Source organism: Nelumbo lutea, chromosome 2 (genome assembly GCF_056320005.1).
Source record: "Nelumbo lutea isolate HS-2025 chromosome 2, American lotus-T2T, whole genome shotgun sequence".
NCBI classification, from domain to species: Eukaryota; Viridiplantae; Streptophyta; class Magnoliopsida; order Proteales; family Nelumbonaceae; genus Nelumbo; species Nelumbo lutea.
The window spans coordinates 13,751,588-13,895,185 of NC_142685.1; the positions used below are offsets into that span (position 1 = coordinate 13,751,588).

General features: G+C 38.1%; 8 protein-coding genes and 3 non-coding genes across 21 annotated transcripts; 9 read left to right on the plus strand and 2 right to left on the minus strand.

The window, feature by feature from the left end:
- Nucleotides 1–14,942: 14,942 nt before the first annotated feature.
- LOC148868682 (elicitor-responsive protein 1-like) lies at nt 14,943–21,164 on the plus strand. The gene is made up of 5 exons (XM_088967387.1): nt 14,943–15,135; nt 15,369–15,434; nt 19,036–19,174; nt 19,547–19,682; nt 20,966–21,164. Exons 1-5 carry the CDS (start codon nt 15,063–15,065, stop codon nt 21,005–21,007), a joined length of 456 nt encoding a protein of 151 aa, XP_088823513.1. The 5' UTR covers nt 14,943–15,062; the 3' UTR covers nt 21,008–21,164.
- A 2,422-nt stretch (nt 21,165–23,586) lies between these two features.
- LOC148868683 (16 kDa phloem protein 1-like) lies at nt 23,587–29,250 on the plus strand. Of its 2 annotated transcripts, XM_088971998.1 has the most exons (5): nt 23,587–23,761; nt 23,862–23,927; nt 27,727–27,898; nt 28,172–28,307; nt 29,076–29,250. In XM_088971998.1, exons 1-4 carry the CDS (start codon nt 23,689–23,691, stop codon nt 28,266–28,268), a joined length of 408 nt encoding a protein of 135 aa, XP_088828124.1. In that variant the 5' UTR covers nt 23,587–23,688; the 3' UTR covers nt 28,269–28,307; nt 29,076–29,250. The 2 variants fall into 2 exon arrangements, with proteins under 2 accessions (XP_088828124.1, XP_088828125.1); XM_088971999.1 differs by lacking the exon at nt 28,172–28,307.
- A 3,791-nt stretch (nt 29,251–33,041) lies between these two features.
- Nucleotides 33,042–34,631, plus strand: LOC148868684 (elicitor-responsive protein 1-like). The gene is made up of 5 exons (XM_088971997.1): nt 33,042–33,339; nt 33,431–33,496; nt 33,589–33,730; nt 33,917–34,052; nt 34,244–34,631. Exons 1-5 carry the CDS (start codon nt 33,273–33,275, stop codon nt 34,295–34,297), a joined length of 465 nt encoding a protein of 154 aa, XP_088828123.1. The 5' UTR covers nt 33,042–33,272; the 3' UTR covers nt 34,298–34,631.
- Nucleotides 34,632–40,864: 6,233 nt separating this feature from the next.
- On the plus strand, nt 40,865–43,747 carry LOC148868685 (elicitor-responsive protein 1-like). The gene is made up of 5 exons (XM_088970545.1): nt 40,865–41,179; nt 41,342–41,407; nt 41,545–41,686; nt 43,304–43,439; nt 43,550–43,747. The coding sequence occupies exons 1-5, from the start codon at nt 41,113–41,115 to the stop codon at nt 43,595–43,597; spliced, it is 459 nt and encodes a 152-aa protein (XP_088826671.1). The 5' UTR covers nt 40,865–41,112; the 3' UTR covers nt 43,598–43,747.
- A 550-nt stretch (nt 43,748–44,297) lies between these two features.
- On the plus strand, nt 44,298–44,370 carry TRNAK-UUU (transfer RNA lysine (anticodon UUU)). The gene has a single exon. It is a non-coding gene; the product is annotated as a tRNA-Lys (tRNA).
- A 73-nt stretch (nt 44,371–44,443) lies between these two features.
- Nucleotides 44,444–44,516, minus strand: TRNAK-UUU (transfer RNA lysine (anticodon UUU)). Its single transcript has one exon. It is a non-coding gene; the product is annotated as a tRNA-Lys (tRNA).
- Nucleotides 44,517–44,687: 171 nt separating this feature from the next.
- Nucleotides 44,688–44,760, plus strand: TRNAK-UUU (transfer RNA lysine (anticodon UUU)). Its single transcript has one exon. It is a non-coding gene; the product is annotated as a tRNA-Lys (tRNA).
- Nucleotides 44,761–45,008: 248 nt separating this feature from the next.
- LOC148868689 (uncharacterized) lies at nt 45,009–49,875 on the plus strand. Of its 3 annotated transcripts, none has more exons than XM_088968253.1 (9): nt 45,009–45,323; nt 45,499–45,615; nt 45,729–46,053; nt 46,239–46,677; nt 46,819–46,918; nt 47,028–47,087; nt 49,019–49,102; nt 49,191–49,298; nt 49,429–49,823. In XM_088968253.1, the coding sequence occupies exons 1-9, from the start codon at nt 45,255–45,257 to the stop codon at nt 49,735–49,737; spliced, it is 1,611 nt and encodes a 536-aa protein (XP_088824379.1). In that variant the 5' UTR covers nt 45,009–45,254; the 3' UTR covers nt 49,738–49,823. The 3 variants fall into 3 exon arrangements, with proteins under 3 accessions (XP_088824379.1, XP_088824381.1, XP_088824380.1); XM_088968255.1 differs by having other exon boundaries at nt 45,020–45,323; nt 49,394–49,875; XM_088968254.1 differs by having other exon boundaries at nt 45,096–45,323; nt 45,694–46,053.
- Nucleotides 49,876–53,293: 3,418 nt separating this feature from the next.
- PAT2 (protein affected trafficking 2) lies at nt 53,294–72,088 on the minus strand. Its single transcript, XM_088973483.1, has 11 exons — nt 71,536–72,088; nt 71,130–71,206; nt 70,501–70,750; nt 69,404–70,048; nt 67,831–68,004; nt 65,211–65,337; nt 64,981–65,090; nt 60,561–60,761; nt 58,753–59,756; nt 57,607–57,873; nt 53,294–54,011 (listed from the first exon to the last, which is right to left on the minus strand). Exons 1-11 carry the CDS (start codon nt 71,749–71,751, stop codon nt 53,663–53,665), a joined length of 3,420 nt encoding a protein of 1,139 aa, XP_088829609.1. The 5' UTR covers nt 71,752–72,088; the 3' UTR covers nt 53,294–53,662.
- A 5,792-nt stretch (nt 72,089–77,880) lies between these two features.
- Nucleotides 77,881–96,856, plus strand: IDN2 (XH/XS domain-containing protein). Of its 7 annotated transcripts, none has more exons than XM_088970546.1 (9): nt 78,016–78,300; nt 78,516–78,567; nt 79,311–79,411; nt 80,022–80,945; nt 81,143–81,324; nt 83,356–83,445; nt 83,547–83,846; nt 84,203–84,430; nt 96,417–96,856. In XM_088970546.1, exons 4-9 carry the CDS (start codon nt 80,042–80,044, stop codon nt 96,642–96,644), a joined length of 1,932 nt encoding a protein of 643 aa, XP_088826672.1. In that variant the 5' UTR covers nt 78,016–78,300; nt 78,516–78,567; nt 79,311–79,411; nt 80,022–80,041; the 3' UTR covers nt 96,645–96,856. The 7 variants fall into 7 exon arrangements, with proteins under 7 accessions (XP_088826676.1, XP_088826672.1, XP_088826677.1 ...); XM_088970547.1 differs by having other exon boundaries at nt 78,175–78,320; XM_088970548.1 differs by having other exon boundaries at nt 78,295–78,418.
- Nucleotides 96,857–119,167: 22,311 nt separating this feature from the next.
- LOC148868692 (factor of DNA methylation 1-like) lies at nt 119,168–136,446 on the plus strand. 2 transcript variants are annotated; one of them, XM_088970554.1, is made up of 6 exons: nt 119,204–119,341; nt 130,298–130,597; nt 130,934–131,115; nt 134,753–134,974; nt 135,493–135,705; nt 135,860–136,446. In XM_088970554.1, the coding sequence occupies exons 2-6, from the start codon at nt 130,570–130,572 to the stop codon at nt 136,097–136,099; spliced, it is 885 nt and encodes a 294-aa protein (XP_088826680.1). In that variant the 5' UTR covers nt 119,204–119,341; nt 130,298–130,569; the 3' UTR covers nt 136,100–136,446. The 2 variants fall into 2 exon arrangements, with proteins under 2 accessions (XP_088826681.1, XP_088826680.1); XM_088970555.1 differs by lacking the exon at nt 130,298–130,597 and having other exon boundaries at nt 119,168–119,341.
- The last annotated feature ends 7,152 nt before the right edge of the window (nt 136,447–143,598 follow it).

A 143,598-nucleotide genomic window follows, 5' to 3' on the forward strand; every position in this document is an offset into this window, starting at 1 on the left:
GTGTCGAGCTAACGATCTTGACTCCAGGTGGGATTAACCTTACGTTGTTGTACGCCAAGGTGAATTAGACACCGTAGGGTTTGTACCCGAGCTGTCTATGCCTAAAAGGCGTCTAAGACTTGTCTGTCTTTGCCGAAGAGGCGATTAGGACTTATTTTCCTATGCCGGAGAGGCGACTAGGCCTTGTTTGCCAATGCCGGAGAGGCGACTAGGACTTGTCTGCCTATGCCGAAGAGGTGACTAGGACTTGTTTGTCTATGCCAGAGAGGCGACTAGGACTTATCGTAGTGCTGAGGTCTTCTGTCAGCTCGGTGCCATAGCCCTTAGGCTTCTGGGAATGACTCGTAGTTCTCTCTCCATTCAGTCATCTTTTTCGACTAGTTCGGTGGTCACATAGACTTGAAGAAATTTTGCCTTGGAGTTACGAGTTCGTAAGAAGTACCTTCTTAGGTTATCGATATTCCATGCTCGAGGTACCTGCTTCCCTTCCAAAGTCTCGAGCTCATATGTGCCTTCCCCAAGTGTCCATCGCATAAGCCTTCATGGGTGTGGGCTTGAATTGTGGATGATTGCAGGCTTGATTTCATAATTGTTGGCTTGAATTGTGGGCTTGCAAATACTGGAAGTTGACCCATCAAGGGTTGGACAGACATAGTCCAAAAGGGTGCGATTTGCTTCTACCATCTCTTCCTCAACTTCTATTGTTGTTTCGCCTCTTTCAACATCCTCTCTCGCTTTACCTTTGTTGGCTCTTTGCAATAAGCGAAGGGTTCTCTCAATTTCATGATCAAATCTTGCTAATTCTTCTCTTCTAGTGCGTATCATGCACTAGTAAATCTGAACACAGCAAGAGTTCGAACAAATAAAATAAAAAATAAAAATAGAAATGAAAATCCAAATTAACTAAGGCTAACAAGCTCTAATATTATTTTAGGATTAAATCCCCGATAACGTCACAAAAAGCTTGATATTTATGATTATAACCCTAGCAAGTGCACTAGTTATCAAGTAGTATAAAAATATCGTTTCCATGAGGATTTAACAAAATAAGTATTAGAACTACAGCCTTCCCTAATTATTTGGACAATCGAATTTCAGATTTAAGAGTAAAAACTACTGAAAAAAAAAAAAAGAAAACAAGAGCAAGAGTACCAAAACTGAAGTATGCAACGATTGACTGAATTTGCTAGGACCTTTGGTCTGCCTAACCATTCCAATGAATAGTAATAGATGGGATTATCCAAGATAATTTGTCATTCCCATAAGCTAAAGTTTTTCCAATTTTATTCAATATTCTTTCTCAAGATATATCAAAACTACTACTATCAGGTAACCCCTCGATCTCTCGACTAGAGTTCTCAAGATAAAAATGCATTAAGTTCAAGGAAAAACTATTACATTCAGATGAATACTGTATATATACCCCTATATTCCATTCAATTCACACCATGAATTATTTGGTTTGCTTTATGAATTCCTCTCTTGATTCATTCACATAAACCTAATCAATTAAGAGATGGTCACTCCTAATAGCATTCAATAACATAACTCATAGACTATATGGAAATCACGATCTTAGAAAAATCAGAATAAAAATATATTCATTGTTATGATTAGGCTTTCCATAGCACTAGCTACAATTAAATCAATTCATACTAGAGGAAATAAAGCAAACAAGAGGAAAGAAAGAACTCATGGTGTCGCCCTTGGAGCTAAGATTTCCTCTTCTCCTTGCTGCCCCTCCTTCTTGTAGTCTTCTTGCTTGATAGATTGGTTGCTCCTCAGCTTCTTGATGCTCTCTAATCCACCCCCATCCCTTTATATAGCTTAAATGGGAGGGGTGGTCTCCAACTCCTCCTTGGAGTTTATCTTTCAAAAATAGAAAGTCCTAATCTAATCCTACTCTTATCTCTTTATCTAGTGAACTCAATCTCTTTATCTTTCTAAGATTACATCACAAATTTAAATCTGGTAGGATTCTTCTCAGTTTCTTGTTCTTGCATTCGTATTAGGCTTCCTCTACGAATTGGGCTGCTGCAAGGCTTTTCTACAAGTTGGGCTTCAGCTGCGAATTGGGCCTTCCTACGAATTTTCCCCAACTTCGGGCCCAGATTTGACTTCGATGCAGGCAGAATCTTCAAAAGCCCAAAACATGAAAATTGTAGATTTCTCTCCTATCTTTCAGTGAGTCTTGAATCAACCCAATCGGATCTCGCATATGAGAGTTAAGCCTAGATTACTAAACAATGCCGAAATAGTGAAAAATCATCCGATTTGCTTTGCTTTTCTCCTGATGCCTTCTTTCATGCCCTGAACCGAAATACAAGAAATATGAGTCCAAATAAGTACTAATTCAGTATAAAATATTAAATATTTGGGGATAAAAATATGATAAATTTGATTCTCATCACGGCTCAAGGCGGCTATCCGGCCAGTCATGCTCTGAACCTCTTTTATTTTTCGGGGTAGTCTCATATCTATAATGACTTTTATTTTGTCTGGGTTGGCCTCGATGCCACATTGGTTGATTATATAGCCTACAAATTTACCCAAAGTGACTCCGAAGATGCATTTATTTGGATTTAACTTCATGTTATATCTTAGTAAAATTTGAAAAACATCTTTTAAATCATTCAACAGAAAAATTGAAAATTTGGTCTTTACGACCATGTCATAAATATAGCATTCTACTTTATTGCCGATTAATGAATAAAAAATCTTATTTACAAGGCACTGGAATGTTGCCCCAGCATTTTTCAATCTGAAGGGCATGGCATTGTAACAGTATAACCCGAGCTCAGTTATGAAAACTGTCTTCTCTTCGTCAGTAGGATCCATCCTAATCTGGTTGTAATCAAAATATGCGTCCAGGAAGCTTAGCAACTCATGCCCTGAGGTTGCGTCCACTAGGCGGTCGATCTTGGGTAGGGGGAAGCAATCTTTCGGGTTGGCTTTGTTCAAGTTGGTGTAGTTGACGCACATGCACCACTTGCCATTGGCTTTTTTCACCAGAACCGGGTTAGCCATCCAACTCGGGTAATGGACTTCTCTGGTGAAGTCTGCCGCGAGGAGCTTCCCAACCTCTTCATCGACTACCCTTCAATGTTTCAGGGCGAGGTTGCATTTCTTCTACCTTACTGCCCTGACTAAATGGTCGGTATTAAGCTTGTGAGTTATGACTTTTGGATCAATTCCAGGCATCTCTGTCGCAGACCAAGCAAAAACGTCTAAATTTTCAAGTAAGAAACTTACTAGCTGGGATCGAAGTGGTTCGTCGATCGAGGCACCGATCTGGAGAGTCTTGGCTGGTTTGGTGGTAGAGACTGGTATGTGGACCGTCATCTCTTTCGGGGCAGCTCGTTCGTCGATATACTCCACTGGTCGCTCGAGCTCGACATCCTCTACAAGCTTTGTTTTTCCTTTAGGGCAGCCACGTAACACTTGCATGATTCAAGCTGGTCACCTCGCACGACTCTCACTTCGTAATCAGTTGGGAACTTCATCGCTAAATAGTAAGTGGATACTGTTGCATGTAGAACATGCACGATGGGCCGACCAACTATGGCGTTGTAGGGGGAGGGAGACATTACTACTAGGAACGTGTGCTCAAATTGCACGATGTTTGGCCACGTGCCAGCTTCCACGGGTACTATGATTCGACCAAGAGGTCTAACCTTCTCGCCGCTGAACCCTACCAAAGGAGTATCTGCCAGTTTCAGGTCACTCTGCTGTAACTGTAGTTTGTCAAAGGTCTCTTTAAAGTGTATATCTACAGAGCTGCCTGAGTCTACAAAGATGTGTTGTACCTCGAAGTCATTGATCCTTAGCTTCACCACTAAGGCATCATTGTGAGGGTATTGGATCTTGCGCGCATCGTCATCGGTGATGTAGATTGGTTCTTCGAGCCGAGGTCGCTTTGGCAGGTTCTCCCCTTCATTCTCTAATTGCGAACATCCGACGATGATGGACCCGCCGATGATCATGTTAATTACCCCACGGATCGGTCTTTCCTCTAACAACTGTCGCAGTGGTTTCTCATTCTGCCTATTGACCTCGGGGCCATTTCTCCTCTGGTTCCCCTATCGATCTATCTGCCGGTCTGCTTGTCCTCTTTCTTCTTGCAATATGAAGTTCTTCAGGTACCCGCGACAGATAAGTTCCTCGATCTCATCGTGAATATTCCTGTAATTCTCTGTGTTGTGTTCATGATCTCAATGGAAATGGCAATAAACATTTGGATTTCTTGTTGCCAGGTCTCCCTTAGCCTGGGAGGCCATTTGAGGAAGGAGGAGTCCTTTATAGCCATTAAGATCTCTCCTCGCTTGGCATTCAAAGGCGTATAGCTCGTTCTCTCCATAGGTGGGGTCCTAGAGCACCAACCTGACTTGCAAGTGCGTGAGGGGGACCGACTTCTTGACTTGCTTCTTCCCCTACTCGGGGACTTGCTTTTCTTCCTTTTCTACCCACCATTGCTTGTTCCTTCATTCTCTCTCTTTCTCTTTTTTGGCGATGGATTGTTAATATTTTGGTTGATCTCTTCCTCGGTACCGATGAACTGATATGCTAACTTGAGAAATTCAGTGATATCTTTTGGTTTGTTAGCTACCACTTGCCACTTGAACTCTTTATGGGTAATTCATTTCTTTTCCGTGGTGAGTCGTACCGCTGGGTCAAGGTCTAGTATCCGCAAGCAAGTATCATTGAAGCGCTTTATATAGTTTCGAATTGATTCTCCCTCCCTTTGAACCACGTTCAGAAGGCTTTCTTGTGACTTCGGGCAGTTCTTACTGGTAATGAAGTGCGTAGTAAACAAGCCGACGAACGGGGACCAGCTTTTGATGTAGCAAGGCGCGAGGTTTCGATACCAAGTTCGGACTACCCTCCTAAACGTTGTGGAGAAGGCCACACACATTCAAGACTCATCAGCCCCAACTAGGTGCATCTGAGATTGGAAATAGTCCACATGATCGTTGGGGGCAAACGACCCGTCATACCTGTCTAACGAGGGCACCTTGAAGTCTTTTGGCATTGGAGTTGCCAAGAGCTCGAGAGACAGAGGGGATGATTGGCAAAGTAATGGAGGCGTAGTCTTCGTAGCCTTCGAGCACACTTCTTCCTTTCCTTTGGCTTGCTCTTCTTGCCGGCTTGGCTTCACCGATGGACTGTTCCTGGCCGAGGGGCGGCGTGTCTTGCGACGCTGCCACTGCTGCTTCTTCACTGGCTTAGTGTTGGTACTGCTGACTTCAGTCTGGTCTGGTATTTCGGCATTATTGCGAGGTAGATCCTGGTTCCTTCTTTTAGATTCTCTTGGTTGTGGGGCTCGCACTAGCTATCGCGAAGGACGGAGGGGTCTTGCCTCGAGTTCGCACCTCGAACTCTGAATTGGTTATTATCTCTTGGCGACCTTGAGTTCACACCTCGAACTCCGAACTGATTATTATCTACTAGCGAGCCATCGTTTTCTTGTTGGGAGTGCAGAGGCAGATTGGTCCTATTGGGATGACTATCGCCAGACCTGTTTCTGAGATTTCCTTGCGAGATTGGAGGAGTGTGCTAACCATCTCTCCTCCCACGGGGCAAAACCTGACCCTTGGGAGGAATCGATACTTGCGAGGTCTCTTCACCCCAATGGGGAGATCGGTTGATGTTCCGAGGTGGAATTTGTTGCTGGTTCAGCTGTAGTGGTGGGAACTGGTGCTAATACTGTTCATACAAATAGTATTGCTGAAACTGTTTGACCTGCTGCATCTGGATATGAATTGTCCGGACGCACTGAACGAGGTCATGGAGCTGGGAATGCCCAGTTCCAGGGGGAACCACAGATGGTTCAAAGAAAGTTGCGCCCACCACTGGGGGAAGTGGGACGCTCACTTGCATGCTGCTTTATGGTACGAACAGTGAGGGGATTCTGGACACTGTAAGCAGAATAGTAAACTAGTCGATGCATACCGTAGGACCTTAGGGGAAGGTTGATTGCTGAGCTTGCCCCCCGGTGACGTTCATCTCAATACTTTCTCCGATGTTGCTGGAAGAGTCCATCGACGTAAGTTGAAAGATAAGATTGCAAATAAAGTTGAGATGACCTTTTCGATCATTTCCCACAGACGACGCCAATTGATGGTGCGAGATCTGGCTACTCCTAGCTGGAAGGTGATCCGAATTCCAATTGGGCGGCGAGCTGGACCGATTTGCAAAATGGTGAATCAGATAACCCGGGATAGCTAACCCGGCAAGGTCGCTGCGATGCTTAAGTCGGTACTTATGCTATGAATGCGAGCTGATTGTTTGAGAACTTGAATGCTAGTGAGTAGAATAATCACGCGTACCTTTGCCTTGAGGTTCCATTTCTTTATATAGTGGAGTAGTCGTGGGCCTTAAGAAAGATCTCCGAGATCTTCGAGCTATGCAAATAAGGTTTGTTCTGTTTTTGAAAAAGAACCGTATGTTGATAAGGTTTATTGTTTTACCTCCGATTCAAGCAGAGATAGGACGAGTCTTATCATGATCCCGAAAAATTTTGAACTCGTTGGGGAGACCTTTGGAGTCGATCATGTGACATTTTGACTCTCTAGCCCCTTACTACCACTTCAATTCTTTAGTCCCAAACTGAATTGGATGTCGAGGTACCTCTGCACCGAAGTAATTTTTTGCGCCGAGATAACTAAATACCCAAGCTCCAAGCTGAATGTTACAAAATGGATTCGCTTGACTGAATTATCACCCCTTGATCAGATCACGCCTATCTATCCCTTATTGCTAAGTCGTGCCAATTCACCGTTCATCGTATACCAAATACGTCCCATGCGTGCACCGAGGAGTCAGAGATGGAATCTTTTGGCTGTGAGTACTCGGACTGCCGTGCCGGACACAACACGAGGTGAGACGCAGTCCCGAGCGAGCGATCGGGAGAGAGAGATTGAGAGCGTGGATGCTGAAGGTTGACCAGGTCTACATATGTTTGAAGTTACTGACATATGATGAGCCTGGCGATGCGTCTAATCAGTAGCCTATCCCTCTCAGATTCGTACCATGCAACTTACCATACTGCCCAAACTACCCTTCATCATCATCACTTATTACACAAGCATCCATCTCTATTGCCAATTAAATTACTATTTAGATTGATCCATCAACGTGGAAAGACGTTTGCAGTTTTAAAGAAATGATGCTGGTGATATCATATCGGTACACTTGAAAAAGTAAGCAAACTTTCCTTGGCTATGATCATCGCGTCCTCCCATCAGACGGCCAACACGGGAGATGGTAGTCTCACACTATGACACGAGGGCTACGAGATACACCCCACCGGAAACTAGCACAAGCTTTCAAAGAGAAGTTAAAGGTTTGAAGAAGAAGAAGATTCTGCACAAGAAATCAGCTTTTACGTTGTCATGCTGACAAACTCACATGATCATTTTCCACTGGGAGAAGATGTCTAAGCAATTGACTTGATTTTTTTCCTAAACATTTAGCTAATATGAAAATTAATCTATAAATTCGGTCATATAAAATATAAACCGTATATGTATAATCTTGCTGCATGGCCCTCTTAATCACACGGCTAATAACCCATGCATATTGATTCATCGAGACCGGAGAGGGTCGTTTAGTTTTTTCTCTGATTCTCTGAAATTTTGGTTGATCATTAGATTCATCACCTGCTTGTTCTGATTCTGATGAGCGTACAAGCATGCAGTATGAAATTATCAATCATGCATCAGATAAGATCACAAGTAGGGAAACAAACCAAAGCAGCAAAGATAGAAAAGAGACGAGAGTTGCAGAGAAAGTCAGTGGAACAATTAAGAAGCCCAAGAAAAAAAATAAAAAATCTACGTTCCGTCCAAGTAAAACACTAAGATCATCGTCGGTAGAAGTAGTATTATTACATCGAGTAACTAAAACCAAAACCCTGCTCATCAAGAGACAAACCTAAAAACCCAAAAAAAGGAAAGAGAGGTGGGATGACGAGAGGAAAGGCGATGGAGTTGAATTAAGGCCTGTAGTCTCGGACCTCAAAGTAAGAGCGATTCTTGACGACGATGTCGTACATGTGAGTGGACTTGAAGTTGGCGAAGTTTCTGGGGAGGGAAATGAGGTGGACCGAAGTCTCCGAGCGGTGATATTGTATGAGATCGGGGTTTTGGCCATTGTCGTAACGCTTCCAGCCAAGTTCTCGGAGGCTATGCTCCAGCTCAGCGTAGGATTTGATTACCTGGTTCGAAGGGATGTATACCAGGATTCGGCGACGGGCGCCTGGTGCCGTAGCGACTCCCCGAACAGTCGGCTCTTTGTGCTCGAAAGATTCTTTTGTGGGGTTGGAGATTAGACGGGCCACGCCCTTCTTGTTAAATATCCACACACCAGACATTGTTTACACAAACAAGATGAGAGCTTCAAAGATGTATTTATGTTCCTTAGTTGTAACTGGCCAGAGAGATTGAGACGAGAGAGAGAGAGAGAGAGAGAGAGAGAGAGAGAGAGAGAGAGAGTCATACAACATACAAGATTGCGAAGGAAAGAGCGATGGCGTGTTGGATTTATAGGATGAGGATTGAGTGAGGACAATGGAAGAATGAATGAGAGAGATGGCAGTTGTAAAATTACTACTATGCCCTTCAAGGGTATGGCGTGAACTATCGCAAAGTTGTACCCCCGCCCCCCCCCCCCCCCCCCAAACAGAGTTGGGGTTAAACTCTAAAATATTAAGAAAAACAGATATGTATATCATTCAAAAAATGATGGTTGAAAGCTTTGTATGTGTCTACAAACAAAAGTATTTTCATTTGAATCACAATCGATGTAAATCAAAAGTAAATGTAAAGGCAGTGAAACAAGAGAGAAATATGGCCCCATTATGCTAATATTGGTAATGAGGGCGTTTTAATAATTACATTCAATGGCTTTGGCTTCATTTGTTGCGAAACTGTGGTTTTAAATAGGAATGTCAGCGGAGCGGGGCCGGGACGGGGAGTCTCTCCCCATCTTCGTCCTCGTCCCCGTCAACGGAGATAAGGTTATCTTCATCCCCATCCCGTGGGGATCTTCATTCGCTGATGTTAATCATTTTGTTTTTTTATTTTTATTTTATTTAAAAAATAAATAAAATAATTAATATTTACAATCATATTAGAAAATATTCAAATGTATTCAACCATATTTTTAAAAATATTAATATATAGATGTATGTTTATATATTTATATATAACGTATGCATGCATATATACATATATGTTAATAGGGATCTCACGAAGCGGGGATTGGGGTTCCCGCAGGTCGGAGAATGCTCTCCCCATCCCCGCCCTATTCCTACTAACGGAAATGAAAATTTCCCCATTCCCATCCCTGTGAGAGGGGGGGGGGGAATCATCCCCATCCTTGCCCAATTCGGGATGTATCCCCATTGAGATCGAAGAAATAGAGAAAATTATCATCCCTAATTTTAAAGGAAATGATAGTCATAGAAATATCTTTAATGCCCGTTTGGATGGAATTTCATGTAGCAGCTTACTGCCTTCTGGCTTTGAAATGCAAGCTCAACACAGAACTCAATCAACACTGAATCCCACCTAGATAGGCCCTTAATGATATGAGTAGCTAGAAGTGGTGAAGCTATTATTCAACTAAATTATATAAAATCAAAATTTGAATCACATTTTTTACTTGAATCACGTACATATGTTTTGTTTACTACAATGATATGTTTTGTTGTCTGCAATATCAATCTAAATTTCTATTCAGTAAATAACATAAAGAAATTACTAAGTCATGGCTCTTTTTTATTCATTACAACATAAATAAATATTTATGACGATAAGGATATATAAGTTCAATACTAAAAATTGATCAATCCACTCAGGGGTATTTCAATAAATTGAATTCTTGTCGGTTCGTCTTTTAGTGGCTAAATTAAAGGGGTTTTTACTGTTAAGTCTATCCTATAAATCTTAGCTCGACTGTACAAGTGGGATGAATCCTCACTATGAATCAATATCAAATTCATGGATAGGATGTGGTTTATAGGGGACTACTAATAGACTAGGAGGAAATTGTAATTTCAAATTTCTGAGATGAAGTGCAATCTACTTGTAACTAGATTTAAAAATCATATAGCAAAAAACTTTGGCCTTTTGGGCTAAAGTAGTCACACCGCATATTATTCAGCAATTAAAGCCTCTATTTGTTTGTCTTGAAAATGGATGCAGAACTCTTGAAACTAGTTTAGTTTGTTTTGATCCACATGACAACAAAAACAACGCCTTCATCATAGAAGAGGTAAGACTACGCAACTCAAATACTGCAGCTTGAAAAAACTAAAGTTCGAAATAAATATATCTAAGGTCTTGTTATTTTTGGTTTGAATTAGATCTGTTCATGGCCAGGTTTGGATTTGCCTTTTGTCAAAATTCTATTGGGCCTGGCCTGAACCCTGAGCCTGAACCCGAGACAGTGTAAAATTGGGCCTAAAACCCGGCCTGTGAATAAGTGTAGTTCCCATTGATCAAGATATTTATATTCTTTTTAAGATTTATGTGAAATGCATAAAAAATTACTTTCTCTAGGTATTACTTTTCCAAGTATTCATGTAAACAATACCTATTTTCCATGTAGATAAATAACTTTTTCACTAGGAAAAAGAATTAACAACATTTTAATGAGACAAAATTGTCCTTTTAATAATAGTTTTTATGATTAAAATGGTCAATTTTTTTTCTTGGCCTAAATGACAAACTAATAAGCATTGGCTTAATTCAGGTTATACAACCATTAATCAATTTAGAATCACCAACTTTCCCTCTAAATGAACTTATTGAATTCATGGATCAAGTGATGCATAGTATATCTTCACTGGGGAACGTCCTTATGAAATTCACTTTCCTAGGATGAGAATAAGCTTAGGAATATTGGGTCACAGAGATCACACAAGGACACAGCTTTGGGCAAGTTGTGAATTTGTGATTGCCCAGCCCCAGGGCAGGGACAGGCTCTTTAGCGCTTTACAGACGTCCTCTTAGGGGCCTCTACATGGGCCATCCATGTTGCCTGGCAATTCCGCAGCGAGGGGGAGTGTTTGTTTGTCAGATGCATCCTCCCTAATTAGTGGGCCGTTGAGATAGGCCCCCACCAGTCCACCATTACAAAGGGCGAGGGAGATGTCAAGAGTCAGTGTCAGGCCTGCTCCAAGGTAACGTGACTTCCTCACTCTGACCCCACAACCAATGGACTCCTGTCGGTAATTAAGCTCTCTTTTACACATGGAGGATGCTATTCGGGTTAGCTACTTGACTGAAAAACCAAGGACGATACCATGCATCATTTGGCTCTGTCCATGCCCCAAAGGATACATTGAATTGCTTGCTTTCCCTTCTCATGTTCATGTTGTCTTTCGTCATCTAGCGCTGCATCTCTAGAGTGACATATTTCATGCATGGCTATAGAAAATTATGAAAAAAAAAAAGAACTACTTTTTCAACGAAATGCTAAATGCCAATTGGTTCGGTGAATTTCTATATGCCTTGGACTCGACCTTTTGTCATTTCCACTGAATTTGAACCTTAGTACTCTTTGTCCTTTTCCCCTAGAAATTAGAAATTAAAAATTAAAAATTAAAACACCCCAGTGCATATATATTCAAGTTTATAAATTCTATATCTGCATGCTTATTAAATCCTGCAAATTGCTCTATTCGGGTTCAGCTTCCAACTGGTCACTCGAAAATCCTTTCTCTTATCAGTTAGGCTCAAGCAGAAGGAAAAGAAATCTCAGGCTTCCACAGTGCTCACCACTTGCTCCATATGTGACAAAGAACATGGCCAAGCTTCATACGGTGGCAGCTTTATGGTCAATGGGCCGGTGTGCCCACATCTATCCACCCTTGCCCAAGAATCTCATTGGCTGTAGTTGGCGTGTTCCAAAACGCAAGCAGATATGGGTGGCGAGTAAAGTCTCAAGACTAGGATCATTTGGAACTAATCTATTCATCACCAGATTGGCCAAGCCCAGGCCCATCCAAATCCAACTCAACTGGCCAACAACGATTCTCGACATCCCAAAATCCAAATTCAGCCCAAACAAACACCAACAAACTAATATTGTATTTCATTTAAGATGCGACCGGCGCAGGTAAATCAACGTTTTAAGACACGGACTGGACTAAAAACCGGAATACTCTATGGGTCTCGGTTTTGCCGGTTAACCAGGCGGTTTCCCTGTTCAACCCACCAAAACTGTATTTAACCGGGGCCCGAAAAAGCCACCGGTTCCCGGTTCTCATGGTGATTAAATCTGATTCTGGAAGGGAAAGCCTTGATACCTGTTGGGCCAGCCCATTCCCATTTAGATGATACTTAAGTTAAACCAAAACAAAGAAATGATAATAGAGATCCAAATTCTAAATGATTGTCAATCTAAAAGCAATTATATAGTTTTGTCATTTGGCGCATGATGGTAGCGTACACTTGGATGTAGGACCTTCAAATTGGCAATAATCCACCAAGTTGCATTTCATGAAAGAGATTTGCAAATACTAGCCACTCTAGCTCGTTTCTTTTAAACAATTAATTGATTGATTACAATGAAATGGTCAAGTTGGAGCTCTACGTGTGTGTATGTTCATATGTATGTATGAACATCAAAGTGTTGGAGGCATGGCTAGGTGGACATCACTCTCATGGAGAGAGCCAGTAGACAGCAGAGGCTGTTGACCATGGACAGCCAAAGCTTTCTCCAAAGTATAAACTGGTCCTAGCTAACAGCTTGCTCACATAAAAAAGAATGAGATGAAGGTGTGTGTCACTGGTGTATATATAGAGAAAGAAGATAAAATGAGGAAGGAGGTAGGGGTGGCAATTGGATTGGTTTGGGTTAGTTGAATGTGGATAAGTGGGTTAAATAATGAAGATCGATCCATATTCTAATATTGATATCAATTTGTTTGACAACTGTTCTTCCAATCCATTTAAATATTGTGTTTTAATTTCCTCGGTATTGGTAGGTGGATGTACTACACAACGGGGCCTAGCCATTCCCCATTCCCCAGACGCTGGTGAAGGTGGGACTTCTGCTACAATCAGATAATAAAGAGTAGGTTAGCTGGATGAAGGTAAAATCAACAGAGGCTGTAACTATGCAGATTTGATCACGTGTCTCTATTTTTGGAGGAATGCCAAATGTTGAGTGATCATCTTAGGGCTTGGTGCATCTTTTTTTTCGGTTTTCGGCTGTTTATAAATCAGAAAGATTAATGTTCGGTTTATTCTCATTTGGTTCGCGAAAGATCTAATCGTCAAAAAACGGAATGCTGAAAAAATGCAAAAAATCTATTTTGGACTGATTTCGGAAAGCTTTAAATGAAGCTTTCCACATCTTTCGTGTTTTATTCTCACAGAAAGACATAAAAATACGTACAAAAAGACATGCATCTACCAAATATACTTCGAACTACTCAGATCTTCATGCAAAAGCTCAATGCGTCTTTTACATGTCAGAGCTACCAGAATATCTTTTCAGAAAGACATGCCAAATAGGCCCTTAGCTGTTGGATTTTGGCCCCATTGAACTTACAATAGAGGCTGCAATTATGCATATTTAATCCGATACCTCCATACTTAATTTATGGCGACAGGCCCTCCTTACTACATCAATCCTAACTCCTAAGCACGAGCAAGATAACCAACCAAACCCAGAATACCATTGTTTATTTCAATTCATCCAGGTTATAATCCTTCCCCTTCAGATCATTAATGTCATAAAACAATACCAAATTCTACAATCCTATCTTGGAAGGTAGTTAAGAGGAGATCAAATCAATTCCCCACAAGATTGCCCCCAATAACTTTAGTATATATTCGCCGTATATTGGGAACATCTTCCGATGATAATATTATCATTTATAGTATTATTATCAGAAAATATTTCTAATACATGACGGGGTGTGCTGTGGCCAGTGAGACGTTGTGGGGGGCTGATTTGAAGAGGGAACAATATAATTAATGTGTTTAAAACATTGGTCAATAGTTTCCTGTTTCCAGCAGCAAAACAGGAAATTTCATGAAAATATGGAGTCGAAAATGGTTCCATCCGGTTGTGATAATTGTGAAAAAACTGATTTTATAAACTAGGTTTGTACTTAGTAGGATTTTCAACTGATGAAAGCCCAAAAAAATGTTGTATATGGAAACTGGAAAGTGACTCTAGAGGCCTAGAGAATACAGTATTGAGATGATTAATTAATTGGATAGGCCAATGGAAGTGTATTTGATTTGGAAAATTATTTTGAAGCTGATAAAGAAAATATAATATGCCCCAAAACCGGATATTTACAAAAATATATTGATTTGGTCAGCAAATCGTTGACCCAGGTGGTTAAATCATTGAACGGTTTTGATCATTTTTTTTATTATTATTAATTTTTTATCAGAACTGACTGACCATTTGGTTCAAATGGTCAGACTATTCGACCCAGGAGCTGGATTTCTTATCGGTTTGTTCTCCGGGTCGGTTTTAAAAACCTTGGTTATAACATTGGTCCTCACCCTTAAGCTGTATTTGCTTTAATAGAAAATAAGAAAGAATTGGAAAGACTAACAAATTTCTCTCAACTTTATGTTTTTCTCTTATATGCATGGTTTTCAAAACTGGACCGGACCAGGCGGTCAGATTGGAAAAACTAGGAACCGGTCAGGTGATCAGTTCCGTTTTTCCAGAAAACTGGATTTTTTCTAAAAAACGTTGATTTTGATCAGAAACCGCTGACCTGGGCAGTTAACCGTATGAACCATTCGACCCAGGAACCGGACCCCTGACCGGTTCGTTCTCCATATTGGTTTTAAAAACCATGCTTATATGTTTTTCTCTTATTTTCCATCAAACCAAACATATCCAAATTAATTTTCACAAGAATCTACGTGCCTTATATGTCAAAGAAGGTATAATTCAAGGGTGACCGATCCATGCCCAAACAAAAGGAACTTATATATATATATATAACAATGCAAGACTAGACTGAAACACAAATACAGAGCAACTAAGAGGAGAGGAGGGAAGATCAGAGAGCAAGGGAGATGCCGATCGGTGGAATATTGGAACTGTTGCTCGTCGATGCAACAAACTTGGGAGGCGACAGAGACTTCGTGGGTAATTTCACTCTCTCTGTCTCCCTCGACCAAAGTATCGACGCTCGCTACTACCAACAATTTAAAAACCTTAATTTCTTAGCTTTCTATTTTATTATTATTATTATTATTATTTTTATTTTGTATTCATTTCTTAACTTTCTTTTCAATCAGAAAGGCGTTTTATATATGTTATCTTTTTATTTATTTTTACTTTCCTTCATAACCTTTCAAAAACTTTTAAAATATTTACAGGTGAGATGGATCCCTACGTTTATTTTGAATACAAAAACCAAAAGCTGAGGAGTAACGTCGCTCGAGGTAAGAGAAAACGGATGATTTTCTTAGGAAATGGTATTCAAATTAAGTTCTCTGATGTTTGTCTGTGACTTGCAAAGCATACCGGTTGACACCTGAAGCAAATATATGGCAACTTGAGATTTGAATCAAAAGGCCCGGCACTCTTTTCAGAAAATTGATTTGAATATATTAATTCCTTCAAGTAGTAGCTAGTTACTTGTTTTCTGAAAACCATTTGCTTTGAGAACCATCATATTCATAATATAGTGTTATTTTCACGGAAACTGTTGGTTAATTTCCTCCGTCTTTACATGTGCCCAAGTGAATCAATAAATAAAACCAATAGATCGAGGGTATATAGTATGCATCTTTTAGGCTACAAAATGATGTATAGTATACTTATATTTCATGTTCAAGGCAACCCACCACTGCTTTGCTAGCTAGATTGTGTGATTGGAGACATGTGGACGGTACTGTTAATGGTTTGGTTTGGTTTTTACTTGATGAATCCGATCCAAACCTTATTATAGATAAAGATAAATCTCTTAAACTATCCTTATTGTTTGTGAAATTGACTAACTATATTCTTATTGTTTATATATTATCTTAAAGTTCGATCAGTTTTGGGTCATAATGTTGGGTCTGGGTTAGGTATGATAGGGAGTTCTCTCTCTCTCTCTTTAGATATAGGGCTAAACAGCTAGCCCGGAGGGGGGATCACCATAACCCCCCAAAATGGTGTAGGCGAGATTTAATTACAAGTATGGGCGACAACAAATAGGAGACCTAACCAACCAGCTAATTTGCTCATTAATTCGCCTAACAACTGGTATGAATTACCGCATTTTATTGACAAAATCCTGTTCAAAACAATAAAATGATTTAAGCCTAATTAGGTACATATATACATAATATAAAAGAAGAAAAAAAGTTCAAAGTGTCCTACTCCATGGAGCGTCAGAACAATTATTGATTATAGAAGAGTGCCATGAAATTTGCAGTAAATTTTCTGGATGTAATTTATTTTCATGTTTTCAGCTAACTTAACTTTGCTGCAGATTGACGGGCCAAACTAGGTCATAGACATGGTAGTGGGATAAATAATTTAGGGTGGCAAGTGGCAAACTTTATCGTGTTTGTATATGTGATATTTCGGGCCGGGCAAACCGTGTTTGTATATGTGATATCGTGTTTGTATATGTGAGGGTAGAGAAAGTGAGTAAGAAAGGGCCACGTCCCTTCTTACTAATAAATTTTAAACAAAAAAGAGGAATTGATTGTCTTATAAGCAGTTTGCTGAAATATTGAAGGAATGTCTACAATAGAAAATAGGATCCGATTCCTAATGAGTCTCAAATCTTTGGATCGAATTGTGAATATGTGATTAGCATGGTTTTTAAAAATGATCTGGAGATCAAATTGGTCAGGGTCCGGTTATTAGGTCGAATGGTCCAATCGTTTAAATCGAATGGTCGAAAAAATAGTCAAAATTATTCAAACAATTAATCGTCCAAATTAGCGATTAATTGACCAAAATCAATGGTTTTTAGTAAATTTTCGATTTTGAAAAAACCGAAACTAATCACCTAACCATTCCCAATTTTTCTGATCTGACCGTCCGGTCCGATCCAGATTTGAAAACCACCGTGATTAGGTTCAAAGTTTGAACACCATGCCTTGAATCCGGGCAAATTAATGTGAAATGCCTTGCCACCTTATTCCACAGAGAGAGAACTTGAACTATTGCGTGAAAACCGAAAAAGAGGTAGAATCAATTCTTCCTTCATCGCCAAAGAAAGATAGAGACGGTAGAATCAAGAAAAGCTTAAAGACAAAGACAACATGGTATGGGATACCACTACGACCTCAGCAAGGGTTGTGGTTATAATCGATCCAGGTGTCCAGATGCTATCGAATATTTCGATGTTAGTGGGCTTTCAAGTTGATTACATGGGCCACAAACTAATGTCTCATAGCAGCATACTAGGGACCACAGAGTACTCCTCATATCTGGTCTACGGAATATTTATTATTGGCACATTATTATTATTCTGGATGATGATTAGCATCAATCTTGTCCGTCGTATTTTTGGGGTTCATTTGCTTCTTTTTGTAAACTTTAGGATGAAAAAGAAAAAAAAAAAAAAAGGAAATAAATTAAAGATACAAAGTTCATCGTACAACAGCCATGTGGCAGTGCCTTCAGACAATGCATGGGCTGAATTAATCCCCACCGGTAGGTCCTTCGGGCAACATTCTAGAAAGGGCGTACGAATTAATTAATTTGTTTTAAATAATTCCCTCCATTTTGTTTCTATTAGGTACATTACTCTTGAGCTTTGGTTTCCACGGAATTTTGGTCAAATAATAATTCTTTTATTCGACTTACCTAATATAACTTATTCAAGATAAGAGTAAAGTTTTTTACACTCAAAGCTGGTCAATAAATGAAAATTCTTTAAAACTTGTCATGAGTTCTTAACATTTCTTTTAAATTCACCATAACTTTTTAAAATATCTAAAACTTATTATGTTAATAAAATTTTATTTTTTAAAATTCACCCGTTCATTACTGTACTGTTAAGGCTTCTTAACAGAGGTATCCATGTCAGCGTAAATAACAATTTTTGTTTTTTTTCTATAATTTTTATTTTCTGATTTTTTTTTCAATTTCTATAGTTTCTATAATTTAAAAATAATTTTTTATTTTGTTTGCAATTTCTTTAATTTTTTATATTTTTTGTAATTTCTATGTTTTTATGTATTTTATATTTGATTTTTTTGAACCCTTTCCTTTTTTATGTCTAAATATTAAAATGGTAATATATTAACACTCACTAATTTATTTTGTATATATTTTACATTTTTATATGAAGGTAAATGGTAATACATTAACACCCGTTAGTCTCTTTAACGTCAAGTTAGTGACATGGTGAGTTTTAGACATTTTGAAAAGTTATGGTGAATTTAAGAGAAATGCATAAAACTCATGGTGAGCTTTAGACAATTTCCCTAATATAAATAAAATAAATTTTAATCTTGGGTTCATGTTTGTACTTATCACAAATAAAATTGATTTGGCCAGAGTAGGAAATTATAAAATGGAGCCTCAATTACACTTTTTAAAGAAATAAATTCTTTTTAATTGGTCATAACATCAAGATGGGAATAAAAAGTTGAAAACATGTTAAAAAAGTAAAAAAAAAAAAAAAAAAAGAAAACGTCAATTTCAAAATAATATGTAATTAGTGTTTTATATTATTAAGGTATTTTTATAAAACATCTATTTCTTCATTCTATCTCTTTCATGATCAACAAACATCCCTGAACAGAAGTTGGTAAGTAAACTCGAGCTAAATATTTGTGGAGAACACCCGAAGATTTGAGAATAATTTATCGTTGACTGTATCGCTTTTCCTTAATTAATAATTGCTCTAAGAAAACAGGATTGTAATTGTATGGAAAAAGCAAAGAATATAGAATATTCTAGATTGATGTATAACGTGAAATGGACTTAGAAGGGAAAAAAAAAAGATTCGATGGTTTTAATTGCATGGGATCAGAAACAAAACTTTGAATGGAATATAGAATAATTAAATTGTGGTTTGCATGGAATATGCAGGTCAAGGTGCCAATCCTGTATGGAACGAGAAATTCAGTCACTGGGTGCAGTACCCAGAGGAAGATGATCAATACATTCTCACCATTCGAGTCATGGACAAAGACAAATTCTCCCACGATGACTCTGTTGGACAAACCATGTAAGAATGAAACGATTTCCTTTTAATTAATTACGAATACAAAGTGATTATTATAGTTAGCTTTTGGATGAAATGTAGTTTTATATAAAAAAATCAATGTAAATTTGTCTTTTGGATGAAATGTAGTTTTATATATAACTTTTACTTAGGGTTGAATTTTACATTGATAATTGATGTAAATCTAGTATTGATTAAATCAATATAAATATTTGCACAGTTATAATGATTCACTCGTTTAAACTGATCGGTGTTGAATATACTTATACATCAATAAATATTTACACCGAAAGCAAAAACAACCATAATTGTCATTTGGTGAAAAAAAAAAATGGCTTCTTTTTGGTGCATTTACAACTTCAATTGTTGATGCAGGATTGATGTAAGAGACTTGGTGGCGTTAGGAGTGGAGAAGGGAATGGCCACCGTGGGACCTTGCAGGTACAGTGTCGTTGGAGCCAATGGGGCACGAAGTGGAGAGATTCAAGTGGGGTTTACTTTCAAACCAAAGGTATGAACGCTGAGTCCACAACTGCCACTACGTGTTCCGCAAAATGTTTTGTTTATAAAAACAAAAGCAATTTCCGTGTCAGCAGAAAAAATATAAAATATATAGGGGATATCAATGTATTATACACAACGTGGTTGGTTTTGTTTTTGAAAATAAAAACAACTATTACATAAAAAAATTATATTATTTTTGCTTTCGAAAACAAAACCAACCATGTGGTAGTTTTTGTTTTAAAAAATAAAACATGTCATCATATTGTAGAATGCCCTTTAAGGGTTCAAATAAATGCCAAAAATAAGAAAAAAAATAGTTAATAGGTTTCAAATGGATTGAATTGTTTTGGGTATAGGTAAATCCAAATTTGGTTCAATTATATCTTGGATGCAATAATTGAATAACAAAAGTAAAATTGAAATGATCAAAATATTATATACCAATAACACAATGAATTAAAAATGATTTTGATAATGTATACCATGAACAAACTGAAATGAAAATAACTTGTATGCAACTTTAACCTAAAGAGTTTTTTATAAAACTACAATAATCAAACCAGATTTACTAATATAAAACCGATAAGGGTGGGATTCCTATTTCATCCAATTAAAAATGAATTTAATTAATTCAAATTATCCTTAACTGGATGAAATTTGAACTCAGACAATCAAATATGATTTGAAGCCCTAGTATTTAGTTTGGTCATTCAAAGTAGGTGGTGAAGGAATTTTATTAATTGAAGAACTCCATTTAATTAGTTAGTTTGAATCCTCATATATGTATATATAGAAGATGGTAACTACGATAAAGGCAATACTGTTATGACCCCAAAACATGCCAGGTAAGAGCAGTGTTGTAATTGTAATCCATATTATCATTTATGAAGAAATGTTGCCAATGAACAACTATAGTGTCATGTAAAGTTCAAAGTATCGTTACGTATTGGTCTATATTGTTTCGAGATCTTTTCGATACGTCCTTACAGTGAATGTATCAAGGGTCTGATTGGTTCAGGGGATGGAAAGGTCCTAAACTGGTTCCCTGAACCAATTTAAAAAAGTAAAAAAAAAATAAAAGAACAAGTATCCAAATGTCTGATACGTCATTAATGACATCAATATTTTGAACCTTCGTGTCGTGTCGGTAGAATTCTTGAATTCATGTGAACAGGAGATCTGAATTGCTAACTTAATTGGTATTCCAAAAAGTATTGTAAGAAAAATGTATTAAGTACATTAAAATTACGATTTGATGATGTACTTGCTGTTGATGGTTGGAAATGACAGGTGCTGGAATGTGGACCGGGATCTAGAGCTTGGGGCGCATAACTATAACTATGTATATATATCGACTTATTGCCTTATTAAGCATAGTATATGAAAATATAAGTGAATAATGTTTTTGTTCAATAATAAAAGTGATTGATGTTATATGTCATAACACTTGTAAACTTATTAATAAAAATGTGGTGATCTTATAGCATAATATTCGCTATATGTCATACAGTGAATACAAATACGCCAAAACTTTAGCTTTTATACCCTATGCTCATTTCCCCCTTTATTATTTTTCTCTTCTTTGAGAAAATGTAGTAGACAATCAATTATTTTATTGCAACTCTCTCAAACTTCTCCCTAAAGATCGACATGGTGGAACCCTTGAAATGACACGATATAGGTAATTAAGATCAATATGACAGTACTGATGACAAGGTGGAACCCATGGGTCATCTTAGTGCAAAGAATTTTACTGCATGATCTCGGTTTTTGTTTTTTTTAATTTGTTTGGGTTTATCCAAATGATAATATTACTTATAGGTAATTAAGATCAATAACAGTACTGATGACAAGGTGGAACCCATGGATCATCTTAGTGCAAAGAATTTTACTGCATGATCTCGGTTTTTTTTGTGTTTGGGTCATCCAAATGATAATATTACTTATGGTCTTCAAGAATATAGAATCCTTAAAAATAAATTGAATCTTACAAATAACAGAGAACCACAATCACCTTTTTGTTTATAGTTTATTTTTGGACTCAATATATTTAGGGGTGTCAATTGGACTGGATTTGATCCAATTCGATCCAATCTAATGTGAGTCCATTATAAATGGATTAGGTCCAATCCAAATCAATGAATGTTTTGGATCAATTTGGATCGGTCCAATTCAATGGACTAGATATTGGCTTAATCCAATCCAATCCAATATAATTTTATTACAGATGCACCAAGTCCAATCCAATCTAATAAATATTTTGGACCAGATTAATCCAATCTAATATATAATGTTAGTCCGTCCAATCCATCCAAATTGATATTGAACTGAACGGGATTCAATCCAAAACCAGTCCATTAACACCCTTAAATATATTCATATGTAATGTATAGAAACAATTCATTAATTCTAACCAAGTGGAGGGGTGACCACCTTTATATATATTCGCAAAGAGCATATACCATTAACTAAGCACCTTATTATACGAAGTTCATTAGCAAAAAGACTGTTTTAATTAGTCAGCTTGACGTGTTGAGATAGGCATGTTGAATGTTAGAAATACTTTTGATTTTTGAACAGTCTTTGTGCTACTTGTAATTAACAAAATTTTGAGATAATTGAGTTATTTTTTACCCTTCTTTCCCGAATGAAATGACATATAAGAAAAAGGGTTTGTAGCATATAAGCGTAACTATTGGGGTTTAATTTCAATAAAAATAATATATTTAAAAAAATTTCAAAAAAATGCTAACTTTTTAAAAATAATATCAATAAAGGATAAAAATATTGTTCATCTTCTTCTTCCCATTTGTTCATCAGAGCCATCGTTCGCCACCACCCGCCACCGCTATCCACTATTGTTTGTTATCGCCCGCTGTCACTTCCGCCTCCGGCAATGTTGCTGGAGGTGGCCAGAGGCAGAGGTGGTGGTGGCGGCACTAGTGGTTTCTGCCTCCGCCTCTGGCAACGTTGTTGGAGATGGGTGGAGACAGAGGTGGTGGCAGTGGCAGGTAGAGGAATGACCACCAGTGCCGTCGTCGCTACCTCCGACAATGTTGCTGGAGGCGAAGGCAGAGGTGGGCAGAGACGATGGCGAACGGCAGCTCTAGTGAACAAATGACAAGAAGAAAAAGATAAATAGTATTTTTGCCCTTTATTAATATTATTTTAAAAAAATTAACCTAAAATTTTTTAAAAATATTACGTTTATTGATATTAAACCCCAAAAGTTACCTTATATGTTATTAACACTAAGAAAACGCTCATTTATGAAAAAAAAAAACAAAGAAATCATTATTCTAATTATTGAAGAAACGCCCATGATAGACAATCTAGGACTTGGACCGTTGTACGTCGATTGTGTGAACTGTGAAGAATAAATCTAGCATGAATCTCTACCTTTTTCTTTTTTTTTTTGCATTTTCTTGCTCTGTTTCTGTTTTAAACACTTTTGATTGCTGGTGAGGAGGGTTTCAAGTCAAGCATCTTCCTTTCCACAGTGTGATTCTCAATATGCCAAAATGCAAAATCTGGCCCTTCAAATTGGGTTTCATGCTTAATTTCAGCCCAACTCCCAAGGTAGACCTAACCTACAAAAGCCTTCAAATTTATTGAACAATCGAAGGAAAAATAATATGCATTAGATCGTCAGATGATAATTCAGAGCCTCAATAAAATGCGAATACGCCAATGTTTTCAAGGAAAATAAAAAAGTAAAAATAACATCAACTGCTGTTGGTTTAAAACACCGGCGTCGTGGCGTCTTATCGTTTCGTCGGGGTCGCCTGCGCCCATGAGTTTTATTAATTAGAAAAAGGACACGTGGCAATTTGATGGCACAAACCGGACATCGCGTGCTATTCACGCAGAACCAAGCATTTTATTCTGAATATTCGAAGTCGAATTTAATTGACATATATGCCCTCGACATAAAAACACAGGCCACGCGTTTACAGTGTACACTTTGAGGAAGCAGACATACACCGATAACACACGCAGAGAGAGAGAGAGAGATGCCGGCCGGTGGAATATTGGAACTGCTGCTCGTCGATGCAACAAACTTGGGAGATGACAAGGACTTACTGGGTATAATCTATATTTCCTCGCGTCAAGTTACGATCAGTTATTTTTTTATTTTCTTGTATAATAATTTTTTTCTTAAATTTGTAAAATTAAATATTTGCAGGCGACATGGATCCCTACGTTAATATTCAGTTCAAGAACCAGAAGCTGAAGAGCAGCGTCGGTCGAGGTTAGTGCAAAGTTAAATCCTTGTATGTCGTCATGCTACACGTAACGCCCCCTTTTTTAAAGTTAACACATCGTGGAATTGAACACTGAAAATAAGAAAAAGGAATTTTGCCTGGTTGCTTGACGATTCCTTTTCCGGCGACCGCCTCTACTCCGTGAGGTTCGAGAGAGAGTGAGAGAGAGAGAGGAGAGTAGATTGCGTGAATAACTGGGGGAAGAAAAAGATGCTGTGAGAGGAAAACACCAAGAATTGGACAAATTAGAAAAATACAAGAATAAAGAAGGAACTCTAGTTGTAGGACAAAATGGACAATTATCATGCTGTTGATAATGCCACGTTAACTTTGTTGTCATACCTAGACACGTTGGAAATCAACAAACTACCATCTGTGTTCATAATATAGGTGTATCGCAAGAAAATGCGGCATATATGAAATTAATCTCGAGGGTATAATTAAAATTTGGGGAATTATTTATAGCTCCCATGGGGTTTCGGTTAAACCTTACGATCTCCCCTTGTTTCTCCCTTTCACTATGAAATTAGGAAGGGTTTGTTAATGAAAGTGATTAAACCAATAAAGAGAAGAGATTATTTTACTAAAATGTCACTAATAATAGTATCTCAGTTTTGCCATGTTTATAAATATGGAATACCCTTTTATCAACTAAAAATTTTATTTTTATTTTATTAAATTTGCTTTTTAACTTTTCATTCCCCTCTTTTATTGTGGTAGGAAACATTATTGTTACCTATACTCGCCGTGAGAATCATATGTTATGAAAAAATTCAGCCTCCCATTTTCAATACTAGGGCTGTTCACGGGTCGGGTTGAGTCGGTTTACTGCAATTTTTTCAATCGACTCGACCTAGTCGGGTTATTTGACAAAGAAACCAAAATCAACCCAGTGTTAAGCAAAATCGACCTGGTCGGTTTGAGTCGGGTTGGGTCGGTTTCAGCCGGTTTCGGTTCCAAGTTCATCCCCGTGATAAAATTTTGCTAATTTTAAAAATAGTCATAAATTGAACATCATTTCAGTCATCTCTTATGATAAAATTTAAATAAAAAACTAATCACAAAAGTTGTTCATTAATCACTATTCACTAATCCAAAGATTTTTGCAACTATTCAAAAACTATGTGGCCTATTGGGCTTTGGAACTTCATGTTTGAACTAGGAACTAAGTTGGTTCAGTTCAGGTCGGTTTTGGTTTTTTTGTGTGAAAACTGAAATCGACCTGAATCATCGGTTTAGGAATTTGCACAACCCAAAACCGACCTGTGCTGATGAAAACCCGGCCGACTCGGGTTGGGTCGGTCTGGGTTGGTCGGATTGGACCTTTTTATGAACAGCCCTATCCAATACAAGGGAATTTGTGTGTGTGGTCAACTGGACTAGTTACAGGTTGGTATTGTGGGCATTTTTCTGAAAAACGGTGTCACGTCGGATTTATATTGGCGATTTCACTTTTTACTGTTTATATGATCGTTTGGTTCATACGATTTTTGAAAAAACGGTGAAAAATAGGTATGCATTGTAAATCGCATCTCTCCCGTTGCATGAAACGTCAAAATCGGCGAACTAATGGCTATATGATGTGGCATTTACATGTATTCATAATGGTGATAGAAATCACCTTACCAAACAGCATTAGTGTTATTTACTGTGTAGGTAACAAAAACACTACGAAAGGTGTTTATTTGTGAAAAACGGGTTTAATAAATGTGAACGTTTTCTTTTTTTTTGAAAATTGGTCCCAAAACGGGTTCCATGTAAACACTATCTATTGATGGCATTTTATTAGCAGATTTCAGGATTTGCTGATTATCGAGAAAAAATTAGCTGTTTATCTGTTTTAAAGTTTCATGTGCTTGACACGGTATCATGGTTGAGTAAAATAGTAATTTCAATCAATATTCTTTTAAATAAAAAGACAAACACGGGACTACTGAATGTGGCAATGTGTTATATGCATGAAGCCAGCGAACATAAGGTTTTCCAAGGAAATGCCCGGTACTAATGCATCTTTGAGCGTGTAAATCCTCAAACCATTTGTAATTTGTATTTATGGCAGTTTTTAGTTAACTTAAAAGGTATATTCTTATTGGGGATCGAAGGATTCATCAATGCTAACTAGATACCACCACTCATAGGGAACCAGCAAGCCCAGAGTGGGTGGAGCTGGGAACTCTTTTTTTTTTTTTTGTAAAAAGAAAATGGACATGTGTATGGGTTTTGGCCCTGTAATTTGCCACCAATTCCAGGTGTATATGGAGTATCAAGATCCACTATAGAAGGGAGAAAGGACCACCAAAAACATCTTATTCTTTTGTACTTTTTTGTCACTTTTCCATAGTGGAATTTAATGTTGATCAGTTTATTTGTTTTTGGTATTCTTATCTATTTTTATATTTTTGGTATTTAATTATTCACTTGTTTGACTTAAATGGTTGAGCTAGTTGCTGCCATCAAAAACAATTGGTTTTGTTTTACAAATATAGATTTTTATATTATTAAAATTATTATTCATATAATTGATTAGTAAAATTTAATGATGAGAAACAAAATGTCTTTAATATAAGATTCAATGAGATAGAATGGGGTTAATACCTTAAATATGAAACTTAATGATAGGAAATAAAATAAATTGAACATTAGTATTCAAATTACAACTTCTCTCACAATAGAGAGAAACCAAATTTAAAATGAGGGGTACTTTAATAAAAAAATAATAAAATCTAAAAGATTTGGGGAGTTATTCTCACCCAAATTGTTGAACTCTTTATCCACAACCTAAAAAGCTTGTTTCATTTCCAAATTGGTTTCTTAATCTATGTTTTGATTAATGGAATTTAATGTTTAGAAATAAGAATACCTTTATTATAGGATCCAAAAGTTCAATGAGAGAGAATGGGGCTAATACCTTAAATATGGGACTTAAAGGAATGGAATGAACTGACAAGTACTATAGAATTAGATGTAGATGTAAAATGTCATTGCTTTTTTTTCCAATTGTGAAGCTTTTCATCAGGTACACCTAGACCTGTTCATGGGTCGGGCTGGGTCGGGTTTTGACTCTTTATTAACAGAAAAAATGTTAGGCCCGAGCCCGAGCCCGGCCTGACCAATGGGCCTACAATTTGGGCCCGAGCCCAGCCCTGATAAAAAGCCCGAAGCCTGACCTAATAAAAGAAATTCAAAATTTTCCCTATTCAAATGGACATTTTCTATTTTAATTTAAATGTTTTTCCCCTATTTAAATGAACAATGGGCCTACAAGTGAATCAACAACATTCTCAAATCAAAAAATTTATTCAAATGGACATCACATAGGGTTTTTACTTAGGTTTAACTATAGGTCGGGCCGGGTTTACTTAGGTTTAGCTATAGGTCGGGCCGGGCCGGGCTATTTTGGCAAAGCCCAAGCCCGACTCGAATTTGATGCGGGTCGGGCTTTTTGGCCCGAGGTTAAGCCCGCAGGCCAAAAAGCCTGTTCAAGCCCTTCAGGGGGTCGGGTCGGCCCATCAGGCCACCCGGCCCATGAATAGGTTTAGGTAGACCTAGGGGTGGATTTTCGCCAAGCTGAGTCGAATAGTATGAGGCTCGAGTTCGATTTTGAGAAAAAATATTTTATAAAAATAAAAATTATATATAAAAATATTTTTATTTGATATTTAAAAATTTAAGAATTATAATATATATATATATATATATATATATTGCTGACTTGTGTAGATGTGGCAGTTGTACATATATGTGAGCACTTTAGTGTTAATGTGAATATTGGCTTATTGGGTGCAGTTGTACATAGATGTGGCAGTTGTACATATGCAGGTCAAGGCGCAAATCCTGTATGGAATGAAAAGTTTACTCTTTGGGTGCAGTATCCAGACATAGATGATGAATACAAGCTCACCCTTAAAATCCTGGACAAAGATAGGTTCTCCCGTGATGACTTTATTGGACAAGCCACGTAAGAAATAAATCCTTTCCTTTTACATTTTTATCTGCAGCGACAGTAAACATAACATTCTATAACATCAAGAAATTTGAATTGTTGATTAGCTTGTACAAAGATATTAATTGGCAAATGGTGGGGTTGGATTGGGCCTCCGTTACGTTGAATTTTGAATGGGCCCAAACCCTAGCTTGAGCCCAGTACAGTCCAAAAGTTGTTCAATTTGGGCAACTCGAGTTGCACGGCTAGGGTGCAGGGATCCTTGTGACAATTTTACTCTCCGTGCAGAATTGATGTGAAAGATGTGGTGGCATTAGGCATGGAAAAGGGAAAGACCTCCATGAAACCTTGCACGTTCAGTGTTGTTGGTGCTGATGGGACATGAAGTGGTGAGATCCAAGTAGGGTTCAATTTCACCCCAAAGGTGAGAGCTCTCAATCATCAATATTGTGCTTAAGGCTCAGTTTGGAAGGAGTATAAATATAAATATGTATTGTATAAATATATACAAAATAATATAAAATACAGGGTTTTACATTCTATAAATTTGTATTTTTACTTTTTTCAAAGGTTCAATTTGAAAGGAATGCAAATATAAATATAATATATATATATATAATATAAATACATACTAAATAATACAAATTAGAAAGTCTTGCACTCTACATAATACAAATTCAGTGTTCGGTTTGATAGAAAAAAAAAAGGGAGAAACAAAAAACTAATTAAGAATTTTCCCCCAACTTTTTATTTCTCTTCATAAGATTTTTACCTCAATTTTTTATTTCTCTATTATTTTTTATCAAATGAAGCATAGCCTTATTTAAAAAATAATAATAATACAAGAAAGTATTTTTGGTGGCATTTTTAAAATGAAAAAAAAAATGCCTTGACAATATCTTCCCATACTCGTAAACCTAAAGTGTACGTACAATTTTTAGGCGACAAGCTGAAGAGGGTTTATTTGCTTTACTATAGGCCATTGATATAAGCGACTAGGAAGTATAATCGTTATCAATTATTATTACAAATTGTGAACTTGTGATGCCTTTAATCGTAACTTCGTAATGGATATGATTGAAAATTTTTACAGTGGAGGTTACATAATAATATCCGTGTTTTTTTTTATAATTTTTTGAGGAAATTAGCTGATGTAGTGACGTTTCTTACGCTTCACTGGTGAAATTAACAGGTTCTGGAAGGAGATGGACCAGCGATCCAGTGCGAAGGTGGCACTTTTCCTATGGTGGTTTTATTATCCAAATCTGTATGATAATTGATAAACAAATGACTGGTGTAGTATATAGATGTAATTTCAAAAGAGTTAAAACCTCTAATATAAGAATATCTTAAGATATTCACCTCTCTCTCTCTCTCACACATCCAATTTGTTGTTTGGGTCCAATTGTGTATTTGAGTTGAACCAACCCGGTATTGACATATGGCACCATGAGAAACCCAAAAAATATTTTTCAAATATTTAAATTGAATATTTGCTTACATGACATTTTTTTTAGAAAATAAAAACATTCACATTGGCTAACAAACGTTGTAATTTGTTTATGGCATATACACAACAATATCAAAGGTTTTTTTAATTCATTTTATTAATGATAATGTTTGCTGAGTTGTGTTTTGTTCATTCCATCTCCATGACCCAACCCGCATTTGTGGAGAAAAATCTGAAAGAAAATTTTCATTGAGGCCTATGGTGGATATGGAGGGCTCGGGCCCAAGACCCATTTTCAGCTTATGGGTCCCCGAACATATGTTAAATAGTTGAGGTTCTCTTCTATGTATCTTTTGACTTGTGTAAAACTAGAACAAGTTTGAGAAATAGAACTTGGGTGTTTTTGGGGTCTAGAGTTTTTTTTTTTTTTTTGGAGTGCTCAACTTTGAAGATTTTATTGTCGTTTTTATAGTGGATTTCTACTCCTCCATCACGCTTGTAGGTTATAAGCTGAAGCACATAAATCTCTATGTGCCTTCTTGTGGTGCTATTTTTTTTTTCCTCAATTTTCTCTCTTTGCCAATCAATTTCAGGTCTTGGGTTGGTATTTTGCAACAATATTCTTAACATTTTTGTTTATTTTATTCAGTTGTGTTTGATTGTATTTCAATCTTGACCAAGTACATCCAGTTTTGCTTTTGTTTGTTGGTAATTTGGGGTGGCAACGAGCTGAGCTTTTTAGAGTTGTTTGAGTTCAGCTTGTAAGGATCGCGAGTCGGTTCGAATATATATATATATAATAAAAATGTTATAATTATTAATTTTTTAAATATCAAATAAAAAATATTTTTATAAAACATTTTTCGCAAAATCAAGCTCGACCTTATGAGTTTTTTACTCGAGCTGAGCTCAAGCTCAAGGTTCTAACTCAAACCGAGCTTGAGCCTTGTAGAACAGTCTTGAGCTGAGCCGAGCTTGAGCCTCGTACTATCCGGCTCGGCTTGAATCCACCCCTATTGGTAATTATGTTTTGTATTCCTACTTGATATAAAATTTGTATTTTTGTCTCTTTTGTACTCACTAACAATGCAAGTTTGCATCTTAAAAAACTGATGCAAAATTTGCACCACATTCCTCTTTAATTCGTTCTCATATAAAGTGAGAACCATATCATGTGGCATCTACCTCCATCCTCTTTCATTTAAAGTGAATGCCACCTCATTTTACTTCATATTTTAATTTTCACAAACAACAAAGTCAAATTTGAAGCAAAAGTAAATCAGAATTTACACTTAGACCTTTTGCATAGGGTGTTTGGTTCTTTGGGTGTTTATTGAAAAAACACCACCACATCAGTGCCACATAGGTATTGGCATTTATTGCATATGAAACCACTTTTGGTTTCACCCTTTATCAAATAAATGTTAAAAAATTGAAGGATTTTGATTTATGTGCATGGGCATTTGGGGAAATGTCAAATTCTCGCTTCCCTAATGTTCCACCATTTCTTGAAACGAAATGCTTATGTGGCACATTTTTATGGGGTGTTAATTTGAGGTAGAAAGTAAAACATGTTTAAAGCAATGCCCAACCAAACAACAAAGGAAGAAACATTTGAAGTAAAAAACATTTAAAATAAAATTGTACAAATAAACATGTAAAACAATAAATGGCCCATTTATGAACACCCACGAAACCAAACATATATGTACTCTCATAAAATTATACCATTGCAAATGAAATTTACCAAATGCTATGTTAATTGATGTTATTCAGTATCAAATTATAACGTGAGTTCAATTCAAACCCAATATAAATCTATCCAATAAGATAAGATTCAAATTCAAATAATATAAATGAATCAAATTTTTATTCAACCCCACTAGTAATGCTTCTTTGGGAAATGATGAGGGCGGATTTGGCCTCCAATGACATTATGACACCTGACACCACAGAACAATTAGGTGACACCCGGGACCACTTTGGCAACAACTTGCCTTTACTAAGTTGAGGGAATCCCACTAGGGATAGCCTAGCACAGGCGCGAGCTGGCAGCTTGGCCCTGGTGTGACTTGGCCCTGGCACGAGCTAGCAGCCTGGCCCTGGTGCGACCTGGCAGCCTGGCTCTGGCACGACCTGACCCTAGCACGAGCTGGCAGCTTGGTCCTGGCGCGACCTGGCCCTGGCACTAGTTGGCGACCTGGCCCTGGCACGAGCTGGCGGCCTAGCTCAAGTACCGACCTGGCGACCTGACACAGGCGCCAACCTGACAACCCTGAGGAGCTCACCACCGTACCCCGCATTTTACGAGATTGTGACTTGTAACGGCTATATTAGCTCACCCACTCCCCAAGTCAGGTGGAAATGGGCAACCTTACCAATTGGTGGCTTTATCCCCACCTAACACGAAAGTAGGTCCCATCATAGTGGGAATCCAGAAACTGCTCCACCTAACCCACGAGAACTCTAGTATATAAATACCTCACCCCCTAGGAGCAAAGGTATGCGAAAAAATGAGGGGTAACCTCTGCTCTCTAGCTCTCTCATTCTCTAATATCATTCTCAGCTCTCCGCTAAGTGGTAACTTAGGCAACGGAGTGACTTCGCTGGGTTAGCCACCCCAAGTCCTTTGACATTTGATTCCTTGTAGGCCTCTAAAAGAGCAACAAAGCTCATCAAGGTAGCTCACCACCAAGCAGGTCATCAAGGTAGCTCACCACCAAGCAGTTCATCAAGATAGTTCACCACCAGACAGCTCATCAAGATAGCTCACTTCCAAGTAGCTCATCAAGGTAGTTCACCACTAGCAGTTCACCACCAGGTAGCTTACCACCAGGCAATTTGCAACTAGGTAACTCGCCACCAGGGAACTCCACTTCAGCCTCTGAGTCACAGACCACTTGGGAACAAACGAGATGACGAAATGCTCAACCAAAAAGCTGATACATCACGAAAAAATGATACGTGACCGAAAACGTTACATAAGGAAAGATAATATATTTTTTATTTTTAATATATTTTTATTGTAAATCATTGGGTAGATCTGAGGACATCCATAACTTTAGTCCTTAGCAAAACAAAAGGAGAAGAGAGTAGAAGCAATACAAAAGACAAGAAACTCCATATTTTAATGATCACTACTGAGGCTCTGTGATAAGATATATTGGTGGGTGAGTGGGGGGGGCAATAAAGTGGTTACTTTCTTCTACCCAACCAACTGCCAAGCATATGTGATTTTTCTGGTCATAAAAAACAGATAAGAAAAGGTCAGATTGTGAAGATGGTCAAGACTGAACAATTTAGACTTTGAATATAATAGAGTGGTTGGATGGACGTTATTAACATAAGTTGTCTTATTGCATTAATTTTTCTCACTTGGACAGCGCATCCTCCTCGTGTTATTCACAATTTTGACTGGGCAAGATTTCTTAGACATCTTACGTGTCACTTGTCCTTTCTGCCAAACTCTGCATCGATTGCAATCCGAATTTAATACCTGATATTTGCTAGGTCTTTATAATAACGTCACCAAGATGTTCCCGATGTGCGGCTGTAGTGTGCTGTTGCAGATCCAGGTTCCTCTAATCCATTGAGCTTCCAGGTTGGGTCTTCCCTGATAGTTGGTGATTGTGTTGATCGATCCGAACCACACACGGCTCTTCGTTATTTGACTTGTAATAAATATACGTTATTTGACCATTATTAAATATTAATTAAGAGAGATCCAATCATCCAACTGAACAGTACAATTCATATTCAGTCCTTTTGTATATATGGACATATGAAGATAATAATTGACGCAGAGAGCTTCGATCGATCCACACAGTAGATATACGAGATATAACGTATTGCTGGAAATCTTCTTAATTTGAACTCCCTGCTCCTCCTCTTCTACTACTTCATCGATCTGATCATCCTTGTTTGGTCCAAGAAATAGAGATGTCAAGTGGGATACTACAGGTACTGCTCATCGATGCGGAGTTAATAATAAACAAAGAGCTCCTTGGTATGTAATAAACTGATCATCTTCTCCTGTTTTCAAGTTCGAATTATTTTATCTTGTCTGTTTCTCTAACACGACCGCTACGATCTAACAGGTAAGATGGACCCGTATGTTTTGATAAAATTTGGGAACGAAGAGCGTAAGAGCTCCGTTGCTAAGGGTCAGTCAGACTTCACTTTATAATCACTACACTTGTACACACACAGAGCATAAGTACAAACTGATGATTGAGCCAAGGATTGTGAAATGCAGGACAAGGCAAGAAACCAGTATGGAACGAGAAATTTACTTTCAAGGCGGAGTATCCTGGGAATGTTGCTGGGCAGCACAAGGTCATCTTCAGAGTCATGGATAAGGATACCTTCTCCGCCGATGACTTCACCGGTGAATCAACGTGAGCTTAAATCATATCTTGATGATGATCCTAACAGTACTGATTGATAGATCCTGCTCAATTGCTCATCCTGGCCGGTCGAACTGGCTAATTAGTTTGACCAAATCAACCCATTAATACATTATTAATATTAATGCACTCGTCATCAGACAGATTGGTTAATTAATGGGCGGGATGGCTTTGCAGGATTTACATAAAGGATTTACTATCACAAGGAGTTGAAGTTGGAAAATCCGAGCTTCCACTCAGTAAGTACAGACTCGTGCTGGACGATTTGACTTACAGTGGAGAGATTCGAATTGGCATCACTTTTACCAGCAAGGTATATATTTATATCTCCTGCAACTTAACTACTACCTTACAAGCTTCTATCACAAACCAAGGACGCCCATTTCTGCTCCAACTACGTACTTGCGTGCGCGATTAGTTTCTAACTTTTTATATACTACTTCTCTCTTACAATCACTAAAATTCTTCCCAACTGGCATTTTTTTATTTTGGTTTTTTCTTCAGGCTGAAGAGGAGATGGAAGGGGATATTGGTGGATGGAAACAAAGCTTGTTTTAACTTTTACACCGCGCGAGTCTCTTTGTATTTTTACTTCGTGGGATGGGGTGGGCATGAACATTCATTTTGTCAGGCTTCCGGTGCTCCATGAACAAAAAATGAAAGTCTATTCAACTTCACTGTACCATTTGTTAATAATTTCGTGAGGATGTATTCCATTTCAGACATTTTACATTTTCTTGCCAGTTAATATAATCTAGAATTAATCCAAGCAAACTTAGATATTGAATATATTAGACCAATAATATGGCTGAGAAAGAGCATAATTGGATTAATCCATACATGTAAAACTGTTGCCCTTGAAGTTGAAGCAAGCCAAAATTTGCAATTGTGAGCATGTAGTTGTTCTTCCGATGTTTTTTTTTTTTTTCCGCATTTCCAGAATTTAGGCTCTGTTTGGTTTGCAGGAAAAAATAGGGAAAGGAAGGGAAAGATAAGGAAACCTATACAAGCTCCGTAAAGGTTTCTCTACCTTTCCCTACTTTTTCCTTCAAACCAAACGTAAGGAAAAGGATCCAGCCTACCAAACCTCCTCTATCCATTCTCATTGCTCGTAGTCTAATTCAGGCCCAATTTTATAAAAATTGCTAGCTAGGCTGGTGCTTTGTCCATTAAGCCAGCTTAATTACCAGCTCGTTTAAGTTTTCATGTCCTAAAAGGACCAAAAAAAAAAGATCAATATGAAGAATGTGGAATAAAAATTGCTAACTACTGGTCAAAGTTATTACAAATCCCACTCTGTGCTTTAACACTTTTCTTCTTAATCTTGACAAGTGGAATAGAAGAAATATCGGTTTAGGTGATTTATTTTAGGGGTGGGTAAATTTCAAATCCCTGTAATTTAAGGGTATTCCAAACTTTTAATTGCAACACTTAAATATCATGAACTCTCAAAAATAGACACTTTGGTCCATCCATTTGTATTCAGTCAGTTAAACATTGCATAATATCAAAAATACCCTTCTCGTGTATTTTTTAGATCATTCTATAGAGTAAAATCATCATTAGAGAATGTAGTTGTCAAAAAATTTCAATATATTATTTGCTGTCCATGTGAGAATGCCATCATGGGGAGACATTCAGTTACCTAAGAATTATCTCATAAATACACAAGAAGGGTATTTTTGACATTATGTAATGTTTAACTAATGAAATACTAATGGATGGATCCAAGTGTCTATTTTTAAGGGTTCAGGGTACTCAAGTGTTCCAATTGAAAGTTCAAGTACCTATCTCTTACTACCCCAAAGTACAGGGTACCTATCTATAATTTACACTTTTGTTTAATGTGTATAAATCATAATAAAGAATTTGGGGAAAGTGAGAGTAGATTTTTCTCTTAGGCTACATTTGGAAACAATGCAAATGGAGTATAAATTCTAGTTCAGGGTAAATTTTTGCACTCTAGTTCACTTTTGCTTGTGTTTGGCAACATTGCATTTTTGCATTGACAAATGATAGACCAATGCATATTTACATTGATAATAAGATGTAAAAGTACATCAATAAAAAAGAATTAAATTTGCATTCAAGTGGGTTTTTGATAAAAAAAAAAAAAACATATGATTTATTGAAATTTGTGTTTGCATTCATTACAGCTAAAAATCTGTTTGGTAAGAAGGTAAATTTGTCAATTCAAAACTAACCTAACTTTACAATTTATATGAACCATTTTATACTCTACATATTTGCATTCACACATATTTGCATCATTTCCAAATGCAGCCTTAGGGCTGTGTTTGATTTGATAGAAAATAATAGATAAAAAAATTGATAGAAAATAAGTACTTTCCCTCAAACTAAACATAGCTTAAATGCTCCTTTCTTGTCCATACAACCAAAACTTTGTTATGTATAGCAGAAACAAGTTTAGTTGCTTTTTTCCAGCTAGCTATCATATTCTTTTTTTCCTTTCAAACAAAATTTTGTTTTTACTATTAAAAATTTAGAAGGAATGAAAAATAAAGCATTTATTATAGCCTTCTTCTTCTTCTTCTTCAAACCAAACAAGTCTCTATACACATAATCATCTCTTTACCTTCACTGTCCACTATGATTCTATGAGCCCAAGATTACAATGTCACAGCTAGGTGTGTCAATTGGACTGGATATGGTCCAATCCGGTCCAGTTCAATGTGAGTCCATTACAAATGGACCTGGTCCAATCCAGTCCAATGAATATTTTGGACCATTTTGGACCGGTCTAGAGACTGTCAAATCTATTCAAATTTCTACTAATTTAGATTGGTATCAACTCAAACCTAGTCCATTGACACCTATGTTTTTATATTTTATCAACAGATCAGATATTGGCTCAATCCAATATAAATTCATTATGGACAGATCAGGTCCAATCCAATATGTCATATTGGTCCGTCCAGTCCGTCCAAATTTAATATGTTTTAATGGTCCATCTAATCCGTCTAAATAGATTTTTATTTAAACGGAATCCAACCCAAAACTGGTCCATTGACACCCCTAATCACAGCTACCAATGGATTAACCTTTGCTTAATTTATCTACAGACTACTGTAACTGCTGCTTGGAAAGTATTTTTATAAACTGTTTAACGATTTTAAATATAATAATTTATTGTTAATTTTAAACCAATAAAATAAGACAATTAAGATAGGTCATTAATATATACAATTATACTACTAAAACCTGACAACTACATTATATATTTCAGGATCTAATCCACTCAAAAGGTTCTTAACAGTCAAAACAACCATTCAAAATATCATGCATGAGGATTGATTATATAAATGAATACACTATTGCACATTACTATAACTTAGTACCAGTTAATCTCATTTACAGTTGTTATATGAAACATTAGGCTGATCGGTTTGGAAAAAAATGCAAATACAAATACAAACGCATCTATTTAGGAAGAGTAGTGCAAATACAAATATGTACAATGTAAATACTGTGTTGATGCATCTCTTCTTTAGAGGGACATTTGTCTTTCATTTCATTCCTCCACATAGAACGCACTCACATCCTATACACCCGTTGGTCCACCTTTTACATGGACCAATCAATCAAATTTCACCACTTTATCTTTTGTCTTTCAAAATCACTGAGAGTACTGAGATTATTTAACAGCATACATATCGGGAGCACCCTGATATGTCCCTACAGAGGGTGTATTGGGGTTCTGACCGATTCAGGGGGTTAAAGGAACTTTAAATCGGCCCTTCTGAATCGATTTAAAAATAAATAAGCAAAAAAAAATATTCGATACTACTCGATACGCCCCCCACTGGCACATCAGGCATCGATATTTAGAACCTTGCATACAACATTCAAAACACCAACCAGCGGCAACGAAGATGAGAGGGAGGAGAAAGACTCAGACCTTGACATTGACCTCGTCCAAGGCCTCTAAACTTGTGTAGTTCTATTCCACAAAATCTCAACTTTGGTTAAATAAACAATAATTAATGAAGAAACTTGTGAGAAGCAAATTTCCCTTAACGGAATGGCTACTTCAAATGCCAAGCTTCCTATTAAATTTGTTGAAACAATTTCTCTTAATCCAGCAGTCCAATTGGACTTACAGCTTGCATTAGTTAAGCCATTTGTCTCAAGTTGGTTAATGTATCTATATATAGTTCTGGTTTTTGAAATAAAATAATTCAGTTTCCCCTGTCTCTCACTTATAAAACGGAGTTGTCGAACGTAACATAGATATAGACATCTTCTTAAGATGGCATGGGCTCTCCATTTCCAAACCCACTTACCTATATAGTTTTGGGGAGAATGTATCTTAACTGCAACATATTTGATTAATTGTTTACTACCCTAGTAATTAATGGAAAAACTCTATGAGTTGTTGTTTCACAAACTTCCCTCTTAGTCATTTGAAGGTGTGTGGTTGCCTCTCTTATACTAATACCTCCAAGGTGGGTCGAGGCAAATTTGTCCCATCTTCTCGTAAATGTTTAGTTGTTAGGTACCCTCTAGGACAAAAGGGGTATCACCTTTAAGATTTACAAACTGGGCTAATATTTGTATCGTGGGTGTCACCTTTTTCGAAGACCAATTTTCATTTGCTAGACGTTCATCTGAAAAATGGTCACTCTTCAGAGATCGTGATCCCATTACCAACAAGTGATGATGCTATCATAAGCTCACAACCAACACATGGTTCAATTATTGAACCCTCAAATATGCCTTCCTACATCAATATTGACCCACCTAGTGAGATTTATTCACATATTCACCCTGTATAACAGTTTCAGATTTGTCAACACCTGCCTTAGGCCGACCCACCCGCTCTCCTCGTCCTCCATCTCATATTAATGACTTTGTATGCCCCACATTGTCATCCACCAACACTTGTTACCCCATTTCCAATTACCTCACATCTTCACCCTCAACCTTCCAAATAAACCTCATGGAAACACCCACTGAACCAAAGTCATCAATTCCCTTGTTGGTGCCAAGCAATAGTTGATCAGCTTACCACTTTAGATGGATCATCATTGATTTTCCACCCAGAAAGAAGCCTATATGTTGCAAGTGGATTTACAAAGTCAAGCACAAGGCTGATGGTAGCGTTGAGTTGTTCAAAGCACACCTAGAATCTAAAGGTTACACACAAACCGAAGGTATGGATTACACTGATACATATGCTCCCATGGTGAAACTTGTCATTGTCTATTGTCTATTGTCCCTTGCTGCGGCCCATCATTGGAAACTTCACCAAATGGACATCAACAATGCTTTTCTACATGACATGTTGCAAGAAGTCTACATGTTGCCACCACCGGGTTTATTTTCCCTAGGAGATGCACATGTGTGTTGTTTCAATAAGTTCATATATGGCTTGAAACAAGCTTCAAGAAAATGGTTTGATACCTTAGCATGAGCATTAAAGCAACAGGGATTTGTGCGGTCTCTTGCTGATAATACACTCTTCACTATGACCAAGCTAAGGTGCTTTCTTGCTATGTTGGCTTACCCTAATCACCTAATACTGTCTGGAGATGATATTTCAGCTATTTCAGCCCTAATACAGTCTCTTAGCAATTGTTTTCCCATCAAGGATCTTGTTCCTTTATAATATTTTTTGGGCATTGAGGTATCTCGTGATGATCATGGCATATTTCTTAGCCAACGTAAATACACGTTGGATATTCTAAAGGATGCTGGAACACTTGCTTGTAAACCTAACTTATTTCCCATGCATGAAACAACAACACTACCTCCAACATGATTCCCAACCACCCATTGTTCATCCACTAGCTGGTCACCTCATTTATCTGACTATAATGTGGCCCGAAACCACTTACTCAATGCACATCTTAAGACAATTTCATGGCTGATTCATGACAACATTATCTGGAAGCTACAATGCATATACTTCGTTATCTGAAATCTTCCCCAGATCATGGTCTTTCGTTGCCTTCACAAAATGATCTTGCTTTATAGGCCTATTGTGATTCCAGCTGGGCTGGTTGCCACTCATCGATCCACCACAGGATATTTTACCCTTGGTCCTTCTCCTCTTTCTTGAAAGACAAAGAAACAATCCACTATATCTCATTCCTCTGCTAAAGTCGAGTACCGCTCCATGGTTGCAGCCATTAGTGAGTTATTATGGCTGAAATGTCTTTTTCATGATTTGGGCCTCCATCATCCAAAGCCTGTGCAATTCTATTATGACAATAAAGCAGCTCTTCAAATTGTTGTTTACCCGTTTACCACGAGCCAATCAAGCATCTTGAGCATGATTGTCATATCATCCATAGTAACATTCAATCCTAAACCATTATTACTGAAAGCATCTCCTTGAAATTGCAACCGGCAGCTTTACTAAGGCCTTGGGGAGAGATCAATTTAAAGTTTTAGTTCCTAAATTAGGCATAGGCATCACTCAACTCCATGCTCCAACTTGAGAGAGAGCATAGTTTAATCCAACTGTCCAACTGGACTTACAGCTTGCATTAATTAGGCCACTTGTCTAAATCGGTTAATGTATCTAAGTCGGTTTTTGAAATGAAGCAATTCAGTTTCCTCTGTCTCTCACTTACACATCGCAAGTTTATATTACTCTTCCCTGGTTTAAGGTTCCAAGCTTAACCTAGTTAAATGCCGCCACATAATTAATTCAGCCCAATCAAACAAATGCTTACGCCTTATTGTTCTGGATCACAACTCAGAAGTACAGTTATACAAATTAATGGACTATTATTACCGTACGTTAACGTTGTTGCGTGTATCACAAGTACAGTTTGAGGCTTTGATCGAGCCTCCCCTCCCCTCCTCCCCAACCAATCCATTAATTGAATGGTCTTGGTCAGCTGTTTGTGTTGGAGTTGCTGGAAGCTGGGGAGACCGGATCTGCTCCTCACACAGGGCGCTTCACACCAACTTTACACGCACATCTTATTTATACGTTATTATTCACGGAAGATGTGCATGTGAGGTTGGAGTGAGGCGCTCTGTGTTAGGAGCATCTCCCAATCCAAAGCTGGGGTGATGCTGATGCAACTGCGAAACGTACTTGTATGAGAATGCGTAGTGCATAAGTAGTGGTCCAGTTTTCAGTTTCTGGTTGAATTGACGTAGCCTATGAGGATGGCATCACCGAGTTTTTTCGCAGAAAACTCTTTTGGAAGACAGAGAATGTAACTCCCGGATATAAATTAAAGACCGTCAACGCATAGAGGTTCGACAAATTAAAGATACATGATACACGTTTTCGGAAATATTTTCTTTCTTTGAGCTAGCTTCTTTTACATCTTCGTCGTCGTCGTCGTTGCATATTGATATTCTTCGTCGTCCAAGAAATAGAGAAAAGAGAGATGGGGAGTGGGATACTACAGGTGCTACTCCTCGATGCGCATCGCCTAAGAAACACAGAATTGTTTGGTATGTATATATATGTAATCATTTCTTCTTTTGCATTGATTGCTGCTCTGATTTTTTCTCTCATCGTTTCCTTCTCTTCTTGGGTTAATTAGTAGTGATGATTGAGTTCAAATTCCAGATCTTATGTTTTCTATCTTCTAAAGATCAATAACAATTTTGCAGGTAAAATGGACCCATATGTTGTGATAAAATATGGAAATGAAGAGCGCAAGAGCTCCGTTGCTCGAGGTAATTAAGTGAGATAAGGATGAGAGAGAGAGAGAGAGAGAGAGATGGTCTATAGATCTAGAGAGAGTATGTAGCAGTCTATATATAAAATCATAAGATGTCACACTGATGGATCAGACAAGCAATTGAAAATGCAGGCCAAGGCAGGAATCCGGTTTGGAACGAGAAATTTACTTTCAAGGCGGAATATCCAGGGAAGATTGTTGGGGCACACAAGCTCAACCTTAAAGTCATGGATAAGGATACCTACACCGCCGATGACTTTGTTGGTGAAACAACGTAAGTCAAATTTTATGTTGATGAACATGATTATTTTAGTGGATGGGTTTCTTCAACTCTAAACAATTGGAAAATGGGATAGCAGATAGCTAGCTAGTAATGACTGGTCGGATCAGACCAAGGCGACATCCTCCTTTTAACTCCTTTGAGAGCAAAATCAAACAGCCTCCCCTGTTCATCTCAGCAGGACGCCACCACCACCACCACCAGTCCACCACGGCCCCAGCAGACTGATAAGTCGATCCCCACCGTGCTTCACCTACCAGTCCATCACTGGCTTCAACTAACCTCATCACGAATCTCTGTCACCACTCAAAATTCCTATTATATAAACCCAACTTGAAGGATTATATTATAATTATTTTTCGCAAAACCGTTGGTACTTTCGTCCAAATCAAACACTGTAAAATATATAACAACTATCAAGAAAATATTTTGTTTTAATTTCCTCTATTATTGTTCACTGTGTCGTAATGTGTATGTGACCTGTTTCATGACCCACTTTGGATCAAGTTAAGAAAAAATCAAAAGGTAAAATTTCATATTTAGTGGTTTGTGCTGGAAACGTAGAGCCTGAACAATATGGATCTGATTTACTTTCAGTTTATGGGTTTGACCTGAAGTGTTATGTTAGGTTGTTTGGGGGATTTCTCCTTTTTATGTAACTTTTGGCTTGCACGAGAAGTCGAGTAAGAGATTGGATTTATTGGGATTTAGGGTTTCTGTGAGAGTGGGTTCTGTATTCCTTTGTAACATCTATTGCCATTTTTTATAGTGGATTTCATCTCCTTCTTCATAGTATGGATGTACGCTATAATTAAGTTGAATCAGTAAATTTATGTGCATTCTCTTGAGTTCCTCCCTTTTGCATTTTCTTCTATTTTCTCTTTCTTTTGGCAATAGTTTGTGGGTCTTGGATTTGTTTCTACAACAACAATCTGCAACCAACCAAACGGACATGTTGGCCTTCATTTTTTCATGTACTTCTTGTTGCATACATTAATAATGATCCTGGTGATCAGTGTACAACCAGAATCAAATGTTTTTTTTTCAATATCATCTGGTTTGTAGGTTCTCTTTGGAGTCTTAGTGCCCTTTCTTCTTTCTTCTTCATGGTTCAAATCATGGTTTTCAAACCGTACTTATTCCAAATAGTCAGACAGTTCAACCCAGGAACAGTCTAGGTAAACTGGTTTGATTTGGTCTCTAGCCCAAAACGGTTGAATTAGTCAACGACCCATTAACTAAAGCCGTGGAACTATATATCAACCTGACAACCGTTGATCCATTCAACAGTTTTTTATCATTTTTTATTTTTTATTTTTTATTTTATTTTTTTTTGGCAGAACTGGCCATTTGTTCAAACTAGACGATGGAACCACCAACCCAGGTTCGATTTCTGGGTCGGTTTTTAAAACCATGGTTCAAATGAATAAAAACACAAACAAATGCTTTCATCCGATCATGCTGATAATTTTGGCCTAAGCAGTTAAGCACTTATGTGGGTGCATGCATGAGACCTGTTTGGTCTACCTGATTGTTGGCTGATAACGCACTATATAGTGAAATTTTATCAACAGTTCAACACATAGTAATGGCTATAATATGTACGTGCAGTATCTACATAAAGGATGTACTATCACTAGGAATCGACGTTGGAAAAGCCGAGCTTCCACCAAGAAAATACAGACTCGAGCTTGCCGATAAGACCTACAAAGGAGAGATTCGGGTTGGCGTCAGTTTCACCGTGAAGGTATATATGCATGCATATATATTTATTGCATTAACACAACGAGACACCAGTTTCTACTTCTAGCTGGTTAATTATCTGAAGGGTGAAGCACATATTTATTGAATTTTCAGGTGCCAGAGGACGACGATATCGGTGGATGGAAACAAAGTTGCTTCTAAACAACAGACTCGTCTGTAATTCAAGTTTCTGCAGTTTGACATGGACTTTGGCACTTTGCTATAAGTTGTTTTTGTAGAAATTTATTTATTTTTTTCTGTAAATTTTACATGCAGTTCTGTACGTTGTTATACATCCAGGGGCGCAATTTCTCATTCTCTTTGTCTATCCTGTGGTGCATTATATTATTTTTATCAGCTTTTCTTGCCGAGAAATTTAAGTCGATCCGATACACATAACTGCATAAGTAGAGTAAATGCAGGAAAATATGGGTTCCAGGAATACGAATGATTAGCTAATTAAAGATGATACATTCCAATTATGTGTTGACGAGTCCATTAATGCGAATTTGCTGAGATTGATTCGAATATCCGAACTATTTATAAAACCAACTGATCATAGGCTTCAAACATGAATTATTTGTTTATTTTAGGTACAGTAAAGTCTAAGCTGGTGTCTGTTCTTCACCGCAACGTCTTTTGGTTTCATGTCTTACGGGTGATGGATTACCGGTACCAGTACCACAAAAGAAGCAATTGAAAAATAAGATTTACTTTTTTGATACAAGTCCCGTATAAAACAAGGAACTATAGCAGCCAATTGGGATGTTTTTGATCGTTTGGTCTACCGCAATATCGTGCCTAAAGCTAATTAATTTTTCTTACCAATGATTTATATTAAGTAGATTAAAGTTCAATGTAAGCCGTCTTAGCTCAGCTGGTAGAGCGCGTGGCTTTTAACCACGTGGTCGTGGGTTCGATTCCCACAGACGGCGTTTCGTGTAAAATTCTTTTAAAAATAGTATTTTTTATTTGTATTTCAAAAAAACCAATTTTTTCGTAAAATAACGCCGTCTGTGGGAATCGAACCCACGACCACGTGGTTAAAAGCCACGCGCTCTACCGACTGAGCTAAGACGGCTCGGATGATAATTCTTAGTTTTAATAAGTAAGAATGTGTATACTATTCGCGCGGAAACAGAATAATTTCTTCAAGCTCAACTCTCTTAACTCTGTCGGTAGAGCGCGTAGCTTTTTAACCAGGTCGTGTTCGATTCCCACAGACGGCGTTTGAAAAATATGCGAATGGTTCGCCATCTTAACTCAGCCGGTAGAGCGCGTGGCTTTTAACCACGTGATCGTGGGTTCGATTCTCACAGACGGCGTTTGAAAAATATGCGAATGCTGTTGTTTTTTTGTGTTTCGCTTCAATTCATCTGATTCAAGGTGGGGCCAATAACAATCAACGAACTTGATTTCGTTGTTTGTCGCATGCGACCCCGATGAAATGTGAACTCCTCGCTGAGCAACGGTTCAGCCTGATCTAAAACTGTTCACACATTTCATGACATCAGCAACTGACAGTAAATGTAGCGGTGTTCATGTGAAGAGCGTAGTATGACCGACGACGTACAACTTCACAACAGGAAAACCCCTTTACCCGTTCACCGCCAACTCTAATGGCTTCTCCAATTTTTCTTGTGTTTCTTCTTGCTTTCCCCCTCCATCCTATAGCTTACTACCCAGCTTTAATGGCATCGCCGAAACACTTAATGAACTCACTGTTCAGGTTTAATAGTAATAGGAACCTCTGTGTTCCGAAATTCTGTTACCTCTCTCAGATTCTTAAATTCTCAATGCCTGCCAGTTCCAGTGCATAATGAAATTTGAGGATTTCTTGATGCAGCGGAGCGAAGACCAACAGAAACGACTCGATCTCGAGGAGGAGGTAACACTTCACTTTGTGGACATTGTATTAATCCATCTGGGTGTTCTGGGTTCTAATTATTTTTTCATGCAGTTGGATCGATCCCAACCCATCGTAACGGTTTACTGTATATAAGGAATTGACAAAAAAAATATGGAGAAATCTAATTATCTAAAGCTCATTTTATTATCCATAGGTGATCAAACTGCAAGCAGAATTCGAGGATGAACAGAAACTAAACAGAGCCCTCAAGTATGCAGTACATGGACCGGTATCTTCTCACCCATCGTTTTCTTCGATGCTTCCAATTCAGGTACTTACTAACTACTAAATTCTCAGTTCAAACTTTGAGAGAACCCCATTTGACCGATCATCGCTAATCCACATACAGTAAGGACTTAGGGGAGGGGGACATTGTTGGTGTAGGTGCAGGTGCTGCTTGCAGAATTAACAATGTTGGAGGAAGAGATCATTTCTCTGGAGACAAAAATCGAGGAGTTAAAACGGTGCCTGCGCAAGGAAAAGAAACAGAACAGAGAATGTGAACTGCGGCGGGTGCAGCAGCATCGATGGAGACAGCTAAAAGGGAAACATTTGGTCTATGGGTTAGAAAGTCTAAAAGGGCTGGCAGACATTGAAATATCACCCATACCTCCACCCTATGATACAGAAGATTACAGAAGCCAACAACTAAAAGCTTCTGTAGCTCCTGCTTCAGAATTCCGGACCATGAACTCCACGAGTTTAAATGGTAAGCTCTTACAATAAGCACCATGAATGGCATTCAGAGCCTTGGGCCCACAGTACCGGTGGAGGTGGAACCCACCAGATATCTTAAGCTGAAGCTGAGATCCCACTATATCTTCATATCTCGTTTATGGAAGATTAATTACCATCTGTTATGTTTCCAACTTTCCATTGCCTATATATGTGCAGGAACAGATGAATTTGCTGAAATACTAAGAAGATGCAATGCCAGAAGCCAAAAGCAGAGCCTTCTAGCAGATGAGGAGACCAACACGGAAAAGCCAAATAGTCTCTCAGAAGAACTGATCAGGTGTTTGATAGAAATCTTCCTAAAACTGAATCAAACACCAGCATCTCAGCTCGACTGTGAAAGCTCAACCACCGTTCCTAAGCTTACTCTATCTTGCATCAACTCAAGAGGCTTCAAGCCCAAGACTTCATTCAATTGTAAGGCACCCATGTCTTTCCTGGATGATAACACATCAGTTGTTGATCCCTACGGCATACTATCCGATCATGATGACACCCTTAGAGACGTAGGTCCATACAAGAACTTCATCCAAATCACAAGGAGTTCCTTGGACATGAGCCGTGTTTCAGAATGTCTTCCAGCAATAGGAAAGATGAGGTAGTTGTCCAGCTCTCTGAACCTTCTCTCTCTAGTGGCTACTTTGTTGATTTACAAATATGTAATCGGATATATTATGGTTCGATTCTTCTATGCATTCCTGGAATTAATGCTGAGTTTTCAAACATGTCTTGTTTTCAGGATTTTGATCCATAAACTTTGCAGTGTGGACTTGAGTCTGTTGACGTACAAGCAGAAATTGGCATTCTGGATCAACATCTATAATGCCTGCATAATGCATGTAAGACATAATATATATATATATATATATATAGCAAAATCAAAGTACAAACTAACGAAGACATCAAAGTATGTGAACTTATGTGAATTGGGTTTGGATAAAATTTCAGGCATTTCTTCAACATGGGCTGCCTTCCACACCTGACAAATTGCTTTCACTAATGAACAAGGTATGTCTATATCCAATGCGCGGTGAACTTATTTAGAGGATAGCTGCAATTTGGGGTAGTAACTACTACGTATAAGAAAAATTAGCTCAACCTTCCATGCAGATTGCAGGTTTTAATCATCATAAAGTGATAAAACCTTCAAAAACAAGTTGTTAGAGTAATAAAACCTATTCAGCCTCACCTACTAGCTTAAGCTTTTAGGTTGAAGGGTTCTTTGAGATGGTTGATCAATTCGTCTAGTGTTTGATCGTTGTTACCCCATGATAATTAATTAAATTTCGGTAGGCCTGCTTGATCAGTCCCAGAGCTGTCATTGGTATTTGAGACTGATCGGAGTTGCATTATCCAGATATTTCAGCGCCCCCTACTACAATTCCTAAGAATGAGTTCTGTAATCCGAAAGTCATCATCTCTCTCCAACAACTGCTCTTCCATTCTCATCGGCCGTTTAACTCCTGTAGAGATGTGGTTCTGACGAGGTAGTTTTTTATGGCCAACTTTCTGTTCCAATCACCATTTTGATTCAAGGGTAAAATACAAAAACCTCCTGATAATCATAAAAGCTTCTATAATTTTATATTAACAAGTACTTCCCCTGATATTTTTTAGAAATTTGACAAAAGCCTCCCTTCCGCCACCATTACATATGGAAAGCGTTAGACTAATGCACCAGTTTTTTTCTAAATATCCATTCTGCCCTTTTATAAATTATTTTACATACAAAATTACTGAATTAATCCCATCTTAATTCAACAATAATTCATATTTCAGTAATTTTATATGTAAAATTACTGAGAGGGTCGTTAAAGGAGGTTTTCATTGAGTTAAAATGGTATTATTTCAGTAATTTTGTATATAAAATAATTTATAAAATGGTAGAATGGGTATTTGAAAAAAAAAATGATGTATCAATCTAACATTTTTCGTGACAGAAGGGAGGTTTTTGTTGAATTTCTCAAAAATTCAGGAGAAGTATTTGTTAAAATGAAATTATAGGAAAGGCTTTGTGATTGTCAAAAACTTCAAGGAGGTTTTTGTATTTTACTCTTGATTAAATTTGTAAGGTGGTTTCTGCTACTCCGGTGTCCATCCTCCTGCTAATCGTGGGTTGAGAGAGAGACGTCGTTCGGGAGCCAATCCCATGTGACTTTTGGGCACATTCACGCCCACACACCGACACATCACACGTGGGTAGGATAAGAAATGAAATGGAAGCATGAGCAAATTTACTAACTCCATGAACAAATTTGTAAGTTAGAAACTCTGCCACCAATACCAAATTATAAATAAAAAATGCCACATCCACTTATCGATCACATACGGTCGAGTCCCCTCATGGCCACTACCACCCCAAATAAATAAGGCCCCATTTGGTGTATGAGAATAGGGATCTGAAATCAAAAGCGGAATAGGTTATTCTGATTCTGACTGTTGGTTGAGTGGAATTGGAATTTCATTCCCATTCCTGCTGGAATGTCATTCCTCCATTTTAGGGAATGGTCATTTCTTGCCCCTCTCTTGAAAATGAAATTTCATTCCTACTGATTCCAATTCTCATTTCTGTTTCTGTCTGAACCAAACAGACTATGAGATTAGACGATTCCAATTCCAAATCCAAAGGTTTTCGATTCCAATTCCAATTCCAGATGTAAACTAAACAGACCCTAAGTTATTATATACATGCATTATTGTATGATGTATGAACTCAAAGTCTCGAATTTATGGTTGTAAACTTAATCATATCAAGCCACATTTCAGTCCTCCCGATTGTTAAAAGATCGATAGGATCTGAAATTCTGAATCCAATCTAATTGGCACCTACCAGCGTGCTTTATATGCAGAAGGCCCGTTAGTGTTCACTGATGTTGCTCTTTTCCTATAAACCCAAATTTGATATTGACCATATATATGAGGGGTTTTTTCTGATTCAGGCTGCACTGAATGTGGGCGGCATAGTATTGAACGTTTTAGCCATTGAGCATTTCATTCTCAGATATCCTCAGGATTCCAAAATTGTGAGTATGGAATAAGAAATTGATTTCTTATATTCAAATATCCTTCTGTTCTCTCTTCTTATCTTCTCGTGTATCATGAAATTTACAGGGCAATGCAGACGAAAAAGAAATGCTGCTTCGGCACGCCTATGGACTTGGCTACCCTGAACCAAATGTCACGTTTGCTCTTTGCCGAGGAAGTTGGTCTTCACCAGCAGTAAGTGAATCACTCACTACTCACATCCAATTCTCTAGAACAGAATCTGTATCAATATTGCTTTAAGAATCCTAAGTGGAATGAATGACCTACAGTTTTCAATAAAAGGAAGATGTGGGTGAATTTGCAGCTAAGGGTTTATACTGCGGAAGATGTAGTTGACGAATTGGGAAGAGCAAAAGTCGAGTATTTAGAAGCCTCGGTGGGAGTTACAAACAAGAAGAAGATTGTGGTGCCCAAACTTCTGCAATGGCACATGAGAGATTTTGCAGATGACATGGAGTCATTGCTAGAATGGATCTATAGCCAACTGCCACGCTCTGGATCACTGAAGCGATCAATAATGGAGTGCCTGAATGGGGAAACAAAAGGTCCTATAGCAAAAATGGTGGAAATTCAGCTTTACGAATCTGAGTTCCGCTACCTGTTACCAATGTAGCTCAAAGATGCCCTGCTACACATTAATGCATTTGCCATTTGGGAACAAATATAAAATACCGGTTTATTTCTGGGATTTAGATTAAATTCAAGACAGTTGCAGATATAAATATAACAAATCCCTGTCTTGATAACCAAACCCAGTATCATATTACCAAAAAAAAAGAGAATAAAACGGTACAATATTCTTGCAGTAAATTATTTCAATATCACAGATATCTATGCAGCATAAAATAGCAACACAAACGAGGGCAAAAGTGACTGCAGGAAAATGTTTGGGAAATAATTGCAAGCTCGTATCTTCTGTTACTTCCATCAAGTTTCCCATTGGCATTGGCCACCCTAATCACAGACCCATCATGATTTGAAATAATACAAATAAGCGATAACACACCATGCACGGCTTTATCTCTGCCAACCATCAGCAAACAAAGCCATTGTTTAGGCCTTGATGGTTTGCAAATCACAGTACCTCTTTGAAGGTCCATCCATAGAAGAATGTAGAAAGGTCAATTAGAGAGTTTTAAATTATATAAAGAATAATCCAGTTGATTCAATTCTGACGAAGGACAATGCCAATTCGCCATCCAGAAGTGCATAATTGCGGAAGCAATGTCACCATAAGTGTTCCTCGAGTACCATTAGAAAGTATCGAAGCTGTATACCGCAATTAAATTAATATATGGAATAGCATTCTTCCAAAACCCTGTAGTACAGACACTGCCAGCACATAACATCTAAAACATGGAATTTTCAATACCTATCAATCCAGCCAAACCTGAATATTCCAGTAAGATGAACATATTGGATTTGCACGATACGATTAGTAAGGTGGCATTGGAAGATAAAATAACCTCAAAAATATAATTGTTGAGAGCTATATTGTATTTGGGTATATTTATAATATTTGTAATATTGTGGGAACCTATATGTATTTGTGAGAGAAAAAGGGGCTTCTGTGTAATTTTGATGTATTTTAGTCTTGTGTTTATTCAAGCAAGTGGTTTTGTGAGATTAGAATTTGAGGAAGAGCGAGTGAGAGAGTTGTATCTCTTGTTCTCATAGTGGATATTTTTCCTCTCTTCCCATAGATGTAAGCTACCAAGTCGAATCACATTAAATCTTGGTGTTTCTCTCTATTTCTTCTTATTTTCTCCTTGATTTGCTATTCTAATTTATATTAATTAACATGGTATCAGAGCTATTTCATGTTGTTTAACATAGTATTAGAGCCAGGTTGTTCCGATTGTTATGAAGGTATTCCGTTTGTTGTGATGGTGTTCGAGTTGTTGTGAAAGTATTCCAGTTGCTGTGAAGGTGTTTCATTGCTGCTATTTCATGTTCAGTTGAGGTAGTAGTTGACTACTACAAAACCTCTTAGTATAGTAGTTGATTACTAAGAACAAGATACTAATAGTAGTCGATTACTACGAAATTTCTTTGTGTAGTAGTAAACTACTAGCCTCAAGATGCAATTGTTTGTGAGTTGGTGGTGGTTTCTTGAGTTGAAAAATGGGCAAGTTGTGGTTGTTTGTGGTTTTGGGAGTTGAAAAAGAGGTTTAGATTCCTCAAGTTGTGATTGTTTGTGAGTTGGTTGAAAAAAAGGGTTTTGATGCCTCAAGTTGTGGTTTTTATGAGTTGAAAAAAAGGGTTTTGATGCATCAAGTTGTGGTTGTTTGGTGGTTGGTTGGAAAAGAGGTTGTGATGCCTCAAGTTGTAGTTGTTTGGAAATGAGGCTATGATGCCTCAAGTTGTGTTTTCTTGTGAATTGAAAAAGGGGCTTTGATGCCTCAAGTTGTGATTGTTTATGAGTTGGTTGGAAAAAGGAGTTCCGATGCCTCAAGTTGTGGTTGTTTGGTGGTTGGTTGGAAAAGAGAATGTAATGCTATATTTTGAGGAATTGATCTTTAGTGGCTTCTAGCTCAATGCAGAAGGTTATGGCAAGGTTGGCTTGGGCTCCTCCCATTGAAGGATTTATAAAATTAAACTTCGATGGGATTAGTCAAGGCAACCCAGGCCTAGTTGGAATAGGAGGGGTTATCAGAGACAAGGAAGGAAACTTAAGAGCACTCTTCTCAAGACCAATAGGGAATGGAGACTCCTTAAAAGGCAAAATTGTACGCAGCCCTACAAGGTGTACAGATTGCAAGAGAATTTGGATTGGAAAATTTGGTGATAGAAGGGAACTCCAAGGTGGTGGTGGGTTGGCTAAAAAACCCAGATTCAGTTATCTGGGTTTACATAAATGAATTGAAGATATTCAAATGGTTAACTCAGCAGATGGAGGTAACTATACAATGGGTGGGGAGGGAGGCAAATGCTTTTGCTAATTCTCTAGCCAAACAAGGGGTAACTAGGGAACAGTTGTACTGGGCCCAATTGTAACTTTATGATGTTTCTGTATCAATGAGTGAGGCTGCACCTCGCGCCTCATATTGGGATGCTTGTAACGAACTACTTATTATTTGCTCCTAATGAAATCAATTGAATTTTATCTATCAAAAAAAGAGATTGTGATGCTTCAAGTTGTGATTGTTTGGTAGTTGGTTGGAAAAGAGGCTATGATGCCTCAAGTTGTGGTTGTTTATGAGTTGATAATGGTTTTGTGAGTTGAAAAAGGGGTTTTGATGCCTCAAGTTGTGGTTATTTGTTGGTGGTGGTTTTGTGAGTTAGAAAAGTGGTTGTGATGCCTCAAGTTGTAGATGTTTGTGAGTTGGTAATAGTTTGTAGTGTGGTGATAGCTCTGTCGGTGAATGTGTGATACTCCCTTGTTGTATCGATGAACTGTTGTTTTAGAGGTCCCTTCAACATCTCAAGGTTCATTATTGCTATTGCTTCAATAATAAACATATTTCCATGAAGGTTGCTTCAACATCTTTACTTGCAAACTCAAGTTGATTTTCCCACCTTGAGTTTGAGGGGGCGTGTTGAAAGTTATATTGTATTTGGGTATATTTGTAATATTTGAAATATTGTGGGGACATATATGTATTTTTGGGAGAAAAAGAGGCTTCTGTGTAATTCTGATGTATTTCAGTCTTGTGCTTATTTTAACAAGTAGTTTTGTAAGATTAGGGTTTGAAGAAGAGTGAGTGAGGAAGAGAGTGTGAGTGAGAGAGTGTTGCATCTCTTATTCTTATAGTGGATATTTTTTCTCTTCCCGTGGATGTAGGCTACCAAGCCGAACCACGTTAAATCTTGGTGTTTCTCTCTATTCCTTCTTATTTTCTCCTTGATTTTCTATTCTATTTTGTGTTAATTAACATAGTATCAGAGCTATTTTATTTTGTTTAACAATAATAAATGGGGAAATTAAAATTTTGAGTAGTGACACATTAAAGGAGAAAAGATAGACATAGATGATGTCAAACAATTGCATAAGAATACTAAGACTAAGAGGAAGATGTCAAACAATTGATTATGAAAAGAAATGAAAAAGGATAAAGGACAAGGGCAATTTTAAAATACATGTTTTGTCCCATAATGAAGCTTCTTGGAAATCCAAATATAAGCATTATATAGAACAGATGGTCTAATGAATGTATTCAAGGGCTAACTTTGGATAACGACTGACAACTTTATCTTTAAATTGGCAGCAAGATCTTTGCCATTATAATAGTACATATGCTCAATAAACATTTTGCTAATCATAATACTGGAATGTAAAAGCTAATTCGCACTTTCATGATGAACAGGAAAGAAAAAAAGGATGGAATATTGGGTACAAATCTGAAATCCAAAAAAAAAAAAAGGAAAGGAAAAAGAAACAAAACATGCATGCAGTAAAATATAGCTACCACCAATCATGTTCATCCATTTTCCATATGCTTTACTATCCAGAACAATCATTAAAACAAACATGAACAAAATTTGTAGTCCTCGTTGCTTTTCCCAAGACTTGTTCAAACCAAGTAGGTAAATGAAGTTCAACTGAGAAATGCTATCACCCTGTTCAACATGTTTAAGCCAAACATGGTTTCTTCACAGTTCGTCTTGGCAAATATCTTCAACGGTTCAGAACATCTACCTTCAACAGTGATAGTTATTAAGCAGGGAATTGAATTGCTCAATATCTCACCACTGAACCGCAAACACAAACCCGATACATCATCATGGTTGACAGCAACTGGCATATCCACAGATACAAGGAAAAGGTTCGCATGACTGAGCATCTTTGATGCAAGGCTCTGGCAAACTACAAGAAACTTGTCTTTAATTAATGAACTTGGATCCTTCTCACAGTTTAGCTCCTCGATATGGTCAGTGAAGGTGCAACTGTTGCAAAATAATCAAATTAGCAATTAGCAATTTTGTCTTCCCCAAACAAAGAGAAAAGACAACTAAAATCACAAAATTCGGCTTGCAACTTCTCAAGATGGAAAGTAACCAGTTCTATCCATTTGACTAGATGTCTACATTATGGTAAAGATACTTCTAAACAGGCAAGTTATCCATGTTGATGAATGTAAGTTTCTAGCACCCCACCCAACTTAGATACAATGTGGTGCCAGCATGAAAATTGAGGCAAAGGTGCTACATGGCATAAATTCCAAGGTCACCTACTGCTCAAGTTGCCTAATTAGCAAAAATCTCAAGATGCTTTAATGGTGATTTCTCTAAAATGGAAATAAATTAAAGCAGCAAAGAAGGGTAAAGATAGGAGAAAGGGTAGAGACACACTACCAACACCCTGGGAATGGCATCTAACCAACCAAGGATGGGACAGTGGTGTCAACACCACCGAAGGAAGAACATCTTTCTCCAGGCACAAGTCACAAAGCAAGATTGGCAAACTTTTAGCATTTTCAAAATGAGCACAATTCTCTTTTAAAAAGGCAGGTAGGTTTCCTTTTGGGGGAAAAAACCCTAAACTGAAAAGCAAGAAGTAATCTAAAGAATAATTTTCTTGTAGTATGCCTTTTCATATTATTTTCGAAGGAGCACTTAGGTGGGTTATCAAAAAACTAGTGAGAAACTACTGAATAATTGTAGGTTTGGGCCTGCATATGCAGATTTCAAGATCCATGGACTTGACAGCATCACAATTGACAATTTTTCCAGGTTTACCTGATTTTTCTTTCACTGCTTAATATTCATTAGGATTTTGATCATAGGTTGTAAGTTAATTTCTCAAGTGAGATTTTTCTATACAGCAAGTGGGCGTTATTAACAATGCATGAATGCCAATCAATGTTTAAAAAAGTGGAGGCATGAGGTGAGGCACCAGGACCTTTAGACAAGTGAGGCATAAGACTCAAGACATGAGGCTTAAGACTCATGGCCTACCAATTTTTAAGAAAACATCAAACTAATATGAAGAGTATAAAAATATGCATGAATATATTTGTGGAGGAAAGCATATATATGAAAAATGATACAGAAACAAAGAAGTTGAGTAAGATTAGGAGCTTTAGAGAAAGTCATTGTATTAACCACTATTAAGAATCAAAACAATAAAATTTTCAACAATTCGTCCCCCACCCCCACCCCTGGTGTTATTATTAAGAAGGATAGAACTAGCTTTTTCGAATTCAACTCCTTTCATTCTGATCTTGATCAGTAGACTGTAGCTAATCCAAGAACTGTGCATGTTCAATGGAAGACTCCTCACTTCAATGAAATCAAGACAAACTTTGATGCATCTAGAAGAGGTGGTGGAAGCTGTGCAATCAGTGTTGTGGCCCATGATCACTGTGGTAAAGTTATTTTTGTAGTCAGTAGAAGCATTGGCCTGTGCTCGATCAATGTTTCAGAGGCGTGGGGCACTTCTGGATGCTCATCAGGTTGCTACTAGGTTCAGAAGCCATCCTATTATTATTGAAGGTGATTCGAGTGTTGTTATCAATACTCTAAGGGAACTGAGATGCCTTGGAGTGAGTATTCAGTCGGCTCTGGAGGAGTGCTACAAAGTTTGTCACGATTCCTTGTTCACTGTTTTGTACATGCAAGTCTTCAGGGAAACTATGTAGCTGATTGGCTGGCCAATGTGGAGCATGTAAAGTCTTACTATTATAGCTCTTTGTCTCAAGGTTACTTCGCTTTGACTTCTAGGGCTGTTTAGTTGTTAGTTGTAGTACTTTTTCCTTATTTAACATAAAAAAAAAAAACTATTAAGAAGCTTTAAATGTTAAATAATACCTCAATGGCTTTAAATATGTTAAAGCATAAATATAATCACATATATGCATATACATATGTTCTTATATATACAGATCCCACATAACATATATGCATATACATATGTTCTTATATATACAGATCCCGCATCGGCAGGAGCCTCGTGGACTGGACCACCCTTTATACATACATGTACATGTCTATAAAAATATACACAAGAAATATCTCAAGGAGTAAGGAATGTGCTTTATCCTTTAAGGCATGAGCCTCAAGGCATTTTCCTTCAGCCTTGCCTCAGTGTAGCCTTGTACACTTTTAACGCTGATGCCATAATTGATTACAACCTTCATTGTTATACATAAACGAAAATTATACTTGCAATAATTGAATATATTTGAAATCAACTATTCGAAGGTTTCAATGATTACCAAGTCAAATACACTTTACTTGTCCATTCTGTGACTTGTATGCCAATAATTGCAACATAGGCTTCACTTCTCATGGCAGAACAACATACAAACATTGGGGAAAATAAAAGAAGTAAAGCTACTGCCAAAGACTAAACCAATATGCGTACTAAAGACAAGTTATAATAATCTACAAATCAGCACTCAGGGGCATTTATTTGACATTACTGCCTAGAGGATCCACTAGGAATCAGTACCTAGCAAAATTAAGGGGTTTGGCATTTTCATAGGGTCTGGAGCCATCAGGAAACAAAAAGGACAAAAGGACAAAATTAATATTAGATCTTAAATACTCTTCAACATCATACCTAAAGACAAAAAGGCCTTAAGACTAACTAAAACTCCTATAAAGCCATCTAAAATTGTATTTTAACCTGATTACAACTTTACCTGAACTTACACAAATAAAACCACTAGCCAACATTCCTGTGGAAATAAGTCTCAGAAATTCAAATAACTGAAGATTAGAAAATAATCCAGACATAAGTTTGTTCATAATTTTACATAACCCACATAGTTCATCTTCAAATAGTATATGATCTGGGGCTTCTTGGATGGGTAATTGGATAGCCTCCATCCTTCTCAATGACACAAGACTCAAGCCAAATATGCAATAATTTTAGTTTTTTACTACTAAAATTTAGTTCATGCTTTGTTGTTTGGGTTGAGATCTTGATATTTGACATATGACTCCTAAGTCCCAACATTAGATGCCTTCCATCCTGTATAGACAAAAGAGGGAAATAGGGCTATTCTTGAGAATATAGATATTAACCTTTCACAACATACACAAGACATAACAAACAAAAAGTGTTCAGAAGACAAGATTCGGATCCACTCCCACCTAGGGTATCTCCAAGATCAAAGATAAACCCAATCACACAATCATTACTATCCCACTTAACACACTATCAAGAGTGCAAAAAAATCCATTGATTGATATAAAGCAGCCTATAGGTCTAAAAGTCAGATCTTTTTCCTGGATTTGAAATTCTGAGCTTTGCAAACTATGTTTATTGATTCATTGCAATTACAATAAAAGCACAGGCAGGCTTCAAGGAAGAAACACCAAACCAAAACGTTTAATAGTAACTGCAAATCTTGGAAGACAGCAATTCTGGAACAAGAATTCAAAGGCATAATTTTTTTATCAACATTCAAAGGCATAAATATAAGGAAGTTCTTAACATTTAAGGCAATAGAATTTTGCTTCTAAAAAGGCAATAACAATTAAAATCGTGGAAGTTCTTTACGTTTCACCCAAAAAAAAGTAAAATCAGACTGACCTCCTAATGTATTCAAACATTCCTGTGAGCTGAGATTCCTTGCTTTTAAAAGCTTCAACATCCATTGGAAGTGGTTTCATAAAAAAACCCATTTCAGGTCGCAACTTAACAGAGTATTTTTTATCACTGCACCAAATAGCCAGCTTGACAGGCAGAAGATGGTGATGAAAACGAACTTGAAGGATTCTTCTTGTTGTTTGGCCTGGTTCTAGAGATGTAATCTCTTCCATAGGAACTACTGTTGGCACAGCGTAAGATGTCAATAAGCTGCAACATCCACATGGGAATGTGTAACATGAGATAAATTCGGGGAAAATAAGTAAATAATAAAGAAAAAAAAGAGCATGCATGGAGGTGAAGCACCAACATTCATAGACCATAAATATAAATCCACCGACTCATCCAACAGATCTGTTGCATGAGTCAAACCTCAAAAATCATGCAAATCCATTTTATGGATTTCTTTTCAACCTTCCTGCGACATTGATATTTACCTGCCCAAGTTCCACTTGTACCTCCTGGTAGGGATCTCTAATCACAAATTATGGTCCATCAAGCAAGAACCATCAAATGGTGTCTGAAGTGATAAATCAGTGGATAACATATGCAATACACAATAATGCCAACTCTATTAAGGGTACAATTTGGGCAGGTTGGGCCAGGTTTAAGGTGAACCAAGGCCCAACTCTAAGAATTAGGCTTAAGGCCCGAGCACAAGGTTGAGTCCAATCTGTCCAACCCAGGTCCAGCCCGCACTGAAATTTGATGCACTCAGGTTGGGCTTGGGCCCAGGCCAGACTTGTGTTGGTCAATCAGCACACACTAAAATTTGACATACATGTAGTGTACTTACGTATGCATTTATGTATGCATGTATATAGTTGGGCCAGGCTCAGGCTACCTAAGCGCTAGGCAAGTTTTGGACACAGTACCAGCCCAAAGGCCGAAAATCTAAGCCCAGCCCATATAAGATTGTAGGCTGGGTCAGTGCAGGCTTGGGTTGGGCCAGACAAAGTTGCTCCCATAAACTCTATGATACCAAGATCAGTATTTTCCTCACAAGTCAATACTTAAAAGAATCAAATTAGCAAAATGAAGTCAAAAGCAGAAACCATTTAGGAATAAAGAAGCATAACATGGAATCACCTCTCATCAGTTTCCAATGCCTGGTTTGAAGATTCTGAACACTGATTCTCATCTGTGAAACATATTTTTGTCAATATTTCTGTGGAGCAGTTTTTGAAGGAAGTTTCCACACATATGTGCATTGGAGATATGCTTGAGATCTCAGATGAAAATAAATAATCCACTCTCAGTCCATTTCCATTTGCAGGATCCAACAGGGCATAGGTTTTTGGTTTAACTCTATTGCCAATATCCCTTATAGAGATCCTTGCAGAAGATGGCAGTACAACACCTTGCTTAGATGGGGGGCATTCTGAAAAACCAGGTTGCTCATCCAACCATGATTCCAGTGCTCTCTTAGACATCAATCCCCCTAATTCATCAGAAATAGATGTAGAACCATTTTCTTCTGCACTTTCATTTGGCTTACTGTAAGAAATACCAACCTCTGAAAACTGAATTAGTGAACTGGCAGGTTCATCAACTTCACTTGCAGAACCAGAATATTCACTTTCAGCTGAACTGGCAACAGAATGCCCGGAACTATAATTGGAAGTACTTTCCTCGTTCAAAGATCCAGATAATGTATCAGGATCATTTGTACCTGATGAATCACTATTAGTGGTTCTACCTCCTGCTAACGCCATATCCATATCTCTGCAACTATCATCATAAACAACACTACCGGGCTTTGGAAGAGGTTCATACCCTGGAGCTGCATGAAGAACTATCTGTGAAAGAGATCCAGGAAGATAAAACCGATAATTGTTGGAGGTAGATAATGTTGATTTTGTTTTTCCACCAAATATATGTTCTGCAAGTGCAGTCCGTAAATCTGTATTTTGGGGTTGGGATGGTATTCCTTCCATTGGGCCTTGAGAAGCCATATGGCCAGCTAGCAGTTTTTTAAAAATCCGTGCCCTGTCCCTAACATCATAATCCGGATCATATTTGGCCAGGTCTAGAACATAGCTTAAGACTTCTCTGAATGTCAATAATTCTTCCCCTTGTGCAAATAACATGACCTGAGGAAAATATATCATCAAACTAGATGCATAGTACACAATCAGGCATCAGAATCAAGAAGAAATAACCTAATCTTACCTATCAGCCTAATCAGGAGTATCCTTTGATGATTATCAAAACGGAAAATAACAACTCAAGTATTAATTGCAAATTTGATAATAAAAGAATGCAATATAAAGTTATAAAGAGCACCATGAATGACGAAAAAATATCATTTTAGTATTTTAGATCTTTTGATTCACTCATCAATTAAGAATCAGCAACTAAGACTTCAATTAGGAAATAGAGAAGGTTTTCTTGTTCATAATCTAAATTCCCCAACTTCCCTTTCTATAGATTGCAGTGTTTTAAAACCCAACCCGGAGCTTGAACCATTCTCCCCCCTAGTCAAAATGCTCGCAATTCAACCATCTAGGTCAATGGATCAAACCTATGATGTCAACATAAAAGTTTTCAAAAAATAAAAATAAAAAAAAATAAAAGAACCCAGTAACCTGTTGAATAGGTCAGGAAGGTTAAGGGTTCAGCCACCTGGGTCAACTGGTTTCTGTAAAATAGCAGGTTGAAGGTTGACTCAAACCAGTATTTTGACCGAGTCACCAGTCCAACCAGACAAGTCAACAACAGGTTGAAAACACTAAAATATTGTCAAATAGTTACTAAATCCAAATCCAATCCATAGGCCAAACTTTGTAACCATAAGTTTGTAAGAAAAGCCACAACATGTATCTTCCTTTTGCTAACATTTATTAGCTTGCAATAAAGGAATACAAAAACTACCAGTATTCAATAGTGCTGTATACCTTGACTGCAGTACTAAGAATCTGATGCTTTGTTTCAAGTGCTTCTGAAGTAAAACATCGAGCAAGATACATCAGTACAGTAGGTAACATCCTAGGAATTATCTGCCCTAAAGAATTGTACTCCCCCACTATCCAAATAATCATTGCTCGGGCTGCAGGCACCTTGATCGAGTCCAAACTTCGAATTAATTGAATAATCACCTGTAAAATCATAAAGGAGCAGAAGATCATATTCAAATCTTGAGAGATTATATGTGAATATTCCATTCTCATGAAAGACTTGGTGATGTAATCTCAACATAAAAGTATTGTACAGAAATAGTTAAAAACATTAAAAAACAAACATAAAGGGGAGCAACTAAAACATAAAGTGGGAAGTGCTTTCAGAGACAAGGACAAGGAGATTATGCTGGATATCTAGAACCACTGGGCTTGGGGGAGTCAATTACAGCAGAGATCATGGCTGTGCTTTAGGAGTTGAAGCCGATATTCACTTTATTTCTTTAGGCCCACATCTCAGAGGGACACCATCAGATGGTAATTGGTTGGATGAGAGATAGAGGTTAGGACATTGACTATTGTTATCTTACACTTGAGACTCAGAGTAACCAGAACTATGCTAAGGGGACACAGTTTAAGTATAAACTTCTGGTTCTATATGTTTGGAGCAGAAGCAACTAAAAGCCATGCTCCTAAAATATTCAAAATGTAGTTTTAAAAATCAAGGTTGTATTTGCAATTCAAAAGGATAGATGGCATCTTTTGAGTTGGAGAGCTTCTTATATGATCAATTACTTGAAACATGATAAGATTCACTGTCAATGTGGAACTGATCCATCCTAATTTCTATGTTGTTATCTTATTTCTCCGCTTTATCTCTTTTAATTGCATTAAGTATACTACACTATCATCCTACATTACAACCTAATTTCTATGGCCTATCATCCTACATTACAACCTACCCTGACAATAACACAATTCATTAATTATCACAATAATTACAGAGAGGAAGACAAACTTTCTTATCTTCCAGCTACATTATGAGCCCCAAGAGAAGAAACAAGAGAGAAAGAGAGAGCGGGAGAAGAAAAAATTAAATTACATATGTGCCCAAAACATGACTTCCCTGTCCACCCCTTGCTTAGCTAACCCATCAGCAAAAGAATTAGCTCATCTTTTCAGCCAAACAATTTTAACTTCCATTTCTCGAACCAGCCATCTGAATTTCCTCTTCAAATTACTATAACTCCATAATCCACTATCTTCTTTGTTCAGCCACCCAACCACCACCTCCGGGTCCCCTTCAATTATGAGTTTTCTGATATTCATCTCCCTACCTTTCTGAACACCTTCCATAACTGCGTGAATCTCAGCTCTGAGTGAATCACCCACCCCAGTTGGGCCTGAGAACATGGCAGAAACAGCCCCATTCTCATCCCTGAAGACACCCTCAATCCCTGATTGTCTGGGGTTCCCTATGCTACCTCCATCAAAGTTTAGTTTTATGAAGTCCGCAGGTGGGGGAGTCCAAAACACACTCACCCCAGCTTTAGTCTGGGTACAGCTAGCAATCTCACCCCACTTCCTCAGCATATCATCCACTGTATATTCTGTGAAGAGCTCTAGAGATTTCATCCACTGAATCACCCTTATGTGTATCAGGGCCCTCAACTCTTCAGCACCTCTCTCTACATTAGAGAAGATTCTAGAATTTCTTTCCTCCAACAAAGACCAGCATATTGCTGCCCTCAGTCCTTCCCCTCTTCGTACGCAACCTGAAAAAAGAAGGATCAAAAAGGCCCTGCAAATTTGAAGGAGGAATCCAGGTACACCCAAAAAGAGAGCAAGCCCACTCCCAAATAGACTTTGCAAAATGGCAAGACACCAAAAGATGAAAGTTGGTCTCCCCGTCAGCATTACAAAGAACACACCAATGAGGGGTCAAACAAGTATTGGGTCTCTTCTTTTGGAGCAGATCACCCGTGTTGATTCTTTCCAGAAAGGCTTCCCAACAAAAACTACCAAACTTAGGAGGAATTGGCCTGCACCAAACCTCATTAACAGGGAAGGGGGGTTACAGGATTGGTGGGCTGGCTTAGTACTTTAAAGAAAGAGGCACAAGAGAAAGAACCAGTAGGGGTGGGGGTCCAGAATCTGGAGTCATCCTTAAAAGGGTCCAAGAAAACATTATCAAGAAGAGAGAGGAGCCTTGAAATACTGTCTAGGTCTGAGTCTCTCAAAGCCCTTCTTAGGCCCAGATTCCAACCAAACCCAGAGATGGAAGAGGATGGGGTCAAAAAAGAGGAAATTGTCTCATTTTTAAAATCAGAAAGTGCATACAAAGAAGGAAACTAGTTGTGCATACAAAGAAGGAAAATGGTCCTTAAGGGGTGCATTCCCACCCACGTTTGTTCCCATAATTTTATGAGTTGCCTGAGTTCAAATCATACTTGATAAGAGAGGAGAAAACTGGTAATAAGTCACAAATGGCTTTCCAAGGTGAGGCATTAGTGGTCCTTGCCAGAATTCCAGCATCCCATCCGTTCAGCTCTAACCCATGTATGCTTACCACTATTTTGGCCCATAGTTTATCCTTCTCTAGTGAGAATCTCTACAACCATTTCCCCAAAAGTGCCAAGTTTCTTTCTCTAATATTCCCAAGCCCTAGCCCACCATTGCTTTTACTTCTAGTCACCAGCTTCCATCTTACCTTATGGTCCCTCTTCTCCTCTCCCAGCTCCCAAAGGAAGTCTCTCATCATTTTTTCCAGTTTATTAGCAACCTTAACTGAGATTTTCAACACTGAAAGGAAATAGATGGGTAAATTTGCTAGAGTAGCCTTAATCAATGTTGTCCTACCTCCAAGAGAAAATTCTTTTTCCAAGCTACAAGTCTCTTCTCAAATCTTTCCACCACCGGATTCCAGAAACTCTCCCTCTTTGGATTGTCACCCAAAGGATATCCCAAGTAGTTCAATGGCCATCTTGAGACCACACACCCTAGCACTTCTGCACTCTCTCTAGTTTCTTGCTCCTCCAAATTCACACCCACTACACAGCTTTTCTCAAAGTTCACCTTCAAATTTGACATCCGTTCAAAAAGTAGTACCACCAATTTCCTTTCTTTTCCTTAATTTATGAGAAAGATTAACCAAAATTCATTAGAAAAAGAAACTTTCTTTTCCTTAATTATGAAGTTTAAGTTCATTATTCCCTTGTATAACCACAAGACACCTCATTTACCTTCCTTTTTTTTCCTTCTCTTACCCACACAACATGGATAGAAACACACATGCATACAAATACCTTTTTTTTTAAGAAGGCAAAGTATCATTTAATTGTATTAATTATCAAAAAGTGTACATGGTCCTCTGGACATTATACACATCCTAGGGACCCCTAAAAAGTTTATTCTAAAAAAAAGATGAACAAAATTCATCTACTCTAAAGCAATTTAGAGTGGATAATCATGCTCTTGATCAGCTCTATCAAAGTATTAATGACCACCTCCTCAGGGTTTGCCTTGTGCTTAAAAATCCTACAATTCCTCTCTTTCCAAATGGCCACTGGTAGAGACACTACTGCCCAAAACTTTCTTCCTCTCTTGGTCAACCTTGGACTTGCCAACCTGTCAGGAGACTCTTCACCGAAGCTGGACAACATAAATACACTGGAATTGCCTTAGAGAAATGGAGCTAAATTCTGTAGGAGTACTTGCATAGCATACCCTGGTGTTTTAACATAACCTTGTTGTGCAGGTATGGCTGCTGGTTGTACCAGGACATATACATGGACACCATATTTCTTTAGACAAATATATGAATACCTTTCCACTTCAAAAGAAAAAATGCATGGATATGTTATACAAGTCAATAAATATAGAACATATCTACTTGCATAAAAATTATATTAATTTATATTATCTTCCATGCTCCTAGTTCCATTCTCTGGCTCCCAAACATCAGCCAATTCACTGGCACTTGGCAGACAATTTGACTAGAAGAGGAGTTGGGAGGGTGATCTCTATTGGGGTTTGGCCCTTCTGATATAGGTATGTGGGGATTTTTGGGATTTTTTCTATCAGATAAGCCATTTCTTAAGTTTGGTGTTGCTTGGGTTTTAAGTGGTTTTACTGGTCCTCGCCCTCAAAGGACTTGGAAACCTGAATTTTAAGACCATTTGTTCTTCTTTCAGTAAAACTTTACTTTTTAGCAAAAAAAATGGCAGGGCATCTCTATGAGAAATACTTGCATATTGATGGAGAACTTCCTTAAAATTTCATACAAGAACCAAAAAAAACCTAGAAGATTAGGATCTTATCTATTGTATTTCATTTAAAAATCAGCAAACAAAATGAACAAATAACTCCACTTTGAACCAAAAAATCAAAAAATGGGGGAGGGTAGGGTTGAGAATATTACTTTCTCGTGATTTTCTGGATCTTGTTTTATAATTGCTTTGACAGACATGATTGCTTGAGCCAAAACACCCGCCTCTCCATCCAGCAAGGTCGAATCACACACCAAAGATTCTGCAACTCAGGTGTTAGATTGTTAGGCTTTTTTAATCAGTATGTGATAAATCAATAGACATTAAATAAAAAGCCCTAAATATATAAAGTTGTGTAGAGAAAGAGAAAGTCATTGTAAACCTTGTCTAACCAAGGAGAGAAGTCCTTCCAAGCAATTGTTTGCCACAGTTCGAATTCTTTGAGCACATAAACCAATGGCGGCAACTGTATCAGCAACAAATCTTCTATCTGGATCTTTAATATAATCCTAGCAGCACACTAAAAGATAACAATCAGCAAATATTCTGGAATAAGAAGCAATTGTCGTTACTTATTCCAACTCTTCTTTTTCATTGTTGTTAGGCAATTATTCTTCATATCATGGGTGTTATTTTTGCAAGGATGGTGTGAGACTTCTTTCCATTTAATAATCTCCTCTCCATTTGACCCAATGAATTTTATTTAAACCACACTGCAATTTTTTTCCTTATAAGCATATGCCTTAACCAACACTGCAATTTATTTAAACCACTATTCTCCCCCTCCGAAGAAGATGGGAGAGATTTATGTGGGGGATGCTTGAGAACTGGTATGTATTGACAGTTTGCGGAGAAGAACAGACACCTAACTATCTTCCAATAAGGAACAGGTTGATGTTGCAGTGATGACTTGATAACCATAAGCACAATTCTCTGGATTCACACAAAATCCGAGTTCAAGGATTTCAGAATGGATGATGATATGAGTGCTTGGATAAATATGGTCACTTCTTCCTCCAGTCAGGCTGCACTTCCCCAATCTTAGTCAAGGTACCATCAAACTTAACTTTGATGGTTATTGCATAGAAAATCTATGAAAACCAGGTTGCTTTTAGATGTAATGGGTGTGACATCCTGCAAGGGTATTCAGGTCTCACTGATCACAGTAATTCCATTCAAGCTGAGTTGTTTTCTCCTCTTGAAGACTGAATTTGAGCCACTCTCTAAGGTACAACAGGTTAGATCTATGGAGATGCACCAGGAGGTCCAGGACAGTGATTCTTTAGAATACTTGGAAGAAGGAAATACTAGAATCTTTAAAGAGAAAAACCAAAGCAGAGAAACCTTAATAGAAACAATTGTTATAAGGGTGGCACATTAGGTGAAACCCATGGAGGCCTTTGCACCTTTCTTCACTGGTGGCATCATTAGGAATTGAAAGCTGGTGCAACATTTTAATCAACAAGAATTTTTCCAATCTCCTTTGTGCCCCTGCGGTCTCTAATATCATCATTATATTGAATGCTGATGGATGTAGCTTGTGAAACCTTGGCAGGATGGCAGCTCAAGAGTAGGAGTATTTAGAAATATGACGGAGTGATATTGACCTTGTATTCTGAACCCATTGAACAAGGAGATTCAACTCAGGCTGGACTAATGGCAATTTTACAAGGGATAAAATTAGTCAAATCTCTAGGATATAGAAATCTAATGGTGGAAAAGGACCCTCGTACAGTCATGGGCTGGCTAAAATAGCAATACAGTCTCTTGGAGATATGGATATATAATGAGACAGCCAGACAGGTTGAGCAGCTGGCCATGGAGATCTACTAACAGATTGGCAATATGGGTTAGCAAGGCAAGGGATTAACAGAAGTCAGTTATACTAGGGACTGATTCCCCAGGGATTTGCTTTATAGGATTTTAGGACACATAATTGCCCTCTACTCAGGTCCGATAGGGTTTGGTAATTCAGTCCAGGCAGAATTATTGACAGTGCTTCAAGGCTTGAGATCTGGGAAAGCTGAAAACTACAAAGATGTGATAGTGGAAGGAGGCTCAAAAACCATTACTTATTATTTTTAATTATTAAGTATACACTAATTTTTAGAAACATAATTTACATATTTTGCAATAATTTATTATTAATTATTTAATTAATTTATTATTTTCAATTATTATCTAATAAATTATAAATCTATTAATAATTTTATTTTTAACATTTTTGTTATTTAAAAAAATTATTAGAGATTTCATGTAAGATTTCTGCAATCATGAGGGGCATTGGTGTCCAAACATGTTTAAAATCCTCCGAACGTGGTCAGACGTGCTCAGGTCTCCAAGCATTTTCATAGGATTTTCAGAGATCAGAACATGTGTTTGGAGGTCCTAAAGAACAACTCCCAGTTGCTGAAAAGCAAAATTTTCAGCAATCGGAGGTCAATTCAGTGGTACCAATCGATACCTTAATCGTGGAAGGAGACTCTCAAACTGTTATCAACTGCCTAGCAACAAAAAGTACATCCCTATGGCAGTATAGACACATCATGAGAGATACAAAAGCTGGCACTAGGGCTGCAAGTCCAACTCCAATGGACATCAAGAGGAACTAATATCCTAGTTGATGCTCTAGCCAAACAAGAGGTGGATCGGCCACATTCGTACTGGGTGGTGACAAAAACTAATTAAAAAAAGGGGCAGCTCAGTACATGAGGCTCACACCAATGCGGGGTCTGGGGAGGGACAGATGTACGCAGCCTTACCCCTGCACATACAGAGAGACTGTTTCCAAGATTTGAACCCTGGTCACCCAACCCAATAGTTGTGCCAAGGCCCACTTCTGACCAAATCTGATTCTGTTATATAATTTAATACTTGTTTGAATGGTGTTAAGGGGCGGGCAACTCAAGTTACCCAGAGAACACTAGTGTTTTTCAAATATACATTTCACATTTCATGGCTTAGTCATTAATAGTGTTGAATTGCCTATCAAAAAAAAATACCTGAAACTCTTGAAAAATAACTGATATTGATGAATCTGTGGCAATGGTAGACAGTATTTCAAGCTTCAAAGATTTTATCTGATATGAATCTGATGAATTTATGAAGAAGTCTTCAGCATATGATGCAAAAAGAGAAGGCATTGCCTTAGTAAACACTTGAATGTTGCAAAGGACCTGCACAAGATAAGAAAAATAACCAGCATTAACTCTTAGCAACCATAAGCTGATGGTACCCAAACAGAGAAAGAAAAAGTAAATAGTAAGGGCCTAAGCAAAAATAGAAACTGAAAATAAAATCAATAGCAACAGTAAAAACAATAAAAGGGAGAACGACATATTTACCGAAGTTAATATGCCTAATCAATCAACTGACATGGCATGATATCAACTTAGCCTTCACTTTCACTTTTTTCCTTTTTTGTTTTTTTTTTCTTTTTCTTGTTTTCTTTTTTTTTCTTTTTTTTTTTTTTTGGGGGGGGGGGGGGAATTGTAAGATCCCTGTGTGTTCTTTTAAGAAACTATGGGCCCACAAGAGAGGAGATTTTCCAGAGGAACATATCTGAAACCATGATACCCTTCCAAAATAGATTTTATGATCTGAACAGTGGCATCTGGTAAATGCTTAACAAGAGACCAGCTATAGCAATGGAGGAAATGCCACTTCAAGATCTCACATGCAATTTATGTGGATAAGTGGAGGAAGCAGCTGACCACCAGTTTCTGGATTTTGGGAATCAGCCAGTTCATCTGGTTTAGCTTTTCTAACATTTTTGGCATGCAGTTGGTTTTCCCGCCATCTATCATAAAGTTTTTTTTTCTCAGCTAGCAGATGAAGAGCTTGAGCAAAAACCGTAAAGTTTTATGAGCTAGTTTTCTGAATAGGTGAGTGAGAGGAAGGCACAAGTTTCTAAGAAGAAGAGTTAAGGTCTGGAGCTCATACTAAGCAAGGCTATTGGAACATCATACTCTGTCTACAGCTGCTGGTTATACAGGGATGCACATGCATCATATGCAGCACTACTTTCTTCTCATTTATATTAATACATGATAATTTACTTTCTCCAAAAAAGGTAAAAATAATTTCATTAATAAAAAGAGAAGATGCAAGAGCAAAGGTGATGGGGAGCCACCTTCAAGGAGAATAAAATATTCTTATAAACAGAAAATAAAAAATCAAGCATCCTGTACGTCATCAAGAGTGATAAAATAAAGATCAAAAATATGATCCAAATTATTGACCAATCAACATGTTTGAGTTCCAGGTGCAAGTCTAAAGGCAATGTGCAACTAAGCTGAACTTCTTGAGTGACTTGACCATTACGTTGTTGTTACGAAAAATATTATTGATGTATTTATGATGAGCAAGCTCCAACAGATATTCAAAAGCATGAGTCATAAGTGGGAGATGACAATTAGCAATATCTGAAAACTTATAGTTGTCACAGGTTCACTTGAATGCTCATTAAGAAAGTCAGAAAATCAGAAAAAACAAAACAAAAGTAATCTTTTTTGTCCATAAAATTCAAGTGACAAAATCAGATCATTCTTGAGAAATGTATGTCAAATTTCTTACCACATATTTTGAATCGGGAGATGATCTGAGGACAAATAATAGAGGCTTGACAATTCTCTTTATGTCCTCCTTAGGTGCCATAATCCAGTGTACTCCAGAAGCTGCAAGAACTACTGCACTGTTATGACTCCACAACAACGGTGATGTACACTGCAGAAAGATCCTCACATCATCATTATCTTTGCTGGAAGTAAGACTAGCACGACCCAACTCATTGCCACTAACACTTGTGCAAGTTGAGTGTGACAAATATTCATCTGGTCCTTCTGTATAGCATCTGGACAACAAAGTAATCAATTTGGGCAAATCGGCTCCCCCTTCAATATTTATACCTTGAATATCACCACTGTCCTTTAGGGCTTCATCATGAAAATCCCCACCATGCTTTTCAGGACCAGAACTCTGAGTGCAATAGGAAGAAGTCATAATGGACTCTTTAGCAAGCCCATATTTTGCTACTACATATCGTAGAAGGATCCCAATCAAGACAATCTGACCCCACTCTTCAATGTCAGGAAGAGTTTCACATAACCTTCTAAAGTTTCTGCTTAACAATGATAGATTATTTGGACAGATGTAATTAAATGCAGCAGCTGCAGCTCCAACTACTCCAGGGGAATGGTCATTTAACAGCATATTGACAATCTGCATAACATTCCCATATTGTATCCAATGCTGTAAGCAATAATAATAATAATAATAATAATAATAATAATAATAATAATAACAACAACAACAACAGCAAAAAATAACATTACAATATATATTAAGCCTGGATTGGCCTTCAATGTAGGAGAAACCCCATTCCCTACTCCTTTCATGCACATGCTATACAAGCAGTGCCATCAAAATCATATCACCATATGCAAACCCAGTCAACAACCCTGTACTATTATCTCTGGATGAGCCACCATCTTTTGTTTTGCCCTTTTTTTCCTTTTACACTGTCTGGAAGATATGCAATAGAAAACCCATGAAGTGATGCATCCTAAACAGCCTCCAAGAATATTGACCATACAGTAGAGCAGCAGGAAAGATAAGTTTTTTTTGCATCTTTTGAAGAACATTGAGAGATCCTTCAAAAGTATAGTAAGTACCTCTTCAAGTGCAGAAGTGTTTTCCTCCTGATGCAAATCATGCAGCTTTGGAAGAGCATTGGCAGCACACTTTCTAACATATACAGATGGATCTCTCGCACACTTACCCACAGCTACAAGAACAATAGGAGCAACTACATGTAAACGAATTCCAGCCATCGCACGGAGTGCCCATGCCCGCACCAGTGGATTTGGATCTGACAAGTCCTTCTGGAAACAATTAATTGATAGCAATGCTTCATTTGGACGCCTGATGGGAAAACCATAAGAATAATTAATTATTAAAAACTATAGAAAAGCAAAAGAAATACATAAAAAATCCCTTAAGGAAATATGCCCTTGGATTCAAGCCCATATATGAACTGAAGCATTGCAATTAGACCAGTAACACAGATACTTTGTTTCTCTTGTACTTATGTGTGTGTGTGTGTCGAATATTATAGAACCATGGCATACTTGATCAAACTATGCTTATATCTAAGAAATTCACAACTAGTGATCCATGCCCATGATCAACAAATGAAAACAACAGTCAACTTAAATTCCATCTTGGTGATTGCATCACCCCTCGTAAATTCAATATCATACAATAATAAATAAGCGGGATGAAACTAATGGCTGCAGCATACTTTTCAGCATAATGCAGTAGATACAGGTAAACAAGCTTCTTTACTTCCAGAGACTGAGATGCGACGTTTTTGACGACCTGCCACTCCATCATAAGAGGAAAAATAAATTAAAACAGTTACTGGATTTGAAATTAAAAAATAAAAATAAAAGAGGCGCAAATAGCATTTGATTGCTTATCACTCTAAATTAACGGTTTCTCTTTACAGATCGTGTTTTCCTGTTCCTTTTTTCCTTGCTCGATTCCACCAACTAATATTACATATCAGACCGAACACTGACTAAATTTATTAAAAATGTCAAATTTTCTCGGAAAAAAAAATACCGAATTATACAAAGAGAATGTAAAGATGACGCATGACTAGTTCCCCCATTGCTTCTTAAAAATATTGAATCAAATTGAGCTACCTGGGGAAAGAAATTGGAGACATCGAAGCCCTGAGCAATTAGAGCGAGTAACCGCTTCAAGGCTTCACATTTCTCGGAATCGAATCGGCTGTCAAGCAGGGGAGCGATGCTGACGTCTTCAGGGTCGTCGTAGAGGTGAGCGTCCGTACCGATCCGGAACACCATCGTTGACGCCTTGCTCAGGCTCTCGGCAGTAGCGCCGAATTGGGGAAACATCTCTACAAGTGGGGTTCCGAATTCTCTTTTTCTGCTTAGAAATTATTTCCACTGGCTGTATGGTATGTGCAATGTTGATAATCAAGACTTCCTACTGTCAGCAGTTTCAGATATAAAGGATTTCCCGGGAATTTCAGCGGGATCACGAGTGGCATACAAATACCAGTGGAGCTAAAAATGTCATCGCATGCTGCGAACAGCGCTTAACTACCTATTTTGATTCCTTGCAAGAATTATCCATATAGCTGAAGCGAGAAGGCGCGCGGCAGGCTGAAATTCAGGGCTCAGACCTAGATTTAGGGGTGATCATGGGCCTGGACCGGTCCGAGATCGGTCCAGAACGGCCGAGCTTACAGGCCATTGGCTCATAATACTCTTGATTTCTTTACAAACAAAAAAATAGAAATAAAAAATCCTTTTTATAGATAAAATAACACTACACCATTTTCAACAAAAAACACTACACTAAAAAGAAAGAATTTACAAACTATTCAATACAAGCCTCAAGGCTGTCCCTAGGGTTGAAAACAAACTGAGTATTTCACGAGTTATTCTAGCTTGGCTCATGAAAAGCTTCATTCAGCTCAGTTTAAATTGAATTTTGAGCCGTGTTCAAATATAATATATAGGTTCTCTTTTTTTTATAATTGAAATAATAATATATAGGTTCATTTGCTAATCGAGTTGAGTTCTAGCCCAATGAAACTCTGTGGGGCTTGCAAGTGTAATACATACATGCATATATTAATAAATAATTTTTAGAGTAAAATACAAAAACCTCCCCTCAAGTTTCTAATAATCATAAAAACCTCCCATATAATTTCATTTTAACAAATACCTCCCCTGGACTTTTGAGAAATTCGACAAAAACATTAGATTAATGCACCATTTTTTCTAAATACCCATTCTACCCTTTTATAAATTATTTTACATACAAAATTACTAAAATAACTATGTTTTAATTTGACAAAAACCTTCTTTAACAGTCATATTCTAACATTTTTTGTTGAGTTAAAACAATATTATTTTAGTAATTTTGTGTGAAATAATTTATAAAAATGTATAATGGATATTTGAAAAAAGTGGTGCATCATTCTAATGTTTTCCATATGGGAAGGTGATGGAAGGGAGGTTTTTGTCGAGTTTCTCAAAAGTTCATGAAAGGTATTTGTTAAAATGAAACTATAGGGGAGGTTTTTATGATTGTCAAAAACTTGAGGGAGGTTTTTGTATTTTACCCTATTTTTATTATATGTATAATAATATTTTATATATAATATTTTTATTTTTTTGTATGTAAAATAAAAATGATTTTTATTTTTTATATGTATAATAATAAACATTGTATATATAATATTTTAATTTTTATGATTCTTAATTTTTTATTGTAAAATAAAAAAAAATTGTATATATATATATATATTTTATTTTTATTATAGAAAGCTTGGCTCACAGTCGAGCTCAAATATACAAGCTTTTGAATTGAGCTAAACTCTCTAGCTTGAGTCTAGCATTTCTTTTGGTGCATCAACAACCGGAATCCACCCCTAGCAGACCCACCAAATACAATGTTTGACAAAACACTTGGCTTTTTTTGTGCTACGGTGTGAGTAAGGGTGTCAATCGACCGGTTTTGGTTTGGATCCAATCCAATCAAAACCTTATCAAATTGGATTTGGATGGTCCATTATAATTATTAGGTTGGGCCAATTCAAAATAATTTGGTCAATATTCCTATTGGTTTGAATTAGACCTAAACCAAATTTCCAATAATCCGGTCATGAGGCCAAATCCTTGTCCAATTTGAAATTAATCAAAACTGAAAACAACATAAAATCACTTTTATGAAATGTATATTTATGAAAGCGCATTTATAAAAAATAGTTTTACAAAATCACTCTTATAAAATAACTTTTACAAAAGTTTTGTAAAAGCACTTTTACAAAGTCATTTTAATAAAAGTACTTTTGTGAAAGCACTTCTATAAAAGTACTTTTACACGAAAGCACTTTTATGAAATCATTTTTACAAAAAAAAAAAGAAAAACTTTTATGGAAGTACTTTTATGAAAGCACTTTTAGAAAATCACATTTATGAAAGAACTTTCACAAAAGCACTTTTGCTTTTATAAAAAACACTTATACGAATAAAAGTACTTTACAAAAGCACTTCTATAAAAGTCCATAGAATTACTTTTCAAAAAGTGCTTTTACAAAAGTAATTTTCCGAAGCACTTTCACTAAAGCGTGCTTTTGTAAAAACACTTTTGTGAAAATATTTTTATCAAAGTGTTTTTTCAATGCTAAAAGTGCTTTTATATAATTTTTGATATTTCATTCGGTTTGGATTGGATTAAGTCTAATCCATTTACATTTTAATGGATTTGATTGGATTTGGACCGTATTGGATTCAATCCATTTATAAGTGGATTCACATTGAACTGGATCAGATTAGACCAAATCCGTCCAATTGACACCCGTACACAGCAGTCATATTACAATTCCTTAGAATATATTTATACACAACTAAGTTGAAGCCATTTTGGGTACACAGAATTTGATTGATTCAAAAATTATACTTCTAGGCTAAACGACAAAAGGTGAACTGAGAGAATCTACGACATCCTTTGCATCAGAAAAGATTAGAATGGATGTTCATTGATTATCCTTTGGTAGAAGAAAAGTCATCCAAATTGCTCTTAATTCAGTCACCACCAGCTCTTGTACCCATATATACCACATGCAACCATAATAAAATTATTGTACCAATCAAAAACACAAATTCTGTAAGTAATATCGCCTGAGTTAGCAACACCCCCGTCGCAATGAATAACCATATTTTCACCCAAATCTCCCAATCTTTTTCCAACAAAATAGAGTTTCCAGCAAAATCTGACCCAATGCCCCTTGACCTAAGCATTATGAACTGAATTCAAAACCCGATTAGTTTATCTATTGGCATTATTAAAGATATAACCATCACGACCTTTCCAAACAAAATACCAACCAATGGCTAATTAACCATTCCAAAGCTTCACCAAAGGCTCCCCAAAAGACCAAAGAAATAACAATATTCGAAATAAAGTCCACAAAAGAAAAATACTACTGAGAAATGACTCTTAAATTCAAGGGCCACCAAAAATAATAGCCCTAGTAAAAGAATAATGACAAAACAAATACAACAAAGATTCTTGAGCATTCTTACATAAAGGACATATGTCATCCACATTTATACCTAATTGAATCAAGTCACTTTTAGGAAAGATAAACGTCCTAATGACTCGCTACATGAATTATTTGAACTTGGGAGGAATTTTAAGTTTTCAAATTTAAAATGCTTATACCCAATTGAGCATTAACCCTGTTTCATTCCAAAAGATAAAATTGCTTAACAAAAAAACTTCCCATTAGCTGTGCTCTTCCAAATAAACCTATCCTCCTTACTAAACCGAAAAATATGCATGTATAAGATAAAACCAGCATCATCATCATTTGGTTTACATTTTGTTGGTCCCACCTCCTATCATCGTAAATAATCAACTCCCCCGCCATTTATTTTTATTTTCTCTAATTAGAGGACCTATCAGAACATAAAAAGACTCATCCTTATAGATCCAAGGGAAATTCCAAACATTAATATGGGAAATAGTATAAATTTGCGTACAAGATCTGAGACCACCAGCCTTTGAAGAGACTTTGCTGAATTTTTTCACGTAGAGGTTGGAATCTTCCTATGAATTAATTCACCATTAGTTAAGTATTTGCTTTAAGCAATTTAACCCACAGCTTATCTACTCCCCCTGAAAATCTCCAAAACCCATTTGAACTTTCTCCATCGCTCGAAGAGTCTTCTTTGGGAATTGCACGGTGCTCATGCAATACACTGAGTTTGACTTCAACACATAATGAACCAGAAGTTTTCCTTCTAGCATATAACAAACAAGAAGCCTTCCATTTTGCTAATTTACCTCTCATCCTCTAGAATAAATTCCAACAATTCTATTTTGCACTTCCTCCATAACAAAAGAATACCCAAATACTTGCAATCTCTTTGAAGAATTGACATTTGCTTTTGTCTCTTAATCATTTTGGTTCCTTTGGACAGTATATTTCTACTAAACTAAATGCCTGATTTTTGAAAATTAACTTGAAGTCTAAATAACCTTTAACAGGAAAATCTGAAAGATTTAATAATTTTATTTATTATTAATTAATTTTAAATTAATAATCACATTTTGTCACTAATTAACTAAAAGTAATCAAAGTTATTGTTAATATCTAAAATTTTAATAATTGCATCTTTCATTTAATGTTGATTTACATAAAATAATTATTGTTAATTTAATATTAATAAATATTTTTAAATAAAGTTTGTTTTATTAATTTTAATAATTGTTATTATTTTATTATTTTTAAAATAAAATTTTGATTAACTTTAAATAAATAAAAATAATTACAAAGCTATAATTTTTATTAATTTCGCTAATAATTAACAGTTATATAGGAATGACAACGAGGTGGGTTCAGGGTAGGGCACCCCATCCCTGTCCCTGCCCCAAAGTCAAGATACTCAACCCATCCCTGCCCTGTCTCTAGAGTTAAGCGGGTTCAAAGCAAGGCAACCACTCCTCAATGTTGAGTGAGTTCAAGGGCAAGGGACCCCATTCCTCATCAAGGATGGGAAATCCTCGAATTTCTCGCCCTATCCCTAGTATTGGGTGGGTTCAAGTAAAGGTGTAAATCGGGTCATGTAGGGCCGGCATGGCATGATCCACATGCAACCCACACAAACGTGTCGTGTTGGCCCACGGGTCGTTTAAGGCCATGTCTCCCTCCCTTGGGATAATTTGGGGGTCGGTTTGGCACGGACCCATGCCGTGTCATGGGTCGAGTCTTAGGCCAGAATAGGCTGTGGACTGGGCAAAGCTATGAGAGGTCCATTTAAAAAAAAAGATATTTAAAATTTAAAATTTGTATTTTATATGATTTTTGATGTATATAGTTGTTTATATATACAATTATACCTATTCACGGGTCGGGTAGCTTAATTAAAATACTAAAAAATAAAAAAATATATATGATTTTTAGTATTTTTAATTAAAAATCCAAAAATTTTGAAAAACCTAAATCTTAATTAAAATACTAAAAATAATTAAAAAATTAAATTGCTTGTATTTTATTGCAAAATTACTGAATAATACGAGAAAATATTGTTTTTTAATTATTAATAGTAATATAATTATCAACAATTGATTTTTGCTCAGCCCGTTGTCGAGACCTTCAATTCACCTCAAACACCCAGTCAGACCCATCCTACCTCTTCAAAACACCCAAAAATCCAAAATATCCAAATTTCACCCCAAGAGCCCTCAGATTCACCATTAAATATGGCTGATACCAATTCAATGCCTTCGATCAACCCCGATTAGACATTACCCTTAGACCCCACAATCACCCTTCCCTCATTGTCGAATGCCCAAATTCCTAAAAGTACTCCCTTGGACCAATTACCAAAATACCTCTTGGATCAATTACCAAAATACCCTAGATAAAATACCAAAATACCCCTGACCAAATTTCCAAATTACCTCCTCACACCAAATTACTTAAATACCCCTTATCAAATTACCAATATACCCATTTTTTACAAATTTCCAAAATGCTTTTAACCAAATTACCAAAATACCCTTTCAAAGTCAAATATACCAAAATACCCTTATCCAAACTCCCAAAAATACCCCTTGACCAAATTCGCCAAATTCCACTTGGACTAATGACCAAAGTATCCTTGACCAAAGTGCCAAATTACCCATCAAACCAAATTTCTAAAATACCCCATTGGACCCCAAATTACCAATTTGCCCTCTAAACCTGAATTATTAAACTATCATTTTTACCCCAAATTACCAAATTGCCCCTAAGACCATAAATAACCAAATTTTCCTCCTCACCCCAAATTACCATTTTTGACTCAAGATGTCCCCCCAAACACCAACTTACCTACCAAAACCCCATTTTTTAGAACCCCTTTTCTGATTTCCACTGAACTATAAACATTCAAAATGTGAAGACCCCTACTCTACACATCAATTTACGCCCATAAATTGGCATCAATTCCGAGCTTTCACCCACTCCAACTGTACTTGGGCCTAAAAATTTTTGATACAGGGAAGAACTATCATTTCTCAAAAAAAAAAGCTAAGAAGTACAGAAAGGCCCAATACAGATTCAAAGTTATAAACGTTCAAAATGTCAAAAAAACCTCACTCTTCACACCAATGTCCGCCCGAATTGACATCAGGCTCCCACCCCATCTGTACGGGCCTAAAAATTCTGACCCCGGGCTGAACCGTCACTCTCAAAAAAAAAAAAAGGAAGGCGGAACTCTCAAAATCAAAAAAGCCTTTTCCTCCCACAGCGCAGTGCTTATTTTCTATTTTTGCATATATTTTCGTCGTATAGTCGAGTAGGGTTTTGCAGACGATTCGTCGGAAAGGAGTTCCCCTAAATCGCCTCTTTCAGTGCGAAGAGTTATTTTTTTACTGACTCGGTTATTATCTTCTCCGACTGGTTGTTGTTATTGTTGCAGTTGGCTTGTTTATTTGCTTCTCTTCTGTTGTATTTTCCATTTTGTTTTTCTGAAGCTTATTTTCTTCATACCGGGATTGGTTCGTTTGCATTCATGCATGTTTTATTGTCATTTGGTGTTCTTATGACTTATCGTCCGTTTCTCATGTTCTTGCATTTTATTTTATTGTCTTTCAGTTGCAGAGTTGGAGGTGGTGATACACCCAGACTATCTCATATCTGGCTGCAGGTATTTCCAGTATTTTCCTGAAATGTGCTTATTTTGTCATAGCTTTACTTATTGTGCGTATTTTAGGGGTTGCAGCCAGAAGTTATGCATGCCGTATATCATTTAATACCACATTCTAATACAATGCCATAATAGATTTATAATGAAACAGATTCTTGTAGCAACCAAATCTGGTTTATTATTTTAATTAGCTATACAGGGCATATTAGGAATTTGCAGTGCATATACGATTTTTAATTGCTTTTTATTTGCAAATGCCTGATGATTGATAATCTCATCTTTCTCCACTCCTTTGATCTATGCGTGTGCGTGTTTTAACTTTTAACTGATTGTTGCTGTTTTTTTCCCTGTTTTGACCTGATAGCGAGGCAATTGCATTATGAATTAACTGGCACACCCCTTCCCTATCCACTTATCTTCTTTTGTATCTGGCGAATGTTCTGGTTCTGCCACCAGTTTAGGCCTTTGGGCTGAAATATATCATGTTGATACCCCATAACGGTCCTTGCTTTTGTTCCTTATAATCTTTTGAATGATTATTACTCCAGGATTTTCTTGGATTTCATTTTTGCATGTTTTAGTGTATTCTTGTTGTTTTTCCATGGTTCTGCCACAAGGAATCTTTTTCCATCATATCTCACAGTTAATTTGTTTTTAAATTTGTTTTGGAATATCTCAAGCTCTTCTTTTAATTGAGTTTGGTCTTACTGCACTAGTAACAGTAAATTTATGTTGTTTGCTAGACATTATTATACCTCTCGTTGCTTAGGTGATGCCATAGGCAGCCCATGCAATGGCAAGGTGGTCCAGCAATGGCTGGGTGGTGCCTAGCAACAAGGCATAGGTAATCAAGTCGATTTCTATGCATTTTCTTTTGTTTTTAATCTTTTATGTTTGGTATATATCTGGTTTCTGTATCATATTGATGCAATATATTACTTGTTTTGGATTGTTCTATGTGCACTCAAGGAGGCTTCAACGGTTTGGCCATATGGGTCAACGATGGGTTGAAAACATTGTCCATGGTTTGAGCAAGCAGGCTTAAACAAAGCATAAACCATTCAAGTTTGAAAAATGTTTATACTTTAAGTGCACATATTTAGGTTACTTACGTTGTTTTTACATGTAAGTATTGTAACAAGGGGTTGCTTTTCTAACTACAAATATTTTATTCAATATTTCTTTTGCCCTAACTGTGAAGAAAAGACAAAAGAAAAGAAATCAGAAGAGATGGAGATTCTATTTTGTTTCTGAAATAGAGTTTTGCCCCAGCTTCCCTTTGTGTATGTCTCTTTACTTAGTTCTCTATTATGGCTAGCTACATATAATTCGTGATACTTGACTCTTTATCTTTTATTGCTTGTAACTTTACTGTAAAATAATAAATGCTGCATATGATATGCTATTGTTTTTCTTCTGACATATATTCTTTTCTGTCTTATTTTGTATTGCAGATTACTTGTTTGAAGAAACAATGGATTGCAGCTCTGAAGAAAATTCAGATATAGGTGAGTCTGAGATAGAGGAGCATGAAGATAAATCTTATAAAAAACTGAAGAATGGAAATTACCAAGTAAAGACCTCAGGAGAGAGTTTTAGATGTCCCTTCTGCCCGGGGAAGAGGAAACAAGATTATCTCTATATGGAGCTTTTGCAACATGCTGCTGGTTTGGGTACAGGTTCACACAATAGGAGTGTCAAACAGAAGGCAAATCATTTGGCATTGGAGAAATATTTGAAAACAGAAATAGCTCCAGTAGGAGGTCCATCAGAACGTGTAGCAGAGACTAAGCCTCCAACTGGACATAACCATGATGAGAAATTTGTTTGGCCTTGGACAGGTATTGTTGTTAACCTTCCAATTGAATGGAAAGATGGAAGGTATGTAGGAGAAAGTGGCTCCAGGCTTAGAGATCAGTTAGCAAGGAGAGGGTTTAGCCCTGTTAGAGTCCAATCTTTATGGAATCATCGTGGTCATTCAGGAACTGCCCTAGTAGAGTTCAATAAAAACTGGCCTGGATTTAATGATGCAATGTCATTTGAGAAAGCTTTCCAAGCTGATCATCATGGGAAGAAAGATTGGTATGCAAGAGAACGCAGAGAATCCAATATCTATGCATGGGTTGCCCGGGATGATGACTACAAATCAACTGGTATTATAGGAGAACATCTTAAAAAAATAGGAGATCTGAAAACCATTTCTGAGATTGTGGCAGAAGAAACAAGGAAGACAGACAAACTTGTTTCAAACCTGACCAACACGATTGAAATCAAGAATAGACACTTAAAGGAAATGGAATGCAAGTTCAGTGAAACATCCATTTCTCTGAGCATTTTGATGGATGAGAAAGACAAGCTTCAGCAATCATTTAATAAAGGTATATACTTACTACTTTTGAGCTATAGATACCAGAACCTAAAACCTTATTATTTTTACCATGGTCTTGCATAATGTCTCATATTGCATGTTTCAGTTTCCCCAAACTGAATTTGTTACATATTACACGTTTTTATTTTGGCACTCTGTAGATTTTGGTTACTTAAGCTTATTTATGTTTGCTTCCATGTCTACCAGAGATACAAATGATGCACCAGAGGACACAAGACCATTTGCATAAGATTTATATGGAGCATCAAAAGCTCAGGTCAGATCTGGAATCTCAAAGGAAAGAACTTGAACTACGTGGCAAAGAGTTGGAGAAGCGGGAGGCTCAAAATGAAAGTGAGAGAAGAAAACTTTTTGATGAAAGGAAAGAGGTATTATATGTTGTAGTCTTCTTCTATTATTATTTTTTTAGTACATATGGACTATCTGAAAAGGACAGCCCAGTGCACGAGGCTCCCGCCAATGCGGGGCCCGGGGATGGACAGATGTACAGAGCATTACCCTTGCATGTACAGATTGGACATATGAACTATTTATCAAAATGAAATGGATTGACTATCTGAGAAATAAGAGTTTCTTCAGCTTTTGTATAATTGGTTCTTGCAGATTATACGATTGCCACACTTTTAACTCAATATTGCAAATGATTTTGGAGCATTAAGAAAAAGAGACCTTGCACCTGGAACTAGACAGTCAGTCTCAATGCAATTATTCAAGAAAATGTATACTGACCAAGTTTCTGAATAGTTTTAGTAATAACTTAGATTTTTTGTTGAGTAAAAGGGACATTCTGACCGAGGTTGAAAATTTCGATACTTATCGGGCCGTATTGGCCGATATGCATCGTATCGGGGGCTTCCTGATACGCTCCTCCAGGGGGTGTTTCGGAATTTTGACATGTTCAGGGGGTGGACGGGCCATAAACTGGCCCCTCTGAACCACATTTAAAAAACTAAAAAAAAAAGAAAAAAGAAAAAGCTATAGATACTGCCCGATATGCCTCTACCGGTGTATCGATATTTTGAACCTTGATTCTGACATTTGCTTTCTTGATGCATAAATAAATAAGTGTTCGTTAGTTGTTTACGGGCTTCAATGAATTTTTTTTTTTGAAGCACCATTTTATGCCTTGCATGCAGCTATTTCATGTTTAATTTTTGCTGCTTGCTAATTGTTTCTATTCATGCCAGAATTGTTATAGAGTGTAGACTAAGTATGATCATGTGATCAGTTGTCTTTCAAGTCCTGAGATATCCCAGTAGGAAATATAGAAACAGGTTCGAAACCTACTGAGCCTGTGCTACAAAACCATATGGATGAAAGATTTCATTTGGCATTCAAAATTGCCTCTATGTTTTATGTGTAGAGTGTAGACTAAGTATGATCATGTGATCAGTTGTCTTTCAAGTCCTGAGATATCCCAATAGGAAATATAGAAACAGGTTCGAAACCTACTGAGCCTGTGCTACAAAATCATATGGATGAAAGATTTCATTTGGCATTCAAAATTGCCTCTATGTTTTATGTGTAGAGACATCAAAGTGTGTGTCTGAAGCAACAAGGACCCTTGATGCACAGATACCTGTAATGCCTAGTATTTAGGTATTTGACATGGTACATACTGGATGATACAATACTTGTTACTATTTAACAGAGTTCTAGATGTACTTTATGACATTAACACTTCTAAAATATGCCAAATTACATAATTTCACTTTATGAAAATATGTACATGTTAGAAATTTTATTAAATTTGTTATAAAATAAGTCTTGAAAAGTGATATTTACGTCAAAAACTAGATAAGAAGCACCATATAAGCATGTTATGTGAGATATTCATACCCATATATGTTTTTAATGACATAAATAAGTGATAAACCCACATTGTGTCGACCATATCAGGATAGGGTTAGGTCAGCCTCAATTAGGATCTCAGGTTGGGTTTAGGTTTAGGGTACCTGGTGCCAAACCCAGTCTGTTGACATTGTATTATTTTAGCATTACATTTGTAAAATAGCATTAGTTGACTATATGTGTGCTATGCGTGTGAAGTGCGATGGGGCGGGCTGGGTTCGGTATCCCATTTCATTAGTCTGGTTAGGTTTGAGTTGATCAAAGCCCATACTAAACCTCTCTATCCATGTTTGAGATTTTAGGAAGTGGAGAGTTGTATCCTTGTTACCAATATCTGTCTGTGCCATTGTGCCTGCCCCTGCTTGTATCTGATCATTATAAACATGGATACTTTTAAATATCATTTTAACAAACAATATCTGTTAGAGATGTTTACTTTTTGTTTATTGTCCCTTTCAACATGCGTGACTACTGTGGCAGAATTCCCTATAGACATACAAGTTTGTTATAAAAGAGACTTGATAATATTTTTTATGTTGTTTGTTTAGAATGCGAAAAAAAATATTTCGCTTGAAATGGCAACCTTGGAGCAAAAGAAAGCTAACGAAAATGTATTGAGGCTCGTGGAAGACCAGAAGGTTTGTTTTGATAAAATTCATAAAACAGTGATAGATAAGTATCTCTTCTCCAGTTTTAGAAATTACTAAAATTCTTATTTGGATTTGAATTTTAATGACAGAGACAAAAAGAAGATCTTCACAAAAGAATAATTCAACTAGAAAAGCAACTTGATGCAAAACAAGCACTGGAATTGGAAATCGAGCGGTTGAGAGGGTCACTAAATGTGATGAAGCACATTGAGGGGCGCATGGGTGGGGAAGAAGATAAGAAGGTTACAGAAAAAATGGAGGAAATGATGAATGAATTGAAAGAGAAGGAAGATGAACTAGAAGGTCTAGAAGCGTTAAATCAAACTCTTGTAGTTAAGGAACGCAAGAGTAATGATGAGCTGGTGGAAGCACGTAAACAATTAATTGAGGTAAGTAATCTTTTTGGTTTCCTCCTTGTGGAACTTCACAAAATTTTATAGGATGTATTTTATTAATATGCTTATGTGTTTTTGTCGTTTAGAAGTCTGATATAATATTCTATGAGCTGAACTTGATAATCCGTGGTTTTCAAACTATAAATATGGAAAGAAAATAATTTGGTTACTTGTGCTAATAGGGGGGTTCAGATAATTGTTTTTGCAAGATTGGCAATATTGAATATGCGAATAACTTCTGCTGGGTAGCCTCAAGTTGTTTTATGTTTATGCATTTCTCTTTTCTGAATGTTTATTTTTATGGCAAATATTTAACATTGATTTTGAATGGCTAAATCTTTCCCTTACAGGGTTTGAAAGATCTTACATCAAATCGTAAACCATCAAATTGTCTTATTGGAATAAAGAGGATGGGAGATCTTGATAGTAAACCATTTTTTGAGGCGGTCAAGCGTAAATATTCTGAAGAAGAAGAGGCGCAGGAGAAGGCTGTAGATCTTTGTTCGTTATGGGAGGAGTACTTAAAAGATCCACTATGGCATCCTTTCAAAATGATTATGATTAATGGGAAAGATGAGGTATGGATCATTAGTTTTAGAATGCTAAATAATATTGTTTTTGTGCATCTCTTCCCTATTTGTTACATTATAGCCATCTAGATCTAGATCATTTACATAGGACGGACTAGTTTTAAATTTTCTTTTTGATTGCTAACTAAATTGGTTTAAAATTTCCTGTTCTCCGAAATTCAGATTACAAAATTAGGATTTAAAATATTGTGGCACAAGGGGTGTTAATGACTGGATACTAGATTAGCTCAGTTCCCTACAAGGTGTGCCTAGTTTTACAGGCGAGGTTTGTTTTGTGGGGTGTGTTTGATGTAAACCTAGGTCCTGTATAATAGTACTAAAGGTTTGGAGCAAGTGAAAGCCTTACGGTTCCTTTGAAGGAAATAGACTAGTGTATCATTTTGTGGGGTGTGCTTGATGTAAACTATTGTATCTTTGAAGGAAATACACTAGGTCTTGTACAATAGCACAATACAGTGTATATACCCAATAGAGATACTATAGGTGCATTTCCCCATATATCACTATGAACAATACAAATAGTTCAAGTGTTGATGGCAGAATGTGATACAAATCGTAGATCTGTCTTTTGCATAAAGAACAAGTAAAACAAGATTTATCCTCTAAGTTTATTGCAAGAATTAAGCTAAGTTTGATTGCTGCAACTATAATCTTGCATTTTTGAACAATTGGACATGGGGACTCCATAGAGTAGAATTATCAGCAGTACTTGAAGGCCTAAAAGTAGCAAATTCTTTGAAGCTTTAAAATTTAATCATGGAAAGAGACTTACAAGTAGTGGTTTGCTGGCTTGGGAACAATATAAAGTTGTACATTGGAAGGAAGTGTGATGTGTCCCTATCCTTCCTAAAGTTGTTGCTTTCTCTTGGGAAGTCCTTTTTGATTGTAAAATAGAAAACACAATTTATTAAAAAAAGAAACTGAATATAACCACCAATCAAAGTGTTAAGTTACCACCTTACCAAACAAACTCCCAACAAAGAAAACAACAACACAACATAAAAGAAAACCAAACTCAACACCCTTTTAAAGTTACTCAGCAGCTCTTCACTACTTAGAAACGATTTTGCAAGAGAAAAAAGAACCCCTTCTTAATTACCCTCCCCATCAACATTTCTTTGTGCCTTTTGCCTTCCTTGTTTCAAGCCTTTCCTCTTTCCCGTACTACATCTTTTTTTTTTATCCTTCTTCCTCCTCTTGAACTCTTCAAAGGCTCTTCTCGCAAACACCTCTCTGCCTCTACACATAAGACCTAAATGCTTGTCCACCTCTACATTCCCATCAACCAGCTCCTCAATCTTCATGCCTCCTCTCTTCTCCTCAATCTTCTCTGATGAAACCTCAACAGCTCTTTTAGTAGCTTCACTTCCACCCTCCCTTTCCTTCTTGTCAGATTCTTTGCTTGGCTTTAATTCCCAATCAATTAAAGCCATCGACTGATTCTCCATCCTAACAAATGTTTGAATCTCTTAAGCCAACCCATCAATGACCCCTTGTTTTGTAGCTTTGAGCTTTGTTCCCTTTCTCTTAAACAATCTCTTATACTTGTTCGTGGGACCAGCCCCAACCAGTCCCCCCTTTAATCAGGAAAAGACTTTAGTAACATGCACAATATGGGGTTTACTTGAGCCTCAACACTTCTTCGAAACTGCCACAACATTTGTAGCTTGTTCTATCAGCTTCATTCTTCTCCAATCCAAATCTACACCTAGCCTTCCAATTATCACTTCAAAAACCAACTGCCTTGTGCTATCTTCTGACCCACAATTCTTGTCTTTTGACACATCCTCCTAAATTTTAACTTTCTACCAACACCCCCTTCTGCAGTATCTTTTCACCCTTATCCTTTTTATTTTTTTTACAAGTAAAGAGTCATGTTCCATTTATTCAAAGATTGGTTACATGAAAATCCCCTTAGAGAGGCGCGAGGTGCTGCCTCTCCATACAGAAAACACAAAAACTACATCAAAAAGTGCATGACTGTTACAAAAGATCAAATTACAGTTGCATCCAGAACAATGCTTCCCTGTTTATCCTTTGTTTTTCCAAGACATCAACAAATGCATTAGCTGATTTCCCTACCCACTGTACTGTTACCGACATATTCCTTGTCAGCCATTTGAATTTCTTTATCTCATTCTTGTAGTCCCACGTGATATTCTCCGGATTATTAACCAGTTCACCATTGTCTTAGAGTCCCCTTCAACCAGAAGCTGCTCCACACCCATTTCTTTTGCAAGAATTATTCCTTTTATTGCAGATAACAGTTCTGCCCGAATAGAGTTACCAGCACCTAAAGGGCCAGAGTATAGTAAGACAGCCTCTCCAGCCTCATTCCTCAGTACACCTCCCAAACCAGAGGGATCCGGGTTGCCTTGGCTACTTCCATCAAAATTCAGCTTCAAAGAACTGTGAGGAGGAGGGACCCAGCTTGTCATTACCTTTATCTTTGAGGAGGAACAACTTACTACTGATAACCAATCCCTCCAACAGTCAGTAAAGGAGAAATAATCAAATAAATCCAGAGTCTTTAACCAATGTACAAAATGCAGTCCTTCAATGCCTGACTGCTTCTCCCCTTTTCTTGGAAGATCCTGGCATTCCTTTCTTCCCAAACTGTCCATAACAAGGTTGCTCGTGCACACCTCCACATTTTCCTTCCTCTTTTATGGGGCCAATAGAACATAGAAGGGTTAAAGATTGTACTTACTTCTGTTGGCATATCCCATCTACACCCAAACAATGATAGAAGCCAAACCCAGAGCTCTGCAGTGACACTACAAGATAAAAATTAGTAATAACAATCCTCACCATGAGATCTGCAAAGAATGCACTTGTTTGGAGAAATACATAGGGTCTTCTCTTTTGTAGGTTATCCATCGTGCTTACTTTACCATGCCACACTTCCCGATTCAAAGCCATAACGTTGGGGGGAACCGGTCTACACCAGACTTCTTTGGAAGGGAAACTTTATTGAGAGGAGGTTTGGCATAGGAAATTTAAAAAGGGGTGAATGACCCAAATCCTCTTATTAGGCTTCAAAGTATCCAACCAAACCTAATCGAGGAAACCAAGAAGAGTAGACAAACAATCAATTTCATCCTCCCTTAGCCCCCTACAGAAACCAAAGTCCCAAGACAAAGGTGACAAATTTAAAATTGAAGGAAGGAATTTTGAAATCACCTCTTTTTTATACAAAGAAATAGAGTACAAGGACTGAAAAAGGTCTTTTAGGGGAAGATCCCCTGCCCAAATGTCCTCCCAAAACCGATTAGAGTTACCATTAACAAGCATCATATCTTATGCAACTTAGGAACTATGGAAGAATTTTGTGAATTGCTTTCCAAGGTGTTGCTAGGTTTGCCCTCCTTGAAGCACCGACATCCCTTCCACTCTCTGAGCATCCATGAATACTCTTCACCACTTCATGCCACAACCTCTTTCCTTCCATAGGCCACCTCCACCACCACTTCCCTAACAAGGCTGAATTCTTCTTAAGCACATTCCCAAGCCCTAATCTTCCTTCCTCTTTGTTTCTACCCACAACCTTCCAACTGATTAAGTGGTCTTTTTTACCTTCTCCCGGTTCCCAAAGAAAAATTCTCATTAATTTTTCCAGTTTCTTCGCTTCCCTAGATGGTATCCTAAAGACAGAGAGGTAGTAAGTAGGTAGGTTTGCAAGGGTAGCTCTTATCAAGGTGATTCTCCCACCCAAAGAGATGTAATTTTTCTTCCACACAGCTAATCTCTTTTCAAACTTCTCTATAACTAGGGCCCAGAACCTACTCTCGTAGAAATGGAGCACTGAAGATAATCTGCAATATTTTCAGCCTCCTCGAAAGTCTAGATTGACTCCAGCAATGCAGTTCTTTTCTAAATTGATTTTCAAATTGGACACTCCTTTAAAGACTTTAATCAATTTTTTTTTTTAAGTTTCCTACCTTCTCACTAAAACCACCACCACAAAAGATCATCAAGTCATTTGCAAACTGCAAATGAGTTATTGGAATTTGGTTTGAGCCTATTCTCCATCCCTTTATCACATCTTCCCTATCAGCCCTTGTGATAATTCAATTGAACACATCAGCTACCAAGGTAAAGAGAAAAGGTGAAAGTGGATCCCCTTGTCTAATACCTCTATTAGTTGGAAAAAAATCCCTTACCACCTCATTTGCTAAGATGGAGTAGTGACAACAGCTGACCCAACCAAACATCCAACTACACCATCTTTCCTCGAACCCACACTTCCTCCAAGCCTCTACTAGGAACTGCTAGTCCACCAAATCATAGGCTTTCTCAAGATCAAGCTTACATACAAAGCCTCTTTGCTTAGACCTCTTCATCTCTTCCACACATTCGTTGGCAACTAGGATTTGATCGATTATCTGTCGTCCTTGGATGAATGCCCCTTGGGCCTAACTAATAATGGAGGGAAGGATTTCTTTAGTCCTCAAAGACAACACCTTTGCAAAGATTTTATAGATACTAGTCCCCAACCCCAACTCCTCTACCACTACCCCTTCATTCCCACATAGGTGAAATTCATTTTACAACTTCTTTTTGATTCCCACCACTTTCTCATGCTTCCCTTTAATTTCCCCATTTCCTCAAAACTTTTCACCTTCTCATTTCCTTCCAAAATTACTTTATTTCCGTTGCCCTATCAACCATCATCTTCAACCCCGAGCGGCTCTACAACATCGAGAAATTGAGAATCCACCTCCCTATCAACTCTCTCTTCCATACCTTCTGTTCTCCTCTCATAGCTCTTTTGCGCCTTAAAGAAAATCTGGTCCTCCTCAACAAAGATCCTCAATTCATAATCTTCCCTTGAAAAGAAGAGCACCAAAAAGCTTGGAATATCAGAGGCCTCCCCCACTTCTACTAATATTCGTTCAACGTTAGCTTTGCCACCTCTTGTTCTTGTCATTGAAACCTCAAGAACCTATTGCTGTAGTTTCCAATTTCCCTGGAAGTCATTAGGCACCGTGCATGCAACTGAATTCCCAAAATCCCGATCCATATTGCTCTTCATCTCCTGATCTCCGCGCATTATGGATTGTACTTGCTGCTAAGAACCACTAACTTAGCCTTAGATCATATTCCCTATTCCTCTTTCGTTCAGTCTCCAACACCCAAGCTTCATCTCTCCTAGAGTCAAATATAAACAAATACAAGCCCCCATTCATGTTTTGTTCTCCCAAAACTTTCTCCTTATCCCATTCAAGTCCTGCCTAGGCTTCCACCCTTTTCTTCTCCCATTTGACTCCAACAAATCTTCCCACTAGGCTCGTGTTTAGGACCTTCAACTTCTACTCCATCTTCCTTGCCAAACTTGCATTTATTTGAACAACTCCATCGCGTGTTCTGTGGCGTTCTGTATCAAACATGTGTCTTAGTGTTTCAAACCTACCTTCTGTTCCTCACTGTAGAGTGGTCTCCATTGACATTTGTCACTTTCTTTGGTTTGTCCACCTTTCTATTGGAGGCTTTTGACATATCATGCAACTCTGGAAAAGCCTTAGACACATTGTAGCTTTGCAAATCCATTGTCTTGCTCTTAAAATATATTCAAAAGCATATAGAAATTCCCAATATTGCTAATGCATGCTTGAATAATCCAAAGCATTATCAATTATTTCTCTTCTGTATCTTTCTTTTTCCATCTTTTTGCAAAGAAAGGTGAAAGTATCTTCAAAAGCATATGGTAATTTACCCAAAGTAGCCTTTCTTGGAAGCATTAATACTTTTGACTTGTAACAAAGATGACCCAACTAGTGTTTATTAATATCTTGTCCTTCTTCCTTTTGCATTTGATATTGTTTCTTGCTTGTTTTGGGTGCATGTGGAATACCCCTATTAGCTTGGACAAGACAAGTTGTTTCATGCCATTACTTTTAGGTATCCCAAAAGGAAAGGCAGAATTATGTGGAGGTGTACAAGAGTAGTGGTGTTTTGGACATTGTGGATACGAACCTAAAAGTAATGGCATGAAATGACTTGTCTATCCAAGCTAACAGGGGTATTCAACATGCACCCAAAACAAGCAAGAAGACAATACCAAATGCAAAAGGCAACAATGCTATTATTTAAAATATCACAGTGAAGGTAGCATGTTGGTAAAGACATTGGATTTGTTCTCAAATTTGACGGTGGATAATTTCTTTAGAATACGTGGTGTAATTGCAACTTCTTCCTCTAAGATGAAGTTGAACTTTGATGGGAGCAATGTGGGAAACTTGTGTCCATTTTGTCAATGTTTTAAAAGGCGTGTCTAGGCGCTTAGGCAAGGCATCTAGTCCCTAGGCACAACATTTTTGAAAACCCCATATTTGCTAATGTTGCTCATTCATTCATCTTAATAAAAGATCTTTTTTATCAATAACCAGAAAAATTCATCAATATAAATATATTAAGTTGGAATGCGTACAAAAGAAAGCCTTAGGATGGAAGAAATGGAATCTTATAGTAAAATTTTCTTTTTTTTTTCTTTTCAAATAACAAGAATGCCATTCTCTCCTACCAACTCTCTCTCTCCCCTTACAAATTACAAGAATGCCACACACACAGTCTCTCTCTCTCTCTCTCCTTACAAATTACAAGTATGCCATTCTCTCTCCTACCAACTCTCTCACTCTCTTTTTCCTTGCAAATTACAAGAATGCCACTCTCTCCTACCAACTCTCTCTCTCTTTTCCTTGCAAATTACAAGAATGCCATTCTCTCTTCTTCCAACTCTCTCTCTCTCTCTCTCTCTCTCTCGCTTTTTTTTCCTTGGAAATTACAAGATAGCCACTCTCTATCCAATTGAGGGAGACCTCGGCTATTAGGGGACCTACAATCAAAGGTAGCCGAGCTCGAGCTCGACGACACCTCGACCACTGACAGAGACCTTAGCTCAACAACTCGACAACTGAGGGAGACCTCAGCTCAGCACCTTGACAGCTGAGGGAGAACTCAGCTCAAAACCTCGTCAACTAAGGGAGACCTCAACTCGACACCTCGCCTGCTAGGGAAACCTCATCTTGACACTTCAGCAATTGAGGGAGACCTCGGCTCAGTGCCTCGGCTGCTATGGAGACATCAACTCGACACCTTAGTTGCTAGGGAGATGGAAGCACAAGAAAAGGAACCAGAAGAATCAATACAACAAATTCTACAATCCGACTCTAAAGGGTTCAGGAATACCTCATCCAAATAATGAAGTGAAACTGAAACACTAGTCAATTCAGCCTCCCTGAGACTCCTTTAATCCCCAAGTTCAACTTCTGTTTCCACCTCTTATCTCCCCTTTCATAGAACAAGATAGTATCGTCTACCTATTTTGAAAAACACCATTATACAAAAATCTATTAGTTACAAGCTGCATCTTCAACTTATAAGCAAGGGTAGAGGAGCCTCTTAGTGTACTACTTAGATTTGACTTCAATTTGGTAGGAATTGGATCATTATCATAATATGAGTTTGTTAGGGTTCAGATATTGGGATGCAAGGATGTCTTGTCAGCAAAAGAAGTGTATGCCCTTGTGCAATTTGAAGAGAGTAGAAGAAATGTGATGAATAATCCCAAGGGGAATCTAGTTGCCTTGGCAGTTACAAGGGGTGATACTTTTACTAAGAGATGTGGTTTCTGAAAGAAAGGGGATGACAAAGATAAACTTTTGGTGCCCTCATTGTTGGTGGTCTAGGCACACAATGAGAATTGTTGGGATCTCATTGGAAAGCCAAAATGATTTCTGGAGTTGAATAAGAAAACAACATCTGAGTAGAGTAAGAAACAAGAACAACTAAGGTACAACTTAACAAATATGGCTTCTCACGAGGACTCAAACTACTAGTTTCACACTATTTTAGGAATGTCCTTTTGGTTTTGATCCTAAGGAGGAGATCATTAGTTCCTTTGGTAACCATTTAGAGTTATATGGTAGGGCATTTTGCTAGATTCATTCTGGCCTTATTCTATCTACCTCCTTAATGTTTATACTATGTAGTTTTGCTATTGCTCTCTGTGTGTCCTCTCATACCTCAAAATCCCCTTAGGTAGTTGACTTTGGAGCCTAGGATCACATGAATGGTAAGTTCAAGATGTTTCAATCTTATAACCTTCTTTTTGAGAGGGATAAAGTGAGACTAATTGATAGCTTGTTCTCCACCATGGCTGGTCAAGGAACCCTCTCCCTTTTGGCCTTACTTTATTTAATGTGTTGTATGTTCCCAAATTGCCCATGAACTTGTTCTCCATTAGTAGCATTACTTATTTGTTAAATTGTTTAGTGACCTTTTTTCGTCTTCATTAAGATTTGACCTTCGGGAAGACGATTGATAGAGGTAGTTGGTAGATAGCCTCTACATGTTAGAGGACAAAGCTGGTCTTACAACAATCACAGAGTCTATGTGTTATTCTAGTCAGAGTCAAGTCCATTTATGGCATATTTGTCTTGGTCATTTATCTTTTGAGTCGTTAAAAATTTTGTTTTCGGAATTAAGTCAATGTCTTAGTTGAAGTGTCAAACTTTCTAGTTGTGCAAACATTGTAGAACGGTTGAGCCCAATTTACAGGCTCGTTTATCAATCGAGCTGAGCTCAAGCCTAATAAAGCTCGACTCGTGAGGCTTGCGAGTCGAGCTCGAATAATAATAATAATAATCAAGGAGAAGTGTGTATCCTCTATGTTAGTTCCGAAGAGCAACTTGTAGACATTTTCACGAAGGGCCTACATCACTTGCAGCACAATGATTTGTGTGACATGTTGAGCATGATAGACATCTATGTCCCAACTTGAGGGGGAGTGTTAACTATTAATAGCTTTTATAATTATGTGTTGCATGGTCAATGCTGGTTTTTTTTTTTTTTAATTTATGTTGGGTTGCCCTAATATAAATAAGAAGGCTTCAGTTTCCATCCCAACTTTTTTGATCTCCAATTTACTTTCTCTTTTTTCTCTTCTCTCTTCTCTCTCTTCCCTCTTCTTGCTTTATCAAGACAAGGAGTCAATAGGCCTCAGCTTTTTGGGGGCAATTAATTAAGGAACAACCAGTTCTAATCAAGCAGTAAAGGAGGTGGGGAGGAGGCAACAAAGGCTGGCCTATTGGCTTTGGGGGTTAAGGTTTTGTAAATTTTCATTTTTTTCTCAATTCTAGTAAAGTTTCATTATCAATAAAAAATTATTGCCAGAATTTTATTAATTGAACCTCTGTTTTAGGGAAGAGCCAGCAAAGACTGGCTTATTGGTTGTGTGGGTTAAGGCTTTGTAAATGTTTGTTCTTTCTCTGTTCTAATATAGTTTTAGTTATCAATAAAAATATATTGCAGGTATTTTATTAATTAAAGTATCATTTTTAATGGAGTCTAATCTCTTAGAATTAGGTGGCCCATGTGATATACTCACATAATGTGGGAAATGGAGATACAACTCTCCATTTTCTAAAGCTCTGGATATGGATGCAGGTATGGGTAGCCCATGTAACATACTCACATAATGTGGTTATGTCTAGTTTATGATGGTAAATATCATTTTTTCAAGGCGTATCATGCCAAATTTGATTAAATTTCTAAAACATGTAAATATTTTTATAGTATAATTTGCTAGAGCATACTATTTTACATGTTTTAGAAATGTTAATGCCATAAAGTACATCTAGAAGTTTCTATTTGCAGTATCTGGTTTCGTATTTGACACTGGTATTTTTGGCATATTTATGTATTTGGTTATCATGGTGAATCATAATTAACAAATGCTTTTTTTTTTTGGGATTCAACTCCCAGTCCAATGGTTGTGGAGCCAGATAGCCCAAGAGAGATTTTGTGCAAGAAATTTCAATTGGGACCCAGGTATAGGTAATTGGAGTTATGGCTGTTCCATTTGGAGAGGTTTGGTCCTAGAGAACTTAAATCCATGATCAAGTTTTTGACTGCAATCTCCCCCAGCCAGGTTTGATAGATACAAGACGATCTTCCCCAGCTTTACAGTTAATCCTTTTTTAAGAAACTAAGTGAATCTGTGGAGTTGGATTTTCCCCACAACCCATGCTGCGCTGGGTACTGCACATATGATAAGGCCTAGGCTTGGTTCCAGCCAGGCTTTGGACCCCACGCCTGAATGGGCCTAGCATAGGTCTTAACTCTTAAGTCACTTATTAAATTTTAAAAGATGTGTGTGTGTGTTACTCTATAGTATTTATATACATAATATAATATCATATAAAACATATATAAGTATATATTTAACATATAAATAACATATTGCGAGTTGGGCTAAGAATGATCACCCCTACTTTTGTATTCTTTTGAAGGTAGCTTTTATTTATTTGGATGGAAATGCTGGATAAATGCCTTACCGGGGATGGCCTGTTAAGAAGAGGGGTACGCAGATTCCTGATGATAGATATGCGCCATGTGGGGTGGACAGAGAAACAACAATCCGCTTTTTATTCACTGTGCCCTGACCAGGGAGCTATATGATTATTTCATTGGAGGTTTCAACCCCTGCGGATGGTTCCCAAAGTTTTGTGGAGGGTGGAAGGGTTGAAGTTAACCAAAAGAGGCAAAGTTTTGTGGAGGATAATCTCAGCCGCTGTAAGGGAGAGAAACCATTGGATATTTGAAAGCAGAAATTGTGATTTGGAGAAAATCAGGGTGGTAGGGCTGATTTTTTTGTTTTGTTTACTTTTTATTTATTTTTCGCTTCATGCGCTATACCATGGGGGTAGCTTGTCCCGCATGTGGTAGGGCTGATTCACTCCTGGTCATCAATGCTTGAAATCTTCAAGGAAGCTATTTTATTAAGGGAGTTGGTGTACCGTCAGTCTATTTATTTGAGGATAAGTAGACTGCACTCCACCTTAGAAATCTGAAATTACAGCCCTTCCTAGTCTACTAGTAGCCCCCCCCCCCCTATAAACCGCATCCTGCCATTGGATTTGGCATTGATCCACGGTCAGGATTCATCCCACCTGTACGGTGGAGCTAAGATTTCTGGGGGTGGAATGAACAGTAAAAACCCCTCTGGGGATAAGTAGACTGCACTTTTGGCATTGATCCATGGTCAGGATTCATCCCACCTGTAGGGTGGAGCTAAGATTTCTGGGGGTGGATTGAACAGCAAAAACCCCATTTATTTATCTATTTCTTTGCTGCATTTACTGTGTAGTGTGTCACTGTTGATTTCTCCTGTACATGATTGATGCAGAATATCAATGAAATACTTTACCTTTTGATTCCAAAAAAAGAGTGAAAAAACGTAGTTTCAGAAGCAACCTCAGCTCGTGGTATATTGAACTCAAAAGTAAAATGCTGCTACTATTCATTTTTGCTCCATGCCTATTTGTCTCTCTCTGTCAGTGTAACAAGTTCCATAGGTCAAGAAACCACCTTTGCAAAAAAATAAAAAATAATAGTACATCATTGTTTATCCAGAAGTTGAGGGCAAAGCAATAACGGTGGGATATTCTTCTGATCATGGATTTATTAAAAATATGTATAGTCTAAGTTTGTACAAATGAAGTTCTGTTAAGACCAAGAAATTCCTGTGATGGGGAACTGTTTGTGAAGATTAGTGGTGCTGTAAGACAAAAGGCTGACCAACAAGGAAAGATCTAAGAGAAACAAAAATGGAAGCTTGTTTGTGATTGTGTTTGACTATTTGGGGTATGCTTTTCGATACTAAGCATAATCAACAGTGCATCAGTTGCCTATTGGTTCGACACTGAATATAGTATGTTGGAGCCTCTTTAGCACAAGGCCTGGTTTTTCTGAATTATACCTTTTTGATAGGAATTCAAGGATTTTTTTGTCTTTGTTTGGCATTTTTGCCTTTTCATGAGGACCCAGTTATTCTATTTCTGTATGCATTTGATCTAATTTTTTTATATTTGTACCTTCTGTCTAGTGTTCTCTTGGGAAACAATTTAGTGCTTACTTTTTTACCTTGACTATATTTGCATTGCTCTTCTGTGAAATGATGTTTATGGCGCAGGAAATAATTAATCAAGATGATGAAAAACTGAAAAGCTTAAAGAATGAGTGGGGGGAAGAGGTGTGTAAGGCTGTTGTAACAGCCTTGATGGAGATCAACGAGTACAATCCAAGTGGACGGTACACAATATCGGAGCTCTGGAATTTGAAAGAAGGAAGGAAAGCAACGCTGAAAGAGGGTATTGCGTATATACTAAAGCAATGGAAACAGCACAAGCGGAAGAAATAACCACAAATGTTTTCACTTAACCGTAATTTTCATCATATTAGTCGATGTTAGTATGTTACCCTTAAATTTTCACTTTTATAGCCTGTGTAAATATAAGTGATATGAAATGATTTTTTTGAAGGTTAGTTAGTTAAATATACCCCGTGTATTGACTAAACTACTTAAATATGCCACGTGGCTTTCAAAATCAACAAAACTAAATATTCTTTGTCCATTTATGGATCTACAAATTATGGATCCCAAATCTCCATGTTTATATTTTTATTTTTTACTTTTATACCATTATTATCTTGTTGAAATGTCATTGGGTGTTTGCTTCTGTACTTGTGAACCCTTTGTTTCCTTTATTTTGCACTATACTTTGAAAATGCAAATTCTCGCTGCTTGAGGGGCTGGAGGATAAGCCGTTCCCCGATTGCATTCCTCTGGTTCTTTGGGCATAGTGATGGTAAGAGAATGAAAAACGGAAGGAGAAAAGACAAATTTTGAGAAGAAAGCATGCAAGCGATGCAACAGAAAGAGGAAAGAAACTTCAAAGGTTTGACAGGCATGTAACAAACCAGTGGTTTCAACCTGCCATTGATCCTGCTGAAGGCGCCTTGTCCTGTAATTTTCACAAAAATAAAAACACTTTTGTTTTCCACAATATGTATATCATAGTTTTCGAAACCAGACTGGACTGGACGGTCAGACCAGAAAAATTGGGAATCGGTCAGGTGATTGGTTTTGGTTTTTCCCAAAACTGGAAATTTGTCCAAAACCATTGATTTTGGTCAGCAAACCGCTGACCTGGGCGATTAACCGTTTTTATTTTTTATTTTTAATTTTTTGTCAGAACTGACCGGCTGTTTGGTTTGAACAGTCGGACCGTTTGACCTGGTAACTGGACTCCTGACCGGTTTGGTCTCCGTGTTGGTTTTAAAAATCATGATGTATATATACTGATGTGGCACAGTTCAACCCGCTCGTCCTGCTGACCTATACAATTGGAAGACAAGAATAATTTGGCCTATTTTGAAACATTGCTGCAAACCTTTTCATAATAAAATCTATGATATAGGAAAGACGTAACACTGGAAGAGCTTTGATCAATCAAAATCTGAATTTTGGTAAATATCACCAGATTGGTTAACACATTGGATATCATGTCTATCCAATATTATAGTTGAACTCAGATAATTTATTATTTTTACGTGAACCATAAACTTGATTTTGGAATTTGGACTTTCCACGACAGAATTGAAGAGATGTTGGTGGATGAAACTTGGTTTTTGGTCCAGAGATTGGCTAGTGAAGCTCCTCTGTAGAATTCCAATTCCCTTTCATAATAGAATAGCTGTTTGGAAAAAAAAGAGAGGATATCAAAATGGACATAAGCATAACACTTCCCCAATAATTTCATTCCCAATACATCGCTAACAGATAAACCTCTATTCCCATTTGTTGAATATCCAGCAATAGGCCGAGTGCAATTGTATAGTGGGGCTTTGTGACAAATTGTTCAGCTGTTGGCTTTGGCTAGCAGAGGGAGATGGGTCGGCTGGAAATTGAAGGTCTGGGTCGTCAGAGAAGGAATGGAGGATATCAGAGAATGGGTCAATGAAAGGGAAGCAAGGCTCCGGTAGCAACTGCTGCAAGTAACCATGTCGGAGACTGAAACCGGAAAAAGAGTTATACATGATTGGAAAGATTAAGGCATGGACATAGAGTAGGGATGCAAATGGATTGGATTGGATTAGAATCAGGGTATATCCAAATTTGATTCACACTTTTAAGAGTAAATCCAATCTGATCTGAAGATCTGATCAGATCTCATTAAGTATGAATTCGAATTTGAATCCAATACAGAAGCTGGATTTTAGATCTAATCTGGTCCAATTTAAATTTATTAAAAAATAATAAATTATTAAAAGAGAAACAAAATATAACTGATGGAGCGCGATCCGGCTAGTCTTAGCTGTCCGCTGCCTTGCTTTCGAACGGGGTAGCAGGGATCCTGAAACGGGAGAGATGGGAAAGCTCCGGGGGGAACCCGGTGTAGAGGCTCCGAAGCTCAAGGTAATACTAGATAGCGCAAAGTTTGCATACCTCCGTTGTCGGGGGGCAGGGGGCTCTTATAGTCGCTTCGCGTACTCGTCCCGAGGCCCTTGTCAAATCGGGTATGATTACCCTTGCGCTTGTCAACTCGGCCGTCGTCCCTTCTGCTGAGACAGAACCGTCACTGCCTAACCGTCTAACTGGAGATGGCGGTGTCAGTGGCGGTGGCAGGTGGCCGTTTAGAGTGCTGCTGCCAAAATGTCAGATCCCAAGTCAGTCAGGCGTGGCGCCCTCGGGCACGGACTTCCCTGGTGCCAGGCATGGTACGACTTGTTTGGCTTTGGTGCCTAGAAGATGATGCGAAGTGCTGAGCGAGGTGGTCTTGAGCTCGGAGGTATCCCAAACTGTAACAAGGTGGGTCAGTTCGGCGAAGTGTGTCCCGAGCTATTACAAGGTGGTCAGTTCGGCGAAGTCTACCCCGAGCTGTTACACGGTGGTTAGTTCGGCGAAGTCCACCCCGAGCTGTTACAAGGTGGTCAGTTTGGCGAAGTCCATCCCGAGCTGTTACAAGGTGGGTTAGTTCGGCGAAGTGTGTCCCCTTGTTCCCGCCTAGGCTTGACCCCTTTTGCCGAGCTGTCGCTTCTGCCACGTGTCTCATAATAAAGAGGTCAGGCCAAATCTTCCTTCATCAATTGCCCCCCACTCCTTGCGCCGAGGGCCTTGCCATGGTGCGGGGAGTTTTCACGAGGTGGTTGTAGATTTGTCCCGTCTTTCAAACCTTCACTGTATGAGACGCTTTTGCTAGGGTTTTTTCGGTTTTCGAGAAGGCTGGAAACGTGACTTACTCAAGAACGCTGGTGGTTGTGACCGTGTGTTTTAAATTTCAAACCAACTCGCGCCATTGGGACATGACAGTGGGTCATTTCAAAAAGGCACGCCACTGCTGTATGTACGCCGTCGACTGTCAGGGAGACGTGCGGCGCGTCAGATTCGATAAGACGCATGTCGAAGCGACGTCGGTTTCAAAAAGACGTGCTGACGTTTCACTTTTTTCGGAAAGACGTGCGCCAATCACGTCTCGACTTTAAGGGTTGCGCGGTTGGTAAGAACGTGGGCCGTCGGATCGTCTTCAGTCTGCACGGTCGATTCTTGGTTACTGTAGCTATAAATAGTGGGGGACCCCGGTTGGTTTGTCACTTCTGCGGTTGTCTATCGAGTTCGCGTCCAACCTTCCAACTCGCGTCTAAGTCTCTTCCAGCTCGCGTCAAGGCTGGTTATACAGTCTTCATGGTTCTTTAGCTTGTTCAAACTTTCCGGTGAGTACTTTCTTGAATCTATCTTTTCCCCAATGTCTAGCTTTGATAGCTCAGACGATTTTTCGAGTAGGGCCGACATAGGTTCCACCAACCGAGCCGTGTCCCCAGACTGCCTCAGTGATCCTGAGGTGGAGCTTGAAGACTATGAACTAGTGGGCCGAGTTGCTTCAGGCAGTTTGGCGTCTACCTCCCGCCGAGGTCGGATGCTAGACAGGTTTGGTCCTTCGACCATGACGCCTGAGGGGCTTCAATCCATACTTCTGTCCTACAATCTTCCTGTGGGGTACACATATTTCATTCCTTCGGGTAGCTTTCCTTGGGAACACGGTCCCGACGAGATCGTGATTTTTCGAGAGCAGCTCGCCGCAGGGTTGCGACTTCCTTTCCATCCCCTTCTCGTCGAAGTCATAAACCACTTCGGTGTCACCATTGGCCAGCTTCATCCAAACTCTATTCGGAACCTGGTGGGGACGATATCCCTTTTTTGCGAGCAGAACTTCCCCTTGGACTTAGAGATATTCTCCTCTATCTTGATGCTCAAGAGACAGGCGGGTCCTCTTCCTGGGGGGAGACGGGCGTATTACCTTACTCCTCGCCAGGGTTTTAAGCTTCTGCACGATCTCCCTAACAAGGTCCCGGCGTGGAAGCGGGACTACTTCGGCGTGCGAAGTGCACAAGGATGGCCCTTTCAGACCGGGTGGGGTGAGGCCGCTCCCGACTCGGGCGTAACTCTTGATAAAGAGACGGTGAAGGGTCTCCGGCAGTGGGCACGGCAAGGCTTAAAGTGCCACCACTACTTAACGGAGGCTAAGCTTTTTGCAGCCGGCCTGAGTTTGGGTAGGTTTCTGGCTATGCAGTTTCTTGCTTGCTCTGTTCCTTCATTTTTTCTGATGTCGAACTCGTTCTGCAGGTGTGATGGATGCGGAGAGAACTCGCGGCGGGCATTTGTTCCAAGGTATGAAGAGGAGGAAGCGGGTCGCCAAGCGAACTCGTAACAAGCTGCCCCTGGATGAGGAGCCCCAAGCCCCAGACCATACGACAGAGGATCTGCCCGGGGAGCCCAAAGTGACTCCACCGGTGCACGAGACTGCCGGGGCGCCTTTCGCTGAAACCACTCATACGGGCGCTCCTGCGTACTCGAGTGCTCCTCACTCCGGGTCTGCTCATACGCGGGCTGGGCCCTCAGGCTCGGGAGCTCAAGGGGAGTTTAGGAGCGTGTTGATGCCGAACTACACTCTTCAAAAGAGTAGGGATGCTACTTTCCCCGAGGAGGTCGCGCCGTGGACCGATCTTCCCTTGAATCAGGTCGCTTGCCGCGCCGTAACACATGCCATGGTGGTAAGTGATTTTTTTTTTTTTTTTATTTCCGTTGCTTCTGTTGTCTTTTTGCTCACTTGTTTCTTTTGGTAGGTGAATTCTTCGATTCATGCCTTGGCGGCCCAAGTGGAGAGGAGCTCGTGACAGGCGCGAGCTGCTGAGGCTGCTGCTCATGCTGCTGAAGAAGCCTTCCATGCTGCAGAGGCAAATACTCGGGCTGCTGAGGCGGCTGCTTACGCTGCTGAAAAGGCTGCTCGCGTCGCGATGGCCAGACAGGCGAGGTCTCAGCGTGACGCCGAGGCCATGGGGGTAGTTGTCAAGCACATGGCGGACTTGAAGTTGGATTTGCAGCATCAAGTTGAGTATCTTCAGGAGGACATTAGGGAGAGAACACAGATTTTCTCCCAAGGCATTGAAGACGCCAAAAAGAAGGCAGTTGAAGACTACATTGCCTCCCCGCGTTTTGACGATCTGATGGTGGACTCTTACAGGAGGGGGTTCAAGTTGAGCCGGTGGATGATCTGGAATACATATCCCGACCTTGATGTAAGTGCCATAACCACTTCGCGCATAACTCAGGAGATGGCCAATGCTGCCGATGGCGAGCCGGACTCTGAAGGAGAGGCAGGGCCTTCGGGTGTTGTTGAAGTGCCTTCCGATGGCGAAGAAGTGGCTCCGGGCATGTAATTTTGTTTTGCCAATGTACTGTTTCTTGCAATGGAGTGTCTTTTTCCCCTTGCTCATCTTCCCCGAGCTATTTCTTTGCCGGGTTTTTAAATTTCCGTGGTCTTTTATGCCGTGAACTGATTTTTTGCTGAGCTGATAATGTGCTGTCTACGCCGAAGTTCCTTGGCTTGCCTTGTGGCACATAGGGCCTGATTTCGTCCACTTCGCTAGGTGGTTTATAGGTAGTATCGCCTCAAGTTCACGATGTTCCACGTTCGGGGTACTCGTTTGCCTTCCAAGGTTTCGAGTTCATATGCGCCCCCGAGCGCTGTTTTTACTTTAAAGGGCCCTTCCCAATTAGGTCCAAGCTTGCCGACACCGGGTTCGGGCACCATAATTTTCCGGAGGACCAGGTCGCCGACTCGGAAGCTTCGTCGCTTTACTCTGCTATTGTAGTAGCGAGCTACCTGCTGCTGGTATGCCGTTGTTCGGATGTGCGCGAGGTCCCTTACCTCGTCCAGTAGGTCGAGGTTGGTGCGTAACTCGTCTCCGTTCATCCGATCGTCGTATGTTTCTAATCGCAACGTTGGTATTTCGATTTCCATCGGGATCACCGCTTCAGTGCCGTAGGTGAGGTTGAAGGGGGTTTCTCCCGTGGCTGCTTTTTCGGTCGTTCGGTGAGCCCATAAGAGACTTGGTAGCTCTTCGGCCCACAATCCCTTAGCTCGATCCAGACGTGCTTTCAGTCCGCGCAGGATGGCTCTGTTCATTACTTCCGTCTGACCGTTTGCATGTGGGTGTGCAACTGACGTGAAATTTTGCCGAATCCCCATGTCCTGACACCACTCTTGGAACTTGATATCTTCGAACTGTTTGCCGTTGTCGGAAATTAGAACCCGAGGTAATCCTAACCGACATACTATGTTCTTCCAAAAGAAGTTCTGTATGTTTCGGGCCGTAACAGTTGCCAAAGGTTCGGCTTCTATCCACTTTGTAAAATAATCTACCGCAACAACTAAGAATTTTCTTTCGCCTGTTGCTGGTGGGAATGGCCCAAGGAGGTCGATGCCCCATTGTGCAAAGGGCCACGGGCTGGTGAGGTATTTGAGGTCGGAGGCAGGTTGATGGTGGATGTTAGCGTGCTTCTGACACTTGTCGCATTTTCTGACGAGCTCGACAGCTTCTGCCTTCATCGTTGGCTAGTAGTATCCTTGTCGAAGTGCCTTTTGGGCGAGTGCTCTGCCCCCCAAGTGTCCGCCGCACAGGCCTTCATGAGTGTCGCGGAGTACAAACTCGGCTTCGGTAGGTCGCAGGCACCGCAAATAGGGGAGCGTGTACGACCGTCGGTATAACCGTTCGTCTATTATGACATATTTGGCCGCCTGGCGCTGCACCCTTTTGGTGGCATTGCGTTCTACAGGGAGGGTTCCGTCTATCAGGAAGCTCGCGAGTGGATCGATCCAGCTCGGCTCTGCTTCTAAGATGGGAGCGACCTCCTTTGTCCCCCCGAGAATACTAGGCCGAGGTAAGTCCTCTATGTACACAGTTCTCATATTGTTAGGACTCGTGCTGGCTAACCGGGACAGGGCGTCGGCCTCAGTGTTTTCGGACCTCGGGATTTGCCTGATGATGTGTGACCGGAAGTTGAGCAGGGCTTCTTTTACTTTGGCCAAATATGCGATCACGGAGAGATCGCGTGCTTCGTACTCGCCGGTAACTTGGTTTACCACGAGTTGAGAATCGCTGCAGATGACCAAGTGTTTTGCCTTAAACTTTCGCGCTAGGTCCAGCCCAGCGATTAGCGCTTCGTACTCTGCCTCGTTGTTGGATGCGCGAACTAAAAGCGTAGCGCGTACTCTACTTTTGTGCCGCTCGGGCCGCACAAGACTATTCCAGCTCCGCTGCCCTGCCGGTTCGAGGAACCATCCACGTGAAGGATCCAGGGCTCCTCATCCCAATTCGCTCTCCGCCTGGTCAGGAGAGATGCCACACTGGATGCTACTTCACGGGGTTTGAACTCTATGGGGTCAGGAGCTCCGGGTTCATCGCAAATGGGGACCTCGGGCTCGACCTGTGGGGCTTCGTGGCTGAAAGTGCATTCGGCGATAAAATCTGCCAAAGCTTGGGCCTTGATAGCGGTTCTCGGTTTGTACTGGAGATCGTACTCGCTGAGTTTGATGGCCCATTTCGTCAATCGACCGGAGACTTCGGGTTTGAGTAAAACTTGTCTGAGAGGTCTGTTAGTTAGGACGATGACTGTATGAGCCTAGAAGTACGGGCGGAGTTTCCGAGCTGCTATTACTAGGGCGTATGCTAGTTTTTCTATCTCCGGGTACCTTGCCTCTGCTCCCTGCAAAATTTTACTAACATAATATATGGGTCGTTGGACCCGGTCTGTTTCCTTTATTAGTACCGAACTGACCGCCTCGTCGCTCACCGAGAGGTACAGTTGTAAGACCTCGCCCACCAAGGGCCGGGCTAAGGTTGGTATACTAGCGAGGTAACCTTTTAGTTCGTCGAACGCGAATTGGTAGTCCTGGGTCCATTCGAACCCTTTGCCTTTGACTGCCTTGAAGAAGGGTAGGCAGCAGTCTGCTGATTTAGATAAGAAGCGGCTTAGAGCGGCTATGCGGCCGTTTAGCCTCTGGACCTCTTTTACTTTCCGAGGTGGTTTCATATCTAGAATGGCTTTTATTTTGTCCGGGTTGGCCTCAATATCGCGCCGATTGACAATGTAGCCTAGGAACTTGCCCGAGGTGACGCCGAAGACACACTTGTTGGGATTCAACTTCATGCTAAAGTGTCGCAGGATTTGAAAAACAGAATCTAAGTCTTGTATTAACTCTTGTGAAAACTGAGTTTTGACGACCATGTCGTCTACGTAGCACTCTATCTTCGTACCATTCAGGGGCCGAAATAGCTTATTTACAAGTCTTTGGAAAGTTGCCCTAGCGTTTTTTAGTCCGAAGGGCATGACTTTGTAGCAATACAGGCCGAACTCGGTAATGAAGCTGGTTTTTTCCTCATCGGATGGGTCCATCCTAACTTGGTTGTAGCCCGAGTAGGCGTCTAGGAAGCTTAGCAACTCGTTTCCCGAGGTCGCGTCCACTAGGCGGTCAATTCTGGGGAGGGGGAAGCAATCTTTCGGGGAAGCTCGGTTCAGGTCGGTATAGTCGATGCACATGCGCCACTTGCCGCTTGCCTTTTTTACCAACACCGGGTTGGCCACCCAGCTCGGGTAGTGGACTTCCCTTATGAAGTTTGCTGCGAGGAGCTTCTCAACCTCCTCGTCGACCGCTCTCCAGCGTTCAGGGGCTAAGTTGCGTTTCTTTTGTCTAACGGGTCTGACTACAGGGTCAGTATTAAGTTTGTGAGTTATCAGTCCGGGGCTAATGCCGAGCATGTCGGCCGCGGACCAGGCAAAAATATCTAAATTTTGGAGTAAAAAACTTACCAGTTCGGCTCGTAGGGGATCTTCGATGGAAGCTCCGATGCTTAGTGTGCGAGCTGGGTCCGTAGCTGAAGCCTGGATTGCGACTGTTTCCTCCGTGGGCAAAGCTCGCTCCTCACCTTGCTCCGCCGGCCGCTCCAGCTCGAGGTCGTCGGCCGCCTTGGTTTTTCCCTTTAGGGCGGCAACGTAGCACTTGCGGGACTCGAGCTGGTCGCCTCGCGCTACCCCTATACCGAAGTCCGTAGGGAACTTCATGGCCAAATAGTAGGTGGAGACCACCGCCCGTAGGACATGCGTGATCGGCCGCCCTATTATGGCATTGTATGGGGAGGGGGTCGCGACTACCAGGAAATCATGGTTGAGTCTGACCGCACAAGGCCATGTGCCGACTTCCATAGGGACAGTTATTTTCCCGAGGGGCCTAACTTCCTCTCCGCTGAAACCTACCAGGGGAGTGTTCGCGGGCTTCAGCTCGCTCCTCTTTAACTGCAGCTGGTCAAATACCGATTTGAAGAGGATGTCCGCTGAGCTGCCCGAATCTACGAGTACGCGCCTGACCTCGAAATCGCTGATCCTTAGCTTAATGACAAGCGCGTCATCATGGGGGTAGTGGACTCCTCGCGTGTCATCCTCCGTGAAAAAGATTGGCTCTTCGGTCTTTGGCCTCTTTGGGGGGTTCCTTTCTTCGAGGGCCACTTCGCGAACTGAAGTCCGGGCTGTTGCCGAGGTACACCCCGCTACTACGGATCCTCCCACTATTACATGGATGGTTCCCCGAACTGGCCTCTCTTCCGGAGGCTGCTTCTGCAACGGTTCGGCAGGTCTGTTGCTAGACTCGGGTGCATCCTTTTCTTGCTCCCCCTACTGACCTGCTTTATTGTTATTGTTGTGCTGTACAAAATTTCTCAAGTATTCACGACGGATGAGTCCCTCTATCTCATCCCGGAGGTTATTACACTGTTCGGTGCTATGACCATGGTCTCTATGGAAACTACAATACAAATTCTTGTTTCTATCGTTCGGATTTCCCTTCAGGCGAGGTGGCCACTTAACGTACGGAGCGTCTTTGATCATCATTAAGATCTCTGTCCGCCTCGTGTTCAACGGCGTGTAGTCCGTCCGAACTGCTAAGGGGGACCGGAAGGATTGGTTTGGCTTCGGCTCCCGGGTCGGGTTTTTTCTACTCACCGGGTTGGAGAGCTCGCCTTCTCTCTTTCTTTTCTCGTTCCCGCCTTCGGTTCGTTGGTTGATCTCTTCCTCAGTCCTCATGAACTTATCCGCGAGTTTGAGGAATTCGGCCACGGTCGCGGGCTGGTTGGCCACCATGTGCCATTTGAACTCTTTGTGCGTCACCCCTCTTTTGGCCGCCGCGAGCTGCACTGCGGGGTCCAACCGTGGTATTTGCAAGCATGCCTCGTTGAACCGCTTGATGTAGCCCCGAATAGACTCTCCTTCTCTTTGGACCACTCCGAAGATGCTTTCCTCTGTTCTGGGGCACCGTCGACTGGTGACGAAGTGTGTGGTGAAGACTTGCACGAACTGGGCCCAGCACTTTATCGACCCGGGGGCCAGGTTCCTGTACCAAGTGCGGGCTACCCCCCTGAGGGTGGTGGTAAAGGCCACGCACATGCACGATTCGCTAGCCCTGGCGAGGTACATTTGCGACTGAAAGGCGTCAACGTGGTCGTTGGGGTCGAAGGACCCGTCGTACTTGTCCAGAGGTGGGAGTTTGAAGTCTCTGGGTAAGGGGACCGCCAGGAGTTCCGATGCGAGGGGGGAAGGAACGGAGAGAGCCGGGGTAGCCCCTACCTCGTCCGAGCTCGTGGCTTTGCCTCTGACTTCCGACAAGGCGCGGGTTGCGGTCTGGCGACTTCGCCGGCGCCTTCGCCGTTGAGCGGGCCTTGTGCTGGCGCTGCTGGCCTCCGTGTTACCGAGCTCGATGGGCCTAAAGTGCTGGTAGTCCGCCGCCAGGGCGCTGAATCGATTTTCGGTGAGCGGGAGCTCGGGCTTGGAGTGCCGGGGTGCTGACCTCGCGGGCGAGGTTCCCGACCCACCCGCGGGTTGCGAGGCGGGGATGACATTTCTCTCTCTTCGGCCTGGGGACGAGGCCTGGCTGTTGGGGTGGTTTTGGGGCCGGGAGGCCTTCGCCCGGCGGGGGCGCCCATCCTGCGGGGAGGCCTTGACCGGCCTCGGAGCGGGGTGGCGAGGTGGAAGTAGTGGTTGGTTCAGTGGCAGTTGGGGGAACTGCTGTTGGTAGTGATACTGGGAGATGTTGTGCAGCACTTGGTGCTGGTGAAGCTGGTGTTGCTGGAACTGTTGCATTTGGGCTTGCATTGCCCGCATGCACTGCACCAGGTCCTCCAACCGGTCTTGGCTAGCTGCCAGGGGGACGGCAGTTGGTTTAGTGAAAGTTGTCTCAATGGGGAGAGGAAAGGGGACGTTTGTGGTAGGAGGGTTTACGGGTGCCATTGCTTGTGGCGTGTTCAGGATGGGGATCCCATCCGCCGAAAGGGGGATGGTGAACTGTCCAACGCACACTACGGGGACCTGAAGTTGCTCCCCGGTGGCGTTTGTCTCCGTGCCGCGTCCGGTGTTGCTGGAGGAGGCCATGAGCGTTGGGATTTTTGAAGAAGAAAGGGGGTATCGAAGTTTGGAGGGAGGCCTTTTGAAGCGTTCCCACAGACGGCGCCAATTGATGGAGCGCGATCCGGCTGGTCTTAGCTGTCCGCTGCCTTGCTTTCAAACGAGGTAGCAGGGATCCTGAAACGGGAGAGATGGGAAAGCTCCGGGGGGAACCCGGTGTAGAGGCTCCGAAGCTCAAGTTAGAATCTTTCAAAAGCAAGGTAATACCAGATAGCGCAAAGTTTGCATACCTCCGTTGTCGGGGGGCAGGGGGCTCTTATAGTCGCTTCGCGTACTCGTCCCGAGGCCCTTGTCAGATCGGGTATGATTACCCTTGCGCTTGTCAACTCGGCCGTCGTCCCTTCTGCTGAGACAGAACCGTCACTGCCTAACCGTCTAACTGGAGATGGCGGCGTCAGTGGCGGTGGCAGGTGGCCGTTTAGAGTGCTGCTGCCAAAACGTCAGATCCCAAGTCAGTCAGGCGTGGCGCCCTCGGGCACGGACTTCCCTGGTGTCAGGCATGGTACGACTTGTTTGGCTTTGGTGCCTAGAAGATGATGCGAAGTGCTGAGCGAGGCGGTCTTGAGCTCGGAGGTATCCCAAACTGTAACAAGGTGGGTCAGTTCGGCGAAGTGTGTCCCGAGCTGTTACAAGGTGGTAGTTCAGCGAAGTCTATCCCGAGCTGTTACAAGGTGGTCAGTTCGGCGAAGTCTACCCCGAGCTGTTACAAGGTGGTCAGTTCGGCGAAGTCCACCCCGAGCTGTTACAAGGTGGTCAGTTCGGCGAAGTCCATCCCGAGCTGTTACAAGGTGGGTTAGTTCGGCGAAGTGTGTCCCCTTGTTCCCGCCTAGGCTTGACCCCTTTTGCCGAGCTGTCGTTTCTGCCACGTGTCTCATAATAAAGAGGTCGGGCCAAATCTTCCTTCATCAATAACAATTAAAAAAAGAAAAATAAAAAATACAAGTAAGAATGTGTTATCAATGATAAATAATGAATAATTAAAAATAATATTTTATATTGTTCTAAGATTATTTTAATAATAAAATTAGTTATATTTAACTTAAATTATAGTAAGAACGTGTTACTAATGATAAATAATGAATCAATTGTGTGAAGGACATTTTGGAAATAAAAATAAAAATGTTGTTAGTTTTGATATCTGAAGTCTAAAAATGAGAGTTATTAAAAGAATGGTTTAAAGTCTAAAAAAATTGCATTAAAGACATTGGAGGTTGAATACAAACAAAGATAACAAGGCCTAATCTGAACTTTGAGTTCTTATTTTTCTTGGTGCATGTGCATTTGCATGAGAAAATTTTAAATTGTAAAACAATTATTATTATTATTATTATTACTATTTTATTATTATTATTATTATTATTATTATTATTATTATTAATAGGGTTTTTACAAAATAATAATAGTTTCATGAATTTGAAAATTTGGATATATTTTAAATATATTACAAAAATAATGAGCGGGACAAGAAAATCATTTTCTTGGACCAAATTGCCACTTTTATAAATCTACATATATAATTGAGAAGGGAGGGCATGAGTTATTGTTATTTGTCTTCTTCCTCCCGACACTCAGACATAGAAATTGGTGGGGTAAGTCTTCTTCTCATCTCATCTCCTTCTCTCTCTCTCTCTCCATTCGCCGCTATAACTCAAGCCAATAGCCAACAATGATGCTTTAGTCTGTCACTATTGTCGTTGCAATGCTGCAAATCTGAACTTATCCACCACCATCTCTCTCTTCTTGTGTATCTGAACCGGTCCCCTCATCGCCATACTCTATTTTTCTCATTAACCTAAACACTTGGAAAAGACATTTGCTTACACATGAGTGAGAGGAAGCTGGAGGGAGAGAAACAACCCAAACACAGATTGAGAGGGGGACTAGTTTTGGTATTTTTAGATACTCACAAGAAAAAATGAGACAAGAACTTGCTAAGTATATTGTATATGCAAAACAACCATTTATATTAACTGAAGATCCAAAACTAGAAAAATGGTTTTGTATTTTTGTAAATCCACACTATAAAAAAGTTTCTAAGAATACTATAAGAACTTATGCTTTAAAATTTTTTTATTCATATAAACAAAATTTGATTTTTTTTTGTTGGCAAATCTTAATTTTAAAGTTGCAATTACTTCGGATGTTTGGACATCAAAATTTAATATTAGTTATATTTGTGTTATCGCCATTTCATTGATAAAAAATTGTTTTTGAATAAAAGAATTTTAAGTTTTATCAGGCTTGAATGACCACATGGTGGCCCAGCTATTGCTGCAAGTATTTTAAATACTTTGCATGCTTATGGTGATAATGCTAGCAATAATGATTCTGCAATAAATGTTTTAAAATCTCAATTAAAACCATGCTTAAATGGTAAATTATTTCATGTTAGATGTGCATGTCACATCTTAAATTTATGTATTGAAGATGCCTTGAATATTATTTCAAATCATATTTCAAAAATTAGAAATTGTATTATATATATAAAAGGGCAAGAAAAGAAGAATTTAAATATTTATGCCAAAATTATGGTTTAAAATATAAACATTTTATATTAGATTAAAACATAAGTGGAATTCTACCTATGCTATGTTAGAAAGTTGTATATCTCATAAACAAATTCTTTCTGATTTTTATAATTTAAAAATGACTAGTGATATGATATTTGAGGAAGACTGGGAAATGACAATCTGTATAATTTTTTTTAAAACATTTTTATGATGCAACAAATGAATTACTTGGAATTTATTATCAAACTATTTGTAATTTACCGTATCAATTAATGGCAATTAGTGATTTTTTGCCAAATATAGAAATGATCCACAATTTCAATGTATTGTTGAAATTATGGAAAATAAATTTAAAAAATATTGGGAGAACATTTCTCCCACTTATTGTTTAGCTACAATATTAGACCCTAGGATTAGGAAAGATGGTTTAGATATTTTACTTAAAACATATTATCAAAATATGAATATTGATATAGGAAATAAAAAAGAAGAAATTAATAATTTTTTATTTGAAATGTATAGTTTGTATGAATCTGAAGTTGTAGGTATTTCCTACAACTTGTTCATCTTCTTCTTCTTCTCTTTCCAACTTTGAGCCCAATAGTAGAAGAGAAAAGTTTTTTTATTTAATAAGTAGAAGGCAAAAATCTGCTAGTTCTACAACAAGTTCATTTACTAAACTTAATTTTTATTTGCAAGCACATTTTTCTAATTTAAGTGAAGTATCGAATAATTTTGATATTTTAGACTAGTGGAGTGAACACTCGAAAAATTATTTGGTTCTCACCGCCATGGCACATGATTTACTAACCCCTTCGGTGTCTACAATTCCATTGGAGTCTTGTTTTAGTGCAGGTACCAGGGTGCTGGATGACAAAAGAAACTGCATGAGCGATGAGAGCATAGAGATGTGCATTTGCTTCAAGGATTGGCTAGATGCAGAAAACAGATTACAAGACAAGGGAGGGCATGATACAACACCATACATTTCACCCGAAGCAGATGATGAAAGACATGAATGATGATTCATGAATTTGACTACTTGTAGAATTTTTCATTTTTTCAAATTATTGTAAAATTTTCAAATTTTATTTAATTTATTTGATATATTTTTTTAATTTTTTAACAATGTAATTTTGTATTTTCAATTTCTAACCATATTGTATTTTTTATATTTTATTAATTTATTCCATTTTTATATTTCATTTATCCAAGTATGCAATGATCCAATCATTGTATTTGTAATTCACTAATTTGTACCATTCAGATTTAAATGAAATAAAGTTCTTATTTTTCTTCCAGTTTGTTATTCCTTCGTTCTTATTTCAATTTGATTAAGTATTTTTTTTTCATTTATGTATTAAATAACTTAGATTTCTCATTTATTAATTTTTTAAATAGTTCATAATTCCCAAAGTTCATAGGAAAGTTAAATATTTTAGTTTTACAATTTTACTTAGAAAAGAAATCAAAATTTTCAAAAAAAAAAAAACAGTGCAGCCCGGTTCAGCCTAGGCCCAAAGCTTGCCCTATGGCCCAGCCCGGCACGACCTGCAGCCCCGACCTAGGCCCGCATGCCGACACGACACGAGACAGGCCCGCTTGGGCCTGGGCCGTACTGGGCCGACCCCCAAAATTTCTACCAGGAAAGACGGCATGACCCATAGTGGCCCGCAGACCAACAAGGCGGGCCGCCCACGGGCCATGCTATTCCGACTCAAGCTTACCAAACAGTAGCATTGACTCGTTGCACTCCGCACATGCCGCCGAGTTTGCAAAATCTATCACACCTACTGAAGCCTCTAACAAAAGCTACAGTGACTCAGGGTTGAAACTTGAAAGATGCATCAAAATTGCATTTCACCCACTTCAAGGGTAGGAGACGAAATGTTGGGCATTTTACTATTGGCATTAGACTAACTATGTAGTCATGTAACTTGGTCATGTTGTTGATTAAATACATTTATTGGACTGTTAGAGAATTGAAATATTTTGAAACGTTCGTCGGCATCAAGGTCCTTAATGGGTGGACCTTTTGATTTGAATATATATAATTGTTTGCAAGTTTTAAGTAAGAGAGATGGAAGATACGATTTTATTTTGATATATTTGAATATATATAATTGTTTTAGACTGTTTTTAGTGTTGATTTCATTTTAAAACCCAGCATTCACCAACTCCAAATCACTTTTGTGTTTTTTTGGCTTCCAAATCACTTTTGTGTTACTAATTTAAATTCGAATAATACTTGTGTGTGAATTACTTAATACGAGATCAATCCAATCTATGTGGTCCAGTGTTCCGTAATGAATATTTTCAGTCTTTTGTCTCATTTTGTTAATGTAAAATTTAAATATATAAATAAAACATATAATAGTGTCTATCAAACAAAAAACAAGAACAATAATAGTGGGGCTTGATCATGACTAATCTAGTACTATAAAAACTAAATTGTGCCACGCCACATGGATCCAAACCCATTCCTGATTTTCTCCTTTTAAAACTAAACTAAAATAATATTTTTATATTATTCTAAGATCATTTTAATAATAAAATTAGTTATATTTAACTTAAATTATAGTAAGAACGTGTTACTAATGATAAATAATGAATCAATTGTGTGAAGGACATTTTGGAAAAAAAAAATGTTGTTAGATTTGATATCTGAAGTATGAAAATGAGAGTTATTAAAAGAATGGTTTAAAGTCTATTATTATTATTTGTAATAATTAATTACATGCATTTATTTCTATATAGAAAATTTAAATTACAATACTATTATTATTATTATTATTATTATTAGGGTTTTTTACAAAAAAAAAATAATAGAGTTTCATGAATTTGCAAATTTCGATATGTTTTAAATATATTACAAAAATAATTAGCGGGACAACAAAATCATTTTCTTGGACCAAATTGACACTTTTATAAATCTACAAATTAAATTGAGAAGGGAGGGCAGAAGCTACTATTCATCGTCTTCCTCCTCCCGACACTCAGACATAGAACTTGGCGGGGTAAGTCTCATCTTATCTCTCTTTCTCTCTCTCTCTCTCTCTCTCTCTCTATGCCTTCCCCTTTCTCCACCCGCCGCTATAACTCAAGCCAATAGCCAACAATGATGCTTTGGTCTGCCATTATTGCCGCTGCAATGCTGCAAATCCAAAATTAGCCACCACCAACTCTCTCTCTCTCTCTCTCTCTCTCCCCCCCACCCTCCCTCCCTCTTCCTCTCTCTCTTTATCTCTCTCCCTGCACCATCTGAACTAGTCCCTCATCGCCCTACTCTGTCTCTCGTCATCGATGCAATTCGAATCAATAACGACGCTAGAAACCTACCCCGTTTGTTCTCCTCTCTGGCTCGTTTTCCACTGGTCCCCTGTAATTTCTTTTATTTCCTACCTTTCCTTTATCCCGTAATAGCACAATCGCCCATTCATTATCAACACCTCCCTGTTCTCCAGCTCCCTCATTTTTGCTTGCTGCTACAACCCAGATTAACAACAACGATAGAACTTTTTTTCTCTCTCCAGTAATTCGATCATTTATCATCAAGAACTAATTCTAATGTTTTCCTATCACTGTTGGTGTCGTTTAGAGAAGGGACACGAGATTCAGGAATTTGGTGGAGTCCAGACGCTGTTTCAAGATTCTAATGGTGGTTTTGCTATAGCAGAAGAAGAAGAAGAAGAAGAAGAGGGGGAAGAGAGAAGAAGGGGCAACCATCGGACTGATTCAATGGTCACCATGATTCAATGGTCACCATCGGACTAACTTTTTTCCCACTCACTGTTTTTGTAATTTGTTTGTAAAGATATCTGATTTTGTCGATTCAACCAACTTTATTAATTTTTTTACCATAAATAAAAATAATTTTTATTTTAACAATTATTTTATTTAATGTGATGAATATAGAACATTAGACACGTTCCCAAATGTTTTCGACAAAATTCTATACTTTTTCATTTTTTGTGTTCTATCTTTTTCTAAATATTTATTATTTAATTATGACATCATGAGTTTTTTGAAAAAATTGGATCATTGACCCACCATATGGATAATAAATTACCTTTGCTTTCTTCTCAGTTTTAAATTATATATTTCATCTATATTATATAAATAATTACTTATTTGGATAATAAATTACCTTTACTTTCTTATCAGTTTTAAATTATATATTTCATCTATATTATATAAATAATTACTTATCACACTAGATTTTTGTTTGACATAATCAATATATAATTTTTTTTATATATTATTTTGATTACTTATACTTTTTTAATTTTTAAAGATTTATTATTTGACGATCATATCATCGATTTATCTATTTGACCCAAAGTACTAACCCAACATCCAAAAAGAAAAATAGTTTGATTTCTAGGTTGGCATTAAATTTTGTATTGCATCTCCATCATTGATAAAATTATGTCTTCTGTATAATGCTAATTTTTATTTAATGTAATAAGTGCATAATATTAGAGATGTACCTAATATTTTATTTTATAAATATATATTAGATGTGTGCCCAAAAATTTCTCTATTTGTTACTTTAGTGATTCATTGTATTTTGTATTTTTAAAAATAATGTCAAATTTTATTAACCCTAATGCAAGAAATAATGTAAAAAATCGAAGCAAGTTCAAAGAGATATCACTTTCTCTGAACGTCAAGGTTATGTGAACAAAATTCTTGGGTGTTTCACTTACCTGTTATTACTACCATGTGGTTGTGTAGCAGACATGCTCAACAGGTTTGGAACCTTGTTTTAACAATTATTCCTATTGGGATATGTTATGATATATTGTGACTTGAAAGGTAATTGATCAAATTCTTTAAGAATTAAAACTTTAATGACATATTTTATGGTTTTTTAATATTTTATTCTTCATCTCTTCTTGTTGTTTGCTATCCATAAGGAACTCATAATAAACTATAAGCATTTAAAGAATTATTTTTATGAATACTAAAAAATCAATAAAAACATCAATAAAAAATAATAATAAAAAATAGGATTAATATATGTAGTAAAAGTTGAGTTAAAATCTGAAATTGAAAAGTTCTATGAGATTTTAAGGGATGGGAAGAAGGTTGGGTTGGGCCCAACTTAAGCTCAGTCCAACCTAAAGTCAACTTTGGGTTAGGGTTGAAGGGATTTAGTTAGGGTTAGGGTTAGGGTTAGGGTTGGGTAGGTTAGGTTGAAGGTCGAATTGGGTTAGAGATAGAGTTGGGGGGTTTAAAACTTGGGGTTAGGCTAGGGTTGGCCTCAACCTAACCTAGCCTAACCCAAATTGTAGCCATAACTGTTGGGGCTCTTTATTTTGGTGTTAGGTGTAAGGGTGTTCAAATTCAGATATCGAACTGAAAACCGAACTAAACCAAACAAAATAAGTCAATTTGGTTTGGCTATTTCAGTTTCCTGGTCTAGTTTGGTTTGAGAAAAAAAAAAAAAAACAATCAAACCAAACCGAACCAAAAATTGAATTAATCAAAATAAATACATACATTTATATTTTAATTATAAGTATTAATATTAATATTACTATTTATATTAATAATAATAATATATAATATATATTTTAATTAGAAATGTTATATATTTTAATAATAATTATTAATATAAATATAAAATACATTTATATTTTAACTAACCAAATTAAAACTGAACCAAACCAATTTGAATTTGGTTCGGTTTCAAATCTATTTCAATTTGGTTTGGTTCATTAAATTACATAATCAAAATGTTGGTTAAGTTAAATTTTTGAATCAAACCTAATTGATGGAATTAGGGATGCAAACGAATAAGATCAGATTTGAATAAGGGTATATTCGAATATGATCCAACATTGTTCATGCTAGATCTGATCCAAAGATCTAATCGGATTAGATAGGATTGATTTAAATTTGAATCCAATCGATAAGTCGGATTTTTGGATCTAATTTGATCTGGCTTGTTTTCTTTAAAAAATTATAAATTATTAAAAGAAAAATAAAATATATTGATGTAGGGATACTTGGCGGGCCCTCGGATTGCACCACATAGAATTGACTAGATCAAATCCTGGCTGCACATCACCATCTACTTCCAACCACTTCAAGGCAAGGTCAGTTATAAAGGGAGGGTGGGGGCTTGCTCATCTCAAGGTAAGGACACTTATACTTACTTACATTCAGAATGCCAAGAGAATCATTCATGGCTATTAAGGACTAAGCTCTGAACCCTTGTCTCTAGCTTGGTCCGACCCCTCTTAAGCACTCGACTAACTTGACCATCGAGGTCTCCGCCCCTGAGATAACACGTAGGGCCTCTAACGTGTACTCTTTTCTTGTTTACAAGTTGGACCTATCAGCCTCGGACATCAGCAAAATTCCCTTGTTGCCCTCATCCTCATATTTGGCAACAACATATACTAATTTAAATAAGGTAAAAGAATACAAGTATTTTTAATTATTTTTATCATATATATGTTTTTGATAAAAATAAATAACATAACAAATTTATAAAAATATAATTATAAATAAATAGCATATATATGTATTATATATATTTATATATATAAACATATAATATATATCGGATCGAATAGGGGTGATCTAAATCCGATTTCTGATCGAATCCTTATTATCCGATCTAATCTGAAGATCCATACAAGAATAATCTGAATTCGACCAAATAAGATAGGACCATGATCCATTTGCACCCTAGGTGGAATGAATACCCCAGGATGCTTCGAAGAGCGTTAAGTCCCCTCCTCTTTCCCGACCTTTCTTCAATTTTGTAGGGCGCTCCTCTTCCCAACGAAATCGTTAAGGCCCCTCCTCTTCCCAACGGAAAAAAGAATGTGTGGGAAAACATGATTAGAGGGTTGTAAGTGGTGGATGCGTGCATGACTGGTGGCATTTAAAGTATGAGAATGTGGAGTGGAGGAGGAGGGTCACAACTTCTCTTGTCTATTGCCTTTTCTTCCTCTATACAATAATTTCCATGTCAAGACCTCCATTATCAACCATTTGCTTCTTTGAGAGTTTCTTTTAGAATTTGTATCATCTATAAAGACTAATCTCAGGTTTGGAACACTTTGCTTTTTACTGAAGTGGATTGCAGTCCACTTATCCCTATGTTTTTTTGTCTCCAACTAATCTGCTCCCCCCATTTTGTAAGTGTATCATAGTTTTTTTTTTTTTTTGAATCACGAGTTGAATGATTATTTTAGGTAGGTATAGTTTATCTGCATATACGCAAAGGCAATTAGTGCTATTTAATTGTTCGACAAGATATACAAACATGGTATTGGGTGCTGTTATGAGCACCCAATGAGACGTCACTTTCTCTGAATGTTTTTGATAGAAGAGCAAAATAAGTTTCAAAAGTCATTTAATAAAGGTATATGTTAGGTTATTGTTAAAAATCCATGGGTGTTTTACTTATCTTGTTATTACTACCATAGACTTACATGATGTCTCTTATAATGCATATTTCAGTTTCTTCAAACATGCTGTATTTTTTCTATTAGATAAAAGCTTATTCTTGTTTGTTACCATATGTAAAAGAGATACAAATGATGCATGAGAAGACACAAGACCATTTGCATATGATTTTTAAGGAGCACCAAAAACTCATACCAGATTTGGAATCTCAAAGTAATGAATTTGAATATCAAAGGAAAGAGCTTGACTCGCGTAGCAAAGAGTTGGAGCAGCGTGAGGCTCAACTTGAAAGTGAGAGAAGAAACCTTTTTGAGGACAAGAAAAAGGTAATACATATGAGCTATATATCAAAAGGAAACAGATCTAAGAGATAAAAAAAGAGTTTCTTCAACTTTTGTATAGAAATGTTTTTGTAGAGAATATGACAGTCACACTTGTAACTCGAAAATTATCAACGATTTGGAGCATTGGGAAGGGGAAGATGATACTTTGCACCTGGAACAAGACAGTCTCACTACTTCTTTCCTACAGAGGTGACATAATCCAAGTTTATTCTATTAGTCGTTCTCTTAAGACCAAGAAGATCTTGTGATGGGGATAACAAAAAAATGGAAACTTGTTTGTTGATTGTATGTGGGGTGTGAATTTTTCGATACTAAGCATAATGAAGATATACGTTGCAGTGGATGGGGTTGGAAACAATGAAAAGCCTTATCCCATGTATATGGGGAAGGCAATATATGTTGCATTGGATCACAAATTCCTTTCCAATATCATAGTTGAACCTACACAACATCAGGATTTGTTGATAAACCAAATAAAATTAAATATAAAAACAATTTGTTTGGCATACGAGGAACCTAAGCTAACATGTGCGAGGGCTAAAATTAGAAATAATAGAATTAAATGGAATATCAGACTATTCAATTAAACTATCGGTTTGCATTTTCATTTTTATACATGGGGCCATGGATTTTAAGTATTGATGAAATTTATATTATTTTCATAAGCTACACATGCATATTTTACCATTTCCAGTGTATTCGAATAATTCACGTTCTACCTACCTACGCTGCTAAATATATGTTATACCAAATTCGGTCTAGCCTGGCCCGAGTTCAGGCTATAAAGGACATTTGCTTTCATTCGTGGCATGTGGCAGATATTTGTGCCAACTCCATAGTGTAAAAACTGAAATTGAGAAAACGACCATGGTACTCTCCTGCTCTCTCCTCTTCTTCTATTTACTTTCTCGCCAAGAGCTCCATTAGCAACGATTTACGTCTCTGTGAGAGTTGCTTCATTTTCATCTGTAAAATCTAAGCTCAGGTTTGGAGCATTTGCTTTTTTCTCCCTTTCATTTTTTTTTCGGAAGTCTATGCGTAATCCTGTGTTATCTGAGCAGATAATCATGCAAAGTAGCTTAGTTTTCTAACTAAATTTATTCTCTCTCTCTCTCTCTCTCTCACTCTCACTCTTCTGGACTTATTTGTTCTATGGTTTTTAGTTCGTTTAAGAAACATGCTATTTGAAGCTTTCTCTCGAATATGGTACCTTGTGGTGTAAATGAGTGGATATTCATGTATGCGCAAGTAGTAATTGTAAAATACTTCTATGAAATGCAGATGAGTAACTCAATTCCACATGGCCTAACAAATTTAGTCAGACGCCTAAAATCGTAAAAGCTTTTATGTTTGTCAACCCTAATTCAGTAGAACTTTCAGCTCATATGTCACCTTTGTTGAATCTTTTTTTAATTAGGTTCAACACATCTATAGGAGTGAGCAAGCGATTAAATGGCTGAAATATGATGAGAGAATTCAGCTTCCTTTATCTGTTACCTATCATAAAAGAGGAAGTTTGCCTCTGCTAGTTTGCAAGGAATATCATGAAAGTCTCTATATTACTCCTTCAGAGTTTAATATCTCATATCACCTCCTAATTTTGCACCCAAATCCAAAAATACTCTAAATTATGATGCCGGTTAGGAGTGCGTGGTGCAATTCTGTTGTAGGGACGGAGGTCCAATCTTGGCGAGGTAAAACCCCACTACGCAGCAATGACATTGCTGAAAGCCTATCACCACCTTGACAGGCCACTCAGAGGATAGAAGGCTTCTCACGAACCCTAGGCATCCACCAAGGGGGGAAAGAGATAAAAGAGAAAGAGAAAATTCTCCAAAAGAAGAGCAGCTTTATTGGCATATATCTCAAACGAACAAATTACAGCCATATTTATAGCCTTATAGGCAAAACTCCTAGGCTATTAGGAAACTTTGTCTCCTAACAAAACAAGACTTCTAAAATAAACTAAATTCCTACTCAAATAAATCCCTATAGATTTCTACTAAATAACAACTTGTAATTATCAAAGGAAGAAAAGAAAGAAAAATTAATTAAAAGGTTTCATCTCCCACGTTGCCATTGTCCACATAGGTGTCAAATTAAAATTTTATCTCTAATTTATTTTTTTTCCAAGAATGGCTTATTAAGATCTTGTCATCAACAGGAACAATAGTCTTTGAATAAGTATTACAGAATGTTCTCATACAGTAACAGTCTTCTAAGATAGAACCTGTAATGTATCTTATATGTTCAATTTGCCATTAAATGTCCAAGAAAAAAATGGAAAGAAATGCTGAAGTGTTTGCATCCAATGGATGTGTAAGTGTGTAACACAGACACTTCATCCATTTAGGCGTGCCCATTCAATATAAATCCTTGGAAGACTAATTAGGATGTTATTAGCAAGACATGTAATCTCCTAAGAAGTCTAACAGTGCTGTGCTCACAGGAGGGGTGCATTTTCTTTGAGGTGTCATAATAATGAAGTTTTAGGTTTTACAAATACAATCTCAGCACCTGGGTTCTGTTTGTGCTTTTAGAATTAAATAAAATGGTTGATGATTTGAACCTAGTTATTGATGTTTGACAACAGTATGAGTTGTTGTGGGATGGTTGACAAATCCAGGCTCAGTTATATGGTGCTACAGGGACCTTTTGAGGAACGTTAATTGGTTTTCAAGGAACATGATTATTACCTCACAATGGGTGGGCAGAACAGCAAGTACCTTAGCAGAAGGATTAGCTAAGCAGGGGGGGGGGGCTCTCAAGGGAACAATTATTTTGGGCAGCTCTGTAACCTTTTTTGTTTTAGTCTGATGTAATACTTTTTTTAGGAGAGGTAGCAGCTCATGCCTCTCCATGTGTAGCCTGTAATGACTTAAACCTCTTGATCTTTCTTCAATAAAATCTTATTCATTCATCAAATTAAAAAAAAATTCTTTGACGACATTATGGGAAAATTCTCTGTGTTTTTCTGGGTGTTCAATGTGCTCTGTACTTGTTACGGTTTTAGAGCTTAGAGAGGCATATTTCTTATCTGCATGCCCAGGTCTTAGTTTAAAGGAAAAAAGGATCAATTCTTTTATTTTTGAGAAGAGGCAGCTTTCATTAAAAATCAAAAGGGAGGGTAATGTTCATGAGAGAGGATGTACAAAAACCAGAAAGCCCAAAAAATCCAAAAAAAGTTACAATGGCAAAGTGCTATCACTATACAATGAAGTCATACATCCCCCTGATTTTGCTACGGAATTTGCCATAACATTCAGCTCTCGAATTCCAGTGAGAGAGTGGGCCAATTTCCATGGACCTACGTCCTGATTAGTAACCCATCCTATGGCATTTGTTGAATCACCCTCCACCACTATAGGGAGGGAGTGAATAGACATAGCCACTCTTAACTCCACCAGAAGAGCTATGACTTCAGCTTCAGCCACACCTGTAATGCCAATAGGTCCTCTATAAGCCCATAACACTGTTCCTGCAGAGTTGGTTATGAGACCACCAATGCCTGCCACCACCTAACATCAGATATTATTCTGCAGCAGCCATCAAGATTCGGCAAGAATTCACACCTTAGTCTTGGAGTTATCTGAGGTGGAAACAAAGGATCATACCTAGAAGAAAAAGAGTCATTTCTTCATTTTGGATCTACAATCTTCAAGGATGGTGGTATATTAACTGTACGGAAAAATGTTGATTTAGTTTTTTTTTTTTTTTTTATCCCCTTGTTGGTGATATGGGGTTAGCTATAACCTTACTTTACATTAATTTAGAAAAGAATTAGAGTGTGCTTTTTTAATATATAGGACTTTTAGCATAATCCGTACAAAATTTGCTAACATGCCAAGCAAAGTAATATATGGATTGTTGGATACCTTGTCGGTCTTATTGATAAATCTTTTGAAAGAGTTAAAAGTTATTGATGGTGAGATTATAGTATATAATACAATAACGATTTTTTAGAAAGGTACATACTATAACAATTAAGACAATGAGATATAAGATTTGAGCAATAATCTCTACTTGTTATAGGGAAAAAAGTTTGTAGCATTTTTTTATTTTAAAGTCAAGTGTTGAATATAGGTATTGGTTGTACTATCAAGTTTCCTTGCACAAAAGGCCTTGGGTCATTATAAATGCATTTCCATAATTAAGTTTTTGAGAAACTTTCTTAGGTAAGGTGTATACACTCTAAAACTCTTCTGGATTATTAATAGTTTCATTTTTGTACCTTTTGTCTCAGAAGCTACTTTCATAAAAGGAAAGAAAAAAAAATTCTACCTATTGTCTCATAAGTTCTTATCTTGTCAATTTGGTACCCAAACCATTAGTCCTGGCATTATATTAACTTGCAGGATCTGAGTTTCGAGTTTCTTAATGATCCATGTATTTATCTAGGATTTTCCCTGTTAAATGGATAATAACATGCATGAAGAATTAAAAAGAATGGGCAAACTAGTTGCTAATCTAGCCAAGGAGATTGATGTCAAAAACCAAAGGTTGCAAGAAGTGGAAAGAAAATACAATAAGTGCTCCCGTCCAAACCGATGAAGGAGCAACAAATTCTCATCCTCACACTGGTGATTTACAGAATATTCAGGCAACATATAGACTGAATGGCCAGAATTACTTGAAGTGGTCACAACTAGTGCGTACCTATTTGAAGGGAAAAGGAAAAATTAGTCACCTCCTTGGAACAGGACCAAGGTTGGGCGAGCCAAATTTTGATGCTTGGGACGAAGAAGACTCTATGATTATGTCATGGTTGTGGAGTTTAATGACACCCGAGATCAGTGATACTTGTATGTTTCTTCCCTCTGCAAAGGCTATTTGGGATATTGTCCGAAAAACCTATTCCAAAGCCCATGACACTGCTCGTGTTTATGAGGTCAAAGAGAAGACTGTGGCAGCCAAACAAGGGAGCAGGAGTGTTACAGAGTATGCAAATCTGTTGCAAAATTTATGGCATGAGCTTGATCATTATCGGGTTCTTGAGACAAAGTGCGCAGATGATGCTGTGATCTTGAAGAATTTTATTGAAAGAGATAGGGTGTATGATTTTTTGGTCGGACTGAATGCTGAATTTGATCAGGTCCAAATACAAATTCTTTTTTTTTTTTTTTATCAATAACACTCTCATTAATTCATCAGTAGAAAATTTACAAGTGGAAGACAAACACACTTATCTTCCAATAGTCACAAAGAACTTCAAGAAAGGAAAGAAGAAAATACAAAGATATAAGGACACTAACATTACAACTTAGCCCAAAACAAGGAATCCCTTTTTGCCCCTTGTTTTGCTAAACCGTCAGCTAGGGAATTAGCTGATCTCTTAATCCAACATGTCTTAACTTCCATCTCCCGCACCAGCCATTTGAATTTCCTCTTCTCATTGTTATACTTCCAAAGATCATTTTGTTCTTTGGTCAGCCACCCTATCACCACCTGTGAATCCCCTTCAATTATAAGTTTCTTGATGTTTAATTCCTTAGCTTTCCGGGCTCCTTCCATAACTGCACATATCTCAGCTCTAAGGGAGTCACCCACTCCAATTGGGCCTGAGAACAAAGCAGAGATAACCCCATTTTCATCTCTGAAAACACCCCTGATCCCTGATTGTCCCGGGTTTCCTCCATTGCATCCATCAAAGTTTAATTTCAAGAAACCACTAGGTGGGGGGGGGGTGGTCCAAGCCACACTCATTACTGACATGGTCTACGTGCAACTTGCAATTTCACCCTACTTCCTCAACATGTCATCCACAGTGTAATCTGTGAATATTTCCAGAGATTTCAGCCACTGTCCGAATACAAATTCTTGGCAAAGAAGAAGTGCCTCCATTGAATGAAGTCATAGCCCTTGCTAGAGCTGAGGAAAGTCGCCGTAGAATCATGCTTGAGCCTAAAGATCCCGAAGGCTCAGCCATGGTGGCAAGGGGAGGAAGTTACAGTGGTTCAAAGAGTGAGAACAATCACAACTTGGTTCGTGACACAACCACTCGTGACTCTAACGAGAACCTCTGGTGCACCTATTGCAAGAAGCCCAGACACACGAAAGATCGGTGCTGGAAACTTCATGGGAAACCTCCCACATCCAGCAAGGAATGGGGAAATCGAGGAGTTTCAAAAGGAGTTCAACAGGCCCATAATGTCTCCACAACCCCGCAGCAAGAACACTCAAGTCGGGGACCATTTAATGATGAAGAAATTGAAAGGCTAAGGTGCTTCCTGAAATCCTTGAAACTAGGAAGTGGTTCTACCTCTCTTGCTCTCTCAGGTGAGTCTTTATCTCTAGGATTACATGCCTCGGATAGTGTTTTTCCATGGATTCTTGATTTTGGAGCTATTGACCACATGACACCCTCTTCACTACATTTTCTCACCTATACACCCTATCCTAGTAATAGAAAAATTTTTGTTGCTGATGACACCCTCTTCACTCCATCCCTATTACTTAAAAGTAAGCTTCATGTTCCTAAGTTATCCACTAGCCTTATCTCTATACATGAACTCACCTAGGATGTGAACTGCAATGTTGTGTTCTTCCCTTCTTATTGTGTATTTCAGGACTAGGTTTCGGGGAAGAAGATTGGACTTGCTAAGGAAAGAGATGGACTCTACTACCTTGAAGCAACCAGCAAATCATCTCACACTGTTATGCATGTCACACACGAGTCATTCTTATCTACCTCCAATAAAGATTTAATTTGGCGTCATCATTTCCGTTTTGGTCATCCTTCATTTCCTATTTTAAAAACAATGCTTCCTTCCTTGTTTAAAGGAATCAATGTTGAAACCTTTCATTGTGATGTGAACTTGCTAAGCACAAAAGGGTTTCTTTCCCAATCAGCAACAAAAGATCTTCAACTCCTTTTTATTTGATTCATTCGGATATATGGGGCCCTTCTCAAATTCCCAACATTACTGGTTCCAGATGCTTTGTCACCTTTATTGATGATTGCACTAGGGTCACATGGATTTTTCTTCTTAAGTCTAAATCTGATGTGGGTACGATTCTTCCCAACTTTCATAACATGGTCCAAACTTAGTTTGGTGTGAGAATTAAAAGATTTCGATCTGATAATGCTACAAATTATTTTAATCAGAAATTGTTCCCATTTTTTCAGAAAGAAGGCATTGTGCATGAATCCTTCTGTGTTAACACTCCCCAACAGAATGGGGTAGCTGAGAGAAAAAATGGCCATCTTTTGCAAACCACCCGAGCCTTTCTCTTTCAAAATTAGGTGCCAAAACAATATTGGGGGGAAGTTGTCCTTATTGCTGCCTACACCATAAATAGACTACCATCTAAAGTTCTTGACAACCGAAGCCCAATACAAGTCCTTTCTCAATTTTACCCTGATATTTGAGCCTCAAATAATCTCACACCAAGAATTTTTGGCTGCACTGCCTTTGTTCATGTCCATAATAAGGGAAAATTAGACCCACGAGCAATCAGGTGTGTCTTATTGGGATATTCCCCAACTCATAAAGGTTATAAATGTTATCATCCAGCCACCAGAAAATTCTACACCTCCATCAATGTCACATTTGAGGAAGGAAAATCTTTTTTCACTCAACCTTATCTTCAGGGGGAGCCTTCATTAATGGAAGATAAGGCCTCGGATCTACTCTCCCTAGATGTATTACCCTCCTCACATTCCTCTGAGCCCCACATTCCCGAGTCTCAACAAGAGTCAAACAACCCGACCATTGAACCAAATTCGGACACTGTTAACCCCACGAATGATGTGCATGATAATGTGAGATATATGCAGGTTTACTCTAGGAGGAAAAATCCAGATCCTCAACCTGTGCAAGTCCAAGATTCAACTCCTAATCCTAGAACTGAGGGATTCTTAGATCCTGAACCTACACCTTCACAGTTTGAGTATGAGTATGACCTACCTATTGCACTAAGAAAAGGAACCAGAGAATGTACCAAATGCCCATTGTACCCTTTAACCAAATATGTATCATTCCAAAGATTCTCTAAATCCCATAAAAGTTTTCTAGCCAGCCTTAACACCATTCCAATTCCTAATACTCTAGCCGAGGCACTTTCTAATAAGGAGTGGAGAAAAGCCATGAGAGTGGAAGTGGAGGCATTAGAAAAAAACAACACATGGGAAGTTGTGGATCTACCAAGAAACAAGAAGACGATAGGTTGTAAATGGGTGTTCACAATTAAGTACAAATCTGATGGGTCATTAGAAAGGTACAAAGCACGCCTGGTAGCCAAGGGATATACACAGACTTATGGTGTAGATTATCAGGAGACTTTTGCCCCAGTAGCTAAAATGAATACAGTAAGGGTGTTGCTGTCGTTGGCTGCTAACTATAATTGGGATTTGCAACAATTTGATGTAAAAAGTGCGTTTCTCCATGGTGATCTAGAAGAGGAGATATACATGGACATTCCACCAGGTTTTGGAGAAGGCATTAAAGGGAACAAAGTTTGTCGGTTGAAGAAAGCACTATACGGTCTCAAACAATCTCCGAGAGCATGGTTTGGAAGGTTTACGAAGGTAATGCTGAGTACAGGTTACAAACAAAGTCAAGGTGACCACACATTGTTTATCAAACACACAGCCTCAGGGGGAGTTACTGCACTATTAGTCTATGTGGATGATATAATCGTTACTGGGAATGATAAAAAGGAGAAGGAAGCATTGAAAAACTACCTTGCCAGAGAATTTGAGATAAAAGACTTGGGGAGACTAAAGTATTTTCTCGGAATTGAAGTTGCACATTCTAAACAAGGCATCTTTATCTCTCAACAAAAGTATGTTGTTGATCTTTTGAGAGAAACAGGAAATATGGCATGTAAACCAGCTTCCACGCCTATAGATCCCAATCATAAACTTGGAGAAGCCAACGAGAATGCAAGTGTAGACAAGGAGACGTTCCAAAGACTAGTTGGAAAACTCATTTATCTTGCACATACACGACCGGATATTGCATATGATGTAAGTGTAATAAGCCAGTTTATGCATAATCCTAAAGAAGTTCATCTGCAGGCTGCTCGTCGAATTATGCACTATTTGAAAGCCAATCCAGGAAAAGGAGTTTTATTCAGAAGAAATGGAGGACTGACTCTTGAAGCATATACAAATGCCGATTATGCAGGATCTCCAGTAGATAGACGGTCCACTTCTGGTTACTGTACCTTCTTAGGAGGAAACTTAGTCACTTGGAGGAGTAAAAAGTAAAATGTAGTGGCTCGGCCAAGTGCAGAGGCAGAATTCAGGGCTATGGCACAAGGAGTGTGTGAATTACTCTGGTTGAAGATAATTTTAGAAGACCTGAAGATTCCACGAGAAGAGCCTATGAAACTATATTGACAACAAGTCAGCCATCAATATTGCTCACAATCCTGTTTAACATGACAGGACGAAGCACATCGAAATTGACCGACAATTTATAAAAGAGAAATTGGACAACAAGTTGATTTGCACTCCCTATGTGTCTACAAAAGGACAACTGGCCGATGTACTTACTAAAGGGCTCAATAGTACAGACTTTCGGAGAATTATAGCCAAGCTGGGAATGTAGGACCTCTATTCACCAGCTCGAGGGGGAGTGTTGGAAAACGTGGGGTTACTGGTTCAGATCTGAAAATAGAATTGTATATATTCCTAGGATTGTGGAAGGACTGATTTAGAAAGTTTTTTCTTTCTATTTCTTTCTTTCTATATGCCCATTGGCAATAGAATGAAACATATCAGTATTCTACCATTCCAAAACAGATATCTGCATTCCTTAGTAGGATGATGGAGGAGAAAGAGAAGCTGCATCAAGGTTACATGGAAGGTATGCTATAATCTAGAACTTGTAATTTCTCTTTCTTGTTTTTTTTTTCCTTAAAGATGTTCATGTTTAGGTGGTAATTTTATCTTTCTTTTGTTAGTTGTTGATGGTGAATGAATGAAGTACTCTTATTCTACATCTTGATATTTTGGAATGCTCTTAGTGAGTTAAATTCCAAAAAATAGGTGAAACAAAATTTGGTAGCATGCTGAAAACCCTGGGCGACACTGTTTAAAATTGATATTGAGTTTTCAAAGGTTTATATCATTTGATTCCACCAAGGATCATTTGACATTACATCTACTATTATAAAAAATTACATTTGTTGTTGCTAGGCTCAAACAACCAGGTGATCACTGACAAAAATAGATGGTCTATATTAGGTCCATCTAGCACCAAGCTATTTGATTCCTATGGTCCTTAAATGGCTTCACATGACAGTGCTAATACTCAACTCACAAAAATTTGTGATACCCATTAAGTTGGAAAGAATAGAATAGTAACTTTTGGCTGGATTCCTATATTAATGCCCTAGGTTGGAGGTATTTGCAGTTTGATTGATTTTTATAAAGGGCCATTGCTTATTGCAATAGTAAAATCCTGGGTTGACAAGCATGGGAATTTAGGTTTAGGTTTGAGTATGATGGTTACTTTGTGCAAAAAATGCCAAAATTAGGTCCTTATCCAATGCACCCTTCTTAAGATTCTAGTTGGTTGGGACCAATGAACTGTGACTTGGGCCTCTGACCGGTTTGGTCATACCGTGAAAACTTTAATTCATGATAACCAGCTGACTGCTTGGTTTAACCAGAAAAATGGTGAACTGGTACCGGTTTTATAAAACCGCCCAGATCACCACATGAATAGAAATTTCGATATGGTAATGGCAAGATTTGAACCCAAAACCTTTTATTTATGTGTAGTCTTGTTACCATTAATCCATCTCTTTATTTGTATTCATTAATGCCTTGTTTTAAACATTGCTTATAGGAGCCTTATGGAAAGTTTTAAGGTCTTGGAGTGTAAAGAATAACATTTCCCCATTTCTTACTTGGGGATTCCCCTAGAGGAAACCCAAGGAGTTTAAGTTTTTGGAATCCAGTGATTGAAAAATGTGAAAAGAAACTGATCACGAATACAGTCATAGATTCTAAAGTAAAGATACAATCATATATTCTAATCTTGGAATCAGCTAGGGACATTTAGAACCTACGGCAACATCTTTACTTTGGATTCCCAAAGATCTAAATGCTCTAGCTGATAGTCTAGCTAAGTCAAGGACTCTGAGAGACAATTTGCAATAGAAGTCTGCCTTTGTAGTCAGCATCTTTAGCTTTTATAGTGTTGGTTGTACATCTTCTCATGTATTTCTTCATTTTGTAATGAATTCTAGTTATCTTCTTGAAAACATGTATATATTGCTTTAATACACACTAGTTTAAAGAAAATGTGAGTTAAGAGGCTTGAACCCTGATCATTTGTTTTAAAAAATTTAGGAATTAGCCATCTATCCACCACATCCAAGTGTAATTAACATTTGCAAAATATATTTTATACAGTATTTATGTTACGTCATCACAGTTTGACCTCTGGTTTGATCACGATTGAACCTCTGACCCATGAAACTCTCCCTTTTCTGGTTCTTTGCCTAGTCCGGTTCTCTGAACATTGGTTAGGACCAACATTGGGTAATATCCTGTTTTGGTTGGTTTTGATAGAATTTAGGATACAAAGGGAAGCTAGGCCATTCACATTATGTTGGACAATAAAAGGAGATAATTACGATTTTCCTTTTACTCAAAAATAAAAACAACCTCCTTTTTAAATCTCATTGTTTATTACTACTCTAAGAAGTGGATCTTTTGCAACCTGGCAACCCCTTAAGGCAATCTAGCATGGAATGCCTCAGTGTATCCAGCTTCACTTTGCAGTTTGCATCATATCTTTTTGATTTCATGAACCAGTCTAAGATCATATAGGATCAAATTAGGTTGTTGTTTATGTATTCTTTGTATTGTTTTCTTTTATCTATAGCTTGTAATTTTCTAAGAGGTCTAAAACGGTTGGGTTGCTCCATTGCGATCTGGGTGACCAGGGTTCAAATCTTTAAAACAGCCTCTCTATATGTGCAGGGGTAAGGCTGTCTACATCTATCCCTCCCCAGGCTCTGCATTGCCAAGAGCCTCGCGCACTAAGGTGCCCTTTTTTTTTCAGGAATGAACATGTGACTATACTTGCCACCAACTCCGGTCCTATAGGCAGGGAAAGGCTGAAACATTAGCAGTTTTGCAAGGACTACGATTGGATACATCATTAAATTCCAGTAACTTGCAGGTGGAAGGTGGCTTAGAATCAGTGGTGGGTTGGATAAAAAGGCAAGGGCAAGGACAATAACAATACTGACATGTCTCGAGGAAGCACAAGGGTGATAGGTACCACCTTTTCTTGGGTCAAAAGATCAACAAAGTGTCCCACTGATATTCTAGCCAAGCAAGGGGGTGAATGGGGGACAGTCTTTTAAATTCAGAAAGGATGTAAAACAATTTGGGATAGGTGGCTGAGACCAGCCCATTTGTTTGAGAGATGCTTGGCATACTTGTGCATATTATTCTTTCATTTTTTAATAAAATTTTACAATTATTGATAAAATGACTAGTGCTTGTAAAACTTCAACTATGTTTAGATATAAATTCACTTTTTTACTGATACTCTTCTGTCTGATGTGAGTTTTTTTAACAAACGCATCAGCATTTGTTGTTTTTCCTTAGAAATTAGGAAGATGCAGTGCATTTCAGACAAACTTTCTTTCCACTTTACCCAAGAAAATGAGAAGTTGAAGTTGGAGTTGGAATCTCAACAGAAAGAACTTGAGCAGCGAACTAAAGAGTTGGAAAAGCGAGAGGCCCAACATGACCTCAAGTGGAAAGAACTAAATACTGAAAAGAAAAGGGTAAATTTTGTCAAAAATTGAACTCTTCTTGTGATATGCATCCAATGGTATGAGATTGGTAACAAACCACTGCATCATATTATTTTCTTTCACAAAAAAAAAAAAAAAAACATTGTAGTGATTACCTACCTACGTATTTGTATGAAGTACAAACTTGGCAAAGTTTAAGAATATTTACTAGGTGATCATATTATTTTTCTTATTATTGGAAATTGGTAATATTTTTTGATATATTATTATTATTATTATTATCAATAAATTTTATCAGTTTCCAAGAACAAATTTCTGTTAATTCATTTTTGATAAATCTTTTGGGTTGATCGAGTGTCAACTTAATCACAAGAAGAACAAAACAAGGTTATTTTATATAAAATCATACCTGCAGCTGCCATTATCTATGCACCAATTCCTTGTTCTTTTCTTGATCAGATACATTCAATATGGATTAACCAGCAACTAGATTCTATCTCTTGCTTCTATTTGAGCCTTTTCTTCCTTGAAAGTCACGCCCAAGGGTATAGTAATGGAGCTGGTTCGATTATCTTCTTTGTTCTCTAAAAATGATCCTTTCTTTTCTCTAGCCCTCGACTAGATAGCTACGGCCTAGTCTGCCTCTCTCAATCGTCCTCTCTACTTTCCAATGCTAGTTTGATGGTAGCATGAAACATGGGGCTTCTCACTACCAAAATCGATTAAGAGGGAGAGACCCTATCCACCCAAAACTCTAGGTGGTTCCTCCCATTAGGGAACCGCCTCATGTGTTGACCAATAGGAATCACCCACATCCCCTACCTTTCCTCAACCACTTTCCTATTCTCTCTAATCCTCATCTCTTTTTCAAAATTCAAATTAGAGTTAGAAACTTGCTAGGAGAAATGCGAAAAATGTTAGGGTTTACTGGCTTTGACTCAACTAAATGGGAGTCGTCAATGACTACATGTAGGGCTATATACATTTTTCTTTGTGGGCCTCATACTAGCAAAATCCACTTCAAACGCTCTCAACAGTATAGGCTGTGGCCCCCAACAGCCAAAGTTATCCCCTTCAAATGGCCATGTGGAAGTCACATAAATGGTATCCATAAAGTCTTTGTGTTACTAGTTCCTTGATTCTATCTTAATTAGTGTCAAATATTGGTACTGATTTATTTATTTATTCATTCATTTTTTAAGTGAAGGCACAAGTTCCCACTGCTTCTAAGCTGTCATAAGATCTCTTAGGTTCTGCTCATTTGATGTGGGGACTGTAGAACTTGAAAAATATAAATGCAATATCCGGTGGCTATATTTGATGGCTTCAATTAATTATCTCTAAAAGAATTACTGGAATCCTTTGGTTTTCCTTGTGGACCCCCCAAATAGAAACCATCTCTCTCCACTGATAGCTAATACAATCAAATTATAGTTTGATGGTAGATCCATTTGGAATCCTACCTAGATGGGATTGGTGAGGCTTTCTCCAAAAAAGATGGCATCATTTTATGGCATTTGTTGGGTCCAATGGAGAAGTTGATTCCATGGGGCTTTCCTTATGGGTATACAGGTAAACAACTTTATATTTCTTCCCTGGTAATTGAGATCAACTCCAACATGTTATTGTGATGCCAAAAAGGTGGGTTATGGACATTGAAGACTAAACTTATTTCCTTAATGAAATAAGTGGATCTATGGATTTGTTGAATGCCCAGGTTATATGGATCCTGAGATAGTTGAATACCACTGCTGATGTGGGGGCCAAATTGAGAATTGACAGGGCCTTAGTACACTGCTTAAATAGAATTTGATTAGGAGTGCACAATATTTTTGTTCATATTTTGTGCATATCTATACATCCTTTCCTGTATGTTATTTTCTCTTTTTCTATATAATATAAATTATATAATTCATCTAAAATGGTTTATGGTTTCAATGTCGATCTTTTTAAAGTGTATCAGGTTCTAATCTGCTATTATTCTGTTTAATACTATTAAAATCCAGATTCTGTGTGTTTTCTAGTTCATCTCTGAAAACTGGTCTTTAGGAAAATGTAGGCTTGAGTGAATATATTACTGAGGCAAAAACACATGGTAAAAGAGGATCTCTTTACAGTCTCTGAAAACTGCTTTGGACAGCTGCTCTTGACAGGTGCTTCAGAAAGGAAAAGTTGGTAAGCAGGGGAATTGAGCTGTCGAGCAATACTTGCATTTTGTGCAATGAGGTTCCAGAGACTACTAACCGCTTGTTTATCCATTGCAAAGTCACGGATGTTCTGTGGGTGAGGGTGAAAGGAATCTGGGGTAAGAGGGTGCAATCCAGAACCTGTGATTGATTTCCTTGGGCTGGAATCTTGAGGGGTTTAGCAAAGATGGTCCATTATTTGGAAGACTTCTATTCGTGCCGTGATGTGGACAATATGGACTGAGAGGAACCCGAGGATTTTTGAAAATAAATTTGAAACTGAAGATGCGCTGAAATCTGTTTTGAAGGACAGAATTTTATCTGTGGGTTAGTGTGCACAGGTTATTCCAAAGTAAATATATGTATGTACTTATGCATGATCTATACATGTCTAATATATATTTTTTTAGTTCAACTATGTACTTATGCATGATCTATACATGTCTAATATATTTTTTTTATAGTTTTTGTATTGATTTTCCAAATTTAACATTATATAATTATAGGATCCAAAGTAAATATATGTTAGATGTGCTAAACACATCTAATACATAAATATATATGTACTCATTGCATGATGAATACATGTTATATATATATATATATATATATATATATATATATATATATATATATATATTTTAGTTCAATTATGTATTTATTATATTTTAGGGAATGTGTTTAATGCATTCTATACTCCCCCCCCCCCCCCCAAAAAAAAAAAAAAAGGTTATATCCGGAACCAACATTTGTCCCCTAATTTTCTTCTCTAAGCAGATACTCCTAACTTGTGCTTCTGGCTGAAGGATCTGTCAATTTGAGGAATTTCGTTCCTTTGGACTTGTTACATAGTTCAATGTAAAGTCTGACCTGTGGTAATTTTGCAACTTGATTGTTTCATTGAAGTTTCTAATGATTGATCCCAGATGGATTGCTGGATTCACCATGTAGGTAAAAAGTCTGCCAAATATAGTTGAATGATGCAAGGTACAAGTGATGAAATGGTGAAATGCTTGGCTTGATATTGTTTAGTTACATTGACGGTTGTTGATATGATCAGGATTGGTACCATAAGGTACACATTTTGATACTGTAGAAAGTTGGTCTGTTCCTGGTATTTCATGGTGGATATGCATCACCAAGGTCAAATTCTGATCCATATTGGCCAGTATCAACCAATGTGTATCAATTCTTTTCTTCGACTAGGTGCAGGTCACTATTGATTTTGGACTAGACTTTTTCAAAACTTGATATTGAAAAATGCTTCCACTCATTAACCATGGCCTCGTCTTTTTTAGCTATCCTATACCAAAAAATAGCTTTCTTGATTCTGTTGTAATAATAAACTATGCATTGTGATTTTACATTCTTATCAGAGTCTTTTATGACTATTAACTGTGGTTTTAGACTTTCTAGTTATTGCTTTGGTATCTTATACAACCGACAATTACCTTGTCATATTGATGTCTACTGAAGTGCAGCTTAGAAGAAATATAACCATAAAGGAAGGAAAATTTCCAGAACAGAAACATGTGGAAAGTGATGATGATTTCAATGTCCATAAGCAGATTGAAGTTCTCGTTAGAAAACTAGAAGAGAAAGCAGGTGAAATAGAAGATCTTGAAGCTCTTAATCGAACTCTAATGGTTAAAGAACGCAGAAGTAACCCTGAGCTACAGGAAGCACGCAAGGAATTGATTGATGTAAGGATTTCTCAAGGAAAAAACTTGGGTCTGGGGCCACAAGACTTCTAAAATGGTATAGGGACACATAACTTGCCAATTGTCCTTTATTTAGGGGACTGGAATACACCATTGAATGGGTATAGCTATAAGAATTCTTGGAAAGCTCAATAAAGTAAATTTATGAATCATATGGCAATAGTCATCTGATCTTGCTGATTTTTAGTGCATAAGCTCAATAAAGTAACTTAACCTTTTATTAAGGTCCGCGGTTAGGCACGTTAAGTTTCAGAGAATAAACAAAGTTGACGTGTTCACCTTTTATTGGAAGTCGCTGGATAATGTGGCGACAGAGGTTGCCGCAGATGTGCTCTCATCCAATGATGGTTCTGATCCCCTGATATGCAACAGGTGGCGAGTTATTGGAGGCTCCTCCGTCACCAGATCCAAGTCACTGCCATTCATGGGCCTTGGTAATATTTTTCTTAAAACCCTACAAAAGGTCTGTTGTACTGAAAAGTTTTCCCTCTTGACCACAGGGTTTGCAGCAGTGCTTTAATAGTGCCACTAAAATTGGGGTCAAGCGAATGGGGGAGCTTGATCAGAAACCATTTCGAAATATTTGCGTGCAGAAGTTTCCAGCTGAAGATTGGAATATGGAGTCTGTTAAACTGTGCTCATTGTGGCAGGAGAACATTAAAAGTTCAGATTGGCACCCTTTCAGAAAAACCTTAATTGATGGGGACCTCCAAGTATGTAGCCAATCTTTCAAATTTGTTTATATTTCTACTCTTTTATGGCTCTATTCACTAACTATGAAGAAAGGGCATAAGAAATAAGAAACTATGGTCCATGGTTAATCTAGCATTTTCTGGGTTTGTGAAGTATAACATCTGAATATTGCAGGAAGTAATAGATGACAGCGATGAGAAACTAATAGAATTGAAGGAGGAGTGGGGTATTGAAGTGTATGGTTCTGTATGTAATGCGTTATTAGAGATAAATGAATACAATGCAAGTGGGAGATATGCAGTTCCTGAACTTTGGAATTTTGCGGAAGAAAGGAAAGCCAACTTGAAGGAGGTTATTCAGTACATTCTGAAGCAATTGAAGATCCGTAAGGCTCGTAAGAGTCGAAGACGATGAAGTAAAATGTCAGAGCTTTTGTCTTTCATTATATGTAATTATGTATTCTAGTTAAAGAGAACTTGGATCGGAGCTGCTGGGGAGGGTAAATCATGGGCCTTAGTCAAGTTTGGCTTCTCTTTCATTCAAATGGGTGCAAAGCCCAGCCAACTTGGTTATAGATTCTGTAGCTTGAGAGCACGTAAGTGGACTTCTGGCAATTGCAGGCTAGCCTTGGACTTCCGGCAATTGCAGGTTAGCCTTGGGTGCCTCTCTTTTGGAGGATATATGTTTGTTTGAGGTTTCAATTTATCAAAGGAGGCTTGTCTGTTATGGAGACCTTAAATTAAAAGAGGAGTTAACATAAATAGGTTTTCTTCTTTTGTGCGTGTTCAGGGTGGGGTATGCAGGTATTGTGTTGTCCTTTTTTGGTTCAAGGGCTTTGCAACAGCCAAGTCTGTTGTGTTGTGGTAGCATTTGCCATTTTCTTTTCTTTCTAATGCCACTTATTATGGTCTTCTCTTGCACTGTCTTCCAAAATGAATCTCACGTGACTGTCATACGCCTGTTTAAGCATTTCTAAAAAACATCATAAGGCTATGGGAATGCTTAAAAATAAGCACTTATTTTGGGGGGCATCACCACACTATTAAGTGCTTATTTGTGTTTGAGAAATAAGTTCAAAACTCTAAATAAGAGGAATCCTCTTAAATCTTATCTCTTAAGAGGAATCCTCTTAACTCTTATCTCTTAAGAGGAATCTTTTAATTTTAGGAGGAAAATTGTTGTTCGTTTCCTCTTATCTCTTATCTCTTAAAGTGTAATTATACACTTTTTTGTTTTCCAATGATACTCTAAAAAAGACAAACAAAAAGTTATATATGGGGTCAAAATGGATATTTGATAATTTTCAGAATTTAGAATTCTGAACGACATTCTTTGCATTTAGAGTTTAGAGGAAAGAAAAGTTTATCAATACTAATATACCTCTTGATGTAATTATTGCACTTTTAGGTGTCAGACTTAAGAACAAACAAACAGACTATTAAGTGTTTATTCCAGAAGCTCAATATTTAGGGCTTACTTTTAAGTTCTTATTTTTTTTTTGGTCTATCACATTATGTTGAAAATACCTATACTATCCTTGTTTGAAATAAATAAGTGATTTTTCTCCAAACAATTCATTTCATAAGTTCTTATTAGAATAGTCATTTACTTTTTTTTTTCTTTCAAATAAGCACTCCCAAACTCTGTCTAAATGCCCTTATATCATTTTATGAGACCATTTTGTAGAAAATTGATAAATACAAAAAAATAAAATAAAATAAAGTGTAAGAAATTGAAAAAATACAAAAGATACAACAAAAACGAAGATAGGGGAAATAAAAAATACTAAAAATTGAAAAAAATAAAAAATACAACAAGAGTTACCATGCAACTTTTCTATTTTTGTTGTTTTGATGTTTTCTTCTCCCAAGAACTTTGAATGGACATTTTAGCAAGTATATCTTTTATTATCAAACCTTATTAGGGATGACAATGGGGGTGGGTTCGGGGAGGGTTTTGTAAATTCTAGACCCTATTTATCTCGTTAGACCTCCCAATCAACACCCTTTCAAATGCAAAACCCTCCCTATACATGGAATGCAAAATACTCTTTGCATTTGAAGGTGAGGTGGGTCATATTGGTGGATTGGGTTTAGAGCCTTCATCTAATTTCTTACTATATATAAGTAATAAGTAAAATAACATGACCAAACATCAAAATTTTAAATTATTTGATTAAACATGTAAAGCATACATTTATTGAGGGGTGGCTTAGTTGGTATATTATCTTGTTTGTTCCAACATAGACATGGATTCTATTCCCTCAGCCACTGAATTTGGGGAGGGGTTAGTAGTGGTGTGTATCACCAAATACCAAAATAAGTTTTTTACATAAATTTTAAAATATTATTACATTCAACACCTAGTATATATAAGTTCATATGCCTTCCAATAATATGTTGCATGGGGAGGCTTGGGTTTAGCCTAATTTTAGTACCCTACTCGTATGGGTTGTCTCCAGAAACTCATCCCTACCCCAAAATCCAATTTTTAGAGGTAAGTGTTAGAATTAAAAGTGTTTTTGGGGAGGGATTATTGGACAGGGTAGAAATTGCTATCCCTATGCTTAACAAGGTAGAGGTGAAGTGTTATAATCAAAAGTTTAGGGTGGGTATTTGGCACAAATGAAAGTTCAAGGTCGTGTCACTATCCCAAAATATCAAGTGGTACTTTGTAATTTAACCCAGGGACAAGAAAGTGGGTAGGTTCTACTTGGAACTGAAATTGACATTGAACCACCTTGAACCAATCCTATCCAATTTGTTATCGGCTAGGATTTGGTTTCAAATTCTTAGAATTGTCTTACTCAAGCTGGTTCTGGGGTTTATCCTACTTGAACTGACCCAAAAAATCGGCTTTGATCGACTTTGGTGGAATTGGCTCTGGAATCAAAAGTTGTCTTAGAGATGTTAAGTTTTGTATTATATATTAATATATTATGATAATTTATAAATTAAATTATTCAACTTAATCAATAAAAGTAATATAAGGTTTTATTGTTGTTATTATTATTGAAAATCAAGATTTTAAATAACAGGTTTCATTTTTTCCTAAAAAATGATAAAAATAAATAAATTCACGGATAAACCCTAAAATCAATCTTAAATGCCAAGGCCAAAACTCACCCTCAAACTTAATTTTGTTAGGATATGTTCTGATTTAGGTTTCGGGTTCTGAAACCGGACCTATACGATCCATGCTCACCCCTAATTGAGGTAGGTTTGGACAAGTATAATGATCATAAAGGTTAACCGCTCGTTTGGAATTTGGAGAAATGAGCATGGAAATACTGGTGGCGTATTTATGTATGTGTGCCGAAGTTCTTCTTTAAGAATCGTAGGGGGGAATACTTTGAAACCCTAGTTACTTGACTCCTCCCTATATAATCTCCTCTGAAGACCTCTCTCTCTCTCACTCCCCCCTCTCCCTCCCCCTCCTCTCTTTCTCTCTGGCGTTAGATTTTCTCATATTCTGTTTCGGCACTCAGTTTTGATTTATTTTCTATCTGTTTAATGTCTAAATGTCTATAGATGTTGTTTGTAACTAAGGCCATGATTATAAAGAGAGAGGGCTTGAGTGGGGTTTCGAGAACCCTTGAGCTGTTAGAGAAGAAGAGAAGTAAGAGAAGGGGGGAGAAGGTGCCGCTTCATTAATCTCCAATAATGTAAGATTGGTATCTTCATACCCTTTTCTCTTCGTTCTTCGTTCCTTCCATGGGTTTGCTCCCACGATGACAGAATTCTAAAATTACACTTGATATGAGCCACCACTATATGTCCTTTGTTTTAGATTTCTTGTCGTCTTCCTGCGTATTTGTATCGATTGGTCAGATTTATTGGTTCTAGTTTGTAGAGGATGTAATGTTAATAGGAAAGAGATGGAGCGTGGAAGTATTTAAGCTGAAAGTGCGCCATGATATCTCTTCTCTTATTGAATGTTTCAACGGTTTCGCATTCGTTCTATACAGAGAATAAGGGCTTAATTTTTCTGATACCCTTTTTCATGAACCAATGAGTGCATACAGTGAAAGCCCAGTTTCAATTTGGGAACGGGCAGCGGCCAGACAACCGTAGAGATGGGTGTATCCACAGATGACGGGCTCACTTTGATCCCGCATCGTCTACTGTTTCCATCTCACATTCCTTACTTTTCCCATTTTTCAATCTCAGCTCTGCCTCATTTTTCTAAACGAATTGCAATGTCCCGAAGAGGTCGGGGATGCTCGTCCAATGAATTTGTTGCAGAAGGGGAAAAGCTTTGGTCCTTTTTTGAAAGAGCCCTTTTATTGTGATCGATTGTATTGCGTTTGCATATCATTCTTTTTGCTGAAATTATTTGTCTATGCTTATATAAATTTGAAAAGTATGTAGTGTTTGAGTTTGATACATTTTCTACTTGAATAAAAAACATAAACCAAGATAAAAATACGTAGATTTTCTGTGGTTGAAAACAACAATACAGTGCCGAGCTAAGGCGAATCGATTGAAAAAATAGCAAATGCAAGGATCTTGACTCTGGCATTTTAGAAAACATGAAAAATTGGATTACCGATATAAAAAATAAAATTATTTAGTATTTATTCGGTTAAACGATATATCCCATGTTCAGCTTAAGTTTTGAAACCTCCGAGAATCTACCCTCTTTACATTGATGCATGCACCACATGGAACGCATATAGAGAGATTTATGTTACTTTTTGATGGATAGAGATTGTTACTTGATAAGTCTGCAAATGCTTACAAGTTGCAAAATCAGTTGGGGACCTTGAGCCATGAATTTGGCCCATTTTAGATCTATTAAGCTGGTCAAGCAAAGCCTAGATAGATGAATTGTCATTCCATGGAACTATTATTCAGGAATTAGGATTGCCACAGAATTGTGTACAAGCTTTTATGGGATCTTGAGGAAGGGCTACCCCTTACTGAGTGTAGCCTTCAATTCAAAATATACGCAGTCCATAAGCTCTTCATTGTTGACTGTGGGAAAGGTCCTTACCTTCTGTAGAACACTTGTTCTCACTTGATCAAGCTTCTGAGTTTTGAAAGAATGCAGGGTAGGGGTACATTGGGTTGAGTCTAGTGTTGGATCCACATGGGTTGATTAATTGATGAGGTGGTGTTCGATCATGTCAATAAACCCACATATAATAGCTTCAATCTAAGAAATTTGAGAGCTGCTATTGGTTCATTGGGTATCAGCAATGGGAATGAACGGATCCTTGTAGAAGGGAGGCCATGATGCTTGAACGCCGAGATTGTGCAAGAGAAAGAAGCTATGGATTTCCAGGATCCCAATTGGCGGGCGTTGGTGTTCCCAGTTACCACTGATGTTACAGGATTTCGTGTATGAATATTATTCCATTTCCAGCTGCTACTGTTACCTGAGGACGAGGATATCAGAGAGAGAGAGAGAGAGTGAGTATTGGGGTTTAAAGGTTGGGACTTGGGAGACGATGAGATCACATTGGCACCCCACAGAGGTGAATTGGGATATGCTCCTCTGAGAGAGCCTCACACCGACTTCACAGCCACATTCCATCCTGTATTAGGAATCCCCATGAATAATAAATACGAGTACAGGAGATGTTCCTGATGTGTGGCCAGGACATTCTGTGTGGATGGTGTGAGGTGCGCCTAGTGAGAAGCAGATTTGGATTCTACAGAGGATACTCCATTTGCACATCTCAGCACTGGGAATATCTCCTGTATTTATCATGGAAAGATGTTTCCAATACATAGGTGAAAGGTGCTGTGGGGCGTTAATCTTATCTCTGGGAGAGGAAAGGGAAAGAAAGAAGGGTAAAAATGAGATTATAGAAAAATTTAATGCTCACTTAATTGTTTTCTTAACAGGTGGTTTTTTTGTGTGGGGCCATCGTACAAGGTATATGTAAGTAGGTTTCTGTGTGAGGCCATCTTACAAGAAATATATATATATATATAAATCCCTGATATGCCCCTACAGAGGGTGTATTGGGGTTCTGACCGGTTCAGGGGGTGGAGAAGCTTTAACCAGCCCCCCTGAACCGGTTTTGAAAAAAAATTAAAAAAAGTACTGATATTGCCCAATGTGCCAGTAAAGGCAATGGGGTGTATCGATAGGGCTTATGATAAGTTGGCCATTTGAGTTTGGTATGAATGTTAATGTTGAATCAAAGTGGATTTACACTCCGGTTCTTTTTTTGTTTGTATTTGGTAAGAACAAGGTTAAAAATACCAATACAGTCTGATACGATATCAGGAAGCCCACGATATATATTAGCCGATATGGCCTGATACATATCAAAATTTTGAACCTTGGGTAAGAATATGCTTTTGTACTGAAATGAAAGTAAATTTGTTTTATTTTTCTGACACTTTTGCATTCAAAATGAGAACAAATTTTGCCTTCATAAAACTTGTGCATTTAAAGTTGGTCAATGCAAAAATAGTTGATTTTTAATATTTAAATTTATATTTATATCCGTCACAATTAAGGTTCCATTTAGTTTGCAGGAATATATAGGGGTCTGGAAATCGGAATAGCCTAATTCCAACTGTTTGGTTGGGTGGAATCGGAATCCCATTCCCATTCTTACTGGAATAGCTATTCCCTGCCCCTCCCTTAGGAGTTGGGAACCAAATTTCATTCCTGATGACCTCAATTCACAATTCTGATTCCGATTCCAACTGCAAACTAAGCGTACCTAAATGCATTTCATGAACTGTGGATATCTGAATGTTCGCTCTTACCGAAAAACAGCATAAGCTCCACCCATTTTTGATGGGCTTTCTCTGTTTGCAACTCGTTTTGACTAATGAGCACTACCAAATTAGTCATTTTAGACTTATAAAGTTATAATGGCATGGTCCAAAATGGAGTAATGGCCTTTCTCCGTTTGCAATTCAATTTGACTAATGGACACTGCCCTACCCAAATTAGTAATTTGTAGACTTGCAGTAACGTGATCCAATATGGAGTAATGGGCTTTCTCTGTTGGCAACTCCATTTGACTAATGGGCACTACCCAAATTAGTAATTTGTAGACTTGCAGTAACGTGATCCAATATGGAGTAATGGGCTTTCTCTGTTGGCAACTCCATTTGACTAATGGGCACTACTCAAATTAGTAATTTGTAGACTTCCAGTAACGTGATCCAATATGGAGTAATGGGCTTTCTCTGTTTGCAGCTCCATTTGACTAACGGGCACTACTCAAATTAGTAATTTGTAGACTTGCAGTAACGTGATCCAATATGGAGTAATGGGCTTTCTCTGTTTGCAACTCGATTTGACTAATGGGCACTACCCAAATTAGCCATTGCTGACTTCTGGTTACAAGGTCCAAAATGGAGTAATTTTTGCTGTCTAAGAGGACTTTCTCGTTAATCGATATTCCTTTTTGATCTATGGCCATGGGTTCATTATCTGTCCTTTTGGAAGGACTGTCGGAATGCTAGAATTGTAAGTTGAGAGGTGTACAACTTGGCTTACAACCAAGGTTCAAAGTATCAATATGATACGCCTGTATCTTTTGAAAAAGATACGGTCTGAAACGCTTATTTCTAAGTATTTCGGATTCTAATAAAAAAGTTTTATAAGCTTTCGAAAAAACCAAACTTCGAAAAAAAACAAAAAAAGAAGTATGTATCGGCCATTTTTAAATACCGATACGATACAATCGAAATGCATATCGTATCGATACTTTGAACCTTGCTTACAACATGGGTTCAACATCTGCTGCATTTTGGATCATGTAAACCTCGAGTCAGGTCTGTAGGCTTGTACAGAGTACATACAACAGTTGGACTCATCTTAGAACATTTCAGTATGCCAAAAGGGTTCCCTAGGTTTTCAATTATTTGTCGTGTAATTTGAATGCAAAGTATGTGATTATTTTTAAGGAATCATTTAATTTAAAAGCTTAAGCTGTT

Coding starts and splice junctions, on each gene's coding strand:
- IDN2 (XM_088970550.1), top strand. CDS start 80,042: ATGGATTGCAGCTCTGAAGAAAATTCAGATATAGGTGAGTCTGAGATA. Junction 81,325..83,355: donor TTTTTGATGAAAGGAAAGAG/GTATTATATGTT, acceptor TTGTTTGTTTAG/AATGCGAAAAAAAATATTTC. Junction 83,446..83,546: donor GGCTCGTGGAAGACCAGAAG/GTTTGTTTTGAT, acceptor TTTTAATGACAG/AGACAAAAAGAAGATCTTCA.
- LOC148868689 (XM_088968253.1), top strand. CDS start 45,255: ATGAAATTTGAGGATTTCTTGATGCAGCGGAGCGAAGACCAACAGAAA. Junction 45,324..45,498: donor GACTCGATCTCGAGGAGGAG/GTAACACTTCAC, acceptor TATTATCCATAG/GTGATCAAACTGCAAGCAGA. Junction 49,103..49,190: donor ATCCTCAGGATTCCAAAATT/GTGAGTATGGAA, acceptor TGAAATTTACAG/GGCAATGCAGACGAAAAAGA.
- LOC148868684 (XM_088971997.1), top strand. CDS start 33,273: ATGTCAAGTGGGATACTACAGGTACTGCTCATCGATGCGGAGTTAATA. Junction 33,497..33,588: donor TAAGAGCTCCGTTGCTAAGG/GTCAGTCAGACT, acceptor TGTGAAATGCAG/GACAAGGCAAGAAACCAGTA. Junction 33,731..33,916: donor GACTTCACCGGTGAATCAAC/GTGAGCTTAAAT, acceptor ATGGCTTTGCAG/GATTTACATAAAGGATTTAC.
- LOC148868682 (XM_088967387.1), top strand. CDS start 15,063: ATGCCGATCGGTGGAATATTGGAACTGTTGCTCGTCGATGCAACAAAC. Junction 15,136..15,368: donor AGGCGACAGAGACTTCGTGG/GTAATTTCACTC, acceptor AAATATTTACAG/GTGAGATGGATCCCTACGTT. Junction 19,683..20,965: donor GGTTTACTTTCAAACCAAAG/GTATGAACGCTG, acceptor TGGAAATGACAG/GTGCTGGAATGTGGACCGGG.
- PAT2 (XM_088973483.1), bottom strand. CDS start 71,751: ATGTTTCCCCAATTCGGCGCTACTGCCGAGAGCCTGAGCAAGGCGTCA. Junction 70,751..71,129: donor CTACTGCATTATGCTGAAAA/GTATGCTGCAGC, acceptor TTTTCCCATCAG/GCGTCCAAATGAAGCATTGC. Junction 54,012..57,606: donor ATGTTTGAATACATTAGGAG/GTCAGTCTGATT, acceptor ATTTTGCAACAG/TTGCACCTTCACTGACCATA.
- LOC148868683 (XM_088971998.1), top strand. CDS start 23,689: ATGCCGGCCGGTGGAATATTGGAACTGCTGCTCGTCGATGCAACAAAC. Junction 23,762..23,861: donor AGATGACAAGGACTTACTGG/GTATAATCTATA, acceptor AAATATTTGCAG/GCGACATGGATCCCTACGTT. Junction 23,928..27,726: donor GAAGAGCAGCGTCGGTCGAG/GTTAGTGCAAAG, acceptor TATTGGGTGCAG/TTGTACATAGATGTGGCAGT.
- LOC148868692 (XM_088970554.1), top strand. CDS start 130,570: ATGTCTCGAGGAAGCACAAGGGTGATAG. Junction 130,598..130,933: donor AGGAAGCACAAGGGTGATAG/GTACCACCTTTT, acceptor GTTTTTCCTTAG/AAATTAGGAAGATGCAGTGC. Junction 135,706..135,859: donor TAATTGATGGGGACCTCCAA/GTATGTAGCCAA, acceptor TGAATATTGCAG/GAAGTAATAGATGACAGCGA.
- LOC148868685 (XM_088970545.1), top strand. CDS start 41,113: ATGGGGAGTGGGATACTACAGGTGCTACTCCTCGATGCGCATCGCCTA. Junction 41,180..41,341: donor AAGAAACACAGAATTGTTTG/GTATGTATATAT, acceptor ACAATTTTGCAG/GTAAAATGGACCCATATGTT. Junction 41,408..41,544: donor CAAGAGCTCCGTTGCTCGAG/GTAATTAAGTGA, acceptor TTGAAAATGCAG/GCCAAGGCAGGAATCCGGTT.